The 140370-nt window shown below is 42.1% G+C and overlaps 4 protein-coding genes across 7 annotated transcripts; 3 read left to right on the top strand and 1 right to left on the bottom strand.

Annotated features, from left to right (window-relative positions):
• The first annotated feature begins 15288 nt into the window (after nt 1-15288).
• Nucleotides 15289-45044, top strand: LOC106591559 (zinc finger protein basonuclin-1). The gene is made up of 5 exons (XM_045689439.2): nt 15289-15649; nt 37135-37237; nt 37445-37680; nt 38874-41017; nt 41349-45044. The coding sequence occupies exons 1-5, from the start codon at nt 15635-15637 to the stop codon at nt 42145-42147; spliced, it is 3297 nt and encodes a 1098-aa protein (XP_045545395.2). The 5' UTR covers nt 15289-15634; the 3' UTR covers nt 42148-45044.
• Nucleotides 45045-54821: 9777 nt separating this feature from the next.
• Nucleotides 54822-68635, top strand: LOC106562677 (hepatoma-derived growth factor-related protein 3). 3 transcript variants are annotated; one of them, XM_045689437.2, is made up of 7 exons: nt 54825-54940; nt 55526-55626; nt 56502-56578; nt 58814-58952; nt 59769-59936; nt 65070-65201; nt 65826-68635. In XM_045689437.2, exons 2-7 carry the CDS (start codon nt 55543-55545, stop codon nt 65850-65852), a joined length of 627 nt encoding a protein of 208 aa, XP_045545393.1. In that variant the 5' UTR covers nt 54825-54940; nt 55526-55542; the 3' UTR covers nt 65853-68635. The 3 variants fall into 3 exon arrangements, with proteins under 3 accessions (XP_045545394.1, XP_082814026.1, XP_045545393.1); XM_045689438.2 differs by having other exon boundaries at nt 54822-55626; nt 65073-65201; XM_082957900.1 differs by having other exon boundaries at nt 54824-55626.
• A 94-nt stretch (nt 68636-68729) lies between these two features.
• Nucleotides 68730-114044, bottom strand: LOC106562735 (transmembrane 6 superfamily member 1). The gene is made up of 10 exons (XM_045689436.2): nt 113835-114044; nt 113507-113610; nt 112962-113063; nt 112611-112710; nt 110743-110825; nt 110409-110527; nt 109849-109953; nt 109435-109527; nt 71455-71574; nt 68730-69647 (listed from the first exon to the last, which is right to left on the bottom strand). The coding sequence occupies exons 1-10, from the start codon at nt 113951-113953 to the stop codon at nt 69456-69458; spliced, it is 1137 nt and encodes a 378-aa protein (XP_045545392.2). The 5' UTR covers nt 113954-114044; the 3' UTR covers nt 68730-69455.
• Nucleotides 114045-119281: 5237 nt separating this feature from the next.
• LOC106562729 (BTB/POZ domain-containing protein 1) lies at nt 119282-128238 on the top strand. Of its 2 annotated transcripts, none has more exons than XM_014127731.3 (8): nt 119282-119860; nt 120199-120355; nt 122957-123062; nt 123964-124161; nt 124609-124738; nt 125452-125539; nt 125941-126087; nt 126520-128238. In XM_014127731.3, the coding sequence occupies exons 1-8, from the start codon at nt 119442-119444 to the stop codon at nt 126676-126678; spliced, it is 1404 nt and encodes a 467-aa protein (XP_013983206.1). In that variant the 5' UTR covers nt 119282-119441; the 3' UTR covers nt 126679-128238. The 2 variants fall into 2 exon arrangements, with proteins under 2 accessions (XP_013983206.1, XP_013983205.1); XM_014127730.3 differs by having other exon boundaries at nt 124546-124738.
• Nucleotides 128239-140370: the final 12132 nt, after the last annotated feature.

Genomic DNA, 140370 nt, shown 5'->3' with positions numbered 1-140370 from the left:
CATCAGATGGGGGTGGAGACAGGAGGGTAGATGAATGTAACTCAGCATCAGATGGGGGTGGAGACAGGAGGGTAGATGAATGTAACCCAGCATCAGATGGGGGTGGAGACAGGGGGGTAGATGAATGTAACTCAGCATCAGATGGGGTGGAGACAGGGGGTAGATGAATGTAACCCAGCATCAGATGGGGTGGAGACAGGGGGGGTAGATGAATGTAACTCAGCATCAGATGGGGGTGGAGACAGGAGGGTAGATGAATGTAACCCAGTATCAGATGGGGGTGGAGACAGGGGGGTAGATGAATGTAACCCAGCATCAGATGGGGGTGGAGACAGGGGGGTAGATGAATGTAACCCAGCATCAGATGGGGGTGGAGACAGGGGGGTAGATGAATGTAACTCGGCATCAAAAAAGCCTTGCTGCTTTGAAAGACAGAGCCACTTGTCTAATGCGTCCCATCGAGGGAGGGAGGGGGGGTCAGCAATAGAGAAAATAGAGGGAATCTAGGGAGAGAGAAAGAGAGATATTACTGTTTTTTGTTTTTATTGTTCTTTAGAGGAAGAGATTAATGTTTTTATTGTTGTTATTATTACTGTGATTATTATTCAAAATAGTAGTGGCCGTGGTAGTAGGGGTAATGGTAGTGGTAGTAGTTTAATGGGGTAGTGGTGGTGGTGGGGGTAATGGTAGTGGTAGTAGGGGTAGTGTTAGTGGGTGTGATGTAGCAGTAGTGGGGGTAATGGTAGCGGTATTAGTTATTATTATTACTGATTATTGTTCAAAATAGTAGTGGGCATTGTAGTAGGGATAATGGTAACAGTAGTAGTTTAATGGGGTAGTGGTGGTGGTAGTAGGGATAGTGGTAGTAGTTTAATGTGGTGGTGGTGGTGGTAGTAGGGATAATGGTAGCGGTAGTAGTTTTATGGGGTAGTGGTGGTAGTAGGGATAATGGTAGCGGTGGTAGTTTAATGGGGTGTTGGTTGTGGTACTAGGGATAATGGTAGTGGTAGTAGTTTAATGGGGTAGTGGTTGTGGTAGTAGGGATAATGGTAGCGGTGGTAGTTTAATGGTGGTAGTAGGGGTAATGGTAGCGGTAGTGGTAGTAGGGGTAACGGTAGTAGTTTAATGTGGTAGTGGTAGTAGGGATAATGGTAGTGGTGGTGGGGGTAATGGTAGTAATGGTAATGGTATGGGTAGTGGGGGTAATGGTAGGGGTAATGGTAATAGGGGTAGCGGTAGCGGTATTTGGGGTAAAGGTAGTGATAGTAGGGTTAATAGGTAGTACTTTTTATTGTTGTTGTTATTATTACTGATTATTATTCAAAATAGTAGTGGGCGTGGTCGTAGCTATAATGGTAATGGTAGTAGTTTAATGGGGTAGTGGTGGTGGTAGTAGGGATAATGGTAGGGGTGATAGTTTAATGGGGTGTTGGTTGTGGTAGTAGGGATAATGGTAGTGGTAGTAGTTTAATGGGGTAGTGGTTGTGGTAGTAGGGATAATGGTAGCAGTAGTGGGGGTAGTGGGGGTAATGGTAAGGGTAATGGTATCAGTATTGGGGGTAAAGGTAATGGTAGTAGGGGTAATGGTGGTAGCGGTATTAGGGGTAAAGGTAGGGGTAATGGTAGTAGTTTAATGGTGGTAGGAGTAGTGGGAGTAATGGTAAGGGTAGTGGGGGTAATGGTAGGTGTAATGGTAGGGATAGTGGGGATAATGGTAGCAGTAGTAGGGGTAATGGTGGTAAGGTTAGTAGTTTAATGGGGTAGTGGTAGTAGGGGTAATGGTGGTAGTAGGGTTAGTGGTAGTGGGGGTAAAGGTAGGGGTAGTGGTGTTTAATGGTGGTAGTGGTAGTAATGGTAGTGGTGATAGTAGTAGGGTAGTAGTTTAATGGTGGTAGTGGTAGTGGGGATAAAGGTAGTGATAGTAGGGGTAATGGTAGTAGGGGTAGTGATAGTAGTTTAATGGTGGTAGTGGGGTAAAGGTAGTGGTGGTAGTAGTTTAATGGTGGTAGTGGGGGTAATGGTAGCGGTAGTATGGGTAATGGTAGTAGGGTTAGTAGTTTAATGGGGGTAGGGGTAGTTGTAGTGGGGGTAAAGGTAGTGATAGTAGGGGTAATGGTAGTGGTAGTAGTTTAATGGTGGTAGTGGTAGTGGGGGTAGTGGTAGTAGGGGTAATGGTGGAAGGGTTAGTAGTTTAATGGGGTAGTGGTAGTAGGGGTAATGGTAGGGGTAATGGTGGTAGGGTTAGTAGTTTAATGGGGTAGTGGTAGTGGGGATAATGGCATTAGTGGTAGTGGGGGTAATGGTAGGGGTAATGGTAGGGGTAATGGTGGTAGGGTTAGTAGTTTAATGGGGGTAGTGGTAGTAGGGATAATGGCGTTAGTGGTAGTAGGGATAGTGGTAGTGGGGGTAAAGGTAGTGGTAGCAGGGGTAGTGGTAGTAGTTTAATGGTGGTAGTGGTAGTGGGGGTAATGGTAGCGGAAATAGGGCTAATGGTGGTAGGGTTAGTAGTTTAATGGGGATAATGGTAGTAGGGGTAATGGTAGTGGGGGTAGTGGTAGTAGTTTAATGGTGGTAGTGGTAGTAGGGGTAGCGGTAGTAGTGGTAATGGTGGTAGGGTTAGTAGTTTAATGGGGGTAATGGTAGTAGTAGGGGTAATGGTGGTAGTAGAAGGGGTAATGGTAGCGGTAGTAGGGGTAGTGGTAGTAGTTTAATGGTGGTAGTGGTGGTGGTAGAAGTAATGTTAGCGATAGAAGTTTAATGGTGCTAGGGGTGGTAGTAGTGGTAGTAGGGGCAATGGTAGCTGTAGTAGTTTAATGGTGGTAGTGGTGGTAACGGTAGTAGCTTAATGATGGTGGTGGTGGTAGTAGTGGTGGTGGTAGTAGTAGGTTGTCTAATATTGTCCCCATTATCTGTTCTATTTTTCTATTACTATCGACTTCTCATTCCAATAAAGCAATTTGAGAGAGAGAGAGAGAGAGAGAGAGATACTGTAATAGAATGGTTTAAAGGGGGAGAGAGATTAGAGAAATACATGGATGAAGAGAGAGGTAAAGAGATCTTATGAGGGAAAGGGAGGTAGAGAGAGATCTTATGAGGGAAAGGGAGAGAGAGAGGGGGAGAGAGAGAGGTGGAGAGAGAATGGGAGGTAAAGGGAGAGAGAGGTTGAGAGAGAGAGGGAATTGGAGGTAAAGGGAGAGAGAGGGAGAGAGGGAATGGGAGGTAAAGGGAGGTAGAGAGGGAAAGGGAGGTAAAGGGAGAGAGAAGATAGAGGGAAAGGGAGGTAGAGGGAAAGATCTTATGAGGGAAAGGGAGGTAGAGAGAGGGTGTGTGAGAAGCTGCAGAAGCCCCTGTGTGAGTAACTATATCAATGAGTGGGGAGAGTTTGTTGGAACATTTGTTTACATGGAAACTGTGTGTATGTGTGCGGTGAGGCAGGGTGTGGTTCAGCGTGAGGGTAAAGTTGAGAGGTCACAGTACACCCGCTACTCCTGCTGTAAGTCAGTGGGCATACCTCACCACAGAGCACTCTAAACAACTGACTCATCACTCAGCTGGACTGTTCACCTCATCTTCACTGATAATACCTTATCTTTACTGTCTACAGAACATCTGGGCTAAATTATTCAGATAAAACTACTGCTAGTCCCTGCCATGTTCCTGTCACTGCGATTGGAGGGGGGGGGGGGGGGGGGGGGGGTTGCCTACAATATCATAAATCCTCAGCAATTTAACTTGGTGAATGTTGTATCTGGTATTAAATATACTTAAGTGTCAGGTTATAGTGAATTCAAAAATATTTTTAAGTATCAAAAGTTAAAGTAAATGGTATAAATAATTTAATAGTCCTTATATTAAGTAAACCAGACGGCACAATTTTATATTTATCTTATTTTACGGATAGCCAGGGACACACTCCAACATTCAGACATAATTTACAAACAAAGCATTGGTGTTTTTTGAGTCTGCAAGATCAGAGGCAATAGGGATGACCACGTGTTCTCTTGATAAGTGCGTATCCTGTCCTGCTAAGCATTTGAAATGCAACAAGTACTTTTGGGTGTCATGGAAAATGTATCTGAGTAAAAAATACAATTTTTATTTAGGAATGTAGTCGAGTAAAAGTTAAAATATAAATAGGAAAGTACAGATTAGGGTTGTCACGATACCAGTATCACAATACTACGATGCCTGATTTTCCTACAAAATTGTATGCTACTGTCACGACTTCCGCCGAAGTTGGTCCCTCCTTGTTCGGGCGACGTTCGGCGGTCGAAGTCGCCAACCTTCTAGCCATCGCTGATCCTCTTTTAATTTTCCTTTGGTTTTGTCTTGTCTTGTATCACACCTGTTTCCAATCCCATTCATTACATGTTGTGTATTTAACCCTCTGTTCCCCTCATTGTCCTTGTCGGTGATTGTTTGTTTGTAAGCTTTGTGCAAGATATGTTCTGGTGTGTGACGGGTTTTGTACCCACTTATTTTATTTTGTATGTTTTGGTTTTTCGGAGTTTTGAGCACTTATTAAACTGCTCTGTTTTATACCAAGTTCATTCTCCTGCGCCTGACTTCCCTGCCACCAGCACGCACCCTTACAGCTACAGCTTGGAAAATAAATGTGATTCTGGGTGACAACATAAGGCTGCTTGTTTCCAACATTATGATTGTTTTCCTCAGGAAATTCAGTCCGCTTCATGTTTTGCTTCCTTGCCACAATACTGGTATTGTGACAACCCTAGTGCAGATACCACAAAAGAACGACTTAAGTTTCTTTACACCACTGACCTTAGCTTGATGCTAATTGTTATTACGGAATCTTAGCTTTATGCTAATAGTCTTGACAGTATCTTAGCTTTAAGTTAACAGTTATTATAGTAGCTACACTTTATGCTAACACTTATTACAGTATCTTCGCTTCAAGCTAACAGTAATTAGGCTACAGAAATGTTTAGCTTTAGGCTAAAAGTAATTGCAGTATCTTAGTTTTATGTGAAGTGTCAGTACCTTAGCCTTATGCTATTAGTTATTATTACAGTATCATGTGCTTTATGCGAGCCTCATACCGTTAGCCATTCCAGTACTGTATCTTAGCTTTACGCTAACAGATGTGATTAGCTAGCTAGCATGTGGATGGTTGACACCTGTGTGGAGGAAAGCCTGTCTGTTTCCAGTTGGTTCTTATCACCACCCTGCCTTCCTGCGCATATTCACCATTCATTTCTCATTAAATATTGTTGTTACACGCTGCCAAGCTGTAGCTGACTTCATATTAGATCAGCACTCGGGCTGAAATGTGTCTCGTTGGTTCAAATTGACACCCTCTTCATCTCTTTCCTCCGCATCTCTGGGATTTACTCTCACAATACTTTCTTCCCTTGACAACCTTGACAGTTTTAAAGAGTCTCCATTAAACTCATAAGTGCAACCCCTGATTAATAGTATAGCTTGCGTGTAGCGGTAACTTACATATAGAAGAGTTAACAAAGGAGCCCTAACGTGAAGTTGCAGGAGACCAGCATAGTTAAACTACTTGCCATTGCAGTCCTCAGGCCGTATGTGATGTCACAAGGGGAGAGCCATCCCTGCCTGGAGGTCCACATCACTGTGTGGGATGTAGAGAGAGAGAGGAGGGAGGAAGGTTGGGACTAGAGGTCGACCGATTATGATTTTTCAACGCCGATCCCGATTATTGGAGGGCCAAAAAGCCGATGCCGATTAATCGGCCAATTTTTTTTGTTTTTTTTTACATTTATTTATTTGTAATAATGACAATTACAACAATACTGAATGAACACTTATTTTAACTTAATATAATACATCAATAAAATCAATTTAGCGTCAAATAAATAATGAACATGTTCAATTTGGTTTAAATAATGCAAAAACAAAGTGTTGGAGAAGAAAGTAAAAGTGCAATATGTGCCATGTAAAAATGCTAACGTTTAAGTTCCTTGCTCAGAACATGAGAACATATGAAAGCTGGTGGTTCCTTTTAACATGAGTCTTCAATATTCCCAGTTAAGAAGTTTTAGGTTGTAGTTATTATAGGAATTATAGGACTATTTCTCTCTATACGATTTGTATTTCATATACCTTTGACTATTGGATGTTCTTATAGGCACTTTAGAATTGCCAGTGTAACAGTATAGCTTCCGTCCCTTTCCTCGCTCCTACCTGGGCTCGAACAAGGAACACATCGACAACAGCCACCCTCGAAGCAGCGTTACCCATGCAGAGCAAGGGGAAAAACTACTCCAGGTCTCAGAGCGAGTGACGTTTGAAACGCTATTAGCGCACACCCGGCTAACTAGCTAGCGATTTCACATCTGTTACACCAGCCTAATCTTGGGAGTTGACAGGCTTGAAGTCATAAACAGCGCAATGCATTGCGAAGGGCTGCTGGCAAACGCACGAAAGTGCTGTTTGAATAAACGCTTACGAGCCTGCTGCTGCCTACCATCGCTCAGTCAGACTGCTCTATCAAATCATAGACTTAATTATAACATAATAACACACTGAAATACAAGCCTTAGGTCATTAATATGGTCGAATCCGGAAACTATCATCTCGAAAAAAGTAGTTTTTCCTGTCAGTGAAATACGGAACCGTTCTGTATTTTATCTAATGGGTGGCATCCCTAAGTCTAAATATTCCTGTTACATTGCACAACCTTCAATGTTATGTCATAATTACGTAAAGTTCTGGCAAATTAGTTCGCAACAAGCCAGGCAGCCCAAATATTGCATACACCCTGACTCTTCGTGCAATGAACGCAAAATGACACAATTTCACCTGGTTAATATTGCCTGCTAACCTGGATTTCTTTTAGCTAAATATGCAGGTTTAAAAATATATACTTCTGTGTATTGATTTTAAGAAAGGCATTGATGTTTATGGTTAGGTACAGTTGTGCAACGATTGTGCTTTATTTGCAAATGCACTTTTGTTAAATCATCCCCCGTTTGTCGAAGTCGGCTGTCTTTGTTAGGAAGAAATAGTCTTCACAGTTCGCAACGAGCCAGGCGGCCCAAACTGCTGCATATACCCTGACTCTGTTTACAAGAGAAGTGACACATTTTCCCTAGTTAAAAGAAATTCATGTTAGCAGGCAATATTAGCTAAATATGCAGGTTAAAAAATATATGCTTGTGTATTGATGTTAAGAAAGGCATTGATGTTTATGGTTGGAGCAACGTGTACCTAAGCGATTATATGCAACGCAGGACAGGCTAGATAAACTAGTAATATCATCAACCATGTGTAGTTAACTAATGATTATGATTGATTGATTGTTTTTTATAAGATAAGTTTAATGCTAGCTAGCAACTTACCTTGGCTTCTTGATGCATTCGCGTAACAGGCAGGCTCCTCGTGGAGTGCAATGTAAAGCAGGTGGTTAGAGCGTTGGACTAGTTAACCATAAGGTTGCAAGATTGAATCCCCGAGCTGACAAGGTAAAAATCTGTCGTTCTGCCCCTGAACAAGGCAGTTAACCCACCGTTCCTAGGCCGTCATTGAAAATAAGAATGTGTTCTTAACTGACTTGCCTAGTTAAATAAAGGTCTAAAAAAATGGCCAAATCGGCGTACAAAAATACCGATTTCCGATTTGTTATGAAAACTTGAAATCGCCCCTAATTAATCGGCCATTCCGATTAATCGGTCGACCTCTAGTTGGGACATAAGGAAAAATATACAGAGGTAGAAAGAGAGATGGAGATGTGTGAGAGGGAGAGAGAGAAAGAGAGAGACTTTCTGAGGGCCACAGGCCCTTACAGTAGAGAGTGTAAGGAAGATATATATATATATATATATATATATATATATATAAAGGTGGCTAAGGCAGTCTGAGGTGTGAAGGTCACAGGCTAAGCCCCTGAGTGCTGGCCCCTATAGACTATGTTGCCCTGTCCTGGTTCCTAACCCTGGCTCCTAACCCCTAAATCCCTGGCCCAATGAATGCTACTTGTTGTCCCCCGTCCCCTCCCTGGCCGTCCCCCAACTGAGAGATTCCAGAGGCTCCCCTCTCCTGCCTCTCCCCTCTGTCAGCCTCTCAGGGCTCCTGGGTCACTCGTTTGTCATCATGACCTTTAACCCCGGCAGGCCAGTGTGCCAGGAGGAATGTCGAAGATGTTTACCTTGGCTGAGACTGATGGTGTCCAGGTGTCTCTCTTCTGTCTTTTTTCTCTCGTTCTTTTCCCCCAGTAGTCTGTTTTCCCTCCAGCCAAGCAGGCAGTCAGGCAGGGTAGGGCAGGTAATGTTTCCCCAGGCTTCACCCCCTAAGACCTGCCTGGTGAAATATGTGAGGGTGAAAGGGAGAAAAAAAGAGTGCAAGAGAGACGGAGCGAGAGATGGGGCAGAGTGAGAAAGGGAGGGAGGGTAAGAAATATTGATCAGCCGTTTGTCTGCGTCTGCACTGATCCAGACATATCCTCCCCTCTCCACTCATCCACTTCCCAGTTTCCCCATCAACCAATGGCATCGCAGGCAAAACATTCCGTCCCATAATGCACTTCACTCATTCTCTCTCTGGACACTCCCAATGGCTCCTTGCTCTCTGCTCTTCTCCTGTACTGGAAACTCCTGTAAAGTTTCCTATGTCTCTCAACAAGCCCAACCACCCCCCACCCCCCGGCCACTAAAGAGCCCATTAACACAGTGTTGTAATGCAAACAGCCGGTCCTAGGAGAACAGGCAAGGTGTCGGGTGGAAAGGGGATGGGGGTCTAATGCAGCCATTACTGTCCGGTGCTCGCTGCGCCTGACAGAGATTATCATAAAAGCATCTTCCCCCTGCCTCTAATGCCCCACAAGCCTGATCAATACTAGACTCACGGGATGGAGAAATAGAAGGATGGAGAGATGAGGGATGAGAAGGACGGGGAGTGGCTTTATTAATCTCTCTCTATTCTCCTTCGTGATCTGATCGGGGGGGTCTGTGAGATTGATTCTAACATGGGACAACAAACTAACTATAGAGGAGAGGAGTAGGAAGCACTTCAAACAACATGAGGTGCAGCCATGCAGCCAACAATCACAACAACAGCATAGGGTGCATCGGTGGTATAGGGCTACATTTAGGATCAGGCATCACTCACATGTGAGTATTACCCCCAAACAAAGAAACTAACTCTCTCAACAGTAGGTTTGGAGCGCAATGGTTCCACTTCAGCCAAGTAATGCTTTTTAATCTGACACAATAATAGACAGTGAAGCCAGCTCTCTCTGTCTCTCTCTCTCTCTCTCTCTCTCTCTCTCTCTCTCTCTCTCTCTCTCTCTCTCTCTCTCTCTCTATCCCTTCTCTCTATCTTACTCTATCCCTTCTATCTTTCTCTCTATATCCCTTCACTCTCTCTGTCTTTCTCTCTCTCTGCGTGTGAGTTGTTTTTGTTTCTGCTAATGTGTTTTCCTGCAGGTGAGCCCCATGTTAGGATCCCTTCACACTCTCTCAACGGCCGATAGAACAGACAGACACATGGTTTGCATCAGTCACCCTCACATATGAGCCAGACGGCTGTCCACAGCTCTCTGAGGGTTCCAGTCCAAAACCTTGATTGGCAGCGAGGGGAACATTATTGTAATGGCGGAGGGATAACGGAAATAAGTAAAGCATCAGATTTTCATCACAACATTTTTGTTCTCCAAACAAGGTGGTTGACACTATAGAATAGATGCTAAATATTAAGTGTTTAATAGTAATTGACGTTTCTGTTACAATTACATTGTTGACAGTAATCAATAGTATTATTTATCTTTAGAGAGTTTTAATGGGCTGCATTTAGTCTAAAATATTGAAATAAGTATCAGATCTATCAGAATGTTCTTCCCTTTCACTGAAGCAACTCACGTAGTTGATATATTTCTCTAGTTCAATGTTAAAACAGGTGCTCTAAACCTACATTTGAAGTGCACTTAGAGACCATCCATGCTTTTACTCTCACTGCTTTAGATTAAACTGGTCTTCATTAAACCACCATGAACAAACACACACACACACACACACACACACACACACACACACACACACACAAGCACACTTTAAAACCGTCCACACACACCTACACCAGTGTGTTGTGCTCTTTTGCATACATGGAGTGATTGTTAACGACTAAACCCATCTTATCACTCACCGAACATTCAACAAACTAAGCTGTATTGGACACGCTCATACACATGCCCTGTTTCCCCACTAAATATCTTCCAGCCCAACCACTGACACGTCTGTTTAAAGCCTAATTTGAAGTGAACTCAGGCTCTCTTAGGTTGCGGCCCAAATGGCACCCTATTCCCTATATAGTGCACTACTTTCGACCAGGGCCCATAGGAATAGGGTGCCATTTGGGAGACACCCAGGCTCTCTTAGCCTCTCTCTGTCCTCTGTAATGTGATTTTAAAGTGACCGTGGATGCGAGAGTGTTTATTGAGTAATGACCGGGCATGACAGGTAAACGCCTGCCATTTGGGGAGGTGACGGTCGGGGCCTGGTACCACAGAGGCTGCTGGATGTAGCCAGAGGCCAGTCCGGCTGAGTGGCTGTGGGTAATGGCTTCTCCTCTACCCTTTTTACTGTCAGCTAAAGTAAAGGCAGATGCACACACACACAGGATAGATACACATGGTAGATTACGTTAACTGCAGACACACAAGGACACTGTCACGGCTGTCGTAGAAGAGAGAGGACCAAGGCGCAGCGGGTTGCGTGCTCATCATTATAATTTATTAAATAAATGTGAACACAGAAAACAAAGAACAACAAACCAACAGTTTTACAGGATGAATACTAGCAGTGCAAAATCAACTACCCACAAACAAACAGGTGAACACAAGCTCTTAAATATGGCTCTCAATCAGGAACAACGATGAACAGCTGTTCCTGATCGAGAGCCACACGGACCAACAAATAAATACACACACTAGAAAAACCTAGAATACAAAAACCAGAACATACACCAAAACCCCAGAATACATAAATAAAACACCCCTCTACAATACACATAACCCCCGAACCACATAAAACAAATACCCTCTGCCACGTCCTGACCAACCTACAAATACAAATAACCCCTATACTGGTCAGGACGTGACAGACACACACACAACCCACACACACAGCTCTTCAGAACAAGCCACTCCAGTTCGTTCCACCTGGCTGTGTCTGGACAGGTCCAGCCTGGTTCAGGAGGACTCGGTCGTCACTACCTGGTCATTACAGAGAGAAGGGAAGTACTTTGGCACTTTATAAGCACAAATATGAAAGAACCCTTCCTCTAGTATTTACCTTCATCCTACTAATAATCAGAAGTCTAACCCTAGTTTAGGTATAAGTAGCTCATGTATTGCCACTTTTGTCTTTTATAGAACGACTACTGACGTTTTAGTTCCTTCAGACATAGTCATCTAGTGACTACCTGGAGGACACGACCTGCCTTTTATAACATACAGAGCCTTAATCAGACAGGAAACAAATTCTATACACAGCTCCCATAATCAGTCAGGAAACACATTCTATACACAGCTCCCATAATCAGACAGGAAACACATTCTATACACAGCTCCCATAATCAGACAGGAAACACATTCTATACACAGCTCCCATAATCAGACAGGAAACACATTCTATACACAGCTCCCATAATCAGACAGGAAACACATTCTATACACAGCTCCCATAATCAGACAGGAAACACATTCTATACACAGCTCCCATAATCAGACAGGAAACACATTCTATACACAGCTCCCATAATCAGACAGGAAACACATTCTATACACAGCTCCCATAATCAGACAGGAAACACATTCTATACACAGCTCCCATAATCAGTCAGGAAACACATTCTATACACAGCTCCCATAATCAGACAGGAAACACATTCTATACACAGCTCCCATAATCAGACAGGAAACACATTCTATACACAGCTCCCATAATCAGACAGGAAACACATTCTATACACAGCTCCCATAATCAGTCAGGAAACACATTCTATACACAGCTCCCATAATCAGACAGGAAACACATTCTATACACAGCTCCCATAATCAGACAGGAAACACATTCTATACACAGCTCCCATAATCAGACAGGAAACATATTCTATACACACCTCCCATAATCAGACAGGAAACACATTCTATACACAGCTCCCATAATCAGACAGGAAACACATTCTATACACAGCTCCCATAATCAGACAGGAAACACATTCTATACACAGCTCCCATAATCAGACAGGAAACACATTCTATACACAGCTCCCATAATCAGACAGGAAACACATTCTATACACAGCTCCCATAATCAGTCAGGAAACAAATTCTATACACAGCTCCCATAATCAGACAGGAAACACATTCTATACACAGCTCCCATAATCAGACAGGAAACACATTCTATACACAGCTCCCATAATCAGACAGGAAACACATTCTATACACAGCTCCCATAATCAGACAGGAAACACATTCTATACACAGCTCCCATAATCAGACAGGAAACACATTCTATACACAGCTCCCATAATCAGTCAGGAAACACATTCTATACACAGCTCCCATAATCAGTCAGGAAACACATTCTATACACAGCTCCCACAAGCTGATGTTGTATTGACGCCCCATAAGCAGGCGCTTCACAGAGAGAAAGAGAGAGATTTTCAACATCTGAGACAGACAACGTAGACTTTCTATAGCACAGCTGACCAAAACCTGAGACAGAAGTCTTCTGATAGGCACTTCCTTTCTGTTTTGGTTCATTATGATACAGCAGAGAGAATAATCAGTAATCATTGTTTCATTGAATAATACACGTGGATTATTTCACCTCACATTTCATGTCGAATTAGTTCTATTTTTGCCATGTAAAAAAATTACGTTTTGTTAGCTTTTCACAGTAAGATGCCACTTAGGTAATCCACTTCAATGTTTCACTATGAGGAGAAACAAAATAAATATTGTTTAGAAAACCAGCGCTGAAAAAATGTACAAAGATTCTGTCACCTTAACAAACTAAATCTAATACTGATTTAAATGTTTATGGGTTTATTTTATTTTATTTGTACAAAAACAAGGCTATGGTCAAGTTGTCTCAAATAAACCATTGATATTTTCAAGTCCAAGCCAAACATTCATACCAACACAACTCATCCTCAAGCATTATTATGATTCTTTTCGGAAACCAAAACGCCAACATATAAATAACAGCGTGACCTCTTTCTCTGCACATGGTGTTTATTTACTGTGGTTTTAGCGGGAGCCTCCTCCGTTCCGCCGCCCTTGGGGTGTGCATACGGCAACAGCGGTTCTAGCCTACCGTAGAACAGCAATCTAACCAACCAGCAGGACCTCATAATCCAACCCAGGTCTCTGTGTCCATCCGTCCGTCTGTCTGTCTGTTTGGTATGCATCCCCTAGGTAAGGAATAAATGAAGAGTTCCAGGCATATGTATCTCCCTGATGGGGAAGAAGGACTGAAGCGCCTCCACCCCGCGTTGCATGCCTGATTGACTATCTCTCCTGATCCATGTGTAATAACCTCATAACATTTGGGCTTATTCACAAATCAGAAAAGCTTTGATGTCATGTGTGAAAGTAATGGAGGGTTAATATCCAACTTCAAGGGTTATTAGATAGGTTTAATCAGTTACCGTCCCAGACGCTCTCTGCAAATTCTGTAAATACTTAGATTTATACTTAATGCTTGTATTAAAAAAAATGCGGCCTGAGATGTTTAGCATTTGAGTGATTTATTTTCCTGGTAGAAACTCTCTCCTCTCCTCCGCTGGTAGCTAACAAAGCACAGGTAGGACAGACAGACAGACAGACAGACAGACAGACAGACAGACAGACAGACAGACAGACAGACAGACAGACAGACAGACAGACAGACAGACAGACAGACAGACAGACAGACAGACAGACAGACAGACAGACAGACAGACAGACAGACAGACAGACAGACAGACAGACAGACAGACAGACAGACAGACAGACAGACAGACAGACAGAGGCAGCAACAGCATACCTGTTTAAACTTGCTGTGTAATTTGTGGATTAGCAGACGCCCCTAATGGCTAAGATCTGCAGCAGGAGAGAGCTTTCTCTGAGAGAGGGAGAGACAGAGAGAGAGAGAGACACAGACAGAGAGACAAAGTAAAATAAAATACATTGACAAAGGAGAACAAAGAGATGAAAGGAGATAGACAGAAAGGAGAGAGAGAACATTTGAAACGATGAAGGAGTTAATGAGGAAGAGCGAATTAGAGACGTGTAAAAACAGGAGAGAGCGATAGAGAGAGAGTTTTAGGCTACTCTGCTTATAGTAGACTTTGCAGGGTGCTCTGACCTCTAACCCCTGTGAGTGGCTCATAATTGAAGCAACAAAAAAAGAAACAGTCAGACGCTTCATTAGCATTTTTCTCTGACATGGTTTAAGTGTGTCACCATGAGACAATAGCCCTTAACACTGATGTGAAACAGTCACTGTGGGCCATTTCTGAATGAGTGAACACACATTTTGTCCCTGTTTTTATCATGATAATTGGAAAAAGAAAGGCAATTGATTATTCACACAAAGATAAATGTACTCCTGCACATTTATTTGGATGATCATGTTCTTGAATAAGGTGGACTTAAGGTCCAATACACTGTCAAAACAAAGGTGTGTGCGTGTGTGTGTGTGTGTGCGTGTGCGCGCGAGTCAATTGTATCATTGATAACTGACTAAGACTTGATAACAATACTTGGAGTTATTCTACCTTGTGTTCTGTCAGAAAGGTGTGTGAAGAAATGTGTCAGTGAGTAGGGACAATAATGTTTCAGAAGTATTATGAATGCGCTTTGTCCTAAAGAAATACTTAACACAGAGACTGACACATTCCAGACGGCACAAGGCACAACTTGTTATGGAGGCTGTTCACAGAGCTCCATTAAGGTGAACACACACAACCATGCTGGACTGAGCTCTCTGCTCTGAGAGGGGCAGCATTGATTTAAAGCATTACTCAGGCTGAGAGAGAGAGAGAGGGAGAGGAAAGGAAAGAGAGAGGGAGAGGTAGAGTCTCTCCTGACTGCATTAGGAGTGCCTCCAGCCTTTGTGATTCCTTTTGATCAAATCTCTGTGAAAGATGAGTGTCATGCCCTCTTCTAGCCAGCTGTGAGGGGGGCTGCCCTGTGACTATGGGGGTGTGTGTGTGGGTGCGCGTGTGTTTGTGCGATTGCTCTGCTGGCTGGGGAGGGAGCAGGCAGCTGAGGTGAGAATGCCGAGTGGGAGAGTGGGAGGATCTCATTCCAATCCCCTGTGCCCGGTTTCAACACACACACTTACACACACACTCTACAGAGCACATCTTGAGTAGTTTAGAGACAGTCCTCAGCAACATAGGAAGAGAGAGTGGAAAAAAGGTGTGTGTGTGTGAGTAGTACGTTTATAGTTTTTTTATGTGGTGTGAGTGTTGAGGACAGTGTGTGTGTATGTGTGTGTGTGCGTGTGTGTGTGTGTATGAGTGTGTGTGACAGAGTGCTGGCGTGTGATGGCTCTTTTGCATTAGTACTTGTTCAGACGGGAGAGTTGGAGGCAGTTCTTTTGTAGGACTCGCAGGGAATGGCAAACTACACGGTAACCCTGGAAACCTATCTCTAATGACAATGGCTGAGGTGAGAAACATCTTGTCTTATTTCTTTTCCACATTCTTCTCCTCTTTTCTCTCCTTTCGCCAAATCTTGCTACATGCTCCTGAGGTAGAAATTAGAAAAACGTGTATCGTTGTAGCGCTCTCGTTTCCCAGCGTTTGCTGATGCCGTCATTATTCATGTTTATTCACAGAATACGCCTGGTTTGCATTCAGTAACTTCTAGATCATTTCTCATCTCTTTTTTCCACGTGAATCATTTGGTGATTGATGTATGCGTCCTGGCCGGGCTGTGTCCATGCTTGCTGAGGGAGGTAGATGTTGTCCTTACCTGCCATAAGACGCTGCTTACTTACTGCGGCAACTCCCTTAAAACAAAAGGAGGAACTTTAAAGCAGCCAACCAGGCAGGAAGTTGTTTTAACCTGACAATATGACTACAGGCCCTCCTCTGTTATATATTCTATTATATTCCAACTCGGGGCTAGTTATCCACATGTTTCTATTCTATTCCAACTCAGGGCTAGTTATCCACATGTTTCTATTCTATTCCAACTCAGGGCTAGTTATCCACATGTTTCTATTCTATTCCAACTCAGGGCTAGTTATCCACGTTTCTATTCTATTCCAACTCAGGGCTAGTTATCCACATGTTTCTATTCTATTCCAACTCAGGGCTAGTTATCCACATGTTTCTATTCTATTCCAACTCAGGGCTAGTTATCCACATGTTTCTATTCTATTCCAACTCAGGGCTAGTTATCCACATGTTTCTATTATATTCCAACTCGGGGCTAGTTATCCACATGTTTCTATTATATTCCAACTCGGGGCTAGTTATCCACATGTTTCTATTATATTCCAACTCAGGGCTAGTTATCCACATGTTTCTATTCTATTCCAACTCAGGGCTAGTTATCCACATGTTTCTATTCTATTCCAACTCAGGGCTAGTTATCCACATGTTTCTATTATATTCCAACTCAGGGCTAGTTATCCACATGTTTCTATTCTATTCCAACTCAGGGCTAGTTATCCACATGTTTCTATTCTATTCCAACTCAGGGCTAGTTATCCACATGTTTCTATTCTATTCCAACTCAGGGCTAGTTATCCACATGTTTCTATTATATTCCAACTCAGGGCTAGTTATCCACATGTTTCTATTCTATTCCAACTCAGGGCTAGTTATCCACATGGTTCTATTATATTCTAACTCAATATTTACATTTTAGTAATTTAGCAAATGCTCTTACCCAGACCAACTTACAGTAGTGAGTGCATACATTTTCGTACATTTTCATACTGGTCCCCCGTTGGAATCGAACCCATGACCCGCAACTAAGCCACATGGGACCTGTGTGTATTTGTCTAAGCTATTCTATTCCATTTGAACGAATTGCTGATTTATACAGATGCTTCTATTCCTTTCCAAGTTAGTGCTGGTTTATACAGACGTTTCCATTCTGTTCTATTCTAACTGGGTGCTGCTTGGAATTTGGTCTATCCCAGTGGAGGGTTTATTTAGTGGTCCTGTCATTTGTTTCATTACTACTGTGTGTTTCCCAGCACTCTCTCTACCTTAGTCTGTTGCTGTGTAGCCCTGTATAGAAGACTGCTAAGGCATGCTTGCTTTAGCCCCGTCTGCCTCTCTATGTGTGCTGGCTTCTGGCCACTCACTAGTGGAATGTAATTTAAGAGCAGCCTAATGTTTTGTTGCAGCCATAATGTAACAATTAGCACAAGTGTCTGTGTGGTGCTGTTAGGAGCAAACACTTACTCTCTTTCTCTCTGTCTCTCTGTGTTTGTCGGTGTGAACAACACACCACAACCACATCTTGTTCTGCAGAGTGTGTGTGTGTGTTGTGTTCTGACCTTTAAATCTAGGTGACAGGTATTTAATGGAATCTTGATTATATTAACTTCTTTCAGGTGAATATAGAACTAAAAACAGAGGTCCTTCAAGCTTCTCGGCAGATTTAATACCGTCTTTGTTATTGACTCACATGGCCTTGCTTGGTGTTTTTCTGTCTCCTCGTTGTTTTTGTGATAGAGAATTAACTCTCCAATAGACTTCTTTAACACAAAATATGTCCCATCTGATCCAAGACTGGTTTGTACAGTAACAGCATTGTATCATTACCACAGTTCTTTGTGATGAACATAATTTTTGTTGGCCTGTTTATTGTATTTAAGTTAATATTGCTAATTTTAATATTCAAATGTATGTTGTACCCAGAATTCAGCATGTTGCTGTCACTGGTACAGTGTTCTGTTGAACTTGAGTTGTTTTTGTTATAAAACATGTTTAAAACATGTTATTAACACATAGTTGTTACTAGCATAATTATACAACAAATGTATTAGATCAACTTGTAAAGTGACAGTTAAGTGCTACCACATTTACATAGCAATTACAGTGGCACGTCCTTTCATTTACCTGTTTTGGTAACAGTTTTTTACCTGTCATATCTGATGTAAATCGAGGAAAATAACTTCATAATACAACTCACTCAGGACACAAAAGCTATGAGAATCCTTTGGCTGTTAGAAATGTTTGACACTACTTTAAATAGAGAAGAATGGGTTATTCATTAAAAACATCACTGCTCTAAATGATATTGAAGCCACGACATAGAAGCATATACCAATTTTGATTACAGGTGACAGTTTTAATACTCGCCACTGCATCCTGTATCAAAAGGTTGGCTGCTCCTCATTAAAGTCCCCTAGAGCACGTCATTACTCTCTTTTTGTTTAGAAAGGTTTCCTGCACAAGCTTCCAACTTACCTAACTTTGTTGTTAAAGTTGTTGTTAAAGTATAAAACATGAGATACAGGGTTGGTTAACTCTTGAGGTTCCTCGGGTCTCCACTGAACTAGGTAAAGCCGCTTTTAGTTTTAAAGCACCTCATTGCTGGAACCAAGTACAAAATATATTACAATTGGATGTTCTGGTGCCGTTCTGGGGACCTTCTTATTGAGGAATGTAACTGTTTTTCTTGAATATTTGTGTTGTGGTGTATTTTAATTACTTGTTTTGCATTGTATCTGATTTTGATTTGATTGTGTCTTATGAATTGTATATGCAGGGCTCCCTAGTGAAAGAGACCCTGGTCTCAATGGTGACTCCCTGTTTAAATAAAGGTAAAACAAATAATAAAAAATATCAAATTAATGTGCTTGAATAAAACTGCTGAATACTGTACAACTATCAGGTAGACACAGGTAGATGCTTCCAGTCTACAGAATAAGATGTTTGGATGTGCATTAATAAGGCATGTATGCAAACAGACATAGTTTCTAAACAGAGTTCATATCTAATCATTACAAAACAAAGCCAACCAAGTTACTCTCCATGGTATTTGAAAATGCCTTTTATTTCCTTGACATGTTCAGTGGAACCATTGAAAACAGATTTCTGGTTCTGTGTTAGTGAGCTGGCTGTTGACTTATCTCTCTCTGAACTGGCTCCACCTCACCCTCTGAACTGAGTGGGATGATAATGTGACTCTCTGTGTAGCTCTCCTTCTCTCTGTGTGTCTCTTTCTCTCTGTGTCTCTTTGTATTTCTCTGTTTCTCTCTTCCTCTCGCTGTGTCTCTTTCTCTGTCTCTCTGTGTCTCTCTTTCTCTCTCTCTCTCTCTGTATCTCCCTGTGTCTCTCTCTCTATTCCTTCTTTGTCTCTCAGACTCTATTTCTTTCTCCCTCTCTTCCCTTGGTTCCCATTCTCCTTAACTCTCTCTCTCTCTCTCTCTCTCTCTCTCTCTCTCTCTCTCTCTCTCTCTCTCGCTCTCTCTCTCTCTCTCTGGGTGTGAGTGTGAGTGTGTGTCTCAGTGCTGTAGGGCCCCAGGGCAGAACAGAGCAGGGCTGGGCTCCTCTGAGCGGGGCTGCTGTGTGTGTGTGTGTGTGTGTGTGTGTGTGTGTGTGTGTGTGTGTGTGTGTGTGTGTGTGTGTGTGTGTGTGTGTGTGTGTGTGTGTGTGTGTGTGTGTGTGTGTGTGTGTGTGTGTGTGCAGCGGTTGCAGCCTGCCAGCCCAGTCAGCTTCATTAGCTTCATGATGGTCCGTCAGCGAGGGGCTTCTGCTGCAGCCTGCACCCCCTCCAGCCAGTCCCAGGGCGTGATCCGCCCCTCTGCGCCCCAGCCTACCCCCCTCCTACAGCCCCCTTGAGCCCCTCTCCACCCCAGCCCTGCGCTGCCACCGAGAGGCTTGTGAGGATTTGTCAGCCAGATGTGACAAGATTGTCAAGAGGCAGGCGAGAGAGAGAGGGGAGATATGATATTAATCAGAGCGTAGCTGGGAGCTAAACTCTCTCCGACGCAGTGTACTAACATGTTCCTCTCATTTACTATACACTCCCTCCCTCGCTCTCTCTCTCTCTCTCTCTCTCTCTCTCTCTCTCTCTCTCTCTCTCTCTCTCTCTCGCTGTCTCTCTCTCCTCTCCTCTAACGGATGGCTAGAACTGCTGGGGAGCCAGTAATAAAAGTTGTGGCTTTTCTTTTTCTTCATCTGTGGTTTGTGTTTTTTACGTAGACGAGGCTAACTTTTTGTTTTCAGGTGTTGTGTTGAAACTGGCGGTGTGTGTGTGCTTGCATGTGTGTGTGTGCTTGCATGTGTGTGTGTGTGTGTGTGTGTGTGTGTGTGTGTGTGTGTGTGTGTGTGTGTGTGTGTGTGTGTGTGTGTGTGTGTGTGTGTGTGTGTGCTTGCGTGTGTATGTGTGTGTGTGTGTGTGTGTGTGTGTGTGTGTGTGTGTGTGTGTGTGTGTGTGTGTGTGTGTGTGTGTGTGTATGTGTGTGCTTGCATGTGTGTGTGTGTTTGCTCTGTTGATTGATTGCTGAATTAGGAGGAATAATGAGTTTTTCACGCTGTCTTTGGTCTCCATTGACTCCTAATAGGCTAAAGCACAGCCTGTCACTACTTGCACAAGCAGAGCCTTAGCTTCTCATGCTTTGCTCTCGCATTTCACTCTCAGGACAGGAGTTCAAACTCTCACTTTTCATCTTTGAACCTATTTTTAAAGCAGAATCCTGTAAAAAAATAAAAAACTTTTATTTCAGTCCAAAATGGGGCTATTGGATTTTAAACCAAGTGAGTTGTGTGTCAGATAGAAAGGCTGGTGAACATGTCTAGGAGATGTCCTTTAACTGGGTGACTTTCCCAGTTTTCCCAGTCACTTTGTGATATAGGGTCATTCCTTTAATAAAAACACTCCATGGAAATACTACTGCTATTTTTATTTTAGAGGGGATGACGTACGTGTTCAAGTTCACACTGGGTCGTGTTACATACATAACAGCTTTATATCAGTCTGTTTTAAGTAGCTCAACACTTGTCATCAATTAGCTTAGCGTTATAACTGCCACACAGCCGTACATGTGTTTCAGTGGCGTATGATTTATGAATGTGGCCATGTTCTGTGCATGTGTAACACACACTCACACACACTGAGATGTTCAGAAGCAGGAAGTCCTCTGTCTGTGAACCATTAGCTCCTGGTTTTAGCTCCTGGTTTTAGCCACTGGTTTTAGCTCCTGGTTTTAGCTCCTGGTTTTAGCCACTGGTTTTATCTCCTGGTTTTAGCTCCTGGTTTTAGCTCCTGGTTTTAGCCACTGGTTTTTAGCTCCTGGTTTTTAGCTCCTGGTTTTTATCTCCTGGTTTTATCTCCTGGTTTTATCTCCTGGTTTTTGACCACTTGTTTTAATGCTGCAGGTATTTTTATTTTTTTTACACGCAGCGACCTCCTAGACTGCTGTATTCCTAAATCCTATTTCCTGTAGCTGCGCCGTGCTAGTCTGTCTGGTTTTATTAGAGGAATTCTGCAGGACTTTCTTAGTTCCTGGTACTACCAGGCTGCTCTGTATTTTGGCTGCAGTTTTGGCCTGGAATGAAGATATGAGGAAAATGTGTGTCAGTGTTTGTTACAGATGGTTTCACTGTGCTATATCTTGGGTTTTTATAGATTATTTTGCACCATATAAATAAACGTGATAGATTAGAACAATGTTTCTATCTTATCTGAATAAATGTCTTTCAAATTAAAAGTGTCTTATTTGATGCAGATAGGTGATGTGGTTTATCTACTTTTTATGGTGTCATGCATTAAATGATATGAAGAGATTTGAACAGAAACAATTCACTCATTTTTAGCAGAAGTTTTGCTTAATTGTTTTGCCTAACACTCTGCATTTCTATTACCGAACACATAGATTGTTTAATGTTAACTTGTAACTTTAAAAACAATTCTGCACATTTGAGATAAAAAATAAATAATCCTACATACTATGGGTCTACAATGGGCATTAGGTATGTGTGCCTTATCACTTTTGAAATGGGAGAGGGAGAGAGAGATCCTCCATAAATATACTACATACATATACTGAGTGTACAAAACATTAGGAACACTGCTCTTTCCATGACATAGACTGACCAGGTAAAAGCTACAGTATGATCCCTTATTTATGTCGCTTCAATCAGTGTAGATGAAGGGAAGGAGACAGGTTAAAGAAGAGCCTTTGAACAGGGTATGGTAGGCACACCGGTTTGAGTGTGTCAAGAACTACAACGCTGCTGGATTTTTCACGCTCAACCGTTTCCCGTGTGTATCATGAGTGGTCCACCACACAAAGGAATTGAGGTTGTTCTGAGGGCAAAAGGTGGTGCAACTCAATATCAGGAAAGTTCCTAATGTTTAGTACACTCAGTTCCTTGCCAGCCAGTTGAATTTCTTATCCCATTCCATTCCAGTCTTTACCATCTTGGCACAGGCACAGCTAGTTTCACATTGTGTGGCAATCTGCACCAATCCTCTCCTAATTGATTTGCTTTCCACTAAATGATTCCAACGTGGCCCAGTCAATACACACTGTCACACCCCACAGCTGTTCCCTTCCCTCCCGTCTTGCTCTGAACCACTGACTGCTGTTGACTCTATAAACCAAACCAGTGTGGATATTATGGACATATGGCAGGATTTATTTTACGAGCCGGAGAGGAACAATTTAAATGTTTCTGTCAGGGATGTTATGGCTGTGACGCAGAAGTGACTGGAGACCATTTCTGAGTCCCTAGATTGTGCACTACTTTTGAACAGGGCCCTAGATCGTGCACTACTTTTGAACCGGGCCCTGTACACTACATTAGGAATAAGGTTCCACTAGGCCCTAGTGACTAGGGACATAGACCCTGAACTCCCAGACACTGAATATAGTGAATAACTGACATACTGGAGGATTGATTTAACACTCTGGCCTGCATGGGTCTGAATATAGTGAATAACTGACATACTGGATGATTTAACACTCTGGCCTGCATGGGTCTGAATATAGTGAATAACTGACATACTGGAGGATTTAACACTCTGGCCTGCATGGGTCTGAATATAGTGAATAACTGACATACTGGAGGATTTAACACTCTGGCCTGCATGGGTCTGAATATAGTGAATAACTGACATACTGGAGGATTTAACACTCTGGCCTGCATGGGTCTGAATATAGTGAATAACTGACATACTGGATGATTTAACACTCTGGCCTGCATGGGTCTGAATATAGTGAATAACTGACATACTGGATGATTTAACACTCTGGCCTGCATGGGTCTGAATATAGTGAATAACTGACATACTGGAGGATTTAACACTCTGGCCTGCATGGGTCTGAATATAGTGAATAACTGACATACTGGAGGATTTAACACTCTGGCCTGCATGGGTCTGAATATAGTGAATAACTGACATACTGGAGGATTTAACACTCTGGCCTGCATGGGTCTGAATATAGTGAATAACTGACATACTGGAGGATTTAACACTCTGGCCTGCATGGGTCTGAATATAGTGAATAACTGACATACTGGAGGATTTAACACTCTGGCCTGCATGGGTCTGAATATAGTGAATAACTGACATACTGGAGGATTTAACACTCTGGCCTGCATGGGTCTGAATATAGTGAATAACTGACATACTGGAGGATTTAACACTCTGGCCTGCATGGGTCTGAATATAGTGAATAACTGACATACTGGAGGATTTAACACTCTGGCCTGCATGGGTCTGAATATAGTGAATAACTGACATACTGGAGGATTTAACACTCTGGCCTGCATGGGTCTGAATATAGTGAATAACTGACATACTGGAGGATTTAACACTCTGGCCTGCATGGGTCTTTATAGGAAGTTTTGTTTTATTTGCCCTGAATCACTGTCAATGAAACATGATGAAATGAAACCTCCATTAAACCTCTATGAAGTGTACAGCATGTTGGGAGACTTGTTCCTCACACTAAGAAACCGTTTGCGAGAGCAAAATAATGTTTTTTTAAATAGAATAGCAACTCCAATAATGTACTATTCCATCTGATTAAATAGTTCTTGTAAGTTTGCTCACGCAAAGTATTTCTTAGCTTGATGATTTATGATATGTTCTCTGTGATTCTGCTCAACCATATCCTCCCCTCTGTGGGTTTGAGTCAGTGTGTGGAGAGGTATTTTCCACACACACACACACACACACATACGCACACACACACGCACGCACACACACACACACACACACACACACACACACACACACCGACAGACCCATGTTATCACCCAGGTTTGGGGTGTCATGGTATGCTGCTGCTGCTTTCTCAGCCTTTCTCAGCCTCACCCTATTCTCACCCTACTCTCACCCTACCTGACTCAGATAAGCAGATTTTAATTGAGAGAGAGACATAATGACATTTGAAATGTCTCTATTATTTTGGAACTTGTTAGTAATATTTACTGTTCACTTTTTATTGTTTATTTCCCTTTTGTTTATCCATTTCCCTTGCTTTGGCAATATTAACATATGTTTCCAATGCCAATAAAGCCCCTTGAATTAGACAGAGAGAGAGAAAACAAGTCACCCCCACACATAATACCCCATAATGACAAAGCAAAAACAGGTTTTTTGAAATGTTTGCTAATTTACAAAAAACAACAACAGAAATTTCACATTTACATAAGTATTCATACCCTTTACGCAGTACTTTATTGAAGCACCTTTTTGTAGCGATTACAGCCTTGAGTCTTCTTTGGTATGACGAGTGGCCCACACCATTCCAGATCCTCTCTAGCTCTGTCAGGTTGGATGGGGAGCGTTGCTGCACGGCTATTGTCTGGTCTCTCCAGAGATGTTCGATCAGGTTCAAGTCCGGGCTCTGGCTGGGCCACTCAAGGACATTCAGAGACTTGCTCCCGACGCCACTCCTGCGTTGTCTGTGTGCTTAAGGTTGTTGTCCTGTTGGAAGGCAAACCTTCACCCCAGTCTGAATTTCCTGAGGTCTGTACTTTGCTCCGATCATCTCTGCCTCGATTCTGACTAGTCTCCCAGTCCCTGCCACTGAGAAACATCCCCACAGCATGATGCTGCCACCATCATGCTTCACCGTAGGGATGGTGCCAGGTTTCCTCCAGATATGACGCTGGCATTCAGGCCAAAGAGTTCAATCTTGGTTTCATCCAGAGAATCTTGTTTCTCATGGTCTGAAAGTATTTGGGTGCCTTTTGGCAAACTCCAAGCGGCCTGTCATGTGCCTTTTACTAAGGAGTGGCTTCTGTCTGGCCACTCTACCATAAAGGCCTGATTGGTGGAGTACTGCAGAGATGGTTGTCCTTCTGGAAGGTTCTCCCATCTCCACAGAGAAACTCTAGAGCTCTGTCAGAGTGACCATCAGGTTCTTAGTCACCTCCCTGACCAAGGCCCTTTCCCCCCGATTGTTCAGTTTGGCTGGGCGGTCAGCTCTAGGAAGAGTCTTGGTAGTTCCAAACATCTTCCATTTAAGAATAATAGAGGCACCTGTGTTCAATGCTGCAGAAATGTTTTGGTACCCTTCCCCAGATCTGTCTCGGTGCTCTCCGGACAATTCCTTCCACCTCATGGCTTAGTTTTTGCTCTGACATGCACTGTCAACTGTGGGACCTTATCTAGACAGGTGTGTGCCTTTCTAAATCATGTCCAATCAATTGAATTTACCATAGGTGGACTCCAATCAAGTTGTAGAAACATCTCAAGGATGATCAATGGAAACAGGATGCACCTGAGCTTAATTTTGAGTCTCATTTCAAAGGGTCTGAATACTTATTTAAATAAGGTATTTCTGTTTTTTATTTTTATTACATTTGCTATATTTTGTAAAAGATGTTTTCGCTTCGTCATTATGGGGTATTGTGTGTAGATTGCTGAGAAAAAAAAGATTTAATCAATTTTAGAACAAGGCTGTAATGTAACAAAATGTGGAAAAAGTCAAGGGGTCTGAATAATTTCCAAAGGCACAGTAGTTGCTGGTTTGGCCAATAAAGACAGAGACATTTGCATAGTTTTATTTTGTTTACGAATGTGGAGAGAAACACCAAATCTCCACCTGGGGGAGAGAAAAGGAGCCAACCCCACGTAGAGAGAGAGATTGAAAATGAGAAAGGAAAAAAAAGGGAGAAAGACAAAAGCACCTAGAGAAAGGGGAGAGGGAGAGGGGGAGGGAACGATCTACTGGGCCCAGCCTGTGGCCCAGTAGATCCAGGTGCTGAGTGACAGCATTAACACCAGCATGAAGACAGAGACAGCAGATGAGGAGAGTTTCCATTCCACTTTCTGGTGGTCTTCCTTCCTTTCTGCATTCTCAATGATTACGTGAAGACTAATAGTGTGGTCTATAGGGTTGAAAAATTCCGGTTACCAGTCTCTACAATTTTGGACGGAAATCTTCCCTTACGGTATTTCTGAAAAACAAGTAGACACTGTAGGGTTGCAAAATTCTGGGAAAATTCCTAGGTTCTCCAGAATTCGAAGTTGTAATATTCCTTGAATTGCAAGGGAATAACCATGAATCAAGATTTCTGGGAGTCTTGGGAATTTAGGGAAAGTTACCAGATTTCAGCAATCCTGCACAGTGTTTTGATTGTCAGAAATATTGTGTAAGGAAATATTCCATCCCAAGTTGTAGAGACTGGTGTTAATGGTAGTTTATGGAGATTTGTCATTAAAGTGTTAATTGGTGTTATCCTGATATTGTGGACTGTGGAAGACGAACGATCCATTTGTGAATAAAAACATACTCCCAATTCCTGTCCGAATCAAGGTTATCATAAATGCATAACTAAATAAAAGCCTCTGTGATCATGACATTGACCAAGTATTCAGAAATCAAACTGAATAACCAATAAATCATGACACTTTGATTGTGACTATATCACCCTTGATCTAACAACTCATTAACTCTACCAGAGTCCGTCTGTTATTCCGTTCGGTCATGGTCACAGCAGCAGACTTAGCCAGCCCAGCGCTGGTCTGTCTGTCCGTTCGGTCATGGTCATGGCAGCAGACTTAGCCAGCCCAGCGCTGGTCTGTCTGTCTGTCCGTTCGGTCATGATCATGGCAGCAGACTTAGCCAGCCCAGCGCTGGTCTGTCTGTCCGTTCGGTCATGATCGTGGCAGCAGACTTAGCCAGCCCAGCACTGGTCTGTCTGTCTGTCTGTCTGTCCGTTCGGTCATGATCATGGCAGCAGACTTAGCCAGCCCAGCACTGGTCTGTCTGTCCGTTCAGTCATGGTCACAGCAGTAGACTTAGCCAGCCCAGCGCTGGTCTGTCTGTCCGTTCGGTCATGGTCACAGCAGCAGACTTAGTCAGCCCAGCGCTGGTCTGTCTGTCTGTCCGTTCGGTCATGATCATGGCAGCAGACTTAGCCAGCCCAGCGCTGGTCTGTCTGTCTGTCTGTCCGTTCGGTCATGATCATGGCAGCCAGCCCAGCGCTGGTCTGTCTGTCCGTTCAGTCATGATCATGGCAGCAGACTTAGCCAGCCCAGCGCTGGTCTGTCTGTCCGTTCGGTCATGATCATGGCAGCAGACTTAGCCAGCCCAGCGCTGGTCTGTCTGTCCGTTCGGTCATGATCATGGCAGCAGACTTAGCCAGCCCAGCGCTGGTCTGTCTGTCCGTTCGGTCATGGTCATAGCAGCAGACTTAGCCAGCCCAGCGGTGGTCTGAGAAAGTGACCGTTTTTTTTCTTAATCTCAGGGACTAATGATAAACTGAATAGCTAATTAAGACAAACGAACGACAGGGAGGACTGAGCGGAGCAATGCCTGCTGTGTGTGCTTCTGTGTGTGTGCACAAGTGTGTGTGCCCTTTGATTGTCCAGAGGAACAGATTGAGTTGTACACTAGAGGAAACATCAAAGGGCTGTGTGTGTGTGTGTGTGTGTGTGTGTGCACGCATTTGTGTCTGTGCAGTTGTCTGTCTTTGTGTATGTGCAGGCGTGCCTTTGTTCGTTTGAGTGTGTGCGAGCACATAAATCTGTGTGTGCCTGTGTGTGATGGGATTAGTGTAATTGGGCCGTGTTGGTTGGGCCCTGTAATGATGGGATTATTGTGGTCGGAGGTGACCGAGAGGTTCTTCCACATCACCTCAGTCCCACAGGAGAAGATCAGCTGAAGAGGAGGAGAGAGAGACAGAGGAGACGGAGGAGAGGGAGACGGAGGAGAGGAGGATAGGGGGATGGAGGAGACGGGAGGAGAGGATAAAAGACAGAGACAGAGAAGGAATGAAATGGAAAGAGAGGACAGAGAACAGGAAGTATGCATTGGAGCGTTAATCGGCAGCATTTCATTCCAGAAAGTTGTCGTCTCCCATCTGTCCATGTTCACTCCCCGTTGTACATCTGAAATAACTGAGATGACTGAGTAGTTCACGCACGTTTTACCCAGTTTCCTCCATTTTATTCTAGCATATCCTGTCCTGTCAACTGAAGGGAAGAGAACAAGGGGACATATTTTTGGAATGGAACCCAGCCCTGCTAATGAACCAGTGGGAGGAGTTGACTGTGTGATTAATTAAGAGAGAGAGAGACAGTCCACATTCCAGCCCTGCTAACGAACCAGTTGACTGTGTGATTAATTAAGAGAGAGAGAGACAGTCCACATTCCAGTCCTGCTAACGAACCAGTGGATGGAGTTGACTGTGTGATTAATTAAGAGAGAGAGAGACAGTCCACATTCCAGCCCTGCTAACGAACCAGTGGAAGGAGTTGACTGTGTGATGAATTAAGAGAGAGAGAGACAGTCCACATTCCAGCCCTGCTAACGAACCAGTGGGAGGAGTTGACTGTGTGATTAATTAAGAGAGAGAGAGACAGTCCACATTCCAGCCCTGCTAACGAACCAGTGGGAGGAGTTGACTGTGTGATGAATTAAGAGAGAGAGAGACAGTCCACATTCCAGCCCTGCTAACGAACCAGTGGGAGGAGTTGACTGTGTGATGAATTAAGAGAGAGAGAGTCTCCTCCTCCCCCCTGTTGAGGGGGTTAGTGCTACAGCAGCAGTAATTGCTAACCATTAAGCATGCTACTCATGTATGCTAACACATGTTGTTGATACATTATAGATGGCAGGGGAGAGAGGTGCTAGCCAGCACGGGGGGGTAGCATGTAGTGCTAACACAGGTCGCTTTGATCACAAATCTGATGACTCTTCTCAAGGGATGCTAGTTAGTCATCGGCTAGTAAATGGCATGCATACTGTTCTTGTTGATGTTACAGAAACCCTGTTTGTTGTTGTGATTTAGACACTTATTTTCTGACACATAAAATGTTGATTCTTACTGTCAGGTGAAACGGAATCTAATTAATCACTTTCACAACATCTTCTCAATGCAATCTAATGAGCATCAACACACACACGTACACACACACACACACACACACACACACACTTTTGAATATAAAACCTACATCCCTGGAATACAATATGCTTTGTTCAAAGAATGAAAGTGTGTGAAGTGTTGTTTTGGGCCTCTGATTGACTCTGGTCTGGAGAGCTGTGATTGACTCAGTGTTGTGTAGTGGTGGTCTGGAGAGCTGTGATTGACTCAGTGTTGTGTAGTGGTGGTCTGGAGAGCTGTGATTGACTCAGTGTTGTGTAGTGGTGGTCTGGAGAGCTGTGATTGACTCAGTGTTGTGTAGTGGTGGTCTGGAGAGGTGTGATTGACTCAGTGTTGTGTAGTGGTGGTCTGGAGAGCTGTGATTGACTCAGTGTTGTGTAGTGGTGGTCTGGAGAGGTGTGATTGACTCAGTGTTGTGTAGTGGTGGTCTGGAGAGCTGTGATTGACTCAGTGTTGTGTAGTGGTGGTCTGGAGAGCTGTGATTGACTCAGTGTTGTGTAGTGGTGGTCTGGAGAGGTGTGATTGACTCAGTGTTGTGTAGTGGTGGTCTGGAGAGCTTTGATTGACTCAGTGTTGTGTAGTGGTGGTCTGGAGAGGTGTGATTGACTCAGTGTTGTGTAGTGGTGTTCTGGAGAGCTGTGATTGACTCAGTGTTGTATAGTGGTGGTCTGGAGAGGTGTGATTGACTCAGTGTTGTGTAGTGGTGGTCTGGAGAGCTGTGATTGACTCAGTGTTGTGTAGTGGTGGTCTGGAGAGCTGTGATTGACTCAGTGTTGTGTAGTGGTGGTCTGGCGAGCTCTGTTTCAGCCCAGTCACTCTACTGCTCTCTCTCACCCCAACCACTTAACACAGCACTGTACAGCGAGCAGGAAACACAAAGCATCAGATAGCATCACACACTACACACACACACACACACACACACACACACACACACACACACACACACACACACACACACACACACACACACACACACACACACACACACACACACACACACACACACAGGGCAACAGCACTAGTAACATCAGTGACTAGAATCTCTCACACACACACTCGCTGCTGAGTGCTTGTCCTGAGATATAAGGACCATTAGTGGGAAACAGAGGTCGCATCCCAAATTACACCTTATTTCCAATGGGCCCTGGTCAAAAGTAGTGCACTATAAAGGGAATACGGTGCCATTTGGGCCACAACGAGAGACAGAGGCATCATCTTGTGTTGTGTAAAGGGTCTTATGGCCAGAATATGATTGGCTGACATGGAGTTGGTGGGTTAGGTGTGGAGGACACCTTTTTGGTGCTGTAGATGATCCTAGCATGGGGAGAACAGGGCAGGCCTGTTGTAGATGATCCTAGCATGGGGACAACAGGGCAGGCCTGTTGTAGATGATCCTAGCATGGGGAGAACAGGGCAGGCCTGTTGTAGATGATCCTAGCATGGGGAGAACAGGGCAGGCCTGTTGTAGATGATCCTAGCATGGGGAGAACAGGGCAGGCCTGTTGTAGATGATCCTAGCATGGGGAGAACAGGGCAGGCCTGTTGTAGATGATCCTAGCATGGGGAGAACAGGGCAGGCCTGTTGTAGATGATCCTAGCATGGGGAGAACAGGGCAGGCCTGTTGTAGATGATCCTAGCATGGGGAGAACAGGGCAGGCCTGTTGTAGATGATCCTAGCATGGGGAGAACAGGGCAGGCCTGTTGTAGATGATCCTAGCATCATGGGGAGAACAGGGCAGGCCTGTTGTAGATGATCCTAGCATCATGGGGAGAACAGGGCAGGCCTGTTGTAGATGATCCTAGCATGGGGAGAACAGGGCAGGCCTGCTGTAGATTTTTTTTCACCTTTATTTAACCAGGTAGGCAAGTTGAGAACAAGTTCTCATTTACAACTGCGACCTGGCCAAGATAAAGCAAAGCAGTTCGACACATACAGCAACACAGAGTTACACATGGAATAAACAAACATACAGTAAAAAAAGTCTATATGCAATGTGTGCAAATGAGGTAAGATAAGGGAGGTAAGGCAATAAATAGGCCATAGTGGCGAAATAATTACAATATACCAATTAAACACTGGAGTTATAGATGTGCAGAAGATGAATGTGCAAGTAGAGACACTGGGGTGCAAAGGAGCAAGATAAATAAATAAATACAGTATGGGGATGAGGTAGTTGGATGGGCTATGTACAGGTGCAATGATCTGTTAGCTGCTCTGACAGCTGGTGCTTAAAGCTAGTGGGGGAGATATGAGTCTCCAGCTTCAGTGATTTTTTTTGTAGTTCTTTCCAGTCATTGGCAGCAGAAAACTGGAAGGAGAGGCGACCAAAGTAGGAATTGGCTTTGGGGGTGACCAGTGAGATATACCTGCTGGAGCGCGTCCTACGGGTGGGTGCTGCTATGGTGACCAGTGAGCTGAGATAAGGCGGGGCTTTACCTAGCAAGACTTGTAGATGACCTGGAGCCAGTGGGTTTGGCGACGAGTATGAAGCGAGGGCCAGCCAACGAGAGCGTACAGGTCGCAGTGGTGAGTAGTATATGGGGCATTGGTGACAAAACGGATGGCACTGTGATAGACTGCTTCCAATTTGTTGAGTAGAGTGTTGGAGGCTATTTTGTAGATGACATCACCGAAATCGAGGATTGGTAGGATTGTCAGTTTTACAAGGATATGTTTGGCAGCATGAGTGAAGGATGCTTTGTTGCGAAATAGGAAGCCAATTCTAGATTTAATTTTGGATTGGAGATGCTTAATGTGAGTCTGGAAGGAGAGTTTACAGTCTAGCCAGACACCTAGGTATTTGTAGTTGTCCACATATTCTAAGTCAGAACCATCCAGAGTAGTGATGCTGGACGGGCAGGCAGGTGCGGCCAGTGATCGGTTGAAAAGCATGCATTTAGTTTTACTTGCATTTAAGAGCAGTTGGAGGCCAAGGAAGCAGAGTGGTATGGCATTGAAGCTCGTCTGGAGGTTAGTTAACACAGTGTCCAAAGAAGGGCCAGAAGTATACAGAATGGTGTCGTCTGCGTAGAGGTGGATCAGAGAATCACCAGCAGCAAGAGTGACATCATTGATGTATACAGAGAAGGGAGTCGGCCTGAGAATTGAACCCTGTGGCACCCCCATAGAGACTGCCAGAGGTCCGGACAACAGGCCCTCCAATTTGACACACTGAACTCTATCAGAGAAGTAGTTGGTGAACCAGGCGAGGCAGTCATTTGACAAAACAAGGCTGTTGAGTCTGCCGATAAGAATGTGGTGATTGACAGAGTCAAAAGCCTTGGCCAGGTCGATGAATACGGCTGCACAGCAATGTCTCTTATCGATGGCGGTTATGATATCATTTAGGACCTTGAGCGTGGCTGAGGTGTACCCATGACCAGCTCTGAAACCAGATTGCATAGTGGAGAAGGTACGGTGGGATTCGAAATGGTCGGTAATCTGTTTGTTAACTTGGTGTTCGAAGACCTTAGAAAGGCAGAGTAGGATAGATATAGGTCTGTAGCAGTTTGGGTCTAGAATGTCTCCCCCTTTGAAGAGGGGGATGATCGCGGCATCTTTCCAATCTTTGGGAATCTCAGATGATACGAAAGAGAGGTTGAACAGGCTAGTAATAGGTGTTGCAACAATTTCTGCAGATCATTTTAGAAAGAGAGGGTCCAGATTGTCAAGCCTGGCTGATTTGTAGGGGTCCAGATTTTGCAGCTCTTTCAGAACATCAGCTATCTGGATTTGGGTAAAGGAGAAATGGGGGAGGTTTGGGCGAGTTGCTGTAGGGGGTGCAGGGCAGTTTACCAAGGTAGGGGTAGCCAGGTGGAAAGCATGGCCAGCCGTAAAATAATGTTTATTGAAATTCTCAATTATAGTGGATTTATCAGAGGTGATAGAGTTTCCTATCCTCAGTGTAGTGGGCAGCTGGGAGGAGGTGCTCTTATTCTCCATTGACTTTAGAGTGTCCCAGAACATTTTTGAGTTTGTGCTACAGGATGCAAATTTATTTTTGAAAAAGCTAGCCTTTGCTTTCCTAACTGCCTGTGTATATTGGTTCCTCACTTCCCTGAAAAATTGCATATCACGGGGGTTATTCGATGCTAATGCAGTACGCCACAGGATGTTTTTGTGCTGGTCAAGGGCAGTCAGGTCTGGAGTGAAGCAAGGGCTATATCTGTTCCTAGTTCTACATTTTTTGAATGGGGCATGCTTATTTCAAATGGTGAGGAAGGCACTTTTAAAGAATAACCAGGCATCTCTACTGACGGGATGAGGTCAATATCCTTCCAGGATACCCGGGCCAGGTCGATTAGAAAGGCCTGCTCGCTGAAGTGTTTTAGGGAGCGTTTGACTGTGATGAGGGGTGGTCGTTTGACCGCAGACCCATTACAGATGCAGGCAATGAGGCAGTGATCGCTGAGATCTTGGTTGAAAACAGCAGAGGTGTATTTGGAGGGAAAGTTGGTTAGGATGATCTCTACGAGGGTGCCTGTGTTTACGTATTTGGTGTTGTACCTGGTAGGTTCATTGATAATTTGTGTGAGATTGAGGGCATCAAGCTTAGATTGTAGGATGGCTGGGGTGTTAAGCATGTCCCAGTTTAGGTCACCTAGCAGCACGAGCTTTGAAGATAAATGGGGGGCAATCAATTCACATATGGTGTCCATGGCACAGCTGGGGGGCAGAGGGTGGTCTATAGCAAGCGGCAACGGTGAGAGACTTGTTTCTGGAAAGGTGGATTTTTAAAAGTAGAAGCTTGAATTGTTTGGGTACAGACCTGGATAGTAAGACAGAACTCTGCAGTTTATCTCTGCAGTAGATTGTATCTCCGCCCCCTTTGGCAGTTCTATCTTGTTGGAAAATGTTAGTGATGGAAATCTCAGGGTTTTTGGTGGTCTTCCTAAGCCAGGATTCAGACACTGCTAGGACATCCGGGTTGGCAGAGTGTGCTAAAGCAGTGAATAAAACAAACTTAAGGAGGAGGCTTCTAATGTTAACATGCATGAAACCAAGGCTTTTACGATTACAGAAGTCAACAAATGAGAGCACCTGGGGAATAGGAGTGGAGCTAGGCACTGCAGGGACTGGATTAACCTCTACATCACCGGAGGAACAGAGGAGGAGTAGGATAAGGGTACGGCTAACGGCTATAAGAACTGGTCGTCTAGTACATTCAGAAACAGAGAGTAAAAGGAGCAGGTTTCTGGGCGCAATAGAATAGATTCGAGGCAAAATGTACAGACAAAGGTATGCTAGGATGTGAATACATTGGAGGTAAACCTTGGCATTGTGTGATGATGAGAGAGACTCTAGAAAAAAAATTCTACCTTTATTTAACTAGGCAAGTCAGTTAAGAACAAATTCTTATTTTCAATGACAGCCTAGGAACAGTGGGTTAACTGCCTGTTCAGGGGCAGAATGACATATTTGTACCTTGTTAGCTCGGAGATTTGAACTTGCAAACTTTCAGTTACTAGTCCAAGGCTCTAACCACTCGGCTACTCTGCCGCCCCATTTAAACCAGTTGACGTCACCGCATGTGTGGGAGGTGGAACTAAAGGGTTGGCTAAGCCATATTGAGCAGGACTCGAGGCTCCACAGTGAAATAAGACAATAATCACTAACCAGGACAGTGGTGGACAAGGCGTATTGATATTCGGGAGAGGCATGCGTAGCCGAGTGGTCATAGGAGTCCAGTGAGTAGTTAGGCTGGCTGGAGACACGGCGATTCAGACAGCTAGCAGGCCGGGGCTAGCAAGTTAGCAGAATGGCCTTAGATGGACGTTGCGATGGAGGCAGTCTGTTATAGCTTCCTCGTGCAGTTACGTCGAATAGACCAGTCGTGATGGAGTATTTGGGTTCTGTGTAGCAAAGCGGTTCAGTCAATTGGCAAAATAAGTATAGTGGCCCAAGAAATTGGCCGATGGATCTCTTCAGCTAACAGTCCAATATGCTCTAGACAGCTAGTTGGCCACGGCTAGCAGGCTAGCAGATGGGCATTCAGGGGATGTCGCGACGTAGGAGCCAGTTGAATAACCCCCTCGTGCAGATTACGTCGGTAGTCCAGTTGTGAAGGAGCTCCGTACCGGCAGTAAAAGGGGTCCGGGCCAATTGGCAAAATAGGTATTGTAGAGTGGCTGATGGACCTCTTCAGCTAGTCGGGAGATGGGCCTAGCATGGGCTAGCTCCAGGCTAATTGGTGCTTGCTTCAAGACAGAGGCGTTAGCCGGGAGTAGCCACTCGGATTGCAGCTAGCTAGCTGCGATGATCCAGGTGAAAAGGTTCAGAGCTTGCGATAGGAATCCGGGGATATGGAGAGAAAATAGGTCTGGTATGCTCTGGTTTGAATCGCGTTGTGCAAATTGGCGAGAGTTTTCCGAGCTAAAGGTTAGCTGATGACCATTAGCAGTGGTTAGCTGACTACTAGCTAGGAGCAAGTTAGCTGGCTAGCTTCTGTTGGGGGATTCCGGTTCCGAAGTAAAGAAAAATACTTTAGAAAATGCAGATCCACACCACATTGGGTGAGGCGGGTTGCAGAAGAGTATTTTGAAGTTGAGGCTTAGAAAAATATAAAAAATTATACGTGAAGAAAAATATAGAAAAAGATATATACATGGGACACAACAGGACAAAGATGTCTGACTGCTACGCCATCTTGGATCTATAATGATCCTAGCATGGGGAGAACAGGGCAGGCCTGCTGTAGATGATCCTAGCATGGGGAGAACAGGCCCGCAGCACTGCTGTGTGTCTGTGTGTTAGTGTGAGAAGCTTGCCTGATCTCTCTCACATGCACTGCTCATCCCAGGGCAGGGATGATTTATTCACAATGGGAGAACAGATGACTGCAGGCAATCTCTGTCTCTGTCTCTGCAGCTATACATCCAGAAGAGAGAGAGGTGTAAGGCTGTGCATTTATTAATGTACAAAAGATAACTCCCTCCCTGTGAAACATAGTGGATCTGTTTCCCCCAGCTCTAAGTGGGAAGAGAAGCTGTTTCTGTTGGTTGTGGCTGGATGTGTATTTCACTGTAGAAGTGAATGATAGGAAGTGTTATCCATGTGATCAAACTGCATATTGTTTTCTTCTCCTGATTAATCTATTGTTATACTTTCCCTTTCTCCTGAGTTCAGCTGTGTTTTATGTCAGTGTTTCTCAACTGGCAACTTCAGTTTGAGAAAGAACCTCGAACAGTTCTAGTCCTGCACACTTGATTCAACTAACTAAAGGACTTTATGATTAGTTGAGTTGTTGAATCAGGTGTGCTAGTGAGTGGCTTGAACACAAATGTGTGTTGTTAGTGGTACTTGAAAATCGAAGTTGAGTTAACACTGTTTTATTTTGTTCTGTGTGGCTCTATAATGGAACCCAGTGTTTCCTTTACTTCCTCACCTCCAGACCGTAGTCAGGGCGGCTCAGGGGAGCCTTCACTTGCTAGCTCCAAGGCCAGAGAAATGTACAGATGCTCTGGGGTAATTCCCACATTTGGAGATCTTATCTGCTGCTAATGACAAGTTAGTCTGGAATTCCACTGAAGTAGTTGACATTTATTAAACTTGTACACCATGTGAGGTAGTCTGAATGACTAAATAAAATAGCAGGCTAATGGAGCAAAAAGAGCGTGGCTCACAGTTCCCCTACATCTCCTCCACACAACATTTGCATCAAAAACAAAAGTTAACTTACTACATTACCCACAATGCACTTCAGTGTTTTAAAGCTATACCCCTACTTTACCCACACCAGGTATTCCGATCATTCCATTTGCGAATCCTGCCTCATATAGCTTCTAAATGTTTCTGGACCTTCTGAACTTCTGTGTCTCTCTGCCAGGCGATCTGCTGCACCTTGGTGAACTGTACCTGTGATAGTTTCAAACCTGGGAAACTGAAGAAAAGACTGTGTGAGCAGTGCAAGCATGGATGGGTAGCGCACGGTAAGCACAGATTCATTTGTTACTTTACTTAGTGTACATTTCTATCAGGGGGTGGGAATGGGGGTGGGGGGGTAGGTGTGTCATTATTCATGTTTGTGTGTGTGTGTGTGGGGGGGGGGGCTGTTTTCTATATTCGTGTGTGTGTGGGTTCGGCTGTGTTTTCTCTACTCACTCCTGTGCGTTCTCCACCCCTCCGTCTTCCTGCAGCTCTGAGCAAGCTGAAGCTGCACCACATGTACCAGGGCAGCCAGGTGGAGATCGTCCACTCCAACGTGGTCTTTGACATCTGCAGCCTGATGCTCTACGGGACCCAGGCAATCCCGGTCAGACTAAAGATCCTGCTGGACCGGCTGTTCAGTGTCCTGAAACAGGAGGAGGTCATCCAGATCCTCAATGCATTGGACTGGACCCTACAGGACTACATCCGAGGATACGTCCTACAGGTGGGGGGGGCTCTTCTTTCTTACTTTAGTACGACGAGAGGGGAGAGAAAGGAGGACAGAAGAGAGGAGGAGAGAGAGGAACACAGGAGAGAGGGGGAGAAACAAAGCTTCTCTATAGGAACGCTCCTTTTCTCCTCATCCTCCCCTCTGGACGTCTCCAGACTGATGGAGGGGAGATTTGTAAATATTATTTAGTTCCATGATTTCCCTCTCAAACTTGAGCTAGGCTGAACCACCCGGCACACAGTCAGTGTCAGCCAGCCGCTGCTCACTTCGATTAGTCCGTCATCAACTATTCAGCTTTCTCTCTGCATTTAATGTTAGCTCCTCTAATGGTGAACACAGAGTCAGAATCCTCGACAGGCAGAGCCAAGCGAATGCTGTGTGATGAAATATTGATCATGGTTACTGTATGAAGAGGCCGCGGTCTGACTTTCACAGACACCACAACTCCTATGTAATTACTACTGGGCCGGGCGGAGGAACCTCATTCTCCTCTCTCCTTCCTCTCTGATCTCACTCCACCCTGACGTGCGTGCATGTGTGTGTGTGTGCGTGCGTGCGCATTCGTGTGTGTGTGTTCGTTCATTTGTATGTGTGTGCACATGTCCTCTCTGATGCTGATGGAGAGAGGGAAAATCCACGTGATTTAAATGAAGAGAAATGACAGGCAAGATGAAAGGCAGCGCTGTAATGAGGACTCCCTCCTCTCTGCATTAACTTTACAACTGAACCCTTTACTAAGACGCTCTGGGGTGAAGTTCCCCTAAGTACAGATCTAGGATCAACTTCCACTCCCCAATCCTCACCTTAGCCATTAGTGGGGAAAATGCTCATTTGACCCAAGATCAGTGTCTAAAAGCAAGTTCACTCTACACCTGTTTAGACACAGTCAGTCTGTGTTTTAGATGACTTCATATCGTCCTTGGTGTGTGAATATACAGGAATAGAGCCTAATAGAGATGTATAATGCTAATGATGAAATGCTCTCTCTCTCTTTCTCTCTGCATATCAATCGCTTTCTCGCTCTCTCACTCTCTTTCCCCCCTCCCCGCTCTTCACCCACCCCCTCTCCTTTCCTCCCTCTCCCCCATCTCCCTCCCCCACACCCTCAACTTTCCTCTCCCTCCCGCACACCCTCTCCTTTCCTCCCCCTCCCCGCTCTCCCTCTCCCTCCCTCACACCCTCTCCAGGACATAGCAGGGAAGGTGTTGGACCGCTGGGCCATCATGACGTTCGAGGAGGAGATTGCTACTCTGCAGCAGTTCCTCCGCTTCGGGGAGACCAAGTCCATTGTGGAGCTGATGGCGCTACAGGACAAGGAGGGCCAGGCCGTGCTGGTCCCCAGCACCCGCACCAACTCAGACATCCGCACCTTCATCGAGCGCAGCACCCCGCGCACTGCCACCACCAACAACATCCTGACCCCCAAGGTGGAGAAACTGAGCTCATCCAAAGCGCACCACTTTGAGAACTTTATTAATAGTATGGCGTTTATGCTACCATTTCAATTGTTGGGCTCCGTGCCAGCGCCTCTCCTGGGGTCGCCACCGGGGGCGCTGCAGCAGCAGCAAGGGGGGCAGATGGAGCAGGGGCAGAGACGGGGGGACGAGAACCCCAACGCCCTCCCCCTCCCCGGGCCGCCTCCCACCGAGAGCAGCCTGGTGGGCTCTAGCTCCGCCTCATTCACCTCTGACCTGGACAGGGGTGGAGAAAACCCTATGGACGGACTCTCGGCCACGCCCAAGATGGAGGCTGAGGACTTCCCCACCAGTGACAACTACTCAGACGGCCGCTCCACACCCTGCACCCCCTCCATGATGAACTCTGACTTTACCCAGATGTCCCCGGATAGCAAGCTCCAACGCTCCATGGACCGGAACGGGGGAGGCGGGGGAGGAAGTCTCAAGAAGGGGCGTGTGTACTGCAGTGCGTGTGACAAGACCTTCTACGACAAGGGCACGCTGAAAATCCACTACAACGCTGTGCACCTGAAGATCAAGCACAAGTGCACCATCGACGGCTGCAACATGGTGTTCAGCTCGCTGCGCAGCCGCAACCGCCACAGCGCCAACCCCAACCCACGCCTGCACATGCCCATGAACCGCAACAACCGCGACAAGGACCTGCGAGGCAGCGGGAGCCTTTCGGCCGACGAAGACTCCGAAGCAAGCGACAAACCGCGGTCTGAGTACCCCCACTCATCCATCCCGGTGTCCCTGACCTCATCCCCCGACAGCCAGAAGTCGGTTGCCAGCTACATGGTGAGCCATGTGGACTCCACCACCAGCAGCACCAAGCTGCACCACAGCAGCTCCTTCCCCAGCATGGGGCACCTGGGCCACGGCATCCTCTTCCCCAACCTGAAGACAGTGCAGCCTGTGCTGCCTTTCTACCGGAGCCTGGTGACCCCTGCCGAGCTGGCCAACAGCCCCGGCCAACACCTCCCATCCCTCCCCGTCCTCTCCTCCTCGCTTCCCCTCAAACCTACCTCCATCACCGCCCCAGACGCCTGCGGTGCCATCATCGACCCTGTGCCCAAGAAGAAGTCGCGGAAGTCGAGCATGCCCATCAAGATCGAGAAGGAAGCGGTAGAGAGGGTGGGAGGGATGGGGGAGGACAGCAGTTCAGAGGACATGAGCCCTATACAAGGCAGGGACAAGGAGGAGTGTGAGAGAGGGTTAGGAGGAGGGGGGGATTTGTGTACGAGACAGATGGGTGTAGAGAGGGAGAGGGAAAGAGAGGAGAGAGGAGTCATCCTAGCTGGGGAGAGAGGAGAGAGGGAGGGGGTGAAGCGGCCAAGGTCCCACAGCCCAGAGAGAGAGATGTGTGGAAGCAGGGAACAAGAGGAGGACAAAGACGAAAAAGAAGAGGGATCCCGGCAGGCAGAGACAGGTATGATCACCTGCGCCTCATCCCCCTATGATGGAAAACTCAACCACAGAGAGAACCACAGCCTCTCTCTGAGCAGAGACCACACAGAGACAGAGGGAGAGGAGGGCGACCAACCAACCTCCCAGCACCAAGACAAGCCGTGCGACGACATGGACCACCGACTGACCAACGGTGGTTTGTTCAGACTAGGCGACAGAGGGAAGGATGGACCAGAGGGCTGTATGGAAGACTACACCGACTCTAGCCTCCTGCAGTCTCGTATGGACTCTGAGGGGCCACTGGACAGGGATGACCTTCCACACCACTGTGAGATCTGCAGCAAGACGTTCAACAACCAGTACAGTGTGAAGATGCACTACCGCAACGTGCACCTGAAGGAGATGCACATGTGCACGGTGGCTGGCTGCAACGCTGCCTTCCCCTCCCGCAGGAGCAGAGACAGGTGAGAGAGAACAAACACACATCAGTCAGTTAATAGTCTGTCATTTAGTTGTATAGTCTGTCAGTGATTTATGAAAGGGATTTGTCATTCTCTAGCACAATATAGGATATTTAAGCATATGATGTCAGAGGTTTTGTTGAAGTGATATGGTTAGTATGTCTTTTCAAATGATGTAATAAAACCACACCAAACTGGCAGCAACCACAAATACGTCAGTTACAGACTTATTTAACTGAGATGAATGGTCAATTAAAGATAGAACAATTGCTAAAGGTACCTTTGAAAAAACACCAACCAAGAAACAACCTTTCCTACATTTTGTTTCTTCCAGGCACAGCTCCAACCTCAACCTCCACCACAAGCTGTTGACCAAAGACCTGTATAGCCCATCACCCCGCTCCCTATACTCCCCAGCCTCCCTCTGCAGGGACAAAGACCCTGTCAGCCTGGACTACCACCAGGACCTGAGAGACCTCCAGAGGGACAGAGAGCTCCAGAGAGACCCAGGCAGCCAGACGTCCGTCATCTTCAGAGGACACAACCGCATGGGCCTGGTCTTCCCCATGAGCAAGATGGCCGACGAAAGGACAGGGGAGAATGCAGGAGAGGAGCTGGGAGGAGGAGGAGGGGTGGAGGAGGGGACGGTACTGGACCTAAGTACGTCATTGTCTGTACCTCCTCATGGGGGCGGCAGCGCCCGTTCCTCCTGGGACTCGGATGGGGCAGGCAGCGAGGAAGGGGAGGGGCTAGAGGAGGAGCCTCTGCCAATGGAGGAGGACAGCGATGGGGAGAGCTGCGATGGGATTGGTCTAGGAGGCCCCAGTGGGGAAGGATTAGGTTCGGGCGGGGAGAGGACCCTGGGCTGTATGGGGGGAGGACAGGTGGGGCCGCAGGGGGGTGGAGGTGGCTCACCCATTACCTGCCACGTGTGCCAGAAGGTATACAGCAACAAGGGGACGTTCAGAGCCCACTACAAGACTGTCCACCTGCGCCTGCTGCACAAGTGTAAAGTCCCAGGCTGTGACACCACATTCTCGTCAGTACGGAGCCGCAATCGACACAGCCAGAACCCCAACCTGCACCGCAACCTGACTGGCAGTGGTGGCGGCACCACTCTAGACCAGGAGTAGGTCCTTGCCCGAGCTTCAGCTCACACAGACCCTGATTCACTCTCACTGTATTCTTTAGTGTTTGTTTATTTGACACCAGAACAGGCTTGCAGGTTCGCACTTTTTGAAAAAAATCCATTGTTTTTTGGGGGGGCAATGTCTGTAGTGAGCTTGGGATTGTGGAATCCAGCTGCATTTTTCTTTGTTATGGCAGATTGTATCTGCTTTTATTGTGCAAATGTTACAGGACAGTATATCTCCCTGAATGTTGAGTGGATTTCTCCAGGTATATCAAGTTCAGCAAACCTCAAATTGTTCTGAGGTACACATGAAGACCTTCTGCATTCCATTCCTTGGACACTCATATTAGGCTAATTATGTTTCCTTTCCCCTGCCAACATTTTTGAAATATATTCTTTTAAATTGATATTTATTGATGGTACATGTAGAAAAACAGCAATTTATTTCGGACATGAAATTGACAAGTCATTTTCCTATCATGTATTTTTGTCTTGATTTAAAACACTTAAAAATCATGCATCATCTTTTAAAACATTGTGCATCTCAACCCCTCTCTCTAGCTCTTGTATTTCTATGCACTAATTCTAAATAGTTAATAGTTTGCCTTAGAGTCTAGTATAATTCACTCACATCCAGTTTAGGATCACCTGCCAGTTTCTAAATCACATACTGTTCAAGTGACACTTATCTCCAGTCATCAACAGTGGTGGAAAAAGTAAAGATACCTTCATAGAAAATGACTCGAGTAAAAGTGAAAGTCACCAAGGAAAATACTACTTGAGTAAAAGTATTGGTTTAAAATATACTTAAATATCAAAAGTAAATGTAAAAGTATAAATCATTTCAAATTCCTTATATTAAGCAAACCAGGGGGCACCATTTGTTTTTTAAATTTACAGAAAGCCAGGGGCACACTACAAAGCTCAGACATAATTTTCAAACTAAGCATTTGTGTTTAGTGAGTCCGCCAGATCAGAGGCAGTAGGGATGACCAGGGATGTTCTCTTGATAAGTGCGTGAATTGGATCCTTTTCCTGTCCTGCTAAGCATTCAAAATTGAACAAGTACTTTTGGGTGTCAGGGAAAATGTATGGAGTAAAAAGTACATTATTTTCTTTAGGAATGTAGTGAATTAAAAGTAAAAGTTGTCAAAAATATAAATAGTAAGGTACAGATACCCCAAAAAACTACTTAAGTAGTACTTTAAAGTATTTTTACACAAGTACTTTACACCACTGGTTATCAACTATAACAAGTAAAATATTTTTGGTGTTCTTCTTGGTAGTTATCGTCGACTTTCCCTGTGAGTTTACACGTATCGTTCCAATCAAAAGCGTCTGTGACATTCTAGAAGTGTGGCGTGTTTGTTAGTTTCTTTGTGGTCTGTAAAGATCTTTGTTTAAAAAAAAAGAACGTTTTATAAGTATTGTGAACTTGATCGATATAAGTTATTGTTTGATGTTGTATGTGTGGTTCTGTTCCTCTCCTATCGTTGCTGTTTCTGGATGTTGCATTATGCTAGCGTGATAACGTTGACCAAAGATTTCTCAGTCCCGAGGTGCATACGAATCCAACCGTCTCATGCAGTACGGTGTCCCTATTAGGATAGCCTCAGTCTTGGGCCGAGATTGAGGCTGTCCTAATATGGACACCGTATATTTGAGGCTTGCAGTATTAAAACAGCCTTCTCTTGACGCTCTTATATGAAAACACATCACAGAAAAAGCAGTATTCAGACTTGGGCTCTTAAAAAGCTATTACAACTCTTGGAAGAAAACATTTATTGGACAAACTTTTATATATTTTCATGGTCTTTTGTAATCAAATCTGATCACATCTTGTGCACTAGAGTGGGTGAGGGCATCATTCTAGACATACAGACAGACAGTCATTTTCTCCAAAAGTTGGATCATATGATATTGTACTGTGAACAAGTCAAACACTGAGAAAATCAAAACCTAACTGAAAGATAAGTAGCCAGGGCCCAATGTCCACGCACACCCTTCAAAACATATGGTACCTAAATAATTATTGAATTGTATATTTTGTGAATAGTCATTTGTAATCTAAAAGAAACCAAAACACGTATACTGTATCAAATATGCTAATTTTACTGGACTCATTCTGCATCCTAAGAGATGTTTATTGGGAGGAAAAAGATGTCCAAAGTTACGTTCTTGTAGTATTTCATAATAGTTTTTTGGTTTAGGTATTCTGCATATACACTGAGTGTACAAACATTAAAAAACCTTCCTAATATTGAGTTTCACCCCCCTCTTTTGCTCTTAGAACAGCCTCAATCTGTCGGGCATGGACTCTACAAGGTGTCGAAAGCATTCCACAGGGATGCTGGCCCATGTTAACTTCAATTCTTCCCACAGTTGTGTAAAGTTGGCTGGATGTCCTTCGGGTGATGGACCCTTCTTGATGCACATAGGAAACTGTTGAGCGTGAAAAACCCATCAGCGTTGCAGTTCTTGACACACTCAAACCGGTGCGCCTGGCACCTACCACCATACACCGCTCAAAGGCACTTAAATATTTTGTCTCGACCATTCACCCTCTGAATGGCACACATGTACAATCCATGTCTCGATTGTCTCAAGGCTTAAAAATCCTTCTTTATCCTGTCTCCTCCCCTTCATCTACACTGATTGAAGTGGATTTAACAAGTGACATTAATAAGGGATCATAGCTTTCACCTGGATTCACCTGGTCAGTCTGTCATAATGTTTTGTACACTCAGTGTGTATTTGACCTTATGTATTTAATTACATTGAGCTAGATAAAATATCAATTTCTTTGTGAAGTTGTATGGATTTGTAAAAATAAACCATGTGTTTTTTGATTTAATGTTACAATATTCGTTCCTACTCAATAAAAAGCCATATCTGTTAGCACGCTTTGGTCTCATTTCATAATATTTATCTATTTCGTTTTCTTAAAGTAAATACTATCATACGATTAGCCACCTGTAACAAAATATGAATCTGCTTTATCCACAATATTTTCAGTACCAATTTCTACTAATATTAACACATCGTTATTACATTGTCTTCTCTTTGTGGTGCTGGGAATTAAAAAACACTACTTCATCCTCAATTATATAAAAGCTACACTTACAGGAGTATTTGTTTTATACATAACTACATAATAGAAATGACTCCATAGTAGAATCATGTTCAGTAGGCAAGAAACAGAAAACGCTTTTAAACGGTACAAATGAAATGAGTGTTCTTGTTGGACCTCTTCTGTTTCGAAGTGTTTTCTCTCGTTTTGTGCCCCCGTCTATCTCCTACGGCCTACTAGTGTTCCATACCAGGTAGAACACCGAATGTGTCCCAAATAGCATTATTGTCCCTACGTAGTGCACTACTTTGAGTAGAGCCCTATGGGCTCTGGTCAAAAGTAGTGCACTATATAGGGAATTTTGTTCTTAACTGACTTGCCTAGTTAAATAAAAGGTGAAATAAAAAAAGAATCACTGTTGTGAGGTCACCGTGCAGTGTGTTGTTATTGATTCTGACGGGTCGTCACTAGTTACTACAGCCACAAAGTCATAAACCCCGCCTATTTCTACAATTGATCTTCTTAAAATGGGTTTTTAACCTAACCCTGACCTTAACTCGGGGTGGCAGGTAGCCTAGTGGTTAGAGCATTGAACTAGTAACTGAAAGGTTGCAAGATCAAATCTCTGAGGTAAAAATCTGTCGTTCTTCCTCTGAACAAGGCAGTTAACCCACTGTTCCTAGGCCGTCATTGAAAATAAGAATTTGTTCTTAACTGACTTTCCTAGTTAAATAAATCTTCCCTAATAACCTTATGCGTGCTGTCTGTCCCCACCACCCAGACAAAACAACCACAGAACCACTGAGGCAGACACAAGTGCATACACGCTCTCGGCTGTCCCCATAAGAGAACCCTTTTTGATGCCAGGTAGAACTCTTTTGGGTTCCATGTAGAACCCTCTGTGGAAATGGTTCCACATGGAACTCAAAAGGGTTCTACCTGGAACCAGAAAGGGTTTTTCAAATGGTTTTCCTATGGGGACAGGCAGAGAACCCTTTTAGGTAGCACCTTTTTTTCAAAGAGTCTACACATATAAAGCTGCATAAGCCTGCACACACACACATGCTCGCACGCACACGCAGCACACACACACCTCAACAACAATAAATATATGAGTTGTATATATGAGCCTTGTCTCACAAGTCACTCACATGAATCCAACTAAAAAGCATTGAGGGCCAGTGGTAACCAAGTAGGCCTTGAGGCTAATCATTCAAGAGATGTTGAGATGGATAAGTGTTGCCATAGTGTAGAGTCATTGTCAGAGGGTATAGACAGAAATGGACCAGTGATGGTAGGAGTAGTTCTGGTGGTAGGTGTAGTCCTGGTGGTAGGTGTAGTTCTGGTGGTAGGTGTAGTTCTGGTGGTAGGAGTAATAGTTCTGGTGGTAGGAGTAGTTCTGATGGTAGGAGTATTTCTGATGGTAGGAGTAGTTCTGATGGTAGGAGTAGTGCTGATGGTAGGAGTAGTGCTGATGGTAGGAGTAGTTCTGGTGGTAGGAGTATTTCTGATGGTAGGAGTAGTTCTGATGGTAGGAGTAGTGCTGATGGTAGGAGAAGTTCTGTGGTAGGAGTAGTTCTGATGGTATTAGTAGTTCTGATGGTAGGAGTAGTTCTGGTGGTAGGAGTAGTTCTGATGGTATTAGTAGTTGTGATTGTAGAAGTAGTTCTGGTGGTAGGAGTAGTTATGGTGGTAGGAGTAGTTATGGTGGTAGGAGTAATAGTTCTGGTGGTAGGAGTAGTTCTGATGGTAAGAGTATTTCTGATGGTAGGAGTAGTGCTGATGGTAGGAGTAGTTCTGGTGGTAGCAGTTTGTTCTGGTGGTAGGAATATAGTGCTGATTGTAGGAGTAGTTCCAGTGGTAGGAGTAGTTCTGGTGGTAGGAGTAGTGCTGATGGTAGGAGTAGTTCTGGTGGTAGGAGTAATTCTGGTGGTAGGAGTAGTTCTGGTGGTAGGAGTAGTAGTTATGGTGGTACAGTAGGAGTAGTTCCGGTGGTAGGAGTAGTAGTTCTGATGGTAGGAGTAATCCTGGTGGTAGGAGTAATAGTTCTGATGGTAGGAGTAGTTCTGATGGTAGGAGTAGTTCTGATTGTAGAAGTAGTTCTGGTGGTAGGAGTAGTTCTGATGGTATTAGTAGTTCTGATTGTAGGAGTAGTTCTGGTGGTAGGAGTAGTTCTGATGGTATTAGTAGTTCTGATGGTAGGAGTAGTTCTGATGGCAGGAGAAGTTCTGGTGGTAGGAGTAGTTCTGATGGTAGGAGTAGTTCTGATTGTAGGAGTAGTTCTGGTGGTAGGAGTAGTTCTGGTGGTAGGAGTAGTTCTGGTGGTAGGAGTAGTTCCGGTACGTTCACACCCCCAGGTGAGGAGGATGAATCTGTTGCGCAACGAAACAAAGTGTACGTTAAAACTAATACTGCAAAACAGAGGATGAAAGCGCTGCTTGCGTAACTTTTCATTTTCAGTCAACCCACAGCTTCCATTTACATGTTTTACACAGAGCTGGCCATTACCACTTGGCTGCTGCTGAAAAGCCCAGTTCCGACAAGTGCCTCAATCCTTTATTGCTGGTGTGGGAATGTAGTACCACTCAAAGGGGGTGCGACGGTTATTTCCGTCCCCTCAGTGCACTGTATGTAGGCGACAGTAACCATAGAAAACCTTGTAGGAGGTGGATCACTTGTTCATTTCCCTCCACACACTGTTCACAGCAGAATTTAAACATTTGTATCCAACTTTTTAAGTGGCGATGGAGTAATATTCGTTGGCTACATAGCCTGAGGAGGAATCTTTGTTTCTGGTATCCTGTGTTCCCAACTGGTGGGATGTAACCCACTGGTGGATCGCAGCCAATTCCTACTGAGTCGCAACCGAAGGTTAGGCGGTATAGCTAGAAACATTGTTCTGTTTATCTTGAGGTTGGAATGAAAATTTGGCATCAGCTTCAGGTGATGAATCATGGCACAAAATAAGTTTAGGAACCACTGCAGCAGAAACCATATCCACAAAGAGACGTATGTTCCCAAATAATGATTTATTAGAAGAAAAAAAGTTAATAGTACGCATGACTGACAACTACAGATAACTGTTGTTTACCAAATCAACATATTTTTTCTACATTAGATTCATAGGAGGTTGGTGGCATCTTAATTGGGGAGGACAGGTTTGTGGTAATGGCTGGAGCGGAATAAGTGGAAAGGTATCGAATACATCAAACACGTGGTTTCTATGTTCCGGACAGTATTATGAGCCGTTCAGCAGCCTCCTGTGATTAGATTATAGTCTTCTCCCTTCTCTCTTCATCTCTATAGCCTACTACACCACTATGAGTCCAACCACTGTAACAACAGACCCTCATGAGTACTGCTGCTGCTTTTGAGCCTCACATGTTCCAGAGAGAGAGGGGGGGGGGGAGATCTTTCTGGGGGCACTGACATTAGATCCCACCTCACAGTCTTGGGCTATGGAGGAGTGCGGGGAGACGAGAGGTGGAGGAGGGAAGGGAGAGGGGGAGAAAGGAGGAGGGCAGGGAGAGGGAGAGGGGGAGAAAGGAGGAGGGCAGGGAGAGGGAGAGGGGGAGAAAGGAGGATGGCAGGGAGAGGGAGAAGGGGAGAAAGGAGGATGGCAGGGAGAGGGAGAGGGGGAGAAAGGAGGAGGGCAGGGAGTGGGAGAGGGGGAGAAAGGAGGAGGGCAGGGAGAGGGGGAGAAAGGAGGATGGCAGGGAGAGGGAGAGGGAGAGGGGGAGAAAGGAGGAGGGCAGGGAGAGGGGGAGAAAGGAGGATGGCAGGGAGAGGGAGAGGGGGAGAAAGGAGGAGGGCAGGGAGAGGGGGAGAAAGGAGGAGGGCAGGGAGAGGGAGAGGGGGAGAAAGGAGGAGCGCAGGGAGAGGGAGAGGGGGAGAAAGGAGGAGGGCAGGGAGAGGGAGAGGAAGAGGGGGAGAAAGGATGAGGGCAGGGAGAGGGAGAGGGGGAGAAAGGAGGAGGGCAGGGAGATGGAGAGGGGGAGAAAGGAGGAGGGCAGGGAGAGGGGGAAAAAGGAGGATGGCAAGGAGAGGGGGAGAAAGGAGGGCAGGGAGAGGGAGAGGGGGAGAAAGGAGGAGGGCATGGAGAGGGAGAGGGGGAGAAAGGAGGAGGGCAGGGAGAGGGAGAGGGGGAGAAAGGAGGAGGGCATGGAGAGGGAGAGGGGGAGAAAGGAGGAGGGCAGGGAGAGGGAGAGGGAGAGGGGGAGAAAGGAGGAGGGCATGGAGAGGGAGAAGGGGAGAAAGGAGGAGGGCAGGGAGAGGGAGAAGGGGAGAAAGGAGGAGGGCAGGGAGAGGGAGAGGGGGAGAAAGGAGGAGGGCAGGGAGAGGGAGAGGGGGAGAAAGGAGGAGGGCAGGGAGAGGGAGAGGGAGAGGGGGAGAAAGGAGGAGGGCATGGAGAGGGAGAAGGGGAGAAAGGAGGAGGGCAGGGAGAGGGAGAGGGGGAGAAAGGAGGAGGGCAGGGAGAGGGAGAGGGGGAGAAAGGAGGAGGGCAGGGAGAGGGGGAGAAAGGTGGATGGCAGAGAGAGGGAGAGGGGGAGAAAGGAGGAGGGCAGGGAGAGGGGGAGAAAGGAGGAGGGCAGGGAGAGGGAGAGGGGGAGAAAGGAGGAGGGCAGGGAGAGGGAGAGGGGGAGAAAAGAGGAGGGCAGGGAGAGGGGGAGAAAGGAGGATGGCAGGGAGAGGGAGAGGGGGAGAAAGGAGGGGCGCAGGGAGAGGGAGAGGGGGAGAAAGGAGGAGGGCAGGGAGAGGGAGAGGGGGAGAAAGGATGAGGGCAGGGAGAGAGAGAGGGGAGAAAGGAGGAGGGAGAGGCAGAGGGTAAAATTGATTGTCCACACAGGGGCTTGGGAAGCTGTTGAATATGAGGGGGTATTACCGCCCCGGCACTGCAGCCAGATGGACAGCAGATGACTTTTGTTCCTACTAATACTCTAGTCTGGGGAGGCGTGGGAGGAGGGGGGAGACAGGAAGAAGGAACATTTTGGAGTGCTGGACAACTTACATCACCCACTCTGTCTCAGGGATAGCACCATATTCTCTGTCCTCTAGTGAAGACCTACAGCAACACAGTGAGAGTAAAAAGACAGCAATTCAATGTCAGACATTGATAGTGTTTTTAGATAAAGGATTCTAAAACTTGTGTATTAGGATTAAGTAGGCCACTTTTGTATGTAGGAAATAAAAATATGTAATGCCAACAAAATAAAAAAATGAATGTAACCTTTTTAGTATATTTGAAAGGGGTAGGGGGTAAAACACATGGCACATTTTGACCACTAAAAACACAGTTTGAGATATTTCCACACTATGAGATTGGAATAATACTGTGAAATTGTGAAAATGATGATAATGCCCTGATAGTGTAAGAGCTGTTTGAAAAGACCGCCTGAAATTTCTGCCTGTTTTGGTGGGATGGTGTTTTGACCTGCCTGGTGACATCACCAGGCGGTAAATTAGTTAATAGACCAGCAATGAAGAGAGTTCCAAACATCTCTGCCAATAACAGATCATTTTCAGTTTTCCCCTCCCCACTCAGAAAACTCCAGACAGTCCTAGCAAAATTCTTGCTTGAGAAATTGCTCTTTCCTAAGAAGCTATTTTTGTTTCTTTGTTTGTCATTTTAATTGAAGACAATCACAGTAAGGTACTTAATTGTTACCCAGAAATGATTTGATATTGACCTTTAACAACTCCATATGGTTTAGCACCAACCTAGTATGAATTGCAAACAGCCCTTGTGGATGAACAACAACCCCACTTCCCACCCCTCCCAGTGTGCCAGTATGCACTAATATGTATAAAAAGGGGCATAGCTGCGAAAAACAAACGAATAACGATCTGTTTGAATAGAGGTCATAACCTTCTTTTTAAAGGTAAAATACTGTCTTCTTTGTGAAAATGGCTTTACATTGATAATCACCAAATTACATAATGTTGTATTATTTTTTATAATGACAACCCTTATCAGACTGTCACTATAAAGGTCCTATAATTCAATGTATTATTATGTAACAACACCTGATCCAAAGGATCCACATGTTAACACGTATTTTGAGGAAAATCATTTTGAACCCAAATAGATTAAAACACCTTTGATGTTATTTTTTATTTTTATCTTTTATTATTTCCACTTTCCAGTATGACTATCTTAACCAGTTTATAGCCTACCGAGAGCCTTACCAAAATATTTTACTAACTTAAGTCTTGATATATGTACCATACACAACATGGAACAAAATATTTGATTAAATTATCAAGTATAAACCATTAAAAAAAATATTGAATGTGGTATACAGTATATGTGTTAGGCTTAATGTGATATACTATACTGAACAAAAATATAAACGCAACATGTAAAGAGTTGGTCCCATGTATCATGAGCTGAAATAAAAGATCCCAGATATTTTCCATATGCACAAAAATCTTATTTCTCTATGTTTTTGTGGACAAATTTGTTTACATCCCTGTTAGTGAGCATTTCTCCTTTACCAAGATAATCCATCCACCTGACAGGTGTGGCATGTCAAGAAAGCTGATTAAACAGCATGATCGTCTGAGACCCCCCCGGACAGCTGATGAATTTGAGGAGTATTTCTGTCTGTAATAAAGCCCTTTTGTGGGGAAGAACTCATTCTGACTGGCTAGGCCCCTACCCAGTCATGTGAAATCCATAGATTAGGGCCTAATGAATTGATTTCAATTGACTGATGTTTTTTTGTTGCATGTTGCGAAAATATTTTTGTTCAGTATAAAGCTAAACATTTGGAGCCGTTTTCACAGTCACAGTATCCACCTAGTTATGGACTAAACAACACTTCCAGGGTTGGTCCAGGACTATGTCAGAGAGGAAGAGGAGACATGAGAGGTTTTACTCTGCCCAAAATCTCTCCATGAAAAATAAACCCACGAAGTGAGACATATTTGTATGGGGGTCAATGAGAGAGTGCCGAGTTTGGTTAAAAAATATATGTATATTTAGCTTTGTTTGGCTTATTTGATCGAATATACGTTTTGTAATGGTTAGGTTGTTACGAGGAATGCACTGATATAAGTGGACGCACGTGGCATTTCGGCAACTTTAAGAAAAACAACTTTATATCAGAATTGTGCCTGTTGTCATAGAGATAGATACAGGACTCGTCATAGATATACCTTGTTTTGACATGGCCATTGCCATTGAGGGCTTCAACCATTTTTAATTAGTCAAATGGGTGGGGATTCCTATGAGTTGGGAGCAATCAGCCAATGAAGAAGAAGAAAACTGAGTACTTTAAAATGAAGATAGCCTCAATGATGCTGCCCATGCTGTCACAGACGCTATAATGGCACAGATACAAAGATGAGTCCTCTATCTCTCAATTCATGGGGCTTTATTGGCATGGGAAACATATGTTAACATTGCCAAAGCAGGTGAAGTAGATAATATACACAAGTGAAATAAACAATAAAAATGAACAGTAAACATTACACTCACAGAAGTTCCAAAAGAATAAAGACATTACAAATGTCATATTATGTATATATACAGTGTTGTAACGATGTACAAATGGTTAAAGTACAAAAGTGAAAATAAATAAGCATAAATATGGGTTGTATTTACAATGGTGTTTGTTCTTCACTGGTTGACCTTTTCTTGAGGCAACAGGTCACAAATCTCGCTGCTATGATGGCACACTGTGGTATTTCACCAAGTAGATATGGGAGTTTATCAAAATCGGGTTTGTTTTCGAATTCTTTGTGGATCTGTGTAATCTGAGGGAAATATGTGTCTCTAATATGGTCATTCATTGGGCAGGAGGTTAGGAAGTGCAACTCAGTTTCCTCTATCTCTATTGACTGTGTGCACACATATCTGCCCTCTCATTGGCTAGACTGGTCCCACCAGATCTCGCCTCCTGCCTACCTGCATTCCATATTTGAGGACATGTATTTCCATTGTTTAGAGTGGTCAATCAACTATCTTGTCAATATAATAGACAATCTTTGACTGTGCTTAATCTGTGTCCGGGAACCGCGCCGTTATCATTTGGGCTGTGTTCAGTACAAAAAAAGTGCAACGTTCAATTAAACGGAAACGGCGCTGTTCTGTATGGCCAGTTAAAAAACTGGAGTGGTTGGATTGTGGGTTCAAAATGCACGGCTGCCCTTTAAATAGACCTACGTCACTCATTGTTTCAAGCCACACTCCGATACACCCACCAAACTGAGCAAATATACCTCAAAGTCTGTTCAAGAAAGTTGACGAACGTTTTCGGGGAAACGTGTCGTTCAGTACAAACCGTCACGCAACGTAGCAAATCGAACTGAAACTCCCCTGAGAATCTGCCCTGGCTGTCCATGAGGGTTTGGCTCTCTGGCATTGCTTAGGTTTTACTACCATCTGCTGGTTGAAACATATATGCACATGATTCAGATTTTCCTCTTGAGTTTGAACATGAATTTATGCAACCTTGGATTGTAGTGAACATCTTTCGATGAGTGGGACTTCCTCTCTTAATCTTTATATGGCTAGATGTACATGTGCCTTCCCCATTAAACACAACCTATGTGGACATATGTTATAGTTCATTGTAAACTCTACATATAAACACTTTTCTTTATAGCACTTAAACCATTCAGAATAGGCCTAAATCCGAAGCACAATATATGCTTTAACCAAAACCCCAAACTAATCACAGGATCATTTTAATCTGGAATAAAAAAATAAAATCAGGCCCCTGAATCAGATAAATGCAATCAATCTGTTAAAAGAGGCTATACAGAAGTTGCTGGCTAAATGTGAACCTTACATTTTGGCCTTAGTATTGTCTGCATGGTTCATTAACTCATAAAATCTGAATATTTATGCTAACAGTAGAGCCCCACAGTGGAGGTGTCATAATACCCATAAAACATAGTGGTCGAACTGGGAAATGGATCCAATCGTTTTTCCACCATTCATTTTTTCCATAGGGGATGTTAGAAACACTTAACAGAAGGGTTGTGTTTTGTGTAGGCTTACCCTGGCGTGATGTTTTGATAACCATGTAAATCTCTCTCCGACAAGGTGACTTTTATCAATATATTTATTCGGCCTATTTCCTCTCAGATTTGAACATGCTAATTAGCATCAAAGTAGAAGTCATGCAAGATTACAAATCCCAGCAAACTCCTGCACGTCATCTCTAGATGACACCTTTGCTAATAGGTATTGTGTCAATTTAAAATTTGCACAAGACAGTTCAAAGAATTGTCCATTTAAAGAAATGTAGCTAAATTATTCATTACTACACTTAGCTAACATTAGATTGTTAATCCAGAGATTCGTACCTTTTTGGCATTTGTAGTTCTTTATGATAGCCGCATTAGCAGCTAATTAGCGTTTCAATTGTGGGGGGTAAATACAGGCAAATATATTGATAAAAGTCACCTTGTCCTAGAGAAATTTACACAGCCCTTATTTTATGTGTTTCTAAATACCCCAAAGGGAAAAATAAATGGTGGGGAACTTGTTGGAGCCATTTCCCTGTTTGACCGCTAGGTTTTATGGGTATTATGACTCATACTGTGGCACTCTATATACTGTATCTTTTGCTCATGTTCATGGGAAGGTGTGCCCCTTTCTATCCAATGAGATAATCTGGGCAGAATGTCTTTAAGTGGCCCCTTTTGGATCAATAGCTCCCCCAGAAGCAAAAGTTCCTTACAGACTCTTTAATCGCGGTATTCTTTTCACAAGGTAGTATATTGCTGCATATACTTTGGCAGTATTAGGGTTAGTTTGACACCTATGTCACTGGCAGACCTATTTTCTGCCATAATTTATTTAGCATATTTAAGTAGCCTGCAGGCTACTCAAAATGTAGGCTGTTATTGAAAACAATACTGCATTTTAAATTGTGCCTCTTTGCAAGGACAGGCAAGAAATTGGTCATGTAGTCTAGGAATTACCCATATTTTCTGTCTCTATTTGAGGAGTAGCCTAATTTTGGTGAGAGTCCATGTTCTCCATGCCGCTGTCCTTTTTAAATTAATACATGCACTATTGAGGACGTTTTTTAAATTATTATTATTATTAACACTCTCTAAGGACTACAGTGACAGCTTCTCGACGTTGGGATTGAGGTTTTGTACCTGTATTCTTGCGCTGATCTACACATTTTTGTGCATGAGGCACCGTTTCCAGGCCTTATCCTTTGCTTTAATTATTTATTTACGTGTAAACTGCAGTCTTGCTATCAAAACATTGATGGTCGATAATTCCCATCTCTGTTGAGGGCCGAACTAAAACACCTTAATTTATTTTCATCTCAAATTGGAGTAGGCTGGCACACAGTGATTATGGCTCGTCCACGGCCACGGGAGTACAAGGCAGGAGATTTGGTTTTTGCGAAGATGAAGGGATACCCACACTGGCCAGCGAGGGTGAGTAGGTGATGCAGCCGAGCTGAAAAGCAGGGAGGCGGGGTTGCCTGAGACAATACCGCCGATGCTTTGGGATATATGCGATGGGCTCTTGCCGCCACCTTCTTCACCTTGCGTGTTTGTGTTTCGCAGCAAAGTGCTTAGTTCACAGTGTGCCTACCTTCATCACATACACAGCTATTGCTGCTCGCTATTTTGATACGCTGCAAACCACAATAACCACTCATTCTTATGTTTACCATCCTTTACATTTTCCCTGTGTTTCCCAGTCAGGAAATAAGGGCGCTATTGAATGGTGTGCTACTACGTCTATTTTTGAATCCGTCTCTTCCTTACGTACTGTTTTTACTTTTCATTTTCCACATTCCACAAATTCCCTTGAATGCAAAGCCGTTGTAATTGTATAGGCCTATAGAGTAATTAGCTACTGTAGCAACTCGCCGATTTGGTATAGCCTACTAGAGCTAGCCTTTACAGTCAGTCAGACTTGACCTGAGGTAACCGGGTGAGTGTGAGCCCTTTCCAACAACAATGTTACATTGTAAGCTTCTGATTACGCTGTTGGCCTCAAGTGTTCTAGCATCTGCAACATTGTTTCAAGATACTGACACTTTACACTCTTATTTCTGTTGTTTGGAATATGTAGCCAACATACAGCATTGAAGATATGATATTACTGTTTACTGAAATATTAAAGTGTGTTAACAATACAGTTCACATACACTGTTGCAGTTTGTATTATGGGTTCATTTTTGAGATCCCATGAACAGATACATCTGACTTGAGTGTTATAACAGTCTCTCTCACTCTCTACATCACTCTCTCTCTCTCTCTCTCTCACTCTTTACATCACCCCCCCCCCCCCCCCCCATTAGATTGATGAACTTCCAGAGGGAGCTGTCAAGCCACCTGCTAATAAATATCCCATATTTTTCTTCGGCACGCATGAAACGTAAGCAACACACTACTATTATGTCCCAAATGGCACCCTATTCCCTATATAGTGCACTACCTTTGACCAGAGCCCAATGGGGTAAGTAGTGCACTACATAGGGAATACTTGGGACACATGCACACCTTTTCTTTGCAACTTTGTTGTTGATAAGCATATTACCAAAAGCATCTCCTGTGGCCTCTGTTATTACACTGAGGTCTATGTTATTACACTGAGGCCTATGGTGTTACACTGAGGTCTATGATATTACACTGAGGTCTATGATATTACACTGAGGCCTATGGTGTTACACTGAGGTCTATGATATTACACTGAGGTCTATGATATTACACTGAGGCCTATAGTGTTACACTGAGGTCTATGTTATTACACTGAGGCCTATGGTGTTACACTGAGGTCTATGATATTACACTGAGGTCTATGATATTACACTGAGGCCTATGATATTACACTGAGGCCTATGGTGTTACACTGAGGTCTATGTTATTACACTGAGGCCTATGATATTACACTTAGGCCTATGATATTACACTGAGGCCTATGGTATTATACTGAGACCTATGATATTACACTGAGGCCTATGATATTACACTGAGGCCTATGATATTACACTGAGGCCTATGGTGTTACACTGAGGCCTATGATATTACACTGAGGCCTATGGTGTTACACTGAGGCCTATGATATTACACTGAGGCCTATGATATTACACTGAGGCCTATGATATTACACTGAGGCCTATGATATTACACTGTTATAAAAAAAAATATTTTTTTAGAGGCGAAGGTCGAGAGCCGTGCGTCGAAACACAACCCAACCAAGCCGCACTGCTTCTTGTCACAATGCCCACTTAACCCGGAAGCCAGCCGCACCAATGTGTCGGAGAAAACAGTGTCAGCGTGCACTGTGCTCGGCCCGCCACAGGAGTCGCTAGTGCGCGATGGGACAAGGAATCCCTGCCAGCCAAACCCTCCCCTAACCCGGACAACGCTGGGCCAATTGTGCGCCGCCTCATGGGTCTCCTGGTTGCGGCCAGCTGTGGCAGAGCCTGGACTCAGACCCAGAATCCCTAGTGGCACAGCTAGCACTGCGATTCAGTGCCTTAGACCACTGCGCCACTCGGGAGCTCGTTATAACACTGTATTATAGTGATCAGCAGATAATATAGGCCTATTATGAACTGGAAGGTTTGAGCCCTGAATGCTAATTGACAGCCGTGGTATATCAGACCGTATACCACGGGTATGACAACATATTTATTTTTACTGCTCTAATTACATTGGTAACCAGTTTATAATAGCAATAAGGCACCTCAGGGGTTTGTGGTATATGGCCAATATACCAGGGCTAAGGGCTGTATCCAGGCACTCCGTGTTGTGTCGTACATAAGAACAGCCCTTAGCCATGGTATATTGGCCATATATTACACTCCCCTGTGCCTCATTGCTTAAATATAACACTATCTTAACTTGGGTACTTTATAGCGAATATGTTTATTGTTCGCACACACACACTAGTTATAAACATGAACGCTCTCTTCACAAAACAGTAGCACAACTTGAGTATATAAGTTACATGACGGAGTATATGTAGTACATATACTGAGTGTACAAAACATTAAGAACACCCGCTCTTAACATGACATAGACTGACCAGGTGAATCCAGGTGAATTCTATGATCCCTTATTGATGTCACTTGTTAAATCCACTTCAATCAGTGTACATGAAGGGGAGGAGACAGGATAAAGAATGATTTTTAAGCCTTGAGACAATTGAGACATGGATTGTGTATGTGTGCCATTCAGAGGGTGAATGGGCAAGACAAAATATTTAAGTGCCTTTGAACGGGGTATGGTAGTAGGTGCCAGGCGCACCGCTTTGTGTCAGGAACTGCAACGCTGGTGGGTTTTTCGTGCTCAACAGTTTCCCGTGTGTATCAACAATGGTCCACCACCCAAAGAACTTCCAGCCAACTTGACACAACTGTGGGAAACATTGGAGTCAACATGGGACAGCATCCCTGTGGAACGCTTTCAACACCTTGTAGAGTCCATACCTCGACGAATTGAGGCTGCTCTGAGGGGAAAGGGGGGGTGCAACTCAATATTATGGAGGTGTTCTGAATGTTTTGTACACTCAGTGTAAGTTACATTTTTGTGATGACAGATGAATGTTAGTGGTTTGGTTCTGGTCATGTTGGCAGTACTGCTCACCATCTCTGTCCCACCACAGTGCCTTCCTGGGCCCCAGGGATCTCCTACCATACAAGGAGTACAAGGACAAGTTTGGCAAGTCCAACAAGAGGAAAGGTTTCAACGAGGGTCTGTGGGAGATCGAGAACAATGCAGGGGTCAAATTCACCGGCTATCAGGTCCGTCATGCTCCTCAGTCCATTTTTGTGGATTGGCCGGCACATACAGAAGTATACAAAAGTAATCAAGATATGTGGACAGGGCATTCTGAATAGCAGTTATAACTTATAAGCCAAACTCATAACTAATAACTTCTAAGCCATCAGCAACAAGGACACACACACACACACATACACACACACACACACACACACACACACACACACACATACACACACACACACACACACACACATACACACACACACACACACACACACACACACACACACACACATACACACACACACACACACACATACACACACACACACACACACACACACACACACACACACACACACACACACACACACACACACACACACACACACACACACACACACACACACACACACACACACACATACACACACACACACACACACACACACACACACACACACACACACACACACACACACATACACACACACACACACACACACACACACACACACACACACGAGAGTTGTATCTTAGTTGCTGATGTCTCATAACTGCTTGTCATAGTCCAGTGTCCAGATATTATGGGCTGCTGCTTGACCTTGGTGCAGTCCTCTCCTGGAGAGTTCCTTATAGAAGAGACTTCTATTTTATTTGTTTTGCTCTCAATATTTTCTCAGTTGATCTCAATAGCACATCAGTGAATAGTGTCTGCTCACTGTATTGTTCTGTAGATTTTTCTCATGTCACTATGAAGCCAAAGGTATATTTGCCACTCTGTGTTGACAAAGTTGTACTCTATTCTATTCTACTCTATCCTATGTTCTCAGGCCATCCAGCAGCAGAGCTTTTCCAAGACGGCGGGAGAAGGAGGAGACGTGGCAGACGGGAGCAGTGAAGGAGAGGAGAGAGATTCCATAGAGGAGGTGGAAGATGACAAAGGCAAACTGAAGGAAGACAGGGCCGGGTCCAAACGGAAAAAGACTGCCTCCTCTAAGGTACAGGTTATCACAAACTAGTTATCAGACTCAACCTGTTATTACACTCTATCACACTGTAAACCTGTAGAACTCAACCATAGTCCTGGAGACCCACAGGGTGTGCAGATGTTTGTTCCAACCCAGCATTAACGCACCTGGTTCAAAGACTTGATAGATGATTAGTTTGGTCAGTTGTGTTACTGCTGGGTTATTAAAAAAAGCCTGCACAGCCTGTGGGAACCCAGGAACAGGGTTGAAGAACACTGGCTTAACATAAGTGTCACAATGGTCTTGGGCGCGTTTTTAGATTTTTTTGTATGAGATGGTTGCCAACAGGGTCATTTCAGGGGCATCTCTAAAGTGCATCTAAAAACTTTCAAGAGGCTTCCTCTCCTTGCCTCCTCTCCTTCATCTGCACTGACCGGACAAGGTGAAAGCAATATGACGGATGCCTTCCAACCAGGTATCTGTCTTCCCCTGTTTAGCAATGTCAGCTAAATGAAGCAAACGATAAGATGAGAGGAAGCCACGTGAGACTATTGAGATCTATCTCTAGTCTCTCCGGAGCTATAGCTAACCTATAGGTTAAAGGTGAGAGGTCAGAGTGCAGGTGCGTATGTTCAGGGGAGCAATTGGGAGGGGGGGGGGGCTATCACAAGCCTACTGATACATTATATTCCAAGTCGTCAGCATATCTTGAAAAAGAATGATTATGAAGTGAACTAGGAGGGTTGAGAAACGCTGATAGTTCAATTTGAATGGTATTTCCTTCATCAGGACAACACAAAGCCTATGGGCCCATACAGAGGCAGGGGGTTGTAGGTAATGTTACTGTGGTGTCCATTGAGGCCTGGGCTGAAAAAAGTCACCCACAGCCCCCTCCACCCCGTCCTCGCTTAGCAACCACTGTTGCCTAGCAACTGGGCTCTATTACGCACATCTATTCGATGGAATGTAGCATTCCAGAAGACCGACCTCAGCCTCTCAAATTGGAATAGTCTAACTCATGCTTGCATTACACAGATTAACATTTTCTTGCTTTTGTCCTTCAAAGTGCTGGCTATACTTTTACTGTTTTGTTTCTCAGTGCAAATACAGCTGTTTTGTTTAAGCGCACATAGAATTTGACCTGTGTTCTTTATATGTGTAGTGTGGTGTAGTGAAAGTTGAACAGATCAGCATCACACACAGAGTTGAACTGAGCTATGCAGAGCAGATGTTATGTTAATACATTATGATACTCTAACAGGGATGTTAATACATTATGATACTCTAACAGGGATGTTAATACATTATGATACTCTAACAGGGATGTTAATACATTATGATACTCTAACAGGATGCTAATACATTATGATACTCTAACAGGATGTTAATACATTATGATACTCTAACATGATGTTAATACATTATGATACTCTAACAGGATGTTAATACATTATGATACTCTAACAGGATGTTAATACATTATGATACTCTAACAGGGATGTTAATATATTATGATACTCTAACAGGATGTTAATACATTATGATACTCTAACAGGATGTTAATACATTATGATACTCTAACAGGGATGTTAATACATTATGATACTCTAACAGGATGTTAATACATGATGATACTCTAACAGGATGTTAATACATTATGATACTCTAACAGGGATGTTATGTTAATACATTATGATACTCTAACAGGATGTTAATATATTATGATACTCTAACAGGATGTTAATACATTATGATACTCTAACAGGATGTTAATACATTATGATACTCTAACAGGGATGTTAATACATTATGATACTCTAACAGGGATGTTAATACATTATGATACTCTAACAGGGATGTTAATACATTATGATACTCTAACAGGGATGTTAATACATTATGATACTCTAACATGATGTTAATACATTATGATACTCTAACAGGGATGTTAATACATTATGATACTCTAACAGGGATGTTAATACATTATGATACTCTAACAGGGATGTTAATACATTATGATACTCTAACAGGATGTTAATACATTATGATACTCTAACAGGGATGTTAATACATTATGATACTCTAACAGGGATGTTAATACATTATGATACTCTAACAGGGATGTTAATACATTATGATACTCTAACAGGATGTTAATACATTATGATACTCTAACAGGGATGTTAATACATTATGATACTCTAACAGGATGTTAATACATTATGATACTCTAACAGGATGTTAATACATTATGATACTCTAACAGGGATGTTAATACATTATGATACTCTAACAGGGATGTTAATACATTATGATACTCTAACAGGGATGTTAATACATTATGATACTCTAACAGGGATGTTAATACATTATGATACTCTAACAGGGATGTTAATACATTATGATACTCTAACAGGATGCTAATACATTATGATACTCTAACAGGATGTTAATACATTATGATACTCTAACATGATGTTAATACATTATGATACTCTAACAGGATGTTAATACATTATGATACTCTAACAGGATGTTAATACATTATGATACTCTAACAGGGATGTTAATATATTATGATACTCTAACAGGATGTTAATACATTATGATACTCTAACAGGATGTTAATACATTATGATACTCTAACGGGGATGTTAATACATTATGATACTCTAACAGGATGTTAATACATGATGATACTCTAACAGGATGTTAATACATGATGATACTCTAACAGGATGTTAATACATTATGATACTCTAACAGGGATGTTATGTTAATACATTATGATACTCTAACAGGATGTTAATATATTATGATACTCTAACAGGATGTTAATACATTATGATACTCTAACAGGATGTTAATACATTATGATACTCTAACAGGGATGTTAATACATTATGATACTCTAACAGGGATGTTAATACATTATGATACTCTAACAGGGATGTTAATACATTATGATACTCTAACAGGGATGTTAATACATTATGATACTCTAACATGATGTTAATACATTATGATACTCTAACAGGGATGTTAATACATTATGATACTCTAACAGGGATGTTAATACATTATGATACTCTAACAGGGATGTTAATACATTATGATACTCTAACAGGATGTTAATACATTATGATACTCTAACAGGGATGTTAATACATTATGATACTCTAACAGGGATGTTAATACATTATGATACTCTAACAGGGATGTTAATACATTATGATACTCTAACAGGATGTTAATACATTATGATACTCTAACAGGGATGTTAATACATTATGATACTCTAACAGGATGTTAATACATTATGATACTCTAACAGGATGTTAATACATTATGATACTCTAACAGGGATGTTAATACATTATGATACTCTAACAGGGATGTTAATACATTATGATACTCTAACAGGGATGTTAATACATTATGATACTCTAACAGGGATGTTAATACATTATGATACTCTAACAGGGATGTTAATACATTATGATACTCTAACAGGATGCTAATACATTATGATACTCTAACAGGATGTTAATACATTATGATACTCTAACATGATGTTAATACATTATGATACTCTAACAGGATGTTAATACATTATGATACTCTAACAGGATGTTAATACATTATGATACTCTAACAGGGATGTTAATATATTATGATACTCTAACAGGATGTTAATACGTTATGATACTCTAACAGGATGTTAATACATTATGATACTCTAACAGGGATGTTAATACATTATGATACTCTAACAGGATGTTAATACATGATGATACTCTAACAGGATGTTAATACATTATGATACTCTAACAGGGATGTTATGTTAATACATTATGATACTCTAACAGGATGTTAATATATTATGATACTCTAACAGGATGTTAATACATTATGATACTCTAACAGGATGTTAATACATTATGATACTCTAACAGGGATGTTAATACATTATGATACTCTAACAGGGATGTTAATACATTATGATACTCTAACAGGGATGTTAATACATTATGATACTCTAACATGATGTTAATACATTATGATACTCTAACAGGGATGTTAATACATTATGATAGTCTAACAGGGATGTTAATACATTATGATACTCTAACAGGGATGTTAATACATTATGATACTCTAACAGGATGTTAATACATTATGATACTCTAACAGGGATGTTAATACATTATGATACTCTAACAGGGATGTTAATACATTATGATACTCTAACAGGGATGTTAATACATTATGATACTCTAACAGGATGTTAATACATTATGATACTCTAACAGGGATGTTAATACATTATGATACTCTAACAGGATGTTAATACATTATGATACTCTAACAGGATGTTAATACATTATGATACTCTAACAGGGATGTTAATACATTATGATACTCTAACAGGGATGTTAATACATTATGATACTCTAACAGGATGTTAATACATTATGATACTCTAACAGGGATGTTAATACATTATGATACTCTAACAGGATGTTAATACATTATGATACTCTAACAGGATGTTAATACATTATGATACTCTAACAGGGATGTTAATACATTATGATATTCTAACAGGGAGCAGATCTGATGAAGCCTGACTGGGGATTGGTTGAAACATCATTAGCCATGCTCACTTTTTCAGATACCTACAGAACATTTTGGGGGCCAGAAATTATTAAAATAATTGTCCAGTTCAAAGAATAATGGATGCGTTCATTAAACTTCATTAAGTACTTACTTTATTGTTCAATGAGACTCTATGTTTCCCACATATTGCAAGACAGCAAATCATATCTGTGAAATTGTATGAAATACTTATTGATACAGTATCATGGACTCTAGCTATCCACTAGCAAAGCACGTCCATTTAGTGTTGCATGAGTGCTGTTCTGACAAATGAGCACCTTATCACTACCTGCACACAACAACTCCCTGGTTTCAACGTCCTCAGGAAGTTGTGGTCCTCAATAGGTTCATAACTGGCCACGGCCCATGCCTCGCCAACCTCCAGCGATGGAGCATAAAAGCAAGCCCCCTATGTCCTGTGGGGTGGAGAAAACAATGCACCACATTTTGTTGCATTCACTGAATAAATAAATAGTGCTGATCTATGTGTGTTGTCCCCAGAAGTCGTCCAAGTTGTCCAGGATCTCGTCTGGAGAGGAGGATCTGGAGGACGGGAAAGAGGAGGATCAGAAGAGCGGATCGGAGGGGGGAGACCCCGATAACGGCATCATCCAGAACACTGCCGACAGCAAGGTGAGCCGCCCGGGGGGGGTCAGGGTTGGGGACAATTCTAATTAAAGTCAGTTAAATCAGGAAAGGATTTCAATTTAAAATAACATTTTATTTATTTAAAATAAATAGGTTCTCCTTTTCAGTTTATTGAAAATATAACATTTTTACAACAATTAAGTCAGAATTTCAGTCTACTTCTTGAATTGACTGTCTTCAATTTGAATTGACCCCAACCATGGTGGATGTAGCCTGATCCCAGATCTGTTTGTATGCTTGGCGTGACATTGACCCTAGTTGACAGGACATTGCTGACACATTTCAGTCACATGTATGTTTATTCCTTCCTTAGTACCGCAAAGTGATAGTGTTGCAAGATCAACACTTGATTATTAATTTATTTGATTTAGCAAAGATTAAAATGGAGATGAAAATGTTGCAGATATTGTTCATTCAATGCATGAATACTGACACTAGGGGGCATGGTAGCAAAATAATTGTTCTGATTCTCTTGTATCATTCAAACAGCATTATTATATCACTTCATTGTGTCCTGTGTCACTGTCAGATACTTATGTTTCTGATGTGTATTCTAATTGTTTAATAGGATATTTTTCAATTAGAATATTTGTATGTCTTCTGTTCCAGAACCAGTTGCTGAGAGAAGAACATTAGGTGCTGAGGACAGCTGCAGAGGGAAGGGAAGGTATATATATATATTGCTGTCACGTGATATTGGAATGGTCAAACTCCCATAATCACCACCTCTAGCACTACCTATAATGGGCGATTCACGTCTATCTCTATGTAGAAACAACACTACAGTATATCACTACATGTGTACAACTCTGCTTCAGCCAATAGACGCCCAGGCTAGACTAGAGCCAAAGTAACTAGCTTCAAAACAACATACACACACACTTGTGTCCCCGTCTCTTTCAAAATCAGAACACCACATTTCATATCTAAACAGTGTAAAATAAGCATCAATCGATATTTATATTGACCCTTAGCCTCCACTATCTGATTAATCCATCAATGATGTCATATAGGTAAACATGTTAGCTATGTTTGATAAAACTTCTATGAATATACAGTACTCCCTTGTGGTCTATGACGATTGATATATGTTGGGTATTACAGTGTTCTGATCATACAAGTTTTGCTTTTATAAAACAATGGTTTAAGGGGAGGGACTAGCTTAGGGTTGCAAAATTCCAGTACATTTTCAAAAATTTCCAGTTTTCCAGAAATCCTGGTTGGAATATTCCTGCAATCAGGAGGGAATAAGCAGGAAATCCGGTGGTCATAAGACTGGAATTCATGGGAAACCTGAGAATTTGGGGAAAGTTACTGGAAATTTGAAATGTGTGTTTAACTGACTATAACATATCCATATCACTCAGCACTGTATGTTTCTCTTTTATGTAACCTGCAAAAGATGAATGGAAAAAGACATAGATAAATGTACGAAGTGTTGTGCACAAACCGACTCTCTAACTCTCTATCTATATATTTCACTTTGGCTGTAGAGTATAGGGCCAGTATTCTACCTGACTGATCTAGCTAACTACTCGTCCGCATCCCAAATGGAACCCTACCACCTGCATACTTTTGTGCACTACGCTGCCTTCATCTTTCTATGGGAAGTGATTAATCGGTTTTAAGGTGTATCAGTAGAATGGGTTATGGTATATTTTAAAAGCTTTCTATAGTGGCATGCTCAACTGTTGTACACAACTACCTAGTTATTTTCTTAACGTTTTCAATTATACTGAACAAAAAGGTAAACGCAACATGTAAAATGTTTCATGAGCTGAAATAAAAAATCCCAGAAATGTTTCATACGCACAAAAACATTATTTCTCTCAAATTTGGTGCACAAATTTGTTTACATCACTGTTAGTGAGAATTTCTCCATTGCCAAGATAATCCATCCACCTGACCGGTGTGGCATATCAAGAAGCTGATTAAATTAGCGTTACACAGGTGCTCCTTGTGCTGGGGACAATAAAAGTTTGTCACACAACACAATGACACAGATGTCGCAAGTTTTGAGTGAGCGTGCAATTGGCATGCAGACTGCAGGAATGTCCACCAGAGCTGTTGCCAGAGAATTGAATGTTCATTTCTCTACCATAAGCCGCCTACAACGTCAGTTTAGAGAATTTGGCAGTACATCCAACCAGCCTCACAACCGCAGACCACGTGTAACCACACCAGCCCAGGACCTCCACATCCAGCTTCTTCACTTGTGGGATCGTCTGAGACCAGCCACCCGGATAGCTGGTGAAACTGAGGCGTATTTCTGTCTGTAAAAAAGCCCTTTTGTGGGGAAAAACTCACTGACTGGCTGGCCCTGGCTCCCAAGTGGGTGGGTCTATGCCCTCCAAGGCCCACCCATGGCTGCGCCCCTGCCCACTCATGTGAAATCAATAGATTAGGCCCTAATTAATTCATTTAAATTGACTGATTTCCTTATATGAACTGTAACTCAGTAAAATCTTTGAAATTGTTGCATGTTGCATTTATATAAACTCAGTAAAATCTTAGAAATTGTTGCATGTTGCGTTTATATATTTGTTCAGTATACCTGCTGTTTTTCCATTCACACTTCTTCCACAGTGCAGTGAAGGAGAAAAAAGACATAACACAACCATGTTTGCAAGCACCTTTCTCAGACGATATATTGGTTTTCATCCTGAGGCATTTATGACATGTTGGAAACTCAAAAATACAAGCTTCCGAGTGAAAAAAACATTTGAACTGCCCTCAAACTATTTATAAGTGGGAAACTCGGGTATCATTCCTGTGCTGACCTCTGACATCACCTACTAAGGAAATTACCTCGATAACAACATTTTTGGCAGTTAAATGCAACAACAAAGCATTATTTATTTTTTAAAAAAGGGGCTATTTATGTTTTTTTTAACACTATAATTTCTTTACAAGCTTGATAGCTGTACTTTCGTTTATGATTGACGCAGCTTGTTTGCCATTAAGCAATCAGTGTTCTCAACGAGGTCAAGGCACGTGAATGCACACAACTTGTTGCTCCGAGTTTACAAGTCATATTTTCAGAGTTTCCGACTTGTCATGAATGCAGCTTTAGTGTTTGGTGTAAAGTTGGCGTCTGGCATGCTGGAAAATTGTGTTTTCTGCCTTGGTTCAGCTTCCAAACTTACTGTTACACACTCCCATCAATGGTATGCCAGTAGCCTGCTCTCCTTCCTATGTCTTTATGAAAAATATATTCTATTTATTTTTTTTATGATAGTTGATTATAATACTGTGTGAAATGTAAACTCATACATTTTCATTTTTTTATTTAAACCTTTCCATCTTTGTTAATGCTCGGAATTAGAACATGTTTTACGTTTTAAAGGTTTGTAGTTTAAAGTAAACTGTTTTTTGCTGTTTATGGAAAGACTTTTACAGAATAAACTCATTGGAATGCACTCAGTGTTTGCAAACACGTATTATTTGGATAACACGGACATCTCACATGCAAGAGCACCAACAGAGCCAGAAAACACAAATCAGATTTTACAAATCAAGATTTATTTCAGGTTTTTAACACTTGAAAATATAGATTAGACACAAATATCCAAATATTGCGTCCACAAAACTAGTCCTTAAATCCTCTCCAAACACCATTAAACATAACACAATCTATTTTGATTCACCATATAGCATTTTATGGCAACAAACCTTTTGTTTTAATTAAAAGTAAATGTTGTAATGCTTGACAGAACCAGAGAATACAAGAAGTAATTTAGCTGAAAACACATTTAGAACAGTGCTGTATTCCTAACATATCCCAGAGTAGAAGTGCTGCTGATCTAGCATCAGGTCCCCCATCAGGTCCCCCCATCCATATATTGTTATTCATTGCAATCTAAAAGGCTAAACTGATCCTAAATCAGTCCCATAATAGGCTAAGACTAGTCACTGACAAACAGAAATGAAGAGTAAAGGTATCAAGTTTTCTTTCTATGTAAAGGAATGTACCACTGAGCAAGATATGCTTGGATGCTGTTTTTAAGACACATCGCTGTTGTGTTGCTGCCAGTAGAGTACAGCAGTGAGACTACAGTAGTGTACACTAAAGAGTACAGTTGTGAGTATTGAATATACTACACATGGAGTTGGCCAGTGCAGAACATGAAACAGACTGGCCACCAGGTTATGCTAGGCAGAGAGATACTTTTGGACTGGTTTCTGTGTAGTCAGGGCCTGAGTCGGTCAGCCAGCCAGTCGGTCAGTCAGCCAGTTCCTTCAGTCAGTCTTGTCGTTTTGTTGGTCTCTGAGGAAGAAGGCAGGGCTAGTGACACAGCGGTAGCAGAGGGCTTGGGGTACGATGGCATACAGGGCGTTGACTAATAGAAAGACAATCTGGCTGTCAACTGGTACTCTGTAGGAGAATGACGTCCGCGTGTGGAGAGATGCACCGATGTGGGAGAACTGGGCCTGAGGAGGAGAGAAGACAAGATAAGACAGAGAGAGTATAAGAACAAGAAGTGGAGGGGGAGAAAGAAAGAGGGAGATGATGAGGAGGAGAAAGAATGGGGAAAAAATGAAGGATCCACTTTGACAATCTCAACATGAAAGCTGGAAGATACACTAGAATAGCTGGATTTCTTGGTACGCATCTGGTGTTGAATAAATTCAGAAACTTTTCTTCTATATACTGTACAAGCATACCATACGTCTTCTATGAAGCCTGTACCATAGCATAGACCTACACTCTCCTGAGCTGTTCACTGTCATATTCTGTCAGTATCATGAGTGGAATATCTCTCCACTATCAATCTCTGTATCAGGCCTATTTCCCTGTAGCCTACTGCTGTCATTCCTAGCATGGAGAGGCATTGAAACAAGATGTCTGTCTGTCTGTCTGTCTGTCTGTCTGTCTGTCTGTCTGTCTGTCTGTCTGTCTGTCTGTCTGTCTGTCTGTCTGTCTGTCTGTCTGTCTGTCTGTCTGTCTGTCTGTCTGTCTGTCTGTCTGTCTGTCTGTCTGTCTGTCTGTCTGTCTGTCTGTCTGTCTGTCTGTCTGTCTGTCTGTACACTCGGCCTCTCTACCTCTATATTTAGCCTGGTTAGGCAACGTGCCTGCTGTGTCTAAAGATGGCCCCAGCTTTTGTCTCTCTTGGGACTGATGGCACAGGACAGCCTACTGGCTTCACAACAAAGCAATGGCAGCCGCTCACTGTTTCGTTTGCTGCTTCCAACTACACATGTGATCTTTAAATAAGCTTTTAGTGGTACACATATACACATTTTGACCAATCAACCAATCAATCAACCAACCAACCAATCAACCAAAATGTATTGTACCCAAAGGGAAATAGGTCGGCAAGCAAGGTAAATCCACCTGAGAAGAAATGTGTCAGTCCAATGTCTATCTGTGTGTGACTAAAAGATGATTCAATTCATCAAGACACGGTGTGATGATTTGTTGATCAGTTGAATCAGGTGTGTTGTTTAGCACAATAATGGAACAAAAGCCTGCACACTGTGGGTCAGTTGCTTTAGCAAATATCACCGGTCCTTGGGGATGCATCAATACTGGCCATACACAGAGCGCTCCCTGAGCCCTTGTTAGAGAGTACCTTAGAAACCCAGGTATTTATAGCACTAATCAGACTGTGTTTGTGTGTGTGTGTGTGCGTGTGCGTGTGTACACTGGCCTCTGCAGTACTACAGCTTGTCTACAGGAATACAGATGAGTTAACCATGTGAAGAGCCACAGTCATTCACATAATTTATCTACAACCACACTGGAATTTGTATAGCTGTAATATCCCCTGGGTATAGATCTAGGATCCTCTCCCCCAACCCTAACTTTGACCTATAGTGGGGAAAATGCACAACTGACCCAAGATCAGCATGTAGGAAGGGGAACTTCACCCTACTTCTTTTTAAAGCACACTGCGGGCAATTGTCACTGCTTTCTGTGCCAAAGAGAGAAAAACCGGCTAATATTCAAAGCTGCAATAGTTACCATAGGACCTGGGTTCAAATAGTATTTGTATCACCTGTCAAACTTAAACTGAGCTTCATTGAGCTTCCCTGACAATGAAACCAATGCCACGGTCTCATAAGTGCAAATCCCATCCATCGAGCACTCCAGGTAGGCTCAATCAAACTGTGAAAGCAATTTTAAAAGCAAACAAATACTGTTTTAAACCGTGTCTACTCCCCCACCATAGAAATAGAATGACTAGAATAAAAATAGTAATTTCATTCCAGTTATATTTCTATGCTCCCCACTCACCTGTGCTATTGCCCCAGAGTGGACCAGAGTGAGGTCAGGCATCCACTCACACCCAGGCACGAGCAGCCCGTAGAGCGCAATGATGTAGTACGGACCGGAGTAAAGCATGTTCACTATCATCTAGGACACAGCAGAGACATAATAGGCTGCGTTTACACAGGCAGCACAATTCTGATCTGTTTTCCACTAATTTGTCTTTTGACCAATCAGATCAGCTCTGAAAAATATGTGAAAAGATTTGATGTGATTGGTCAAAATAAACAATTAGTGGAAAATAGATCAGAATTGGCTTGCCTGTGTAAACGCAGCTATGGAGGTTAAAAGGGGTCCTACTATATAGTTTGAGGTAAGGAGTGAGTCATGGGTAACTGCATACATGGTGTGTCTGAAAGTGGGCGTGTCAACAGAAGTGGGAGGATTAACAGAAGTGGGCATGTGGAAAGCGAATCAGCAAATAGGGCAGATTTGTTGCCACTCAAGACCATTTTGTGTGGCTGACTGGGCAGTACGACGACGAGTCGATTGTTGACAACTGTAGCATTTTAGCTAAGCCTAACCCTTTTCCTAACCTTAACCTCATTCTCCTAACCTGACACGTTAATTATCCTAACCTGCCACGTTAATTATCCTAACCTGCTACGTTAATTATCCTAACGTGCCACGTTAATTCTCCTAACCTGCCATGTTAATTCTCCTAACCTGCCACGTTAATTCTCCTAACCTGCCACGTTAATTTTCCTAACCTGCCACGTTAATTCTCCTAACCTGCCACGTTAATTCTCCTAACCTGCCACGTTAATTCTCCTAACCTGCCACGTTAATAATCCTAACCTGCCACGTTAATTATCCTAACCTGCCACGTTAATTATCCTAACCTGACACGTTAATTATCCTAACCTGCCACGTTAATTATCCTAACCTGCTATGTTAATTATCCTAAACCTGACACGTTAATTACCCTAACCTGACACATTAATTCTCCTGACCTGACACGTTAATTCTCCTAACCTGCTACGTTAATTCTCCTTACCTGCCACGTTAATTATCCTGACCTGCCACGTTATTTACCATAACCTGACACGTTAATTCTCCTTACCTGACACGTTAATTATCCTAACCTGCCACGTTAATAATCCTAACCTGCCACTTTATTTATCCTAACCTGCCATGTTAATTATCCTAACCTGCCACGTTAATTATCCTAACCTGCCACGTTAATTATCCTAACCTGCCACGTTAATTATCCTAACCTGCTATGTTAATTATCCTAAACCTGACACGTTAATTACCCTAACCTGACACGTTAATTCTCCTAACCTGCTATGTTAATTATCCTAAACCTGACACGTTATTTACCCTAACCTGACACGTTAATTCTCCTAACCTGACACGTTAATTCTCCTAACCTGCTACGTTAATTATCCTAACCTGCCACGTTAATTATCCTAACCTGCCACGTTAATTGTCCTAACCTGCCACGTTAATTATCCTAACCTGCCACGTTAATTATCCTAACCTGCCACGTTAATTATCCTAACCTGCTATGTTAATTATCCTAACATGCTACGTTAATTATCCTAACCTGCCACGTTAATTATCCTAACCTGCTACGTTAATAATCCTAACCTGCCACGTTAATTATCCTACCCTGCTATGTTAATTCTCCTAACCTGCCACGTTGATTATCCTAACCTGACACGTTAATTCTCCTAACCTGACACGTTAATTCTCCTTACCTGCCACGTTAATTCTCCTAACCTGCCACGTTAATTCTCCTAACCTGCCACGTTAATTATCCTAACCTGCCACGTTACTTCTCCTTACCTGACACGTTAATTCTCCTAACCTGACACGTTAATTCTCCTTACCTGCCACGTTATTTCTCCTAACCTGCCACGTTAATTCTCCTAACCTGCCACGTTAATTATCCTAACCTGCCACGTTAATTATCCTAACCTGCCACGTTAATTCTCCTTACCTGACACGTTAATTATCCTAACCTGCCACGTTAATTATCCTAACCTGCCACGTTAATTCTCCTAACCTGCCACGTTAATAATCCTAACCTGCCACTTTAATTATCCTAACCTGCCACGTTATTATCCTAACCTGCCACGTTAATTATCCTAACCTGCCACGTTAATTATCCTAACCTGCCACGTTAATTCTCCTAACCTGCCACGTTAATTCTCCTAACCTGCCACGTTAATTCTCCTAACCTGCCACGTTAATTCTCCTAACCTGCCACGTTAATAATCCTAACCTGCCACTTTAATTATCCTAACCTGCCACGTTATTATCCTAACCTGCCACGTTAATTATCCTAAACCTGACACGTTAATTCTCCTAACCTGCCACGTTAATTCTCCTAACCTGCCACGTTAATTCTCCTAACCTGCCACGTTAATTATCCTAACCTGAGACGTTAATTCTCCTAACCTGCTATGTTAATTCTCCTAACCTGACACGTTAATTATCCTAACCTGCTAGGTTAATTCTCCTAACCTGCCACGTTAATTCTCCTAACCTGACACATTAATTATCCTAACCTGCCACGTTAATTCTCCTAACCTGACACGTTAATTATCCTAAACCTGCCACGTTAATTCTCCTAACCTGCTATGTTAATAATCCTAATCTGCTAGGTTAATTATCCTAACCTGCTATGTTAATTATCCTAACCTGACACGTTAATTATCCTAACCTGACACGTTAATTATCCTAACCTGCGATGTTAATTATCCTAACCTGACACGTTAATTATCCTAACCTGACACGTTAATTATCCTAACCTGCTACGTTAATTATCCTAACCTGTCACGTTAATTCTCCTAATCTGCCACGTTAATTCTCCTAACCTGCTATGTTAATTATCCTAAACCTGACACGTTAGTTACCCTAACCTGCCACGTTAATTCTCCTAACCTGACACGTTAATTATCCTAACCTGCCACGTTAATTCTCCTAACCTGACACGTTAATTCTCCTAACCTGCCACGTTAATTATCCTAACCTGCCACGTTAATTCTCCTAACCTGACACGTTAATTCTCCTAACCTGCCACGTTAATTATCCTAACCTGCCACGTTAATTCTCCTAATCTGACATGTTAATTATCCTAACCTGCCACGTTAATTATCCTAACCTGACACGTTAATTATCCTAGCCTGCTACATTAATTCTCCTAACCTGACACGTTAATTATCCTAACCTGACACGTTAATTATCCTAACCTGCTACGTTAATTATCCTAACCTGTCACGTTAATTCTCCTAATCTGCCACGTTAATTCTCCTAACCTGCTATGTTAATTATCCTAAACCTGACACATTAGTTACCCTAACCTGCCACGTTAATTCTCCTAACCTGACACGTTAATTATCCTAACCTGCCACGTTAATTCTCCTAACCTGACACGTTAATTCTCCTAACCTGCCACGTTAATTATCCTAACCTGCCACGTTAATTCTCCTAACCTGACACGTTAATTCTCCTAACCTGCCACGTTAATTATCCTAACCTGCCACGTTAATTCTCCTAATCTGACATGTTAATTATCCTAACCTGCCACGTTAATTATCCTAACCTGACACGTTAATTATCCTAGCCTGCTACATTAATTCTCCTAACCTGACACGTTAATTCTCCTAAACCTGACATGTTAATTATCCTAACCTGACACGTTAATTCTCCTAACCTGACACGTTAATTCTCCTAACCTGCTACGTTAATTATCCTAACCTGACACGTTAATTATCCTAACCTGACACGTTAATTATCCTAACCTGCTACGTTAATTCTCCTAACCTGACATGTTAATTATCCTAACCTGACACGTTAATTCTCCTAACCTGACACTTTAATTCTCCTAACCTGCTACGTTAATTATCCTAACCTGACACGTTAATTCTCCTAACCTGACATGTTAATTATCCTAACCTGCTACGTTAATTGTCCTAACCTGCCACGTTAATTATCCTAACCTGCCACGTTAATTCTCCTAACCTGACACGTTAATTCTCCTAAACCTGACATGTTAATTCTCCTAACCTGACACGTTAATTATCCTAACCTGCTACGTTAATTATCCTAACCTGACACGTTAAATATCCTAACCTGACACGTTAATTATCCTAACCTGCCACGTTAATTCTCCTAACCTGACACGTTAATTATCCTAACCTGCCACGTTAATTCTCCTAACCTGACACGTTAATTATCCTAACCTGACACGTTAATTCTCCTAACCTCCTACGTTAATTATCCTAACCTGACACGTTAATTATCCTAACCTGCCATGTTAATTATCCTAACCTGCCACGTTAATTATACTGACCTGCTAGGTTAATTATCCTAACCTGCTATGTTAATTCTCCTAACCTGACACGTTAATTATCCTAACCTGCTAGGTTAATTATCCTAACCTGCCACGTTAATTATACTAACCTGCTAGGTTAATTATCCTAACCTGCTATGTTAATTCTCCTAACCTGACACGTTAATTATCCTAACCTGCTAGGTTAATTATCCTAACCTGCCACGTTAATTCTCCTAACCTGCCACGTTAATTCTCCTAACCTGCCACGTTAATTCTCCTAACCTGCCACGTTAATAACCCTAACCTGCCACTTTAATTATCCTAACCTGCCACGTTAATTATCCTAACCTGCCACGTTAATTATCCTAACCTGCCACGTTAATTATCCTAACCTGCCACGTTAATTATCCTAACCTGCTATGTTAATTATCCTAAACCTGACACGTTATTTCTCCTAACCTGCCACGTTAATTCTCCTAACCTGCCACGTTAATTCTCCTAACCTGCCACGTTAATTATCCTAACCTGAGACGTTAATTCTCCTAACCTGCTATGTTAATTCTCCTAACCTGACACGTTAATTATCCTAACCTGCTAGGTTAATTCTCCTAACCTGCCACGTTAATTCTCCTAACCTGACACGTTAATTATCCTAAACCTGCCACGTTAATTCTCCTAACCTGCTACGTTAATAATCCTAACCTGCTAGGTTAATTATCCTAACCTGCTACGTTAATTATCCTAACCTGACACGTTAATTATCCTAACCTGACACGTTAATTATCCTAACCTGCTATGTTAATTATCCTAACCTGACACGTTAATTATCCTAACCTGACACGTTAATTATCCTAACCTGCTACGTTAATTATCCTAACCTGTCACGTTAATTCTCCTAACCTGCCACGTTAATTCTCCTAACCTGTTATGTTAATTATCCTAAACCTGACACGTTAATTACCCTAACCTGCCACGTTAATTCTCCTAACCTGACACGTTAATTATCCTAACCTGACACGTTAATTATCCTAACCTGCTACGTTAATTATCCTAACCTGTCACGTTAATTCTCCTAACCTGCCACGTTAATTCTCCTAACCTGCCACGTTAATTCTCCTAACCTGCTATGTTAATTATCCTAAACCTGACACGTTAATTACCCTAACCTGCCACGTTAATTCTCCTAACCTGACACGTTAATTATCCTAACCTGCCACGTTAATTATCCTAACCTGCCACGTTAATTATCCTAACCTGCCACGTTAATTATCCTAACCTGCTATGTTAATTATCCTAAACCTGACACGTTAATTCTCCTAACCTGCCACGTTAATTCTCCTAACCTGCCACGTTAATTCTCCTAACCTGCCACGTTAATTATCCTAACCTGCCATGTTAATTATCCTAACCTGCCACGTTAATTATACTGACCTGCTAGGTTAATTATCCTAACCTGCTATGTTAATTCTCCTAACCTGACACGTTAATTATCCTAACCTGCTAGGTTAATTATCCTAACCTGCCACGTTAATTATACTAACCTGCTAGGTTAATTATCCTAACCTGCTATGTTAATTCTCCTAACCTGACACGTTAATTATCCTAACCTGCTAGGTTAATTATCCTAACCTGCCACGTTAATTCTCCTAAGCTGCCACGTTAATTCTCCTAACCTGCCACGTTAATTCTCCTAACCTGCCACGTTAATAATCCTAACCTGCCACTTTAATTATCCTAACCTGCCACGTTAATTATCCTAACCTGCCACGTTAATTATCCTAACCTGCCACGTTAATTATCCTAACCTGCCACGTTAATTATCCTAACCTGCTATGTTAATTATCCTAAACCTGACACGTTAATTCTCCTAACCTGCCACGTTAATTCTCCTAACCTGCCACGTTAATTCTCCTAACCTGCCACGTTAATTCTCCTAACCTGACACGTTAATTCTCCTAAACCTGCCACGTTAATTCTCCTAACCTGCTACGTTAATAATCCTAACCTGCTAGGTTAATTATCCTAACCTGCTACGTTAATTATCCTAACCTGACACGTTAATTATCCTAACCTGACACGTTAATTATCCTAACCTGCTATGTTAATTATCCTAACCTGACACGTTAATTATCCTAACCTGCTACGTTAATTATCCTAACCTGTCACGTTAATTCTCCTAACCTGCCACGTTAATTCTCCTAACCTGTTATGTTAATTATCCTAAACCTGACACGTTAATTACCCTAACCTGCCACGTTAATTCTCCTAACCTGACACGTTAATTATCCTAACCTGACACGTTAATTATCCTAACCTGCTACGTTAATTATCCTAACCTGTCACGTTAATTCTCCTAACCTGCTACGTTAATTATCCTAACCTGCCACGTTAATTCTCCTAACCTGCTATGTTAATTATCCTAAACCTGACACGTTAATTACCCTAACCTGCCACGTTAATTCTCCTAACCTGACACGTTAATTATCCTAACCTGCCACGTTAATTATCCTAACCTGCTATGTTAATTATCCTAAACCTGACACGTTAATTCTCCTAACCTGCCACGTTAATTCTCCTAACCTGCCACGTTAATTCTCCTAACCTGCCACGTTAATTATCCTAACCTGACACGTTAATTCTCCTAACCTGCTACGTTAATTATCCTAACCAGACACGTTAATTATCCTAACCTGACACGTTAATTATCCTAACCTGCCACGTTAATTCTCCTAACCTGACACGTTAATTATCCTAACCTGACACGTTAATTCTCCTAACCTGCTACGTTAATTATCCTTACCTGACACGTTAATTATCCTAACCTGCCATGTTAATTATCCTAACCTGCCACGTTAATTATACTGACCTGCTAGGTTAATTATCCTAACCTGCTATGTTAATTCTCCTAACCTGACATGTTAATTCTCCTAACCTGCCACGTTATTTCTCCTAACCTGCCACGTTAATAATCCTAACCTGCCACTTTAATTATCCTAACCTGCCACGTTAATTATCCTAACCTGCCACGTTAATTATCCTAACCTGCCACGTTAATTATCCTAACCTGCCACGTTAATTATCCTAACCTGCTATGTTAATTATCCTAAACCTGACACGTTAATTCTCCTATCCTGCCACGTTAATTCTCCTAACCTGCCACGTTAATTCTCCTAACCTGCCACGTTAATTCTCCTAACCTGAGACGTTAATTCTCCTAACCTGCCACGTTAATTCTCCTAACCTGCCACGTTAATAATCCTAACCTGCCACTTTAATTATCCTAACCTGCCACGTTATTATCCTAACCTGCCACGTTAATTATCCTAACCTGCCACGTTAATTATCCTAACCTGCCACGTTAATTATCCTAACCTGCTATGTTAATTATCCTAAACCTGACACGTTAATTCTCCTAACCTGCCACGTTAATTCTCCTAACCTGCCACGTTAATTCTCCTAACCTGCCACGTTAATTATCCTAACCTGAGACGTTAATTCTCCTAACCTGCTATGTTAATTCTCCTAACCTGACACGTTAATTATCCTAACCTGCTAGGTTAATTCTCCTAACCTGCCACGTTAATTCTCCTAACCTGACACGTTAATTATCCTAAACCTGCCACGTTAATTCTCCTAACCTGCTACGTTAATTATCCTAACCTGCTAGGTTAATTATCCTAACCTGCTACGTTAATTATCCTAACCTGACACGTTAATTATCCTAACCTGACACGTTAATTATCCTAACCTGCTATGTTAATTATCCTAACCTGACACGTTAATTATCCTAACCTGCTACGTTAATTATCCTAACCTGTCACGTTAATTCTCCTAACCTGCCACGTTAATTCTCCTAACCTGTTATGTTCATTATCCTAAACCTGACACGTTAATTACCCTAACCTGCCACGTTAATTCTCCTAACCTGACACGTTAATAATCCTAACCTGCTAGGTTAATTATCCTAACCTGCTACGTTAATTATCCTAACCTGACACGTTAATTATCCTAACCTGACACGTTAATTATCCTAACCTGCTATGTTAATTATCCTAACCTGACACGTTAATTATCCTAACCTGACACGTTAATTATCCTAACCTGCTACGTTAATTATCCTAACCTGTCACGTTAATTCTCCTAACCTGCCACGTTAATTCTCCTAACCTGTTATGTTAATTATCCTAAACCTGACACGTTAATTACCCTAACCTGCCACGTTAATTCTCCTAACCTGACACGTTAATTATCCTAACCTGACACGTTAATTATCCTAACCTGCTACGTTAATTATCCTAACCTGTCACGTTAATTCTCCTAACCTGCCACGTTAATTCTCCTAACCTGCCACGTTAATTCTCCTAACCTGTTATGTTAATTATCCTAAACCTGACACGTTAATTACCCTAACCTGCCACGTTAATTCTCCTAACCTGACACGTTAATTATCCTAACCTGCCACGTTAATTATCCTAACCTGCCACGTTAATTATCCTAACCTGCCACGTTAATTATCCTAACCTGCTATGTTAATTATCCTAAACCTGACACGTTAATTCTCCTAACCTGCCACGTTAATTCTCCTAACCTGCCAGGTTAATTCTCCTAACCTGCCACGTTAATTATCCTAACCTGCCATGTTAATTATCCTAACCTGCCACGTTAATTATACTGACCTGCAAGGTTAATTATCCTAACCTGCTATGTTAATTCTCCTAACCTGACACGTTAATTATCCTAACCTGCTAGGTTAATTATCCTAACCTGCCACGTTAATTATACTAACCTGCTAGGTTAATTATCCTAACCTGCTATGTTAATTCTCCTAACCTGACACGTTAATTATCCTAACCTGCTAGGTTAATTATCCTAACCTGCCACGTTAATTCTCCTAACCTGCAACGTTAATTCTCCTAACCTGCCACGTTAATTCTCCTAACCTGCCACGTTAATTCTCCTAACCTGCCACGTTAATAATCCTAACCTGCCACTTTAATTATCCTAACCTGCCACGTTAATTATCCTAACCTGCCACGTTAATTATCCTAACCTGCCACGTTAATTATCCTAACCTGCCACGTTAATTATCCTAACCTGCTATGTTAATTATCCTAAACCTGACACGTTAATTCTCCTAACCTGCCACGTTAATTCTCCTAACCTGCCACGTTAATTCTCCTAACCTGCCACGTTAATTCTCCTAACCTGACACGTTAATTCTCCTAAACCTGCCACGTTAATTCTCCTAACCTGCTACGTTAATAATCCTAACCTGCTAGGTTAATTATCCTAACCTGCTACGTTAATTATCCTAACCTGACACGTTAATTATCCTAACCTGACACGTTAATTATCCTAACCTGCTATGTTAATTATCCTAACCTGACACGTTAATTATCCTAACCTGCTACGTTAATTATCCTAACCTGTCACGTTAATTCTCCTAACCTGCCACGTTAATTCTCCTAACCTGTTATGTTAATTATCCTAAACCTGACACGTTAATTACCCTAACCTGCCACGTTAATTCTCCTAACCTGACACGTTAATTATCCTAACCTGACACGTTAATTATCCTAACCTGCTACGTTAATTATCCTAACCTGTCACGTTAATTCTCCTAACCTGCCACGTTAATTCTCCTAACCTGCTATGTTAATTATCCTAAACCTGACACGTTAATTACCCTAACCTGCCACGTTAATTCTCCTAACCTGACACGTTAATTATCCTAACCTGCCACGTTAATTATCCTAACCTGCTATGTTAATTATCCTAAACCTGACACGTTAATTCTCCTAACCTGCCACGTTAATTCTCCTAACCTGCCACGTTAATTCTCCTAACCTGCCACGTTAATTATCCTAACCTGACACGTTAATTCTCCTAACCTGCTACGTTAATTATCCTAACCTGACACGTTAATTATCCTAACCTGCCACGTTAATTCTCCTAACCTGACACGTTAATTATCCTAACCTGACACGTTAATTCTCCTAACCTCCTACGTTAATTATCCTTACCTGACACGTTAATTATCCTAACCTGCCATGTTAATTATCCTAACCTGCCACGTTAATTATACTGACCTGCTAGGTTAATTATCCTAACCTGCTATGTTAATTCTCCTAACCTGACACGTTAATTATCCTAACCTGCCACGTTAATTATCCTAACCTGACACGTTAATTCTCCTAACCTGCTACGTTAATTATCCTAACCTGACACGTTAATTATCCTAACCTGACACGTTAATTATTCTAACCTGCCACGTTAATTATCCTAACCTGCCACGTTAATTCTCCTAACCTGACACGTTAATTCTCCTAACCTGCTACGTTAATTATCCTAACCTGACACGTTAATTATCCTAACCTGCCACGTTAATTATCCTAACCTGCCACGTTAATTATACTGACCTGCTAGGTTAATTATCCTAACCTGCTATGTTAATTCTCCTAACCTGACACGTTAATTATCCTAACCTGCTATGTTAATTCTCCTAACCTGACACGTTAATTATCCTAACCTGCTAGGTTAATTCTCCTAACCTGCCACGTTAATTCTCATAACCTGACACATTAATTATCCTAACCTGCCACGTTAATTCTCCTAACCTGACACGTTAATTATCCTAAACCTGCCACGTTAATTCTCCTAACCTGCTACGTTAATAATCCTAACCTGCTAGGTTAATTATCCTAACCTGCTACGTTAATTATCCTAACCTGACACGTTAATTATCCTAACCTGACCCGTTAATTATCCTAACCTGCTATGTTAATTATCCTAACCTGACACGTTAATTATCCTAACCTGACACGTTAATTATCCTAACCTGACACGTTAATTATCCTAACCTGCGATGTTAATTATCCTAACCTGACACGTTAATTATCCTAACCTGACACGTTAATTATCCTAACCTGCTACGTTAATTATCCTAACCTGTCACGTTAATTCTCCTAATCTGCCACGTTAATTCTCCTAACCTGCTATGTTAATTATCCTAAACCTGACACGTTAGTTACCCTAACCTGCCACGTTAATTCTCCTAACCTGACACGTTAATTATCCTAACCTGCCACGTTAATTCTCCTAACCTGACACGTTAATTCTCCTAACCTGCCACGTTAATTATCCTAACCTGCCACGTTAATTCTCCTAACCTGACACGTTAATTCTCCTAACCTGCCACGTTAATTATCCTAACCTGCCACGTTAATTCTCCTAATCTGACATGTTAATTATCCTAACCTGCCACGTTAATTATCCTAACCTGACACGTTAATTATCCTAGCCTGCTACATTAATTCTCCTAACCTGACACGTTAATTATCCTAACCTGACACGTTAATTATCCTAACCTGCTACGTTAATTATCCTAACCTGTCACGTTAATTCTCCTAATCTGCCACGTTAATTCTCCTAACCTGCTATGTTAATTATCCTAAACCTGACACATTAGTTACCCTAACCTGCCACGTTAATTCTCCTAACCTGACACGTTAATTATCCTAACCTGCCACGTTAATTCTCCTAACCTGACACGTTAATTCTCCTAACCTGCCACGTTAATTATCCTAACCTGCCACGTTAATTCTCCTAACCTGACACGTTAATTCTCCTAACCTGCCACGTTAATTATCCTAACCTGCCACGTTAATTCTCCTAATCTGACATGTTAATTATCCTAACCTGCCACGTTAATTATCCTAACCTGACACGTTAATTATCCTAGCCTGCTACATTAATTCTCCTAACCTGACACGTTAATTCTCCTAAACCTGACATGTTAATTATCCTAACCTGACACGTTAATTCTCCTAACCTGACACGTTAATTCTCCTAACCTGCTACGTTAATTATCCTAACCTGACACGTTAATTATCCTAACCTGACACGTTAATTATCCTAACCTGCTACGTTAATTCTCCTAACCTGACATGTTAATTATCCTAACCTGACACGTTAATTCTCCTAACCTGACACTTTAATTCTCCTAACATGCTACGTTAATTATCCTAACCTGACACGTTAATTCTCCTAACCTGACATGTTAATTATCCTAACCTGCTACGTTAATTGTCCTAACCTGCCACGTTAATTATCCTAACCTGCCACGTTAATTCTCCTAACCTGACACGTTAATTCTCCTAAACCTGACATGTTAATTCTCCTAACCTGACACGTTAATTATCCTAACCTGCTACGTTAATTATCCTAACCTGACACGTTAAATATCCTAACCTGACACGTTAATTATCCTAACCTGCCACGTTAATTCTCCTAACCTGACACGTTAATTATCCTAACCTGCCACGTTAATTCTCCTAACCTGACACGTTAATTATCCTAACCTGACACGTTAATTCTCCTAACCTCCTACGTTAATTATCCTAACCTGACACGTTAATTATCCTAACCTGCCATGTTAATTATCCTAACCTGCCACGTTAATTATACTGACCTGCTAGGTTAATTATCCTAACCTGCTATGTTAATTCTCCTAACCTGACACGTTAATTATCCTAACCTGCTAGGTTAATTATCCTAACCTGCCACGTTAATTATACTAACCTGCTAGGTTAATTATCCTAACCTGCTATGTTAATTCTCCTAACCTGACACGTTAATTATCCTAACCTGCTAGGTTAATTATCCTAACCTGCCACGTTAATTCTCCTAACCTGCCACGTTAATTCTCCTAACCTGCCACGTTAATTCTCCTAACCTGCCACGTTAATAACCCTAACCTGCCACTTTAATTATCCTAACCTGCCACGTTAATTATCCTAACCTGCCACGTTAATTATCCTAACCTGCCACGTTAATTATCCTAACCTGCCACGTTAATTATCCTAACCTGCTATGTTAATTATCCTAAACCTGACACGTTATTTCTCCTAACCTGCCACGTTAATTCTCCTAACCTGCCACGTTAATTCTCCTAACCTGCCACGTTAATTATCCTAACCTGAGACGTTAATTCTCCTAACCTGCTATGTTAATTCTCCTAACCTGACACGTTAATTATCCTAACCTGCTAGGTTAATTCTCCTAACCTGCCACGTTAATTCTCCTAACCTGACACGTTAATTATCCTAAACCTGCCACGTTAATTCTCCTAACCTGCTACGTTAATAATCCTAACCTGCTAGGTTAATTATCCTAACCTGCTACGTTAATTATCCTAACCTGACACGTTAATTATCCTAACCTGACACGTTAATTATCCTAACCTGCTATGTTAATTATCCTAACCTGACACGTTAATTATCCTAACCTGACACGTTAATTATCCTAACCTGCTACGTTAATTATCCTAACCTGTCACGTTAATTCTCCTAACCTGCCACGTTAATTCTCCTAACCTGTTATGTTAATTATCCTAAACCTGACACGTTAATTACCCTAACCTGCCACGTTAATTCTCCTAACCTGACACGTTAATTATCCTAACCTGACACGTTAATTATCCTAACCTGCTACGTTAATTATCCTAACCTGTCACGTTAATTCTCCTAACCTGCCACGTTAATTCTCCTAACCTGCCACGTTAATTCTCCTAACCTGCTATGTTAATTATCCTAAACCTGACACGTTAATTACCCTAACCTGCCACGTTAATTCTCCTAACCTGACACGTTAATTATCCTAACCTGCCACGTTAATTATCCTAACCTGCCACGTTAATTATCCTAACCTGCCACGTTAATTATCCTAACCTGCTATGTTAATTATCCTAAACCTGACACGTTAATTCTCCTAACCTGCCACGTTAATTCTCCTAACCTGCCACGTTAATTCTCCTAACCTGCCACGTTAATTATCCTAACCTGCCATGTTAATTATCCTAACCTGCCACGTTAATTATACTGACCTGCTAGGTTAATTATCCTAACCTGCTATGTTAATTCTCCTAACCTGACACGTTAATTATCCTAACCTGCTAGGTTAATTATCCTAACCTGCCACGTTAATTATACTAACCTGCTAGGTTAATTATCCTAACCTGCTATGTTAATTCTCCTAACCTGACACGTTAATTATCCTAACCTGCTAGGTTAATTATCCTAACCTGCCACGTTAATTCTCCTAACCTGCCACGTTAATTCTCCTAACCTGCCACGTTAATTCTCCTAACCTGCCACGTTAATAATCCTAACCTGCCACTTTAATTATCCTAACCTGCCACGTTAATTATCCTAACCTGCCACGTTAATTATCCTAACCTGCCACGTTAATTATCCTAACCTGCCACGTTAATTATCCTAACCTGCTATGTTAATTATCCTAAACCTGACACGTTAATTCTCCTAACCTGCCACGTTAATTCTCCTAACCTGCCACGTTAATTCTCCTAACCTGCCACGTTAATTCTCCTAACCTGACACGTTAATTCTCCTAAACCTGCCACGTTAATTCTCCTAACCTGCTACGTTAATAATCCTAACCTGCTAGGTTAATTATCCTAACCTGCTACGTTAATTATCCTAACCTGACACGTTAATTATCCTAACCTGACACGTTAATTATCCTAACCTGCTATGTTAATTATCCTAACCTGACACGTTAATTATCCTAACCTGCTACGTTAATTATCCTAACCTGTCACGTTAATTCTCCTAACCTGCCACGTTAATTCTCCTAACCTGTTATGTTAATTATCCTAAACCTGACACGTTAATTACCCTAACCTGCCACGTTAATTCTCCTAACCTGACACGTTAATTATCCTAACCTGACACGTTAATTATCCTAACCTGCTACGTTAATTATCCTAACCTGTCACGTTAATTCTCCTAACCTGCTACGTTAATTATCCTAACCTGCCACGTTAATTCTCCTAACCTGCTATGTTAATTATCCTAAACCTGACACGTTAATTACCCTAACCTGCCACGTTAATTCTCCTAACCTGACACGTTAATTATCCTAACCTGCCACGTTAATTATCCTAACCTGCTATGTTAATTATCCTAAACCTGACACGTTAATTCTCCTAACCTGCCACGTTAATTCTCCTAACCTGCCACGTTAATTCTCCTAACCTGCCACGTTAATTATCCTAACCTGACACGTTAATTCTCCTAACCTGCTACGTTAATTATCCTAACCAGACACGTTAATTATCCTAACCTGACACGTTAATTATCCTAACCTGCCACGTTAATTCTCCTAACCTGACACGTTAATTATCCTAACCTGACACGTTAATTCTCCTAACCTGCTACGTTAATTATCCTTACCTGACACGTTAATTATCCTAACCTGCCATGTTAATTATCCTAACCTGCCACGTTAATTATACTGACCTGCTAGGTTAATTATCCTAACCTGCTATGTTAATTCTCCTAACCTGACATGTTAATTCTCCTAACCTGCCACGTTATTTCTCCTAACCTGCCACGTTAATAATCCTAACCTGCCACTTTAATTATCCTAACCTGCCACGTTAATTATCCTAACCTGCCACGTTAATTATCCTAACCTGCCACGTTAATTATCCTAACCTGCCACGTTAATTATCCTAACCTGCTATGTTAATTATCCTAAACCTGACACGTTAATTCTCCTATCCTGCCACGTTAATTCTCCTAACCTGCCACGTTAATTCTCCTAACCTGCCACGTTAATTCTCCTAACCTGAGACGTTAATTCTCCTAACCTGCCACGTTAATTCTCCTAACCTGCCACGTTAATAATCCTAACCTGCCACTTTAATTATCCTAACCTGCCACGTTATTATCCTAACCTGCCACGTTAATTATCCTAACCTGCCACGTTAATTATCCTAACCTGCCACGTTAATTATCCTAACCTGCTATGTTAATTATCCTAAACCTGACACGTTAATTCTCCTAACCTGCCACGTTAATTCTCCTAACCTGCCACGTTAATTCTCCTAACCTGCCACGTTAATTATCCTAACCTGAGACGTTAATTCTCCTAACCTGCTATGTTAATTCTCCTAACCTGACACGTTAATTATCCTAACCTGCTAGGTTAATTCTCCTAACCTGCCACGTTAATTCTCCTAACCTGACACGTTAATTATCCTAAACCTGCCACGTTAATTCTCCTAACCTGCTACGTTAATTATCCTAACCTGATAGGTTAATTATCCTAACCTGCTACGTTAATTATCCTAACCTGACACGTTAATTATCCTAACCTGACACGTTAATTATCCTAACCTGCTATGTTAATTATCCTAACCTGACACGTTAATTATCCTAACCTGCTACGTTAATTATCCTAACCTGTCACGTTAATTCTCCTAACCTGCCACGTTAATTCTCCTAACCTGTTATGTTCATTATCCTAAACCTGACACGTTAATTACCCTAACCTGCCACGTTAATTCTCCTAACCTGACACGTTAATAATCCTAACCTGCTAGGTTAATTATCCTAACCTGCTACGTTAATTATCCTAACCTGACACGTTAATTATCCTAACCTGACACGTTAATTATCCTAACCTGCTATGTTAATTATCCTAACCTGACACGTTAATTATCCTAACCTGACACGTTAATTATCCTAACCTGCTACGTTAATTATCCTAACCTGTCACGTTAATTCTCCTAACCTGCCACGTTAATTCTCCTAACCTGTTATGTTAATTATCCTAAACCTGACACGTTAATTACCCTAACCTGCCACGTTAATTCTCCTAACCTGACACGTTAATTATCCTAACCTGACACGTTAATTATCCTAACCTGCTACGTTAATTATCCTAACCTGTCACGTTAATTCTCCTAACCTGCCACGTTAATTCTCCTAACCTGCCACGTTAATTCTCCTAACCTGTTATGTTAATTATCCTAAACCTGACACGTTAATTACCCTAACCTGCCACGTTAATTCTCCTAACCTGACACGTTAATTATCCTAACCTGCCACGTTAATTATCCTAACCTGCCACGTTAATTATCCTAACCTGCCACGTTAATTATCCTAACCTGCTATGTTAATTATCCTAAACCTGACACGTTAATTCTCCTAACCTGCCACGTTAATTCTCCTAACCTGCCACGTTAATTCTCCTAACCTGCCACGTTAATTATCCTAACCTGCCATGTTAATTATCCTAACCTGCCACGTTAATTATACTGACCTGCAAGGTTAATTATCCTAACCTGCTATGTTAATTCTCCTAACCTGACACGTTAATTATCCTAACCTGCTAGGTTAATTATCCTAACCTGCCACGTTAATTATACTAACCTGCTAGGTTAATTATCCTAACCTGCTATGTTAATTCTCCTAACCTGACACGTTAATTATCCTAACCTGCTAGGTTAATTATCCTAACCTGCCACGTTAATTCTCCTAACCTGCAACGTTAATTCTCCTAACCTGCCACGTTAATTCTCCTAACCTGCCACGTTAATTCTCCTAACCTGCCACGTTAATAATCCTAACCTGCCACTTTAATTATCCTAACCTGCCACGTTAATTATCCTAACCTGCCACGTTAATTATCCTAACCTGCCACGTTAATTATCCTAACCTGCCACGTTAATTATCCTAACCTGCTATGTTAATTATCCTAAACCTGACACGTTAATTCTCCTAACCTGCCACGTTAATTCTCCTAACCTGCCACGTTAATTCTCCTAACCTGCCACGTTAATTCTCCTAACCTGACACGTTAATTCTCCTAAACCTGCCACGTTAATTCTCCTAACCTGCTACGTTAATAATCCTAACCTGCTAGGTTAATTATCCTAACCTGCTACGTTAATTATCCTAACCTGACACGTTAATTATCCTAACCTGACACGTTAATTATCCTAACCTGCTATGTTAATTATCCTAACCTGACACGTTAATTATCCTAACCTGCTACGTTAATTATCCTAACCTGTCACGTTAATTCTCCTAACCTGCCACGTTAATTCTCCTAACCTGTTATGTTAATTATCCTAAACCTGACACGTTAATTACCCTAACCTGCCACGTTAATTCTCCTAACCTGACACGTTAATTATCCTAACCTGACACGTTAATTATCCTAACCTGCTACGTTAATTATCCTAACCTGTCACGTTAATTCTCCTAACCTGCCACGTTAATTCTCCTAACCTGCTATGTTAATTATCCTAAACCTGACACGTTAATTACCCTAACCTGCCACGTTAATTCTCCTAACCTGACACGTTAATTATCCTAACCTGCCACGTTAATTATCCTAACCTGCTATGTTAATTATCCTAAACCTGACACGTTAATTCTCCTAACCTGCCACGTTAATTCTCCTAACCTGCCACGTTAATTCTCCTAACCTGCCACGTTAATTATCCTAACCTGACACGTTAATTCTCCTAACCTGCTACGTTAATTATCCTAACCTGACACGTTAATTATCCTAACCTGACACGTTAATTATCCTAACCTGCCACGTTAATTCTCCTAACCTGACACGTTAATTATCCTAACCTGACACGTTAATTCTCCTAACCTCCTACGTTAATTATCCTTACCTGACACGTTAATTATCCTAACCTGCCATGTTAATTATCCTAACCTGCCACGTTAATTATACTGACCTGCTAGGTTAATTATCCTAACCTGCTATGTTAATTCTCCTAACCTGACACGTTAATTATCCTAACCTGCCACGTTAATTATCCTAACCTGACACGTTAATTCTCCTAACCTGCTACGTTAATTATCCTAACCTGACACGTTAATTATCCTAACCTGACACGTTAATTATTCTAACCTGCCACGTTAATTATCCTAACCTGCCACGTTAATTCTCCTAACCTGACACGTTAATTCTCCTAACCTGCTACGTTAATTATCCTAACCTGACACGTTAATTATCCTAACCTGCCACGTTAATTATCCTAACCTGCCACGTTAATTATACTGACCTGCTAGGTTAATTATCCTAACCTGCTATGTTAATTCTCCTAACCTGACACGTTAATTATCCTAACCTGCTATGTTAATTCTCCTAACCTGACACGTTAATTATCCTAACCTGCTAGGTTAATTCTCCTAACCTGCCACGTTAATTCTCATAACCTGACACATTAATTATCCTAACCTGCCACGTTAATTCTCCTAACCTGACACGTTAATTATCCTAAACCTGCCACGTTAATTCTCCTAACCTGCTACGTTAATAATCCTAACCTGCTAGGTTAATTATCCTAACCTGCTACGTTAATTATCCTAACCTGACACGTTAATTATCCTAACCTGACCCGTTAATTATCCTAACCTGCTATGTTAATTATCCTAACCTGACACGTTAATTATCCTAACCTGCTACGTTAATTATCCTAACATGTCACGTTAATTCTCCTAACCTGCCACGTTAATTATCCTAACCTGCCACGTTAATTATCCTAATCTGACACGTTAATTATCCTAACCTGACACGTTAATTATCCTAACCTGCTACGTTAATTATCCTAACCTGTCACGTTAATTCTCCTAACCTGCCACATTAATTCTCCTAACCTGCTATGTTAATTATCCTAAACCTGACACGTTAATTACCCTAACCTGCCACGTTAATTCTCCTAACCTGACACGTTAATTATCCTAACCTGCCACGTTAATTATCCTAACCTGCCACGTTAATTATTCTAACCTGCCACGTTAATTATCCTAACCTGCTATGTTAATTATCCTAAACCTGACACGTTAATTCTCCTAACCTGCCACGTTAATTCTCCTAACCTGCCACGTTAATTATCCTAACCTGACACGTTAATTATCCTAACCTGACACGTTAATTCTCCTAACCTGCTACGTTAATTATCCTAACCTGACACGTTAATTATCCTAACCTGACACGTTAATTATCCTAACCTGCCACGTTAATTCTCCTAACCTGACACGTTAATTATCCTAACCTGACACGTTAATTCTCCTAACCTGCTACGTTAATTATCCTAACCTGACACGTTAATTATCCTAACCTGCCATGTTAATTATCCTAACCTGCCACGTTAATTATACTGACCTGCTAGGTTAATTATCCTAACCTGCTATGTTAATTCTCCTAACCTGACACGTTAATTCTCCTAACCTGCCACGTTAATTCTCCTAACCTGCCACGTTAATAATCCTAACCTGCCACATTAATTATCCTAACCTGCCACGTTAATTATCCTAACCTGCCACGTTAATTATCCTAACCTGCCACGTTAATTATCCTAACCTGCTATGTTAATTATCCTAAACCTGACAGGTTAATTCTCCTTACCTGCCACGTTAATTCTCCTAACCTGCCACGTTAATTCTCCTAACCTGCCACGTTAATTATCCTAACCTGAGACGTTAATTCTCCTAACCTGCTATGTTAATTCTCCTAACCTGCCACGTTAATAATCCTAACCTGCCACGTTAATAATCCTAACCTGCCACGTTATTATCCTAACCTGCCACGTTAATTATCCTAACCTGCCACGTTAATTATCCTAACCTGCCACGTTAATTATCCTAACCTGCTATGTTAATTATCCTAAACCTGACACGTTAATTCTCCTAACCTGCCACGTTAATTCTCCTAACCTGCCACGTTAATTCTCCTAACCTGCCACGTTAATTATCCTAACCTGAGACGTTAATTCTCCTAACCTGCTATGTTAATTCTCCTAACCTGACACGTTAATTATCCTAACCTGCTAGGTTAATTCTCCTAACCTGCCACGTTAATTCTCCTAACCTGACACGTTAATTATCCTAACCTGCCACGTTAATTCTCCTAACCTGACACGTTAATTATCCTAAACCTGCCACGTTAATTCTCCTAACCTGCTACGTTAATAATCCTAACCTGCTAGGTTAATTATCCTAACCTGCTACGTTAATTATCCTAACCTGACACGTTAATTATCCTAACCTGACACGTTAATTATCCTAACCTGCTATGTTAATTATCCTAACCTGACACGTTAATTATCCTAACCTGCCACGTTAATTATCCTAACCTGCTACGTTAATTATCCTAACCTGTCACGTTAATTCTCCTAACCTGCCACGTTAATTCTCCTAACCTGCTATGTTAATTATCCTAAACCTGACACGTTAATTACCCTAACCTGCCACGTTAATTCTCCTAACCTGCCACGTTAATTCTCCTAATCTGACATGTTAATTATCCTAACCTGCCACGTTAATTATCCTAACCTGACACGTTAATTATCCTAGCCTGCTACATTAATTCTCCTAACCTGACACGTTAATTCTCCTAAACCTGACATGTTAATTATCCTAACCTGACACGTTAATTCTCCTAACCTGACACGTTAATTCTCCTAACCTGCTACGTTAATTATCCTAACCTGACACGTTAATTATCCTAACCTGACACGTTAATTATCCTAACCTGCCACGTTAATTATCCTAACCTGCCACGTTAATTATCCTAACCTGCCACGTTAATTATCCTAACCTGCTATGTTAATTATCCTAACCTGACACGTTAATTCTCCTAACCTGCCACGTTAATTATCCTAACCTGAGACGTTAATTCTCCTAACCTGCTATGTTAATTCTCCTAACCTGACACGTTAATTATCCTAACCTGCTAGGTTAATTCTCCTAACCTGCCACGTTAATTCTCCTAATCTGACACGTTAATTATCCTAACCTGCCACGTTAATTCTCCTAACCTGACACGTTAATTATCCTAAACCTGCCACGTTAATTCTCCTAACCTGCTACCTTAATAATCCTAACCTGCTAGGTTAATTATCCTAACCTGCTACGTTAATTATCCTAACCTGACACGTTAATTATCCTAACCTGACACGTTAATTATCCTAACCTGCTATGTTAATTATCCTAACCTGACACGTTAATTATCCTAACCTGACACGTTAATTATCCTAACCTGCTACGTTAATTATCCTAACCTGTCACGTTAATTCTCCTAACCTGCCACGTTAATTCTCCTAACCTGCTATGTTAATTATCCTAAACCTGACACGTTAATTACCCTAACCTGCCACGTTAATTCTCCTAACCTGACACGTTAATTATCCTAACCTGCCACGTTAATTCTCCTAACCTGCCACGTTAATTCTCCTAACCTGCCACGTTAATTATCCTAACCTGCCACGTTAATTCTCCTAACCTGACACGTTAATTCTCCTAACCTGCCACGTTAATTATCCTAACCTGCCACGTTAATTCTCCTAATCTGACATGTTAATTATCCTAACCTGCCACGTTAATTATCCTAACCTGACACGTTAATTATCCTAGCCTGCTACATTAATTCTCCTAACCTGACACGTTAATTCTCCTAAACCTGACATGTTAATTATCCTAACCTGACACGTTAATTCTCCTAACCTGACACGTTAATTCTCCTAACCTGCTACGTTAATTATCCTAACCTGACACGTTAATTATCCTAACCTGCCACGTTAATTATCCTAACCTGCCACGTTAATTATCCTAACCTGCCACGTTAATTATCCTAACCTGCCACGTTAATTATCCTAAGCTGCCACGTTAATTATCCTAACCTGCTATGTTAATTATCCTAACCTGACACGTTAATTCTCCTAACCTGCTACGTTAATTATCCTAACCTGACACGTTAATTATCCTAACCTGACACGTTAATTATCCTAACCTGCCACGATAATTCTCCTAACCTGACACGTTAATTATCCTAACCTGACACTTTAATTCTCCTAACCTGCTACGTTAATTATCCTAACCTGACACGTTAATTATCCTAACCTGCCATGTTAATTATCCTAACCTGCCACGTTAATTATACTGACCTGCTAGGTTAATTATCCTAACCTGCTATGTTAATTCTCCTAACCTGACACGTTAATTCTCCTAACCTGCCACGTTAATTCTCCTAACCTGCCACGTTAATAATCCTAACCTGCCACTTTAATTATCCTAACCTGCCACGTTAATTATCCTAACCTGCCACGTTAATTATCCTAACCTGCCACGTTAATTATCCTAACCTGCCACGTTAATTATCCTAACCTGCTATGTTAATTATCCTAAACCTGACACGTTAATTCTCCTAACCTGCCACGTTAATTCTCATAACCTGCCACGTTAATTCTCCTAACCTGCCACGTTAATTATCCTAACCTGAGACGTTAATTCTCCTAACCTGCTATGTTAATTCTCCTAACCTGCCACGTTAATAATCCTAACCTGCCACGTTAATAATCCTAACCTGCCACGTTATTATCCTAACCTGCCACGTTAATTATCCTAACCTGCCACGTTAATTATCCTAACCTGCCACGTTAATTATCCTAACCTGCTATGTTAATTATCCTAAACCTGACACGTTAATTCTCCTAACCTGCCACGTTAATTCTCCTAACCTGCCACGTTAATTCTCCTAACCTGCCACGTTAATTATCCTAACCTGAGACGTTAATTCTCCTAACCTGCTATGTTAATTCTCCTAACCTGCCACGTTAATAATCCTAACCTGCCACTTTAATTATCCTAACCTGCCACGTTATTATCCTAACCTGCCACGTTAATTATCCTAACCTGCCACGTTAATTATCCTAACCTGCCACGTTGTTTATCCTAACCTGCTATGTTAATTATCCTAAACCTGACACGTTAATTCTCCTAACCTGCCACGTTAATTCTCCTAACCTGCCACGTTAATTATCCTAACCTGAGACGTTAATTCTCCTAACCTGCTATGTTAATTCTCCTAACCTGACACGTTAATTATCCTAACCTGCTAGGTTAATTCTCCTAACCTGCCACGTTAATTCTCCTAACGAGACACGTTAATTATCCTAACCTGCCACGTTAATTCTCCTAACCTGACACGTTAATTATCCTAAACCTGCCACGTTAATTCTCCTAACCTGCTACGTTAATAATCCTAACCTGCTAGGTTAATTATCCTAACCTGCTACGTTAATTATCCTAACCTGACACGTTAATTATCCTAACCTGACACGTTAATTATCCTAACCTGCTATGTTAATTATCCTAACCTGACACGTTAATTATCCTAACCTGACACGTTAATTATCCTAACCTTCTACGTTAATTATCCTAACCTGTCACGTTAATTCTCCTAACCTGCCACGTTAATTCTCCTAACCTGCTATGTTAATTATCCTAAACCTGACACGTTAATTACCCTATCCTGCCACGTTAATTCTCCTAACCTGACACGTTAATTATCCTAACCTGCCACGTTAATTCTCCTAACCTGACACGTTAATTCTCCTAACCTGCCACGTTAATTCTCCTAACCTGACACGTTAATTCTCCTAACCTGCCACGTTAATTATCCTAACCTGACACGTTAATTATCCTAGCCTGCTACATTAATTCTCCTAACCTGACACGTTAATTCTCCTAAACCTGACATGTTAATTATCCTAACCTGACACGTTAATTCTCCTAACCTGACACGTTAATTCTCCTAACCTGCTACGTTAATTATCCTAACCTGACACGTTAATTATCCTAACCTGACACGTTAATTATCCTAACCTGACACGTTAATTATCCTAACCTGCTACGTTAATTCTCCTAACCTGACATGTTAATTATCCTAACCTGACACGTTAATTCTCCTAACCTGACACGTTAATTCTCCTAACCTGCTACGTTAATTCTCCTAACCTGACATGTTAATTATCCTAACCTGCTACGTTAATAATCCTAACCTGCTAGGTTAATTATCCTAACCTGCTACGTTAATTATCCTAACCTGACACGTTAATTATCCTAACCTGACACGTTAATTATCCTAACCTGCTATGTTAATTGTCCTAACCTGACACGTTAATTATCCTAACCTGACACGTTAATTATCCTAACCTTCTACGTTAATTATCCTAACCTGTCACGTTAATTCTCCTAACCTGCCACGTTAATTCTCCTAACCTGCTATGTTAATTATCCTAAACCTGACACGTTAATTACCCTAACCTGCCACGTTAATTCTCCTAACCTGACACGTTAATTATCCTAACCTGCCACGTTAATTCTCCTAACCTGACACGTTAATTCTCCTAACCTGCCACGTTAATTATCCTAACCTGCCACGTTAATTCTCCTAACCTGACACGTTAATTCTCCTAACCTGCCACGTTAATTATCCTAACCTGCCACGTTAATTCTCCTAATCTGACATGTTAATTATCCTAACCTGCCACGTTAATTATCCTAACCTGACACGTTAATTATCCTAGCCTGCTACATTAATTCTCCTAACCTGACACGTTAATTCTCCTAAACCTGACATGTTAATTATCCTAACCTGACACGTTAATTCTCCTAACCTGACACGTTAATTCTCCTAACCTGCTACGTTAATTATCCTAACCTGACACGTTAATTATCCTAACCTGACACGTTAATTATCCTAACCTGCTACATTAATTCTCCTAACCTGACACTTTAATTATCCTAACCTGACACGTTAATTCTCCTAACCTGACACGTTAATTCTCCTAACCTGCTACGTTAATTATCCTAACCTGACACGTTAATTCTCCTAACCTGACATGTTAATTATCCTAACCTGCTACGTTAATTGTCCTAACCTGTCACGTTAATTATCCTAACCTGCCACGTTAATTCTCCTAACCTGCTATGTTAATTATCCTAACCTGACACGTTAATTATCCTAACCTGACACGTTAATTCTCCTAACCTGCCACGTTAATTATCCTAACCTACCACGTTAATTCTCCTAATCTGACATGTTAATTATCCTAACCTGCCACGTTAATTATCCTAACCTGACACGTTAATTATCCTAGCCTGCTACATTAATTCTCCTAACCTGACACGTTAATTCTCCTAAACCTGACATGTTAATTCTCCTAACCTGACACGTTAATTCTCCTAACCTGCTACGTTAATTATCCTAACCTGACACGTTAATTATCCTAACCTGACACGTTAATTATCCTAACCTGCCACGTTAATTCTCCTAACCTGACACGTTAATTATCCTAACCTGACACGTTAATTCTCATAACCTGCTACGTTAATTATCCTAACCTGACACGTTAATTATCCTAACCTGCCACGTTATTTATCCTAACCTGCCACGTTAATTATACTGACCTGCTAGGTTAATTATCCTAACCTGCTATGTTAATTCTCCTAACCTGACACGTTAATTATCCTAACCTGCTATATTAATTCTCCTAACCTGACACGTTAATTATCCTAACCTGCTAGGTTAATTCTCCTAACCTGCCACGTTAATTCTCCTAACCTGACACGTTAATTATCCTAAGCTGCCACGTTAATTCTCCTAACCTGACACGTTAATTATCCTAAACCTGCCACGTTAATTCTCCTAACCTGCTACGTTAATAATCCTAACCTGCTAGGTTAATTATCCTAACCTGCTACGTTAATTATCCTAACCTGACACGTTAATTATCCTAACCTGAGACGTTAATTCTCCTAACCTGCTATGTTAATTCTCCTAACCTGCCACGTTAATAATCCTAACCTGCCACTTTAATTATCCTAACCTGCCACGTTATTATCCTAACCTGCCACGTTAATTATCCTAACCTGCCACGTTAATTATCCTAACCTGCCACGTTAATTATCCTAACCTGCTATGTTAATTATCCTAAACCTGACACGTTAATTCTCCTAACCTGCCACGTTAATTCTCCTAACCTGCCACGTTAATTATCCTAACCTGAGACGTTAATTCTCCTAACCTGCTATGTTAATTCTCCTAACCTGACACGTTAATTATCCTAACCTGCTAGGTTAATTCTCCTAACCTGCCACGTTAATTCTCCTAACGAGACACGTTAATTATCCTAACCTGCCACGTTAATTCTCCTAACCTGACACGTTAATTATCCTAAACCTGCCACGTTAATTCTCCTAACCTGCTACGTTAATAATCCTAACCTGACACGTTAATTATCCTAACCTGACACGTTAATTATCCTAACCTGCTATGTTAATTATCCTAACCTGACACGTTAATTATCCTAACCTGACACGTTAATTATCCTAACCTTCTACGTTAATTATCCTAACCTGTCACGTTAATTCTCCTAACCTGCCACGTTAATTCTCCTAACCTGCTATGTTAATTATCCTAAACCTGACACGTTAATTACCCTAACCTGCCACGTTAATTCTCCTAACCTGACACGTTAATTATCCTAACCTGCCACGTTAATTCTCCTAACCTGACACGTTAATTCTCCTAACCTGCCACGTTAATTATCCTAACCTGCCATGTTAATTCTCCTAACCTGACACGTTAATTCTCCTAACCTGCCACGTTAATTATCCTAACCTGCCACGTTAATTCTCCTAAACTGACATGTTAATTATCCTAACCTGCCACGTTAATTGTCCTAACCTGACACGTTAATTATCCTAGCCTGCTACATTAATTCTCCTAACCTGACACGTTAATTCTCCTAAACCTGACATGTTAATTATCCTAACCTGACACGTTAATTCTCCTAACCTGACACGTTAATTCTCCTAACCTGCTACGTTAATTATCCTAACCTGACACGTTAATTATCCTAACCTGACACGTTAATTATCCTAACCTGACACGTTAATTATCCTAACCTGCTACGTTAATTCTCCTAACCTGACATGTTAATTATCCTAACCTGACACGTTAATTCTCCTAACCTGACACGTTAATTCTCCTAACCTGCTACGTTAATTCTCCTAACCTGACATGTTAATTATCCTAACCTGCTACGTTAATAATCCTAACCTGCTAGGTTAATTATCCTAACCTGCTACGTTAATTATCCTAACCTGACACGTTAATTATCCTAACCTGACACGTTAATTATCCTAACCTGCTATGTTAATTGTCCTAACCTGACACGTTAATTATCCTAACCTGACACGTTAATTATCCTAACCTTCTACGTTAATTATCCTAACCTGTCACGTTAATTATCCTAACCTTCTACGTTAATTATCCTAACCTGCTATGTTAATTATCCTAAACCTGACACGTTAATTACCCTAACCTGCCACGTTAATTCTCCTAATCTGACATGTTAATTATCCTAACCTGCCACGTTAATTATCCTAACCTGACACGTTAATTCTCCTAACCTGCTACGTTAATTCTCCTAACCTGACATGTTAATTATCCTAACCTGCTACGTTAATAATCCTAACCTGCTAGGTTAATTATCCTAACCTGCTACGTTAATTATCCTAACCTGACACGTTAATTATCCTAACCTGACACGTTAATTATCCTAACCTGCTATGTTAATTGTCCTAACCTGACACGTTAATTATCCTAACCTGACACGTTAATTATCCTAACCTTCTACGTTAATTATCCTAACCTGTCACGTTAATTATCCTAACCTTCTACGTTAATTATCCTAACCTGCTATGTTAATTATCCTAAACCTGACACGTTAATTACCCTAACCTGCCACGTTAATTCTCCTAACCTGACACGTTAATTATCCTAACCTGCCACGTTAATTCTCCTAACCTGACACGTTAATTCTCCTAACCTGCCACGTTAATTATCCTAACCTGCCACGTTAATTCTCCTAACCTGCCACGTTAATTATCCTAACCTGCCACGTTAATTCTCCTAACCTGACACGTTAATTCTCCTAACCTGACACGTTAATTCTCCTAACCTGACACGTTAATTCTCCTAACCTGCTACGTTAATTATCCTAACCTGACACGTTAATTCTCCTAACCTGACATGTTAATTATCCTAACCTGCTACTTTAATTGTCCTAACCTGTCACGTTAATTATCCTAACCTGCCACGTTAATTCTCCTAACCTGCTACGTTAATTATCCTAACCTGACACGTTAATTATCCTAACCTGACACGTTAATTCTCCTAACCTGCCACGTTAATTATCCTAACCTGCTACGTTAATTATCCTAACCTGACACGTTAATTATCCTAACCTGTCACGTTAATTATCCTAACCTGCCACGTTAATTCTCCTAACCTGCTACGTTAATTATCCTAACCTGACACGTTAATTATCCTAACCTGACACGTTAATTATCCTAACCTGCCACGTTAATTCTCCTAATCTGACATGTTAATTATCCTAACCTGCCACGTTAATTATCCTAACCTGACACGTTAATTATCCTAGCCTGCTACATTAATTCTCCTAACCTGACACGTTAATTCTCCTAAACCTGACACGTTAATTATCCTAAACCTGCCACGTTAATTCTCCTAACCTGCTACGTTAATAATCCTAACCTGCTAGGTTAATTATCCTAACCTGCTACGTTAATTATCCTAACCTGACACGTTAATTATCCTAACCTGACACGTTAATTATCCTAACCTGCTATGTTAATTATCCTAACCTGACACGTTAATTATCCTAACCTGCTACGTTAATTATCCTAACATGTCACGTTAATTCTCCTAACCTGCCACGTTAATTCTCCTAACCTGTTATGTTAATTATCCTAAACCTGACACGTTAATTACCCTAACCTGCCACGTTAATTCTCCTAACCTGACACGTTAATTATCCTAACCTGACACGTTAATTATCCTAACCTGCTACGTTAATTATCCTAACCTGTCACGTTAATTCTCCTAACCTGCCACGTTATTTCTCCTAACCTGCTATGTTAATTATCCTAAACCTGACACGTTAATTACCCTAACCTGCCACGTTAATTCTCCTAACCTGACACGTTAATTATCCTAACCTGCCACGTTAATTATCCTAACCTGCCACGTTAATTATCCTAACCTGCCATGTTAATTATCCTAAACCTGACACGTTAATTCTCCTAACCTGCCACGTTATTTCTCCTAACCTGCCACGTTAATTCTCCTAACCTGCCACGTTAATTATCCTAACCTGCCACGTTAATTCTCCTAACCTGCTAGTTTAATTATCCTAACCTGACACGTTAATTATCCTAACCTGACACGTTAATTCTCCTAACCTGCTACGTTAATTCTCCTAACCTGACATGTTAATTATCCTAACCTGCTACGTTAATAATCCTAACCTGCTAGGTTAATTATCCTAACCTGCTACGTTAATTATCCTAACCTGACACGTTAATTATCCTAACCTGACACGTTAATTATCCTAACCTGCTATGTTAATTGTCCTAACCTGACACGTTAATTATCCTAACCTGACACGTTAATTATCCTAACCTTCTACGTTAATTATCCTAACCTGTCACGTTAATTATCCTAACCTTCTACGTTAATTATCCTAACCTGCTATGTTAATTATCCTAAACCTGACACGTTAATTACCCTAACCTGCCACGTTAATTCTCCTAACCTGACACGTTAATTATCCTAACCTGCCACGTTAATTCTCCTAACCTGACACGTTAATTCTCCTAACCTGCCACGTTAATTATCCTAACCTGCCACGTTAATTCTCCTAACCTGCCACGTTAATTATCCTAACCTGCCACGTTAATTCTCCTAACCTGACACGTTAATTCTCCTAACCTGACACGTTAATTCTCCTAACCTGACACGTTAATTCTCCTAACCTGCTACGTTAATTATCCTAACCTGACACGTTAATTCTCCTAACCTGACATGTTAATTATCCTAACCTGCTACTTTAATTGTCCTAACCTGTCACGTTAATTATCCTAACCTGCCACGTTAATTCTCCTAACCTGCTACGTTAATTATCCTAACCTGACACGTTAATTATCCTAACCTGACACGTTAATTCTCCTAACCTGCCACGTTAATTATCCTAACCTGCTACGTTAATTATCCTAACCTGACACGTTAATTATCCTAACCTGTCACGTTAATTATCCTAACCTGCCACGTTAATTCTCCTAACCTGCTACGTTAATTATCCTAACCTGACACGTTAATTATCCTAACCTGACACGTTAATTATCCTAACCTGCCACGTTAATTCTCCTAATCTGACATGTTAATTATCCTAACCTGCCACGTTAATTATCCTAACCTGACACGTTAATTATCCTAGCCTGCTACATTAATTCTCCTAACCTGACACGTTAATTCTCCTAAACCTGACACGTTAATTATCCTAAACCTGCCACGTTAATTCTCCTAACCTGCTACGTTAATAATCCTAACCTGCTAGGTTAATTATCCTAACCTGCTACGTTAATTATCCTAACCTGACACGTTAATTATCCTAACCTGACACGTTAATTATCCTAACCTGCTATGTTAATTATCCTAACCTGACACGTTAATTATCCTAACCTGCTACGTTAATTATCCTAACATGTCACGTTAATTCTCCTAACCTGCCACGTTAATTCTCCTAACCTGTTATGTTAATTATCCTAAACCTGACACGTTAATTACCCTAACCTGCCACGTTAATTCTCCTAACCTGACACGTTAATTATCCTAACCTGACACGTTAATTATCCTAACCTGCTACGTTAATTATCCTAACCTGTCACGTTAATTCTCCTAACCTGCCACGTTATTTCTCCTAACCTGCTATGTTAATTATCCTAAACCTGACACGTTAATTACCCTAACCTGCCACGTTAATTCTCCTAACCTGACACGTTAATTATCCTAACCTGCCACGTTAATTATCCTAACCTGCCACGTTAATTATCCTAACCTGCCATGTTAATTATCCTAAACCTGACACGTTAATTCTCCTAACCTGCCACGTTATTTCTCCTAACCTGCCACGTTAATTCTCCTAACCTGCCACGTTAATTATCCTAAACCTGCCACGTTAATTCTCCTAACCTGCTACGTTAATAATCCTAACCTGCTAGGTTAATTATCCTAACCTGCTACGTTAATTATCCTAACCTGACACGTTAATTATCCTAACCTGACACGTTAATTATCCTAACCTGCTATGTTAATTATCCTAACCTGACACGTTAATTATCCTAACCTGCTACGTTAATTATCCTAACATGTCACGTTAATTCTCCTAACCTGCCACGTTAATTCTCCTAACCTGTTATGTTAATTATCCTAAACCTGACACGTTAATTACCCTAACCTGCCACGTTAATTCTCCTAACCTGACACGTTAATTATCCTAACCTGACACGTTAATTATCCTAACCTGCTACGTTAATTATCCTAACCTGTCACGTTAATTCTCCTAACCTGCCACGTTATTTCTCCTAACCTGCTATGTTAATTATCCTAAACCTGACACGTTAATTACCCTAACCTGCCACGTTAATTCTCCTAACCTGACACGTTAATTATCCTAACCTGCCACGTTAATTATCCTAACCTGCCACGTTAATTATCCTAACCTGCCATGTTAATTATCCTAAACCTGACACGTTAATTCTCCTAACCTGCCACGTTATTTCTCCTAACCTGCCACGTTAATTCTCCTAACCTGCCACGTTAATTATCCTAACCTGCCACGTTAATTCTCCTAACCTGCTAGTTTAATTATCCTAACCTGACACGTTAATTATCCTAACCTGACACGTTAATTCTCCTAACCTGCTACGTTAATTCTCCTAACCTGACATGTTAATTATCCTAACCTGCTACGTTAATAATCCTAACCTGCTAGGTTAATTATCCTAACCTGCTACGTTAATTATCCTAACCTGACACGTTAATTATCCTAACCTGACACGTTAATTATCCTAACCTGCTATGTTAATTGTCCTAACCTGACACGTTAATTATCCTAACCTGACACGTTAATTATCCTAACCTTCTACGTTAATTATCCTAACCTGTCACGTTAATTATCCTAACCTTCTACGTTAATTATCCTAACCTGCTATGTTAATTATCCTAAACCTGACACGTTAATTACCCTAACCTGCCACGTTAATTCTCCTAACCTGACACGTTAATTATCCTAACCTGCCACGTTAATTCTCCTAACCTGACACGTTAATTCTCCTAACCTGCCACGTTAATTATCCTAACCTGCCACGTTAATTCTCCTAACCTGCCACGTTAATTATCCTAACCTGCCACGTTAATTCTCCTAACCTGACACGTTAATTCTCCTAACCTGACACGTTAATTCTCCTAACCTGACACGTTAATTCTCCTAACCTGCTACGTTAATTATCCTAACCTGACACGTTAATTCTCCTAACCTGACATGTTAATTATCCTAACCTGCTACTTTAATTGTCCTAACCTGTCACGTTAATTATCCTAACCTGCCACGTTAATTCTCCTAACCTGCTACGTTAATTATCCTAACCTGACACGTTAATTATCCTAACCTGACACGTTAATTCTCCTAACCTGCCACGTTAATTATCCTAACCTGCTACGTTAATTATCCTAACCTGACACGTTAATTATCCTAACCTGTCACGTTAATTATCCTAACCTGCCACGTTAATTCTCCTAACCTGCTACGTTAATTATCCTAACCTGACACGTTAATTATCCTAACCTGACACGTTAATTATCCTAACCTGCCACGTTAATTCTCCTAATCTGACATGTTAATTATCCTAACCTGCCACGTTAATTATCCTAACCTGACACGTTAATTATCCTAGCCTGCTACATTAATTCTCCTAACCTGACACGTTAATTCTCCTAAACCTGACACGTTAATTATCCTAAACCTGCCACGTTAATTCTCCTAACCTGCTACGTTAATAATCCTAACCTGCTAGGTTAATTATCCTAACCTGCTACGTTAATTATCCTAACCTGACACGTTAATTATCCTAACCTGACACGTTAATTATCCTAACCTGCTATGTTAATTATCCTAACCTGACACGTTAATTATCCTAACCTGCTACGTTAATTATCCTAACATGTCACGTTAATTCTCCTAACCTGCCACGTTAATTCTCCTAACCTGTTATGTTAATTATCCTAAACCTGACACGTTAATTACCCTAACCTGCCACGTTAATTCTCCTAACCTGACACGTTAATTATCCTAACCTGACACGTTAATTATCCTAACCTGCTACGTTAATTATCCTAACCTGTCACGTTAATTCTCCTAACCTGCCACGTTATTTCTCCTAACCTGCTATGTTAATTATCCTAAACCTGACACGTTAATTACCCTAACCTGCCACGTTAATTCTCCTAACCTGACACGTTAATTATCCTAACCTGCCACGTTAATTATCCTAACCTGCCACGTTAATTATCCTAACCTGCCATGTTAATTATCCTAAACCTGACACGTTAATTCTCCTAACCTGCCACGTTATTTCTCCTAACCTGCCACGTTAATTCTCCTAACCTGCCACGTTAATTATCCTAACCTGCCACGTTAATTCTCCTAACCTGCTAGTTTAATTATCCTAACCTGACACGTTAATTATCCTAACCTGACACGTTAATTATCCTAACCTGACACGTTAATTATCCTAACCTGACACGTTAATTATCCTAACATGTCACGTTAATTCTCCTAACCTGCCACGTTAATTCTCCTAACCTGTTATGTTAATTATCCTAAACCTGACACGTTAATTACCCTAACCTGCCACGTTAATTCTCCTAACCTGACACGTTAATTATCCTAACCTGACACGTTAATTATCCTAACCTGCTACGTTAATTATCCTAACCTGTCACGTTAATTCTCCTAACCTGCCACGTTATTTCTCCTAACCTGCTATGTTAATTATCCTAAACCTGACACGTTAATTACCCTAACCTGCCACGTTAATTCTCCTAACCTGACACGTTAATTATCCTAACCTGCCACGTTAATTATCCTAACCTGCCACGTTAATTATCCTAACCTGCCATGTTAATTATCCTAAACCTGACACGTTAATTCTCCTAACCTGCCACGTTAATTCTCCTAACCTGCCACGTTAATTCTCCTAACCTGCCACGTTAATTCTCCTAACCTGCCACGTTAATTCTCCTAACCTGCTAGTTTAATTATCCTAACCTGACACGTTAATTATCCTAACCTGACACGTTAATTATCCTAACCTGACACGTTAATTATCCTAACCTGACACGTTAATTATCCTAACCTGACACGTTAATTATCCTAACCTGCCACGTTAATTCTTCTAACCTGCCACGTTAATTCTCCTAACCTGCTACGTTAATTCTCCTAACCTGCTACGTTAATTCTCCTAACCTGCTACGTTAATTCTCCTAACCTGCTAAGTTAATTCTCCTAACCTGCTACGTTAATTCTCCTAACCTGCTACGTTAATTCTCCTAACCTGCTACGTTAATTCTCCTATCCTGCTACGTTAATTCTCCTAACCTGCTACGTTAATAATCCTAACCTGACACGTTAATAATCCTAACCTGACACCTTAATAATCCTAACCTGCCACGTTAATAATCCTAACCTGCCACGTTAATAATCCTAACCTGCCACGTTAATAATCCTAACCTGCCACGTTAATAATCCTAACCTGCCACGTTAATAATCCTAACCTGCCACGTTAATAATCCTAACCTGCCAGGTTAAGAATCCTAACCTGCCACGTTATTTTTCCTAACCTGCCACGTTAATAATCCTAACCTGCCAGGTTAATAATCCTAACCTGCCAGGTTAATAATCCTAACCTGCCAGGTTAATTCTCCTAACCTGCCAGGTTAATTCTCCTAACCTGCCAGGTTAATTCTCCTAACCTGCCAGGTTAATTCTCCTAACCTGCCAGGTTAATTCTCCTAACCTGCCAGGTTAATTCTCCTAACCTGCCAGGTTAATTCTCCTAACCTGCCAGGTTAATTCTCCTAACCTGCCACGTTAATTCTCCTAACCTGCCACGTTAATTCTCCTAACCTGCCACGTTAATTCTCCTAACCTGCCACGTTAATTCTCCTAACCTGCCACGTTAATTCTCCTAACCTGCCACGTTAATTCTCCTAACCTGCCACGTTAATTCTCCTAACCTGCCACGTTAATTCTCCTAACCCGCCACGTTAATTCTCCTAACCCGCCAGGTTAATTCTCCTAACCTGCCAGGTTAATTCTCCTAACTTGCCAGTTTAATTATCCTAACTTGCCAGTTTAATTATCCTAACTTGCCAGGTTAATTATCCTAACCTGCTAGGTTAATTCTCCTAACCTGCTATGTAAACATTAAACTGACCCGCGGTGCACCTGGCTATGGCCGGTTTAACCGATAATGGAGCGCTGATGTTACACTCATCACTGTTAATCCACCTAATGATGTTAAACCCATTGCTGTTAATCCACCTAATGATGTTAAACCCATTGCTGTTAATCCACCTAATGATGTTACGCCCATCGCTGTTAATCCACCTATTGATGTTAAACCCATCGCTGTTAATCCACCTAATGATGTTAAACCCATCGCTGTTAATCCACCTAATGATGTTACGCCCATCGCTGTTAATCCACCTACTGACGTTACGCCCATCGCTGTTAATCCACCTAATGACGTTTAGCCCATCGCTGTTAATCCACCTAATGACGTTAAGCCCATCGCTGTTAATCCACCTACTGATGTTACGCCCATCGCTGTTAATCCACCTACTGATGTTACGCCCATTGCTGTTAATCCACCTAATGATGTTAAGCCCATCGCTGTTAATCCACCTACTGATGTTACGCCCATCGCTGTTAATCCACCTAATGATGTTAAACCCATCGCTGTTAATCCACCTAATGATGTTAAACCCATCGCTGTTAATCCACCTAATGATGTTAAACCCATCACTGTTAATCCACCTAATGATGTTAAGCCCATCGCTGTTAATCCACCTACTGATGTTAAACCCATCGCTGTTAATCCACCTAATGATGTTAAACCCATCGCTGTTAATCCACCTAATGATGTTAAACCCATCGCTGTTAATCCACCTAATGATGTTAAACCCATCGCTGTTAATCCACCTAATGATGTTAAACCCATCGCTGTTAATCCACCTAATGATGTTAAACCCATCGCTGTTAATCCACCTAATGATGTTAAACCCATCGCTGTTAATCCACCTAATGACTTTAAACCCATCGCTGTTGATCCACCCACTTATTTTGCAACGCCCACTTTCAGCACATTCCAAGTATGCAGTTACCCATGCTTATAATTACCTGGAACCTCTTAAAGGGATGGTTCATCCCTAAACCCTCTTAAAGGGATGGTTCATCCCTAAACCATCTTAAAGGGATGGTTCATCCCTAAACCCTCTTAAAGGGATGGTTCATCCCTAAACCATCTTAAAGGGATGGTTCATCCCTAAACCCTCAAACCTGTTGAGATATTTCCATACCCTATTACTAAGTGATCTAAAGTCAAGCTGTTTATATATTCTATGTGCTAGTCTATCTGCTGGGGAGATCCCACTAAAGCATTAGGAGAAATCAGCAGGCCTCCATCCCATATGAATGTAAAGGTTGACACCGTCCCATTCGATCTAATGATAAGACGGTGCTATATTTCTCTTGCTAAGACACCTGCTTTGTTAGCTAACGCACCATAAGTGAAATTAAATTGTAACTTTTCTTTAATTTCCGTGTGGAAAAACTTAAGTTTAACAAGACAGTTAGTATTAAACGACACGCACTACATGCAAATGCAATCAAGAGTTAAAGTATCAAAGCTTCCGTTATTTAGAATGTTGTGCTGTGTTTGGTTTACAGCACAGCTGTTTTAGTGAGAGGAAAACATCACCTCTATTTTAGACATGACAAACGTATGAGTCCATCATCCATATAACAGTGTGCTCCATGGCTTGGCCTTTCCATTACTTACCTGTATTTTAGGATAAGATGAGGGGTCCTTCAGGTAAGGCTCATATAGCTGTGTGTAATCCTGACACCACTCTGTCGGGCAGTCCAGGGCCACCTAGGCCAGACACTGTTCAATGAGTGTTACATCAGACCCAGTTCTAAACAGCTAAATGGGCCTCAAACCTTTCTTCAGCAATGAGTTTAACTATAATGATGAGGTCCTTTTGTAACAGACGCTTTTATTCAGCTCAGAGTGACATTCAGTACCATGCTCTAACATTTTCATCCATCATCCTTCTCAGGTAGTTTTTACCTTTATTTAACCATTTAACCTTTATTGCGAGGGGGACATGGCAGCCGCCACTGTAACCCATAGATCCATTAGAAGTACAACTGGCTGGCATCTGTAGTTTGGCAATGTCTCTGTGGTTCTTACCAGGCCTCTGAAGACACAGAAAAATGTAGCAGGGACGAGGTAGATGACAAACAGAAAGTCTAGGGGCCTCTCCACCAGCGTAGTCCTCTGGGCCTCATTGATACTCTGACAGACAAAAAAATATTTAAAAAATACACCAACATCAGCAATGTCTCTCTGTTTTAATGGATAGTGATATTGCTCAAGTCAGGATTTGTAGCTCGATGTGTGCACACCAAAAAAGCTTTGCAGGATTGAGTGAACAAAATAAAATAATAAATTGCTTCAGATTGAAATGCTTCAGACTGACATGAAAACATTTTGTCAAAAAACACTTGGCCTCTGCAAGAGGAGCCAATTCCCATTGAATTGTCTAATAATATCTGGGAACATCTATTTTTACTGTGGCATCTTTAACCAAATTCCCTGGTGGTCAGTCATGGTGGATGTATCATTGCTCAAACAAGTAGGCCTGTTACTGATAAATGGAGTGTGATTATGTCACTTGCAGTGTTGCATTATAGCATCAGGTTACAATGCAATATCGTATGACCTTTGACCCTGAAGGATTGGGCTCTTACCATTGGCCGAGCCTGTCTAGTGGCGGACTGGCTGAAGACGCGGAAGCAGGCCCACACCGACACCACGACGTAGAGCATGTGGACCAGGAACAGGGGGCTCAGCTGGGTACCATACTTCCCTGGTGGGGAGAGATCAAAAAGCATGTGTGAAAATAATGTTCCTCTCTGAGGATAGACAATACATGTTCTGTCTGTCCGTCCGTCCGTCCAGGTGTAAATCTCACTAGATCTGTGCTGAGACTGATTTGCATTGTGTTCAGGGATAAAGCATATCAGCCATGCATGTTCAATAAAGTAACGGTCTAATTTTATCCATTCGTTTGAGTGTACCCACCCACAACATTTCCAGGAATGTAGACGATGACACGCATGAGAATGGACCCCACCCAGTACAGGCCAATGGCTCTGTAGCTTGCCCTGCAAAGACAGGCAACACACACATCCCAACACACACATCCCAACACACACATCACACATCATTACTGTGGCTCCTTGTTGTAGCCCATAACTAGGACCTCTATGAGCTCTGGTCAGAATTAGTGCACTTCAGTATATCACTTTCTCACTCATCATTTTTCACCATTCATTCAGGATTATCCTTAATCAGGGTAGCATCCACATTCATGTAAAAACATACTTCTATTCTTATTTACAATAAAAGTGACTCCAAAATGATACAATACATTATTTACCATTCATTTCTATTGGGCACAAAATAATCTGAAACACAACAAAAACAAACAGCAAATGCATCCAACAAATTTGTAGTCACAAGCTTGATGTAGTCATTACATGCTATGAATATGGGACCAAAAGTTAACTTGTCCCAATACATTTGATCCCCTAAAATCGGGGGACTATGTACAAAATGTACTTCAATTTCTAAACAATATGGATGAAAATACCCTCAAATTAAAGCTAGCAGTATGCACTTTAACCTCATAGTATCATTTCAAATCCAAATTGCTGGAGTACAGAGCAAACAACAACAAATTAGTCAAATGTCCCAAAACTTTTGGAGCTCACTGTATATAATATGGCACCCCAAGTCATCATGTCTGATACTGACATGGGTTATGTCTGTTAATGTGTGAGCATGAGCTAAAGGCTGAGACAACCTCATAATAAGGACTTATTAAGGAGTTATTACACCCAGATATGTACAGTTCAGTGGTATTTGCTATCAGTGTAAATGTATGATTGTTTCAGCTTCCTTACCTTTAAAGACTTTTTATAAACTGGGTTGGGTCGAGCCCTGAATGCTGATTGGCTGACAGCCGTGGTATATCAGACCGAATACCACGGGTATGACAAAACGTTTATTTTTACTGCTCTAATTACATTGGTAACCAGTTTATAATAGCAATAAGGCACCTTGGGGGTTTGTGGTATATGACCAGTATACCACGGCTAAGGGCTGTATCCAGGCACTCCGCAATGCGTTGTGCTTAAGAACAGCCCTTAACCGTGGTATATTGGCCATATACCACACCCACTCATGCCTTACTGCTTAAATAAACTCCATTAAACGTACTTATATAGTCTTAACGATTCCATTGAACTTAGTTATATGGTCTTAATAGACTCCATTGAACTTACTTATATGGTCTTAACTTTGTGTGAGCATGAGCCAAAGGCTGAGAGAACCTAATAAGAACCTATTTACGAGTTATTACCCCCAGATAAATACAGTTGAGTGGTAGATACTATCAATGTAAATGTATGTAGGGCAGCAGGTAGCCTAGTGGTTAGAGTGATGGGCCAGTAACTGAAAGGTTGCTAGAACGAATCCCCGAGCTGGCAAGGTAAAAATCTGTCATTCTACCCTGAACAAGGCAGTTAACCCACTGTTCCTAGGACGTCATTGTAAATAAGAATTTGTTCTTAACTGACTTGCCTGGTTAAATAACAAAAAAAAATATTGTTTGGCTTCCTTACCTATATGGCCTTTATAGACTCCATTGAACTTACTTATATAGTCTTAACAGATTCTATTGAACTTACTTATATAGTCTTAACAGACTCCATTGAATTTACTTATATAGTCTTAACAGACTCCATCGAACTTAGTTAGTTATACGGTCTTAATAGACTCCATTGAACTTACTTATACAGTCTTAACAGACTCACTTAAATGTTATTTTTCTAAACCTCTTTGGATGTGTCTCCTAAACGGCTATAAAGTCAATGTAAAGCACATACCCCCATGTTATAGCTGCAACCATGAGCAGGTACATGAGATAGTGGACACATCCATCCCAATAGGAGATCATGTGTCCATGGGCCGTGTTAATGTAGGGGTCTGCCTGTAATGAACATGATAAAGATATATTATCATAACACTGTTAAAGTCTGCTTTCATTGGGTTCTTCATTGCATGGGTCAGTTTTCATTTCTGTATTCATTGGCATGGACAGTAGGTAGTGTGTGTGTGTGTGTGTGTGTGTGTGTGTGTGTGTGTGTGCGTGTGCGTGTGCGTGTGCGTGTGCGTGTGTGCGTCCATTAGGTCCATGTGTGTCCGTCCACCCGTGCGTGCGCCACAGGGATGTTTACTTGCATTTTTGAGATAGAAGGTGATGAAACCATCGATGATACTGTCCTGCTCCAGACCAATGATCAGGTTTACCACACTCAGGAATGCATACACTGCAAACACTGGCAGAACAAGAGAACACTGCATAATACAGTTCCATTTTACTTTGACTTATTTTAGTTATTGTAGTCATTTAGCAGACGTTCTTACAATCAGTTCCTTCAATTAACAAACACATAACAAAATCATAGCAAAGTAAAACCTTCAAAAATCAGCAAAACGAGTGGCCTAGTGTGCGTAGCAAAGACGTACAACAGCGAAGTTAGAGCTCGTTGTGGCTCAGTTGGTAGAGCATAGCGCCTGTAACACCAGGTCCAGGATCGTCGGTTTTCGATTCCCACTGGGGCCACACATATCAAAATGTATGCATACACTACTGTAAGTCACTTTGGATATACTGTATGTATAAAAAAACTAGCCTAAACCTACAAGTCTAAGTTAAAATAGACAATACCTGCATAGGAAAACACTGGTGAATGTATAGGAAAACAGTGTAAACACTCACCATAGAATAGAGGGTCTTTGGGTGCCTTCTTCTTGAATAAAAAGCATGCAGATACAGCCAAGATAAGAACAGTTGTAGATCCAGCGAAAAAGACTGTCTCAATGCTAGAAATAAAAAATACTCAATTAATTAGGCCTAAACAGAAATAACCTGCTAAGAATCAAATCAACTAGGATACATATTACTAATGCCTTTAAACTAGATTGCATACAAGACTGCATACAAAACTACTAGGCAATAGCATCATCCACTATCTAGCATTATAAGGTTTATTAACAGCTACAATAAAACACATGACAACTATATTATCGACAATATCCCTACTCACCTGTTAGTGTAGATCAGAGAGTTGAAGAACAAGGAAATGGGAATTGATGTCAAGGACAAGATAAAAACTCCCGTCCCAGCAGACGCGTTCATCGCTCTACTTACACTGTCGACGCGCATAAATAATTATTTGTTACTGAAAATAAAACACACAATTATATATGTTAAAAAACATTGGAACATGTTGCTCCATTCAGACCATGTGATTTAGGAAAATGTTTAGAGAACTAGCAAATACATTTTTTATTGGGCGCGTGTTGCGCCGTACTACTATTCTGCAAGCACCCTGTGCGCATCTCAATCGTATAATAAGGCTTCCTTCTCTCCCTCCCAAATTGACAATGCAGAAGTCGGGAAACCTAGGCTTAGGTTATCTGCTTTTACCTGTCCAGGTGTCACAGGTCAGTATGGATGAAAAGAAGGAAGCAAGGAGAGGAAGCGACTGCAGAGCATTGAGATCCCCTTTCCTATGGTGCTAAAGTGTCTGTTCTGACTGCTGCCGTTGACGCGTGATCCCACAAGTGGAGTTCACGTCCCTTAACATGACACGTGATCAATGGCATTTTATCATGTAAATCTTGGTTGGGGCAAAACATTTTTTTTTTAAAGTGGGATGCAGTGTTCTCCCTGTACACCAAGTCAGAAACAAAGGATAAATAAGGGGGGGCATATAAGCAGACAATGAAAGCTCTTACAACATTCTATGATTACATTTCTCTAAAACAGGTTATAGGCCACATGTGCACCATCAAGTCAGAACAGTAGGTGAAATTAAGAAGGATAAATAGACCAAATAATTAGGGTGTGGCACATGGGCTGCTAACATCTTACTACGCAACATACACTTAGTATTACTTTCTTAGCTACAGTATACATATCTCCCTGGCATACTACATAATTTATGCAGCAGCATACAAGACATTTTTGGACTCACCTTGTTGTGCTGTGCTCACCTAAACAGGAAGGTGGCGCAATGGTCCTTCGTGGGCAAATTTTGTCATCAATGTCTGGCATTCTCTGGATTTATGGTGCTTTCAAAACAACTGGGAACTCTGAAAAAAACGGTTGAATCATGATGACGTCAATGATCTTAAGGTCGTAGCTCTAGAAAGAGGCCAGATTCACAATTTCGACTTGGATGACCGTTCAAAACGTATTTTCTCAGTCGGAGCTCATTTATTCCCGATTTCCCAGGTGTCTTGAACTCACTGAAGTCAAGTTTTCGCAGTTCCAAGTTAACTCTTGTTTTGAGCGCAGCACAAATCATGCTTCATTGACAGCTTGGCCAATGTTGAATCTTTATCATTTTAATCTTGGAAAAGAGCCCCTTAATCCCAGATTTGGGACCACACAGCCACTCCACTGAATAGCAGGCTAGTGATTTCTTTGCAATGCTTGTAGGTACTAGGACCCCTGGTCCTGGCAGAGCAAAATTCAGTTGGTGGTAGAGTAACTGAAAAATGTTGGAAACCACTGAGTAAAGTGATGATGAACTATATGGCCATCTTGAATTTAGGCTATTTAAATGCCATCGGCCTACTCTATGTAGTACAATATAAATCCATCAGACAACATATTTCCATGGCCTACAATTTTTTTTACAACTTTTATTTAATCAGGAGAACCCAATTGAGACCAGTGACTCATTTGCAATGGTGCCCCGAGAACAAAAATCCATCAACACAACAACAAAAGATTAAAAATAAACTACAAGACAGATATAAATACATGACATCAGGTTATTACAACAAGTTATAATAGTCAATTGAAACAATTGCACACTTCAGCGAACTCATTTAACAACAGACTTTTAAACTGCCCTATTGGTACCAGGGAATACAGGTGGAACTTATTTTGTAAATTAATCCATAACTGTGGTGCGTTCAAATTAAAGGCAGATTTACCCAACTTTATGGAGACAAGTGGGACCTCGAGTTGCAAATGGGTTTGGTATCTCATATTTTTATATTTCAACAGGGAAGTGAGGTATGTTGGAAGCTTGTGAAGCAGAGCTTTGTAAATAAGAAGAGAGTAATGAAGTGATCTACAGGATTTTAGTGAGGTCTAGACGACCTTCTGATAAAGGATGGAGTGATGAGTATTAAAACTGTCACCTGTAATAAAGTGAAGGGTGATATGGTAGACGGCATCCAAAGGTTTGACTAAGAGTATTGGCTGCTGCAATCAGGTAAATGGTGTCACCATAATCAAGAACTGGCAGGAAAGTTGACTGTATAATCTGCTTCCTGCTGTTCATGGAGAGGCAAGTTCTATTTCTAAAAAAGAAGCCCACTTTAAATCTCAGCTTTTTAACTAACCTCAGTATGTTTTTAAACGTTAAATCTTTATCAAAGCCCAGATAGTTATAGGCGGGAACCTGCTTGAAGAGAGAGCCATCCAATGAGTGAATATGTAGCCGATCTGAGACATTTTTCAGTGAATTAGAGAACAACATATATTTAGTTTTGCCTGCATTAACTTCAAGTTTTAAATCAACAAGGGCTTTCTGTAATGCAACAAAATCAGATCACAGCTCTAACATAGCTTGGTCAACAGTCGGTGCAATGGCATACATAACCATATCGTCTGCATACAGATGAATATTACAGGATTTAATACATAGACCAATATTATTTATATAAACATTAAAAAGAACAGGTCCCAATACCGACCTCTGCTGTTCACCTTTTGTAATACTGAGAAAACTAGACTTGACACCATCACAAATCACACATTGTGTCCTGTCTGTCAGATCGCTCTTAAACCATTTGAAATACTTATTGTCCAGGCCCATTTCTGACAGTTTTTGAATGAGTAGGGAATGTCAACGGTGTTGAATGCCTTAGAAAGGTCTATAAATCAGGCAGCACAATCTGTTTTATGATCTAGGCAATCCCATCATCTAAAACAAGCATAGTAGCTGAAACAGTTCTATGTCCAGCTCTAAAACCAGACTAGTGCATATTTAGAATAGAGTGAGATTTAAAAAAAATTGTAGCTGGGAGTTGATCAGGGATTCTAGTACCTTGGCTAGGCAAGATAACTTGGAGATTGGCGGTAATTATCATAAGGATCATTAGGATCTCCGCCTTTATGTATCTATCTATCTATCTATCTATCTATCTATCTATCTATCTATCTATCTATCTATCTATCTATCTATCTATCTATCTATCTATCTATCTATCTATCTATCTATCTATCTATCTATCTATCTATCTATCTATCTATCTATCTATCTATCTATCTATCTATCTATCTATCTATCTATCTATCTATCTATCTATCTATCTATCTATCTATCTATCTATCTAGATAGAGAGAGAGAGAGAGAGAGAGAGAGAGAGATGAATATTACATGAATATACACTGCTCAAAAAAATAAAGGGAACACTAAAATAACACATCCTAGATCTGAATGAATAAAATAATCTTATTAAATACTTTTTTCTTTACATAGTTGAATGTGCTGACAACAAAATCACACAAAAAGAATCAATGGAAATCCAATTTATCAACCCATGGCGGTCTGGATTTGGAGTCACACTCAAAATTAAAGTGGAAAACCACACTACAGGCTGATCCAACTTTGATGTAATGTCCTTAAAACAAGTCAAAATGAGGCTCAGTAGTGTGTGTGGCCTCCACGTGCCTGTATGACCTCCCTACAATGCCTGGGCATGCTCCTGATGAGGTGGCGGATGGTCTCCTGAGGGATCTCCTCCCAGACCTGGACTAAAGCATCCGCCAACTCCTGGACAGTCTGTGGTGCAACGTGGCGTTGGTGGATGGAGCGAGACATGATGTCCCAGATGTGCTCAATTGGATTCAGGTCTGGGGAATGGGCGGGCCAGTCCATAGCATCAATGCCTTCCTCTTGCAGGAACTGCTGACACACTCCAGCCACATGAGGTCTAGCATTGTCTTGCATTAGGAGGAACCCAGGGCCAACCGCACCAGCATATGGTCTCACAAGGGGTCTGAGGATCTCATCTCGGTACGTAATGGCAGTCAGGCTACCTCTGGCGAGCACATGGAGGGCTGTGCGGCCCCCCAAAGAAATGCCACCCCACACCATGACTGACCCACCGCCAAACCGGTCATGCTGGAGGATGTTGCAGGCAGCAGAACGTTCTCCACGGCGTCTCCAGACTCTGTCACGTCTGTCACATGTGCTCAGTGTGAACCTGCTTTCATTTGTGAAGAGCACAGGGTGCCAGTGGTGAATTTGCCAATCTTGGTGTTCTCTGGCAAATGCCAAACGTCCTGCACGGTGTTGGGCTGTAAGCACAACCCCCACCTGTGGACGTCGGGCCCTCATACCACCATCATGGAGTCTGTTTCTGACCGTTTGAGCAGACACATGCACATTTGTGGCCTGCTGGAGGTCATTTTGCAGGGCTCTGGCAGTGCTCCTCCTGCTCCTCCTTGCACAAAGGCGGAGGTAGCGGTCCTGCTGCTGGGTTGTTGCCCTCCTACGGCCTCCTCCACGTCTCCTGATGTACTGGCCTGTCTCCTGGTAGCGCCTCCATGCTCTGGACACTACGCTGACAGACACAGCAAACCTTCTTGCCACAGCTCGCATTGATGTGCCATCCTGGATGAGCTGCACTACCTGAGCCACTTGTGTGGGTTGTAGACTCCGTCTCATGCTACCACTAGAGTGAAAGCACCGCCAGCATTCAAAAGTGACCAAAACATCAGCCAGGAAGCATAGGAACTGAGAAGTGGTCTGTGGTTACCACCTGCAGAACCACTCCTTTATTGGGGGTGTCTTGTTAATTGCCTATAATTTCCACTTGTTGTCTATTCCATTTGCACAACAGCATGTGAAATGTATTGTCAATCAGTGTTGCTTCCTAAGTGGACAGTTTGATTTCACAGAAGTGTGATTGACTTGGAGTTACATTGTGTTGTTTAAGTGTTCCCTTTATTTTTTTGAGCAGTATATATATATATATATTTATTCTGATTTTTCAGGGGGAGCTGCAACACCCTCAGCAACCCTACTTCTCTCGACTATGGACAGAGAGCTGTAATATGAAGGGGTTAAAAGCACTACAAATTTACATTTTGTCTAGTATGGGACCAGAGGCTGTCAAAACCCGCGGGGGCAAGGAGGGGGTGGAGCTTTGTTTCAAAGATTTTACAATTCTCTAGAAGTTAGCTGGAAAGTATTAATTTAAAAAACGAGTATATATAATATTCAAGAATACTTGGCTTGTTGCAAAGCAGTTTTGCTCTGCCGCATTCGGATTGTGTGGAAATTATCAACTGTGTGTTGTTTTTCGTGTCTAGTGTCTAATATGCATGGTGCAGACAGATTTGTGGTAATTCCAAAATAAAGGTATTCAGCGATGCTGTCTGCTTGACGTGACAGCATAAAACAGTGCCACCTAATGGGTTAAAAGAAAACAACAAGAAGGATTCACAGGAAGAGACGTAAGCCGCGGAAGTGTACGTCATTCCTGGAGAGCGAGCGAGAAAGAAAGAAGTAACAAACACTGGCCCATTCGCCTGTGAAAAATTCGCAATAAAACGCAAATATGCGTCATTGATATTTTCCACGGTTATGAATCGTAAAAGCCAATAAGGACAACGTTTCGAAATGGCGACTGGGGGTGGTGGCATTGGCCCACCGTCCAATCTTGAAGGACGAGCATCCAATTTCGCCCATTCTGGAGCGGGAAGAAATGCTGGAGTGGCCTCGAATATGCCAGTCCCCGTGGTCGCAGCACCAATCTCACCCCCGTCGGGTGGCCTTCACCGGGAGCCTATGTACAACTGGCAGGCCACGAAGAGCTCAGTAAAAGAGCGCTTCGCGTTTCTCTTCAATAACGAACTGCTCAGTGACGTTAGGTTTATTGTCGGTAAAGGTAGACAGGCGCAGAGGATACCAGCGCATAAATTCGTCCTAGCTGCAGGTAGTGCAGTATTTGACGCCATGTTCAACGGGGGAATGGCCACCACCTCGGCCGAGATAGAGTTACCTGATGTGGAACCTGCAGCCTTCCTAGCCTTGCTAAGGTAACATCTATTGACCAATGCACTGCATTGGGATATAATATATTTATAGAGAGGTGTTGTTACCCAAGTACGTTAGTTATATTGTTGCTCTTATGTTATGAGTGCTGACATTGCATTTGCTGTATGATAATATTCATGTATTATTAACACATTAGAGGCTGCTGCCTAGAAATCACTGGCCACTACCTCTTCTTTAAAAAAAAATGATTTTTTTTCTTCTCATATTTGCAATGTCAAGCTTTTGTTTTAAAGACAGACATTTTGGTGTTCTGGAAGCCTGTCCCTCCCACCTTCTTTGACCACTTACTGTGTGTGTGCGTGCGTGCGCGGGCCTGCAGGTTCCTGTACTCTGACGAGGTCCACATAGGACCAGAGACGGTGATGACCACTCTGTACACGGCGAAGAAATATGCCGTCCCTGCTCTAGAGACTCAGTGTGTGGAGTTCCTTACCAAACACCTCAGGGCAGACAACGCATTCATGCTACTCACTCAGGTATATAGGGCTGGTAATATAACTCCTATTGCATAAACTATTCTACGTAATACTACTACTCACTCAGGTATATAGGGCTGGTAATATAACTCCTATTGCATAAACTATTCTACGTAATACTACTACTCACTCAGGTAGTATATAGAACTGGTAGCATTAACTATAATACTACTACTCACTCAGGTAGTATATAGAACTGGTAGCATTAACTATAATACTACTACTCACTCAGGTAGTATATAGAACTGGTAGCATTAGCTATAATACTACTACTCACTCAGGTAGTATATAGAACTGGTAGCATTAGCTATAATACTACTACTCACTCAGGTAGTATATAGAACTGGTAGCATTAGCTATAATACTACTACTCACTCAGGTAGTATATAGAACTGGTAGCATTAGCTATAATACTACTACTCACTCAGGTAGTATATAGAACTGGTAGCATTAGCTATAATACTACTACTCACTCAGGTAGTATATAGAACTGGTAGCATTAGCTATAATACTACTACTCACTCAGGTAATATAATGATGGATAATCATAACTAGCCTAGAGGCTATGCTTCTCACTCAAAGATTATAAGATTGATGATGTAAGCTGATATCAAATAACCTAACCTGCCATATGCTTTTCACTCGGCATATAATGTAGGATACACTGGCCAGTGTAAATAAAACCCTCATGTGGGTTCTAGAGAATATGCCAGCGCTTCACTAAATACAATAGACTACTGTAGTTCATCACATAGAAAGAATAGCCAGGATGGCATCTCTGCCAATTCCTCTTGGGTAACAATTCAGAACAGGGTATACAAAACCCCCAAAACTAAGGCATGACTGAAGATAATCCACTGGCCTAGATGACTTGGGTAGTACTATTGAATAACTCGCTTAAACACAGGTCACATCCCACACTGTCCAAAGTATTTGCGTAGGCCAATGTGCTTCCAAAACAAAACATCTTAACCTCTATGGGCTAGGTGGGACGCAAGCGTCCCACCCGTGGTGCACTCCATCAACAGCAGGTGCATTTCAAGAGCGGCAAATTTGAATCCAAATAAATGTCAAAATTCAAATTTTTCAAACATACAACTATTTTACACCCTTTGAAAGATAAACATCTCCTTAATCTAACCACGTTTTACGATTTCAAAAAGGTTTTACGGCGAAAGCATAAATTTAGAGTATGTTAGGACAGTACATTTACAAGAGTTGTGTGTAATGTTTTGTCAATTCAAAGACAGGGTCACCAAAACCATAAAACCAGCTAAAATGATGCACTAACCTTTTACAATCTCCATCAGATGACACTCCTAGGACATTATGTTAGACAATGCATGCATTTTTAGTTCTATCAAGTTCATATTTATATCCAAAAACAGCGTTTTACTATGGCATTGATGTTTAGGAAATCGTTTCCCTCCAATAACCGGCAGTCAAGTCAGCACCACAAATTAAATAATTAAAATTAGAAAACATTGGTAAAATATTATATTGTCATTTAAAGAATTATAGATTTACATCTCTTGAACGCAATCAACTTGCCAGATTTAAAAATAACCTTACTGGGAAATCACACTTTGCAATAATCTGAGCACTGCGCCCAGAAAAATACGCGTTGCGATACAGACTAGCCGTCATGTTGGGGAGATCTAAAATCGAAAATACTATGTAAATAATCCATTACCTTTGATTCTCTTCATCAGATGTCACTTCCAGGTATCACAGGTCCATAACGAATGTAGTTTTGTTCAAAAAAGCTCATCATTTATGTCCAAAAATCTCCGTCTTGTTAGCACATGATCTAAGCCCGCCGGACTTCTCGTCATGAACGAGGGGAAAAAATATATTTACGTTTGTTCAAACATGTCAAACGTTGTATAGCATAAATCATTAGGGCCTTTTTTAACCAGAACATGAATAATATTCAAGGTGGACGAATGCATTCTCTTTTATAACGTATTGGAACGAGGGTACCCAACATGAACTCGCGCGCCAGGTGTCTAATGGGCCATCATCGTTCCATGGCTCTTGTTCGGTCAGATCTCCCTCCAGAAGACTCAAAACACTTTGCAAAGGCTGGTGACATCTAGTGGAAGCAATAGGAAGTGCCAAAATATTCCTCAGCCCCTGTGTTTTTCAATGGCATAGGTTTAAAGGTAATACAACACATCAGGTATCCACTTCCTGTCAGAAAATGTCTCAGGGTTTTGCCTGCCAAATGAGTTCTGTTATACTCACAGACACCATTCAAACAGTTTTAGAAACTTTAGGGTGTTTTCTATCCATATATAATAAGTATATGCATATTCTAGTTACTGGGTAGGATTAGTAACCAGATTAAATCGGGTACATTTTTTTATCCAGCCGTGCAAATACTGCCCCCTAGCCCTAACAGGTTAAAAAGTGTAAGGTATATTCAAGAGTTCTCGTCTTTGTCCTGTTGAGCGAGAAAGTTTGATCCTAGAATGTTGTATATCAAGTAATGCCTTTATCAAATCAAGTGGAAATTCCCGGGGCGGTGCTTGAACAGACAACTTCCCCATGTGTCTCATGCTGATGTGTCATCTTGTACCGTGCTCATTCTTTCTGCAGGCCAGACTATTCGATGAGCCTCAGCTTGCCAGCCTCTGTTTGGAAACAATAGACAAAAGCACCGGTGATGCCATAAACGCAGAAGGATTCACTGACATTGACCTAGGTATGCATTAGTATGGCTTATTATTCACACAGGAACATATCCCAATGATATACAGTGGATGATTTGGGTAAACGATGGGAGTTAGCCATCATGTGTGCTTCTGATGTAGTCAACTGGGTGAGAAGAACATAATTCCTTCCAGGACAACAGGAGGGGTCAGCAACTTACTCCTGAGCAAACATTCCATAACTGCAGGTGGTAGTAGCTACGTCACCAACCGTGGCTTTATACCTGTTAAGACCAATACACTCAGCACAGTATGTGGTGCTATGCACCTTTTCAGTTTATTTATGAACCGCCAATGGACTTATGGTGTTGTTAAAAAGAAAAATGCTATTGCAATAAGGAATTCAGACCAAAAGCTCAAGAGAAGTTTCAAGTGTTTAATACCAAGGGTACAGTCAGCTGAGTGCATACATTTAGAAAGCTCACAACACATTGTATACTCTTCCCTTGTAGGCATCACCTCCCCAGCTATACATTTTCTCACCCCAATGAGTTTCCCTCTGGTTCAATGTCCATGGTCCTCTTTGTTTAGCCAGATGTCAGAATCACACCCCGTCCATCTTCTGTTCTGGGCCTGGCCCTGCTCATTAGTTCATGGTTTCTAAATGAGCATCCACACAGTTTCATGACCTAAACTCCGTTAATACTCACAGTAATCATTCACTACACAGGATACAAACTACAGTTTAACTTGAAACATGTTACGTTTTAATAGAATCCATCAGTATTTTATTAGGATCCCCATCATAGAGGTTGTAGAACAAATGGACTACTTTAAGTGTATGTTTGTTTCTGGGTGCATTCTGGAGGCAATTGAGTTTAACCTTTGACCCTAACCCCTCCCATTTGTGTCATACTGTGTAGACTAGGCCTAACACTGAACCTGTGTTTTTAGATACTCTGTGTGCTGTGCTGGAGAGAGACACCCTGGGGATTCGCGAAAACCGTCTATTTGGTGCGGTGGTGCGCTGGGCGGATGCCGAGTGTTACAGGCAACAGCTTCCCCTCACCTCTGAGAACAAACAGAAGGTTCTGGGCAAGGCCCTAACCCTCATCCGCTTCCCACTCATGACTGTGGAGGAGTTTGCTGCGGGTGGGCATCTCTCTGTCTGAGACATACACACAGAGACAGACGCACGTAAACAGAAAGACAAACACACACACTATCTAAAGTTGTAGTTTAAAATGCTAAATAAGTTAGGACTCTGCTTTGTCAGATTTCACATATCCAAAATGTTATTACTTTTTAATATGAGTAAACACTGCTTTTCATCAAGCTTTTTGTAAAATGTAAATACTTGAACATACTTGTAACTTAGAATTCATATTGAACATATCGGTGTATAATAATTTTATAAATGTGTTTGTGTTTCTGCTGTCCAATGAACCCAGCCCTAGAAACCAGTTTGATACTAATTCTTGTGCAACAGGGCCTTCCCAGTCTGAAACCAGTTTGATATTCTTTCTTGTGCAACAGGGCCTGCCCAGTCTGGAATATTGTTCGATCGGGAGGTGGTAAATCTGTTTTTACACTTTACAGTAAACCCCAAGCCGCGGGTAGACTACATTGACAGGCCCCGCTGCTGCCTCCGAGGAAAGGAGGGCAGCATTAGTAGGTTCCAGCAGGTTGAAAGTCGCTGGGGATACAGTGGCACCAGTGACAGGATCAGGTGAGACTGTGTACCTGCTTGTCTACACCGTGACAATATCCTACCGGCCCCACACTATACAATTAGAATGACTAAAAGCCCTTGCACAGAAATAACTTTTTATTTGGCTCGTATTTGTTTTTTGGACATGCAAATTATTCAGATGATGGTGTGTCAAAAGCAGCCTCCGTACAACTCTGGTTTGTCCTTCAATAACCTATAAGCCTTTTTCTACAGACCTCGGTGGAGAGGAACACTTATGAGTGGCAGGTGACCTAGTGGTTAGAGTGTTGGGCCAGTAACAAAGGTTGCTGTTTCAAAACCCAGAGAAGACAAGGTTCTGTCCATGTGCCCTTGAGCAAGGCACTTAACCCTAATTGCTTCTGTAAGTCACTCTGGATAAGAGTGTCTGATAAATGACAAAATGTAAAAATAATAAGTCAGTTCAACATATTTTTGGAGGGGGTTTGCTTCTGGCAGAGCCATAAAAAAACAGGAACATTTGAATGCAAATCAACACCCCCCCCCCAAAAAAAAGTTTGACATGATTCTTCTGTTGCAACGTGTGCTGTTAAAGGAGTCAACCAGTTGAATTTGAACGATGGTCTTTCTCCAGCCTCATACCTCTTCACCACACCCCCATTGGTGGAGATTCTATTGCATGTGTTTTAATAAAGGCTGTGTTCGTTCCTTTGAGGTTTTTAAAAGTATCTTGTAATTTCCATCTCCTGTAGATTTAATGTAAATAGAAGAATATCAGTGGTGGGGTTCGGACTGTATGGCTCGATCCACGGACCTACGGACTATCAGGTTAATATACAGGTAAGCATTTAATAATGATGAGCTAAGGATGTTATCAGCCTGGTAGCCAGACCAAATGTGTCCTGTTAGTGCTTCAGCCACACAATAACTTCTCCAATGTTCCTTACTGTGTATGAAGCACTAAGAGATCTGGTTACCAGGGTTGTGTCGAGTAGGGCACATAGTAACAAAACGTTTTGCAATGGAAAACCAAAATCCTGGGTTGTTATTAGACAAGTTGAGGTAGTACCTTTCTGTTTCAAAACATTTTTTTCCCATTTGTTACCAACTGAACACGATCCAGGCCATTATAGGGAATTTGTTCAGAAAACCTTTAAAAAAAAAAAAAAGTTAGATACATATTTTTTTAAGCTATAGTGCAAACATTAATTGACAATAATTGTATCCATCATTTTTTTCAGATTATAGAGAGTGACAAAAGCCTAACGCTAGCAACAAACGACACAGGCTTCAGCTGTGACGGAACAGCCAACACGTTCAGAGTCATGTTCAAGGAGCCTGTGGAGATTTTACCCAACGTTAGCTACACCGCTTGTGCAACCTTAAAGGTACGCTCACCCCATAACGACAGAAGACATGAGACTGACTACTCAAGTGCATGTTTACAAACAAATAGGCTATTTTGTTTTATTTTTCTGAGTTTGAACTTTGCCTCAGCTGCTAACAGCAGCATGTTTATTATAGACTTGAATCAAATGTTATTGCAACTAGTTTTGGTCTGTATTCTACTAGATCATCAACCCTGTGTGTGACCACAGTTGAGACTTTGTAATGAACCTTTTAATCGTCAGCTCATCTTAAAGGGATTGTTCACACAACTATAAACAAGTATTTTTGTATTGTGTCTATTAGTCCGCTGTTACAACTTTTTGGGAAGGTTTTATGTCAACCTTTCAAGGTGGATCATTTCAGTACATATCAAAAACTTTTGAGTTTTGTGCATAAATTCTCCTCCCTAACAATCCACTTGTCTCCTGTAGGGCCCGGACTCTCACTACGGCACTAAAGGGTTAAAGAAAGTGAGCCAGGAGTCCGCCACGGGGACCAAGACCACCTTTTTCTTTTTCAGCTCTCCTGGGAACAACAACGGCACGTCAGTGGAGGACGGACAGATACCAGAGATCATCTACTACACCTAGACAACTCCTCACCACACCTGGGTCCTGTAGAAACTGGGGCGGTCCTACCCCAACTCGTCCATGAAACATTTTAGCATTTTGGTTTCTGTTGCAGCACTTTAAAAAAAAGAAATCCGTTGCTTGCACTATTAAACATGACTCCCAAGTAAACACGACTGGGTTGTGTTCAGTAGGCAAACTTGGAATGTTGCAGCTAGAAACATCATGACTAGCGATGACGTGATGCCTCATTGCGGCATGTTTTTACTAGATAATGTATTTCTATCTAAACATTCCGCAATGTTGTGCCATGCTGAACAATGCCCTGGATCAGGTAGACACCATCTACCACACCTAAACCAGGGGGCCAGGTTCTGTAGGCATAGAATGGAGGAAAACGGAGTGCGACAGGGAGGTACTACCTGAGCTTGTCCAATAAGAAGCACTTCTTTTCTGTTACAAAATGTTTTGCTTTGGTGTGCTCTAATGAGCACTGCCTATAAGGTTGGGTAAGCCTGAGAGTGGAATGGAATGGCGGACTTCAGGAAGGATTGTAGCCTGATCCCAGATCTGTTTGTGCTCTGGCTGAATCCATTGCCGTTGTTGTCCAAGACGATTCCATAAGGAGTTGGCAAGAGAGCAGAAACAGACCGACACCCAGGCTAGAGGGATTGTGCCTTCTGCTGTTCAGGAATGGATACAAAGACTTTTGGAAACCAAAAGGAGTGGAGTAGTGTAGGTCTAGTCTGCTGGTTTGTGAACTCGGATCTGTGCGAGGCTGGTGGGAGGAACTATAGGAGGACAGGCTCATTGTAATGGCTGGAATGGAATAAATGGTAAGAAGTCAGATGTGGTTTCCATATGCTTGATACCGTTTAATTTATTCCATTCCAGCCATTACAATGAGCCTGTCCTCCTATAGTTCCTCCCACCAGCCTCCACTGTGTAAGACATTTGACGTAATAGAACTGGAACTCTAAATGGACTGTTACATGTAGAGATGTATAATAGGACTGTGGACTGGCTGGAATCCGGGTGATGGTAGACAATGACACAGTTGGAAATGTTTTATATTCTACTGGCTTTCTGTGGTCCATCCCTTCATCAGGGAATCACCCACTACAGTGCTGTTGTCTGGAGTGTATTCACTAGACACTGAAATGGGAAGGGACTACCTGAACTTGTCCGGAAAGAAACTCGTTTTCATTGCAAAACGTTTAGCTATGGTGTGCACTTATGAATACACCCCATGTAGTGTAAAATCGCAGAGTGCCCTTCACTGTTCGATTAATGTAATTTCGTAGTTTGAATGCTGACGTGGTAAAAGTTCCACCGTTTTCGTGCATAACTTTCATTGATTATATTTGCAGGTGGGATTTTTCATGTGCAAATACAATCTTAACTAGTGACGTCTGAGTATTTGTGCGTATGTGAAAGTTTGCCAATGTATGTTACATGCTTTAATTTGTTTCCTTAGCATGTCATCTAAGAGTAAGACAGGATAATATTGTGACTGTTAATTGCTGAAACAAGTGGAAATGTATATTTTTATCTCTCGGCAATAAAGTATGTTGATACCAATGATGTATTTGTCTGATACCTTCTGAAATGATTCAGTGTAGTGTGTCATTAAAGCTACAGTCTGGAACCTGTGAAGCTGTTCAACAATACATCACAGATTTAATGCTCTCAAACACACCATAATCTGGGAAACAGTTCAATATGTCACAGATTTAATGCTCTCAAACACACCCATAATCTGGGAAACAGTACAACAATACATCCCAGATTTAATGCTCTCATACATAATGTAGGGGGGAATGGCAATGTAACAAGTAGTTGTAATACTACAATAGTTCCTGTAGGTGGAGCTCCAAGTTAAATCAATGGCGCTCCAACAACACCTGCTCCAACCTATCTTCAAACCAGTTCACAGGGACCCTGGACCCACTCGCTGTGTTGCAGGCTTTTGTTCCATCCCAGCGTTCCATCCCAGCATTAATACTTGATTCAACCAACCAAAGGCTTTGATTAATAGTTGATTAGCTGAATCAAGTGTTGTGCTTCTTGGCATACTTTTAAATAGCTTTGTATCCACATGAGGTACAGATCTAAAACCAACCACCCCTGGTCTCTCTTGTCCATGCTATGGAAATATGGTTTTTCAAATGTCCACTTATTTGATTTTCTACAATATCAAAGGTAATATACATTAGATAACATGCTAGACAAGTTGGCCTGCCTTGTATTGTAGGTAATGGAGGAGAGAGAAAGGGATATGCTTGTTTTTTTGTTTCATATACTGAATTACTTTGGTTGCTTGCTAGACTGTCAAAGATGCAGCAGCTGTTTTTTGTTGTTAAATTCGTAATGCCACTCCGGCAAGGACATTGGCCTGTGAGAAAAAAAAGTTACATCACTTCCACATTAAGCATAGTTTACTGGAAATAAATATGTGTTCAATTGTCAAGCTCGGGAAATAATCTTATTGAAATAAATATATTTTGTGCAAAAGAAATCTTGTGAAAAACAATTTGCCAAATGGTGTAAAAATTGGCAATATTTTCCAGAATCATACTTGGGTCTGAATTTGAGAGGGTTTTGACTGGGCTGGTGAAGAAATGTTCCCATTCCACCATGCTGAATTCTCTGAATCTGCGAAGATAAAACATCTTACTGTCTCTTACAAACATCTAAACACAACATAGCTCTTGAATAAGGCAGATAAGTAATAGTTATAGTAGACTGATTCCAGGCAGCTATTGTTGAATAGTAGACCTATTAAATATCAATATCAATATTTTACAAACAAACTGTCACACTACATGGACAGTAGCAGAGAGGTAAGTAGCAGTATACCTATTGAAGACAAATATCCATAGACAAACTATTGCTTATTTGATCAAAATTATGAAACCACCAAAAGCCAACCAACTTGTGTTCTTCCTAATGAATATTCAGTGTGCTATCTCTGAATAAGTTAGCACTATGGTTGAACAGTGATTCCCTGAATAGCTATTTTGAAACAGATGTGTGCACATTAGGGGTTTGTGATGAGTCTTCAAGACTATTAAAAGCAATAACCAAATGTAGGATGTAATGTATGCGTATTTCTGACCTTTGTTTTCACTTGTTATATTCAGAAGATAATAAAAGCCACCTATGGTTTGAAAGATGATTATGCATGAGGTAATTAGCCTTTGTATTCCTTTTATTACCAAATTCTCAGCAATCCAAATGAGAATATTAGTAGAGAATGTTGGCTATCCATAACTGAGCCATATCCAGATACAGAATAAATCCAGGACATTTGTAAATTAAATGCATTGATCTCTGCATGCCCCCCCCCCCCCCCCCCCCGCCCCCCTTTTAAAACATTGATATTTCCATAAGCTGACATTGCTTACAGGCCAGTAAAGACCCAGGTGGATATTGCTTTTCATGTTTGGTGGCATCTTGCAGCAAGACTATTAGATCCCAGGGAGACAGTGTATTCCGACTGAGATACACATGGAATCCAAAGCCAAGGGCCGTTTTCACCAAACAGCTATTGAAATATTTAAAGACTTGATGTCTCTCGCTGTGAGTGAGGCTCAATCATGTTTCTCTCTCCAGGCCCAAAAGCCTGTAATACTGTGCCACTCACAGACAGGATGAGTTAAATCCCTGACCTGTTGGAGTGTGTAAGGTCTAAAGCCCATCTCTGCGCATGGACACATGGGGACTGCCTGGCTGGCATTCTCCTCGCCCTTTTCTCACATTATTATTTACCTGGTATGGATCTTCTTGACTTTCAGAATCGTCTTTACTTATTTTTCTGGGGCTGAGATCAGGGGGGATTGTTCAAGCAATTTCTGCTCTGTGGACCAGCGGCGTCTTATTTTCCAAAGGTAATGGGTTTTTCTGCACTGCGGTTTTTCTGTGAATTGCTTCAGAAGGCACAGTGTCTTCGCGCCTCCTTTGGGACTGTGAGACTGGACAGAACAAAAGAGGATTGGATCTTTTCAACTTGCGGGTAGGAGGGAAATAGAGGTGAGCCTAAAGGTATGGTAGGCTATCACATAAGCCAGGGGTACACTAATTTAGATGTCGTAGTGTTCACCCTTCCCATTGCGTCAGAGACCTGGGACATCAGGGGCATAATGTTCGGGTAGAAATATATACTGTAGAACAAACATGCCTGACTATGACATGTAGAATAATGAATCATTTTGTCTCTTATTCATGACATTTCTATCTGCAGCGTTCAACAATGTTTTCCTTCTGAACATATCCCAGGTGAGAAAACTCTCTGGCTAATCAGTGACACGAATCAGTCAGAAAAACAGCAGTACTTCAGACCCTGAGGACTTGATTTCCCCATCCCTATCTCCAAGCAATGCCCACAGGCAGCTGCCATACAAATACTGTACTGAATACCATGTGTCAACTGTAAATCACTTTGAATAGCATCATCTGCTAAATTACCATATTACACTACTCCTATCTTGCAACTTTGGAATCCATCCCTCCAGATAACGTCACATAACGTTACTTTCTTCAAAGTTTAATTCTCCAAAACTTAAACCACTTTAGTTATTGTTATCATGCTAAGCCGACGTTTGCCTTGTTCGACTTGTCTTGAGTACTTCCCCTATCTGGGAGCATGAGCGATACCTCCAACTACCCCTTCCTGCTGGTAGGTGATAATCTGAGGTACCCACAGACTCAGATCTCAGTCTGGCTTGGGGGGATCTAATTCCACCTGTGTGTGTGTGGGTGTGAGCATGTACATGCATGCATGAGTGAGTGTGTGTCTCCAGCATATACGCTATAGCTCTGTAGAATTCAGCACAGCTCTCCACATCGCTGGTCTTTTTCTTCCTTCAAATGGTTATCTGCCTCCGAGGGTTCACTGAGGGGGATTTGAAAGCTCCAGTTGATTCATACGTGAGCGAGAGAAGAGGAGGCTGGAATGGAAAGTCAGACTGTGAAGAAGAGGAGGACATCTCAGAGAGAGATAGCAGAGTCTCATAACTTACAAAGCTACTTACCTTGCATATGTGGGGGACTTGAATGATGCACCTGAACCAATCAATCAATCAATCAATCAATCAATCAATCAATCAATCAATCAATCAATCAATCAATCAATCAATCAATCAAATGTATTTATATTTATCAGCAGTTGTCACAAAGTGCTTGTACAGAAATCCACCCTAAAACCCCAGAGAGCAAGCAATGCAGATATTGAAACACGGTGGCTAGGAAAAACTCCCTAGAAAGGCTGGAACCTAGGAAGAAACCTAGAGCGGAACCAGGCTGTGGGGTGGCCAGTCCTGTTTTGGCTGTGCTGGGTGGAGATTATAAGAGTCCTTGACCATTAAGGCTGGCTCATTCTTCAAGATATCAAACGTTCATATAGATGACCAGCAGGGTCAAATAATAATCACAGAGGGTGCAACAGGTCAACATCTCAGTAGTAAATGTCAGTTAGCTTTTCATAGCCAAGCATTCAAAGACCGAGACAGCATGTGCGGTAGAGAGAGAGAGAGACAGAGACGAGAGAGAGTCAAAACAGCAGGTCCAGGACAAGGTAGCACGACCGGTGAACAGGTTAGGATTCCATAGCTGCAGGCAGAACAGCAAAAACTGGATCAGCAGCCTGACCAGCTGGACTGGAGACAGCCAGGAGTCATCAGGAACAGGTAGTCCTGAGGCATGGTGTTAGGGCTCAGGCCCTCCGAGAGGGAGGGAGGGAGGGAGGGAGGGAGAGAAAGAGAGAGAGAAGAGAGAGAGAGAAAGAGAGCGAGAGAGAGAGAGCGAGAGAGAGAGAGAGAGAGAGAGCGAGAGAGAGAGAGAGAGGGGGGGGGATTAGATTTAGCATACCTAAGATCACACAGGACACCAGATAAAACAGCAGAATTACACCAGATAGAACAGACTGGTCCTAGCCCCTCGGCACATAGACTATTGAAGCAAAGATACTGGGGACTGAGACAGGGTGGGTCGGGGGACGCTGTGGCCCCGTCCAAAGTTACCCATGGACAGGGCCAACCAGGCAGGATATAACCCCACCCACGATGCCAAAGCACATCCCCCACATCACCAAACGGATATCAACAGACCACTAACTTACTACCCTGAGACAAGGCTGAGTATAGCCCACAAAGATCTCCCCCACTGCACAAGCCTGAGGACAGGAAGAGAGATCACGCCACTGACTCAACCCACTCAGGTCAAGTATAGCAAAAAAGCCTGGCTAGACGTGATGCACTCCTCCTAAGGACGGCATGGGAGAGCATGAGCAAGCCAGTGATTCGGCCCCCGTAATAGGGTCAGAGGCAGAGAATCCCAGTGGAGAGAGGTGAGCCTACCATGCAGAGACAGCAAGGGTGGTTCGTGCTTCAGACCCCTGGGCCAGACTACACTCAATAATAGGACCTACTGAAGAGATTAGTCTTCAGTAAAGATTTAAAGGGAGACTTCAGGATTTTGGCAATGAAGCCCTTCATCTACTTCCCCATAGTCATATGAACTCATTTTATATCTCTGCAAGCAGGTTGAAGGAAGTTGCTAACTAGTGTTTCCCATAGACTTCCAGTCATTGCGCTAACACTGGTTAGCGTTGGTTCACGAAACTACCTCTATCTTTCTTCATACTGGACGCAGAGACATAAATGGTATCCATGAGTTCATCTGACTCTGGGGAAGTCCACTGAAAGAAAATATAAACGCAACATGAAACATTTTCTAAGAGTTCATATAAGGAAATCAGTCAATATAAATAAATAAATTAGGCTCTAATCTATGGATTTCACATGACTGGGAATAGAGATATGGATCTGTTGGGCACAAATACCTTAAAAATAAGGTAGGGACATGGATCAGAAAACCAGTCAGTATCTGGTGTGACCACCATTTACCTCGTGCAGCGTGACACATCTCCTTCACATAGAGTTGATCAGGTTGTTGATTGTGGCCTGTGAAATTTTGTCCCTCTTCTCTTCAATGGCTGTGCAAAATTGCTGGATCTTGGCAGGAACTTGAACGCGCTGTCCTACACATTTATCCAGAGCATCCCAAACATGCTCTATGGGTGACATGTCTGGTGAGTATGCAGGACATGAAAGAACTGGGACATTTTCAGCTTCCAGGAATTGTGTACAGATCTTTCTGACATGGGGCCATGCATTATCATGCTGAAGCATAAGGTGATGGTTGTGGAGGAATGGCACAACAATGGGCCTCAGGATCTCGTCACGGTATCTCTGTGCATTCAAATTGCCATTGATAAAATGCAATTGCGTTCTTTGACGTAGCTTATGCCTGCCCATACCATAACCCCACCCCCACCATGGGGCACTCTGTTCACAACGTTGACATCAGCAAACTGCTCACCCACACGACACCATACACACTGTCTGTCATCTGCCTGGTACAGTTGAAACCTGAATTCATCTGTGAAGAGCACACTTCTCCAGCGTGCCAGCGGCCATCGAAAGGGAGCATTTGCCCACTGAAGTCACTTATGACGTCGAACTGCAGTCAGGTCAAGACCCTGGTGAGGACAATGAGCATGCAGATGACCTTCCCTGAGACGGTTTCTGACAATTTGTGCAGAAATACCTCGGTTGTACAAACAAACCGTTTCATTAGTTGTCTGGGTGACTCATCTCAGACGATCTTGCAGGTGAAGAAGTGGGATGTGGAGGTCCTGGGCTGGTGTGGCTACACTTGTCTGTGGTTGTGAGGCCGGTTGGACGTACTGCCAAATGATCTAAAACGACATTGAAAACGGCTTATGGTAGAGAAATTAACATTCAAATCTCTGGCAACAGCTCTGGTGGACATTTCTGCAGTCAGCATACCAATTGCACCTCCCTCAAAACTTGGGACATCTGTGGCAATGTGTTGTGTGACACAACTATACATTTTAGAGTGGCCTTTTATTGTCCCCAGCACAAGGTGCACCTGTGTAATAATCATGCTGTTTAATCAGCCTTTGATATGCCACAGCTGTCAGGTGAATTGATTATCTTGGCAAAGGAGAAATGCTCACTAACAGGGATGTAAACAAATGTGTGGACAACATTTGAGAGAAATAAGCTTTCGGTGCGTATGGAAAATATCTGGGGTCTTTTATTTCAGCTCATGAAACATGGTGCCAACACTTTACATGTTGTCACGTCCTGACCAGTAATAGGGGTTATTTGTTATTGTAGTTTGGTCAGGACGTGGCAGGGGGTGTTTGTTTTATGTGGTTCGGGCTATGTATTTAGGTAGAGGGGTGTTTGGTTTATGTGGTCCGGGGTTTGTTAGTCTATGTTCTATGTTAGTGTATTTCTATGTTCTGTCTAGTCTATTGTAGTTCTATGTTTAGTTAATTGGGATTGGACCTTCAATTGGAGGCAGCTGGTTATCGTTGCCTCTGATTGAAGGTTCTATAATTAGGAGTTAGTTTTTTATGGGATTTTGTGGGAGATGTTGCTGTGTATAGCTTTGTGCCTTACCGGCATGTTCTTTGTCGTCACGTTTTTGGGTATAAGTGTTTGTTTTGGTTTTCCTTCTTTGTCCATTTAATAAAAGAAGATGAGTATACATTTTCCCGCTGCGTCTTGGTCTAAACCCTACGACACCCGTGACAGAATCTCCCACCAAACACGGACCAAGCAGCGGAGGAGGGAGCAGCAACAGAGCCCAGTGGAATCATGGACATGGGAGGAAATTCTGGACGGGGCTGGACCATGGCACCAGGCTGGGGAATATCGTCGTCCACCGGAAGAGATAGAGGCAGCCAAGGCGGAGAGGCGCTGTATGAAGCTTTGTACGCACCGATGGGGAAGCACGAGAGGCACCCCCAATAATATTTTTTGGGGGGGCACACGGATAGTTTGGCTGGGCCAAGGGTGAGCCCTAAGCCAGCTCCCCGTGCTTATTATGGGAAGCATTTGGAGTGGAGAGCGCCGGAGTATGCGGTAGTGCGCACGATCTTGCCCGTGCGCACGCACAGTCCGGTGCGAGTGATCCCAGCCCCTCGCAATTGCCGTGCTAGAGTAGGCATCCAGCCTGGAAGGAGGATGCCTGCACAGCGCATCTGGCCACCAGTGCGCCTCCTAGGCCCAGGCTACCCTATGCCTGCTCTACGCACGGCAACCATCAGGCCTCTGCACAGCCCAGTTCGCCCGGTACCAGCACTCCGCTTGTGCAGGGCTGCTATTTCCATCCAGCCAGGACGGGTTGTGCAAGAGGTGCGCTCCAGACCTCCAGTGCTTACCCATGTCCCGGTGTATCCAGTTCCTGCTTCTCGTGCTGACCCTGAGGTGCGTAGTCTAGCGTCTCCTAAACCAGCCCCACGCACCAGGCTTCCAGTGCGTCAGCCCAGTCCGACTCGTCCTGTTCCTGCACCCCGCACTAGCCCTGAGGTGCGTGTCCCCAGTCTGGTACCTCCACGACCAGCCCCACGCATCAGGCTTTCAGTGCGTCAGCCCAGTCCCGAGCTTCTGACGACAGTGCCTCGTCCCGAGCTTCCGACGACATTGCCTCGTCCCGAGCTTCCGACGACAGTGCCTCGTCCCGAGCTTCCGACGACAGTGCCTCGTCCCGAGCTTCCGGCGACAGTGCCTCGTCCCGAGCTTCCGGCGACAGTGCCTCGTCCCGAACTTCCGGCGACAGTGCCTCGTCCAGAACTTCCGGCGACAGTGCCTCGTCCAGAACTTCCGGCGACAGTGCCTCGTCCAGAACTTCCGGCGACAGTGCCTCGTCCAGAGTGTCCGGCGACAGTGCCTCGTCCAGAGTGTCCGGCGACAGTGCCTCGTCCAGAGTGTCCGGCGACAGTGCCTCGTCCAGAGTGTCCGGCAACAGTGCCTTGTCCAGAGTGTCCGGAACCAGGAGAGACGGCCCACTGTCCGGAACCAGGAGAGATGGCCCACTGTCCGGAACCAGGAGAGACGTCCCACAGCCCGGCGCTCCGAGTCATCCCACAGCCCGGAGCTCCCAGAGTCGCCCTACAGTCCGGGGTCGACGGAGAGGGACATCGCTGTAGAGACGTTATGTGAGTGCCGTGAGCCAGGGGTGGAGCGGGGTCTGCGTCCAGCTCCTGAGCCACCTCCTGAGGGGGGAGTATTGGGGAAAGGAGGGGAGTTGCAGGAGCACCGTCGGTGACGGTGGCCACCCTCCCTTCCCTCCCATGTAGTTTTGGGATTTATTTTGTTTTTGGGGGTTATTTGTGTGAGGTGCATCCGGGGTCTGCACCTTTGGGGGGGGGGGGTACTGTCACGTCCTGACCAGTAATAGGGGTTATTTGTTATGTGGTCCGGGGTTTGTTAGTCTATGTTAGTGTATTTCTATGTTCTGTCTAGTCTATTGTAGTTCTATGTTTAGTTAATTGGGGTTGGACCTTCAATTGGAGGCAGCTGTTTATCGTTGCCTCTGATTGAAGGTCCTATAATTAGGAGTTTGTTTTTCATGGGATTTTGTGGGAGATTGTTGCTGTGTATAGCTTTGTGCCTTACCGGCCTGTTCTTTGTCGTCGCATTTTTTGTATACGTGTCTATTTTGGTTTTCCTTCTTTGTTCATTTAATAAAAGATGAGTATACATTTTCCCACTGCGTCTTGGTCTAAACCCTACGACACCCGTGACACATGTTGCATCTATATTTTTGTTAAGTATACATAAAGGGCTTAATTGCCAAAATCCTGAAGTATCCCTTTAAAGGTTGAGACTGAATCTGTCACATAGATCAGCAGACCATTCCATAAAAAAATGTACTTAGCCTTGTGCAGGGCTTTCTCCTATAGAGCTATCACACCTTTATCAAGTCCAAAGAGTGTTTTACTGTTTTAAGAGTGTGAGGTCAAATTAAGCTATTCATCATACTAGCACTCAGGTAGTCTGCAACAGATTGGTACATAAGGTGTCAGTACACAGAAAGAACTGATGCGATCAGTCAGATTCTGAACTATATCGTGGTTTTCATGTCAAGATGTAACCGATGTGAAATGGCTAGTTAGTTAGCGGTGGTGCGCGCTAATAGCGTTTCAATCGGTGACGTCACCCGCTCTGAGACTTGAAGTAGGGTTGCCCCTTGCTACACTGTTACATTGATGCTGTTGACCCGGATCGTTGGTTGCTGCGGAAAAGGAGGAGGTCAAAGGGAGGGTGAGTGTAACCGATGTGAAATGGCTAGTTAGTTAGCGGTGGTGCGCGCTAATAGCGTTTCAATCGGTGACGTCACCCGCTCTGAGACTTGAAGTAGGGTTGCCCCTTGCGTTGCAAGGGCCGCGGCTTTTGTGGCGCGATGGGTAACGATGCTTCGTGGGGTGTCAGTTGTTGATGTGTGCAAGGGTCCCTGGTTCGAGCCCAGGTTGGGGCGAAGAGAGGGACGGAACCTACACTGTTACATAGACAAGGCACTTTTGCAACAGAAACCAATCTTCTCTGATATCACACTGTTCTACACTTTTGTTATTATTTTGGAAAGACAGGGAGGTCCATCAAAAGGAAACGTCTATCCCCTTCTTCCCTCCCTCCCTATATAGGGCGAGACGTCTCTGTAGAAGAGACGTGGGGGCGGCAGGTAGCCTAGTGGTTAGAGCTTTGGGCTAGTAACCGAAAGGTTGCAAGTTTGAATCCCCGAGCTGACAAGGTACAAATCTGTTCTGCCTGTGAACAAGGCAGTTAACCCACTGTTCCTAGGCTGTCATTGAAAATAAGAATTTGTTCTTAACTGACTTGCCTAGTAATAGAAATAAGTGGATTTGTGACTCACACCCAGAATGATGCTGCACCTCGGAAAGTTTCCTAATCATACATGCTTATCGGCCTGAGAAATGGGTCACTGTGGGGCCATGTTGCTGTAGAGCAGTAATCACCTCCACACAGTGCCACATCAAGAACAAGGTTCTGGGCAATTGAAGTCATGAGTAACCTGTCTCCAGTGCAGAGAAAACAATGAGCTGAGGAGCACGGGTAGCTTGAAAAAGATATAAAAGTCACACTGAGTGATGATTCATGTGCTATGCTTGGATGTTAGTGCTGGCTAAATAGGCGTGTAAGGAGGATGGGTAAGGATGGAGTGTCAGAGAAGCCAAATGGGGTCAGACAATGAATTTGTGCTCTGAAAGATTAAAGTAGCCTTTCATGTTTGGAGCTCCAGCGGGGGAGAGGACTAAGGGTTTTCCCAACAGAGCTTAACCCATGGCCTTTATCTCCATCACGAAATGACAACCTATTGTCTATATAGTGCACTAGGCCAACTATTGACCAGAACCCTATAGGGCAGGGGTACACCATTAGAATTCAAAGAGGTCCAGTGACTAACATTTTCTCCCCCTAAAGGTCCAAACCATTAAAATGTCTTAACGTGCGCTATGATTTTGTGGCATATGTAGTTCTTATAGCTGTATAGCTAATAAACAAAGTACTACATTTCAATAACATTTCAACAATATTTATTGCACATTTTCAATGCAGACATATTAAACATGAGGTAAAATAAATATGCAGCCAAATCATACATAAAAGGAGGCCTATCACAAATGTTCTCATTTCAAGCAAAACAAGGCTGCATCTTCACAAAAAAATAACAAAAGTGCCTGTTTCTGAAAAAAATGCTTTGATTTTTGAACAAATAAGAAACCACAGGTTTAATATGTATCTTTCCTACTCTGTCACACCTCACTTCTCCATCTCTCTTCTTTAGTGAGAGAAATGGGCTATTGCTTGCCCTGCCAGTAATTTGAATCTTGGCTGGAATGGAGTAGTGCTATTCTCATGCACATATGTAGGTGCTCATTGGTGAGTCTAGAATGGTACTTATTCTGAATACATCATTCATAGTGGAGAAAGAAGACTCACAGCTGTACGTGGAGCCAAACATGGTCAAACTTGCCCACTCCACTTTGAAAGCTTGATTTTCTCTATCCACTTTCCTGACTTTTGCGCACGCCATTCTATAATTTCTCCTCTCGCTTCCGCTTTTGCTTCTCTCGCTGTCTCTCTCTCTGACAACATCAGTCTCCTAACATGCATTGTAAACATTCGCTTTGATTGGCTGAGTTTTGTGAAGTGATTTAAATAACGCACGTGATTGTACAACACACAGTAGAATGGGACACTGTCTGGGACCTTCCCAGCTACGCTGAGCCAGTGCAATATGTGTACATTGAAAAAAAGTGTTGCTTCATCATTATTTAATTTAACAATTATTTATGAGAAATGTGTCGAGGTCCAGATAAAACCTTCACTCGGTCCGGACCCGGACCAAGGTCCGCCAATTGTGCATCTCTGCTATAGGGCATAGGGTCCTGTTTGGGAGGAACACAGAGTAAGCTTACAAAGCATACTTCTATGCCTATAGAAGAATATAGTATAAGCATTGGATGTTCTCCTTATTAGTCTAGGGCCGTAGAAACATCCACCTAAAAGGTTTCACCAGTTACTATATCACCATTTGAAGTAAGTGGTGAAACGTTTTTGGTCAATGTTTCTATGGCCAAATTTCAACCCCACATAATTGAATGTCTTTCTACATGTCAGTGAAGAAAGCATTACTGCGTGTCAAGTTCAAAGTTGAAGTATATATTATTGCTCCTATTCGTCACTTGCACTTATGATAGCCTTTTCAAAAGCTTTAGAACAGGTAGTGATCATGTTAAAAGAACCAACAGAACACATTAACTACAACAATATTCTCTGTAATGGTTACGTAAACTGAACACTGGGTATTATT

This window comes from Salmo salar, chromosome 11, assembly GCF_965601325.2.
Source record: "Salmo salar chromosome 11, fSalSal1, whole genome shotgun sequence".
NCBI lineage: Eukaryota > Metazoa > Chordata > Actinopteri > Salmoniformes > Salmonidae > Salmo > Salmo salar.
The sequence above is the reverse complement of the archived record's forward strand: the minus strand, read 5'-3'. Positions and strand labels throughout refer to the sequence as shown.

Coding starts and splice junctions, on each gene's coding strand:
- LOC106591559 (XM_045689439.2), top strand. Junction 37,238..37,444: donor GCATGGATGGGTAGCGCACG/GTAAGCACAGAT, acceptor GTCTTCCTGCAG/CTCTGAGCAAGCTGAAGCTG. Junction 41,018..41,348: donor TCCCGCAGGAGCAGAGACAG/GTGAGAGAGAAC, acceptor TGTTTCTTCCAG/GCACAGCTCCAACCTCAACC.
- LOC106562677 (XM_082957900.1), top strand. CDS start 55,543: ATGGCTCGTCCACGGCCACGGGAGTACAAGGCAGGAGATTTGGTTTTT. Junction 58,953..59,768: donor TCAAATTCACCGGCTATCAG/GTCCGTCATGCT, acceptor CTATGTTCTCAG/GCCATCCAGCAGCAGAGCTT. Junction 59,937..65,069: donor AAAAGACTGCCTCCTCTAAG/GTACAGGTTATC, acceptor TGTTGTCCCCAG/AAGTCGTCCAAGTTGTCCAG.
- LOC106562735 (XM_045689436.2), bottom strand. CDS start 113,953: ATGCGCGTCGACAGTGTAAGTAGAGCGATGAACGCGTCTGCTGGGACG. Junction 113,611..113,834: donor TCTCTGATCTACACTAACAG/GTGAGTAGGGAT, acceptor TTTTATTTCTAG/CATTGAGACAGTCTTTTTCG. Junction 112,711..112,961: donor CTTCTATCTCAAAAATGCAA/GTAAACATCCCT, acceptor CATTACAGGCAG/ACCCCTACATTAACACGGCC.
- LOC106562729 (XM_014127730.3), top strand. CDS start 119,442: ATGGCGACTGGGGGTGGTGGCATTGGCCCACCGTCCAATCTTGAAGGA. Junction 119,861..120,198: donor GCCTTCCTAGCCTTGCTAAG/GTAACATCTATT, acceptor GCGGGCCTGCAG/GTTCCTGTACTCTGACGAGG. Junction 123,063..123,963: donor ATTCACTGACATTGACCTAG/GTATGCATTAGT, acceptor CTGTGTTTTTAG/ATACTCTGTGTGCTGTGCTG.